Source organism: Dasypus novemcinctus, chromosome 11 (assembly GCF_030445035.2).
Source record: "Dasypus novemcinctus isolate mDasNov1 chromosome 11, mDasNov1.1.hap2, whole genome shotgun sequence".
Taxonomy (NCBI): domain Eukaryota; kingdom Metazoa; phylum Chordata; class Mammalia; order Cingulata; family Dasypodidae; genus Dasypus; species Dasypus novemcinctus.
The window spans coordinates 104,149,278-104,293,456 of NC_080683.1; the positions used below are offsets into that span (position 1 = coordinate 104,149,278).

The following is a 144,179-nucleotide window of genomic DNA, read 5'->3' on the forward strand; positions in this document are numbered from 1 at the left end:
CTGGCACTCAGCTTACCACATGGGCACTTGGCTCACTGCACGTGCTCTTGGCTCACCACTCGGGTGCTGGCTCACCGTGCAGGCATGCGTTCTCTTCTTTTTTACCAGGAGGCCCCAGGGATTGAATCCAGGTCCTCCCATATGGTAGGCGGAGGCCTTATCACTTGAGCCACATTCACTTTCCTTCTTTATCTCTCTCTAGTTTTCACTCTCACATGGCAGGGTCAAAGTGGTGGCTTCCTTCCTCTGTGTTTCTGCTTCCAGTTCTCAGTTTATATAAGAATCCAGTAAGGGGGCACTGGGTCACGCCTTACTGATGTAGTCCAATCAAAGTACTTATAGGGATCTAATCAAGTGATCTAATCAAAGGTCCTTTAAGTGAATTTAATCAGAAGGTCTTAACACCCACAGGAATTGCTTAGTTCTAAGAACATGGTCTTTTCTGGGATTCACAAAACTCAAATTGTCACACCATGTATTGTTCTTTAAAAAGAATCTGTTCTTTTCTAGAGGGTATGCTGCACATCTGCTTTAAGTGAGCATGTAGGGTTTACAAATTCCTTACCAAAAGCCCTTCTTTGTTTAGAAATAATGCTTCTTAATTTTTGTTAAAAAAAATAAAGGAAAAAAAAACCGGCTTAAATGAAGTAAAGTGCTGTGATGTTATAATACCCCTGGCTCACAATTTCTGGCCAATGGAAGTAATAAATGGAGTCCTATTCAAAAACATTAAAGGTGCCAGAATTGCAAAGATGCACGCAAGTTCTCAGTTGTCTGTCCTTAATGAATGAGAGAACATCTCTTAAGAGTTGATTCTCCTGCCATTCAAAATCATTTAACAGTTAAGGGTATGAGTTTCCTGAAGGCAGTCTAATTCACCTCGGAGTAGTTCCACATTAACTCTTGTGGCCTGTGGAGGTGGATCTCAACTTCCCCAAGCAGTGTATCGAACAGTTTGCAATTCATGGTGCAGATTCTCTCCTGCTCATTTCTGGTGCGGAAATTTAATGGAAGGCACAATTTCCTGCATCTTAGCTCACAGGATCCCAGGTGAAATCAATGTAACCTGAATCCTTCCAGATTCTCCTAGGCTCTGTATTCTCATCTCTGCACAGCATCATGTTAATCCAGTCAAGAAAACAAATGACGCTTCGATATCCCATAAAAAAATACCCCATCAAAATTTCATGTGTTTGGTAATTTTACTGAAGATTTGAAAAGTTCTGGGTTGTATCAAGCACTATACATTCTTTCCCTAACATCTCATTGGTTCTGTGTTCCACCTTGGATTCTTTTCTCAAAGAGAAGAAAACTTTCATTTCTTGTCTCATTAGTCCCTTCTCTGAAGCATTAGGGCCAAGAATCACCTGTTTCTCAGGGACTTACTCACCCCAAGTGGACTTACCAAGACATTTTTCTAACACAGGCAGATCTCTTTTTAAGAGGAATTCTCATGTAGTTTTTTTATTAGAGAAGAAAAATTTCTCCATAGATACCACTTATTGGCCCTGTACAATATGCCAGGTTTTATATTAGACACTTTACTTACATTATTCCACTGAGCTCTTATAGCATCCTCTTGAGGGAGACAGTATTAGCTCATTTTAGGCAACAAATCTGAAAGTAAGAGAGGTTAAGAAATTTGCTCAAGAGCAAATAGGTGGCAAATGGCAAAACTGAGGTTTGAGTTGAGGACTGACCCCAAAGGCTATGTTCTTACTCTCCTACTATTAGGTATCAATTATGTTCCTGCAGATGGTGCTGGGGATATAAACGATACTTAATACTTTGTACTTTGCTCATTATTATGATGAAATGCAAAAGAAGTTGGTCTCAATAGTGCCAAGAACTAAACATTTTCAAAGGCAGTAACACATAAACACATATACGTAGACATACAGATTGTGAAAATATATTTTATAAGCTCTGTGAAATCTATACCAGTGGAAGAGTTAAAACAACCCTCACCAATGTTTTAAATTTACAGTTTAAACATTGTGGGTTGGTAGCGTGAATGGACTAAATAACACAACTTAATATTTATTGAGTACTTGATCTTGGTCTAATTACTTAGAATAAGCTTGATGAGCTTATTCTAATTGGCTAATAAGGAATGTGTCCTTGAAAAGTTGTGGAAAAATAATAGGGTGGTATATAAGAGCTCTGTATTTTATGCATTTTTCTATAAACCTACGACTTCTCTAATTAAAAAAAAAAATACACGAAGTCTCTTAAATGTAAGTTGAGCGGTCCAGCTAAGGCAGTCTCTGAAGCCTGCGGTGGTTCGAGGCGTTTACAAAGAAAAGGCAGCGCACTTTAGAAGTACAATTGAAGAGTTGTCAAGAAAGCTGGAAATACGTTCCATGTGGGAGTAGCCGGGAACTTCACTACCGTAAAGCAGCCCCTTCCTGAACACAACACCGGCCCTTACACCAGCTGCTTACGGATTTCGGGGCCTGGAGCGGTAACGTACCTGGCAGCGAGGACACGCACGGGCCCAGCAGCGGGAACTCCGACGCCGCCGCGCCGTGCGTCACGCCGGCGCCCGCGTCCAGCGCTTCGCTCCCCGCCCCTCAGGCTCCGCCTCCGCGGGAACCCGGGTCGAAGCCCGGCGGAACGCTGCGCGGGTCGCGCAGGCGCACCGCAGGCGGCTGCCATGGCGCTACCCGGCCCCGTGAACAGATACTTGCTGCTCCTGGCGCAGGATCACCTGGAGTTCCGTCTGCCGGTGAGCCCGCAGCGCCCTCTGCAACTTCCGACCGAGAGGACGGCGGGGTGGGAGATAGTGTGTGGGAAGGAGCCACTCGCGCAGCCTGACCACGCAGGGATGCGGGAATTTGTGCTTATTGGGGCGATCCCGCGCCCCCAGTCCCTAGACTCTTTGGGGCGGGTTCGAACGCGGCAGTGGGTATGTGAAGGAGTCCTAGACAGTCCTTCTAGATCTGGCTAAGGATTTTCGTTCATTCCTCTGCCTGTGTGCCTGGTACCGGAGTTAGGCAGGTGTTTCTGATGGGACCTTTTACTCCAGGAGGAAGATAGAGACATAGGAAAGAAATACTCAGGGCATTGTTTTAGGTGTCAAATATGCGGGCCACACTTGGCGACTTGTGGGGCTGGTGGTGATTGGGAAGTTGGCGAAAGTGTTTTATTCATTCACCAAATGCGTTCAGAATGCCTGTAATTGAATATGCCCAGCGATGGGCTTACAGCAATGACAAAGACAGCCTCTGCCCTCAAGGAGCTTACTGTTTAGGTCAAGGGCTGAGCAGATATCTACTCATAAAATTATAAAATAACGTGGCAGTGTGGTAGGTGCGCAGTGTAATATAAGGACATATGGAAAGGGAATCTAATCCACCTGAGAAGTGGGTATGTGTGACTTGATGTTCAAGAAGGCTTCATGAGGGGATGACACTCGAACTGTGATGTAAATGATGGTTAAAAGGTAGCCTAGCCAAGAAGAGAAATAAGTGAATTACAATTACAGCTATTCATTATTACTGGATCACCAAACGTGGTAGAGTGTGGTAAGAAGAGGGTAAGACAGTTAGATAGGAGTCAAAATGCAAAATGCCCTGGAATTTGGAAGGGGAATTTATTGAGAGTTTTAAGCAAAAAAGTGAAAGAATCAGACTTTTAAAAAAAATTGCTTGGACAGCAAGATGGGGATGGATTTGAAGGAATAAGACTAAAGTCAGAGACTAGTTCGGCGCCTGTTAGAATAGTCTTGTTCCAATATTAAGAAGGCCTAAACAAGGGTAAGGGGTAAAAGGTTGGGGACAGATTGGGAAAATATTTAGGTGATAATATTATCAAGGCTTGATCATTGATTGAATGTGGCAGGGCATGGGGGTAGAAGAGGGACTGGTTAAGGATGACTCCTGATGTGGTTAGTGGTGTCTCCATTTAAGATAGAGAACAGGAGCAGATTTAAGGCTCAGATTTTGGTTCTGCTGAATTTGATGGGCTTGTGTGACAGCCAAGTGGAGATGACCAGGATGCGGTGGAGATATGAATATGCATAGAATATCACTGGGTGATCTGCACTGGTGATAAATATCTGGGAGTCTTCTGCATGTGAAAACTAGGAGAGAGGATGAAATTACACAGAGAGAAAGTATAGGAGCAAAAGAGTGGTGGGTCAGAAAAGGTGCTTGGGAACATTGTTATTAAGGACAGATCAGAAAGAAGAAACCATGAAGAAGGTAAGTGTCCGAATAGGAAGTATGTGAGGTCGTGTAAATCAGGAGGGTAAAGTTTTAGGGAGCAGGGATAAATATATAATTTCAAATGCAGTTGTTTTTGGTCAGATAAAAATGGAAAAATGTCCAATGTCCACTGACACTCTCAGAAGATAATTGGTGACTTTTCTTAGAGCTATTGGGTAGAGTTTTAGGAGGAGAAGCCAGATTGTTTGGTTACTAGTCGCTTGGAAAACAAGGAAGAAGAGATAGGGCAGATTACTGGTATCAAGAGCATAAGAAGTAAGAGTGTGGTTCTGAAGGGGACCTAGCCTCCACAACCCAAACTCCCCACAACGGAGAAATGGAGCATCTTTGTAACCTGAGGGGAAGGAGAATGGGTGTAAGGGCGCAGTGGGAAACAGTCTTTCAAGAAAGGAAAGATTGGGCAAATGAGGGTTAGGAGGCTGTGCAGTGGCTTTGCCTGATGGCCTGCCTCTAGGTAATGAATGACTCTATTATTTCTAGAAAGATGGAATAGCAGTTGAATGGGAAATTTGAGAAAAACAGTGAAATTTGAAATAGTCCTTGAACACAAAGGAGAGAGCTGACAGGGACAAGTAAAATGATCAGTAGAGAACACAGGTATTAAAGCAATGCCGAAAACTCATCTGGGAGTGGGAAATCATGTATCTATAATTGTGCCAAGATTCTGTGATTTTCCTCAGTAATGTTCAACCTACTGGCCTTAGGAATTATGAAGGAAGGTTTTGGTATTGATTTTGTATTCATGTTTTGCTGGGCAGGTCCAGTGAAAAGGGTCCTGTAAGAGCATAGAGATTTATGGAGGAAATATTTTATTGGGTCGTAATTGATAAAGGGATGTTCCTTGGGTGAGGATGACTGGAAAACCCAGTTCAATGAGAAACAAAAGCAAGTGCACAAATACAGAGGCATAGTTGATTATGGTAGTTTAGGGTATTGGGGTGTATGGGGGATGGGATGAAGTAGGATCCAGATTTTGAGGTGGTATGAAGCCATCCAAGGAGTTTGGATTTTATTTTAGATTTAATGGGGGAGGTGTTGACTTTTTTTTAAAGCCAGGAAGTGACAAGATCATTTGTATTTTAGGATTATAATTCTCAAGTACCAGAGAGAGGAAACCACTTAGAGGACATTGAAGTAGAACTAAGAGAGACCAAGGAAGGTGAATACCTACAGTGAGTCAGTGGAATGGGAGTGGAGTGCTAAGGCTGTAGTTTTGAGAAGAGCATCCCTATTCCTTCAACTTCTCTTTTAAATTCTTCTTAGTTAGTATCTTACCCTTGTGCCTGGTTAATCTTCCAAGACTCAGTTCTGTTCATGCATTTTTGGTCTCAAGGACAAAACTCCTTAGTGTGACTTTCAAGGCCTACCACTGACCTTTCCCCTCTCCTACTTTCCCCATGCCCTCAGTGCTGCCAAAACTGAGCCCCCATCACCCCCTGAAATATGCCCTCCATTTTCCTACTTTGGCCTTTGTGCCCTCTGTTTCCTTTTGTCAGGTTTGGGGCCCTAGACCAGTAGCTTCAGCATCACTTGGTAACTTGTCAGAATTACAGATTCTTTGACCTCATTTAGAACTACTGAATCTGAAACTGTGGCAGTGAAGCCCAGCAATCTATGTTTTTATCAGTCCTCCAGGTGATTTGGATGCACGCCAAAGTTTGAGAACCACTGTTTCTTGTTTCTTCTAGAACACTGTTTCTTCTAGTGTTCCAGGTACTTAATCCAATTCACTTAGAAACTAGAATCTCTTGATGTGGGACCCTGAACACTGCATTTTAACTAGTTCACCTAGGTGATTATTAGTGTATGAGAGTTTGGATCCCATTGCTCTAGCAGGTAATCTCAAACTGCCACTACTTTTCTTATCTTTCAGGGTTTAGTGGTGTTATTTTTTTGCATCTTCTGTTGTCTAGGATTTCTTAATGTCTTTTTTTTTTTTAAAGATTTGTTTTTTATTCCTCTTCCCACCACTCCCCACCCCCCCAGTTGTCTGCTTTCTGTGTCCATTCGCTGCGTGTTCTTCTGTGACTGCTTCTATCCTTATCAGCGGCGCTGGAAATCTGTGTTTCTTTCTGTTGCGTCATCTTGTTGTGTCAGCTCTCCGTGTGTGCAGGCTATACTTTCTTTTGCGCTGGGCGGCTCTCCTTACTGGGCGCAATCCTTGCATGTGGGGCTACCCTACGTGGGGAACACCCCCGCGTGGCACGCACTCCTTGCGCGCATTAACACTGCGCATGGGCCAGCTCCACACGGGTCAAGGAGGCCCGGGGTTTAAACCACGGACCTCCCATGTGGTAGGTGGACGCCCTATCCATTGGGCCAAATCTGCTTCCCTCTTAATGTCTTAAGAACAAATGTTTATGGCAGTAGTGCTCAAATTTTTTGGTCTCAGGATCCTTTTACATTTTTAAAAGTTATCAAGTACTTCAGTATGTATTGATATTAATATTTACAGTATAAGAAATTAAAACTGAGGAATTTAAAAATATTAAATTGTTGAATAATAGTAAATCCATTACATGTTAACATAAATAATATTTTTTTGAAAAGTAATTATTTTCTAAAAAATATGTAGTGAGAGGAATGATATTGTTTTACATTTTTTCAAATCTCTTTAATGTCTGGCTTAAGGAAAGCTACCTGGATTCTCATTTCTGCTTTTACATTCAGTCTGGTACAATATTGTTTTATTGAAATATGTGAAGAAAATCTGGTCTCACACAGATATCTAGTTAGAAAGGGATAAATAATAGCTTTTTCAGATAATTGTGAATGTTCTTTGATACTACATCAAAAGTCAACAAGTGGTAGTATGGAATCTAAAACTTTATCAGTGAACTTTTCAATTGTCCTTGCATTGAAACCTTTTGGTCTTACCTTGCACTCTGAAAAGGTCCTTTACCCACACATGATTTTGTAATATCATACATTGGTAAATTGGAAAGTATTGGTTCACTGAGTTGTGTATGTATCCCAAATGCTGACACATTTTACTATACATTATCAAAAAATCACATTTATCAATTGATCTCAATAGAAAAGCCTTTAAGTATTGGGAAGTTGTCACGTTCATGGGGGCAAATCCCTACCTGTTTCTTAATTTTGTTTGAAAGTTCAGTTTTATTACTGGCAATTTACACGTCAGTTGTTTCCCTTGAAGTGACAGGCTCACTTTGTTCATTTACAAGTAAATGTACCATGAAAATGTGACTAAACAGTTTGTCTATCATTTTTTCAAGTAAAAATAGTGTCCCATAGGAATTGTGTTTAGTTCTGCTTACAACTCAGTTACTCAGTTCTTTTCTTTGTACAACTATATACTTGGATAAGTAGCATATCTTTTACAAGCTTTGTGCATGCTTCTCATTTGTCATACAGAAGACATGTACTTAAGGATCAAAATTTTATTTTGTTACGTCAAAAGTCTTGAGATTTAAGAACCTAAGTAATTTTTATTTCTTTATCAAAAACATCCTTGGTGAGTGACATAATCAATATGGCAATGTAAGACATCATCTGGAAAAGTCTCCGCTCAGAATCAACTATTAAAGGACACATTGCATTTGCTTAGGACTATAAAGGACAATAGAGACAGGAGAAATACTCCACAAATGCTAAAGTGAACAAAAAGAAAAATAATCTGTAAGACCAGGTAGGAGATTTCCCTCCCGGACTCACTAGTCTGGATTCCTCCCTTTTACTTGGTCCCATGCAACTTTGAAGTTGTACTGAGGCAACATAGCCTGGGTACCTTCGTTCCACATATGCAGACTATAGAGCCACTCATAGCAGCAAGTTAGAACCTCATGTATATTCAGGTACAAGGACCCAAGCACGCAGAGATCCAAGGTGTGACACAAGCTGCTAAGGAGGGCTGTATATAAGAGGGCCTCCGGGGGAAAAATGAAACTGCAGCAGAACTGCTGGCAAGGGGTGTGCACATTCGATCTAGTTTCTGTTTCCTGGACCATCTAAATGCAAAATGGACCTTTCTAGGTTGACCTCATCTCTGTCTCTGGGGTGGGGGAAGAAATTGGCAGCAGGAAAACCTCACAGAAAATGTGAGGGTTTGGCCTGTAGGACATTATGTTGAGTGAAGCAAGCCAGACACAAAGGGACAAATACTGTATGATTGCTGTATTATGAACTAAATATATTATGTGAAATATGAATATGGGTAGAATTGTGTATATAAGACTATTTTTCTTTGAAGCTGAACAAATATAAGTTAATAGTATAAAATATTAATATCAGACAAAAAAAAACACCATTATTCTAAGTGTAGGAGACTAGATACAGAGTACTACATATTATATGATTCCATTTATAGAAAATGTAAATATAAATCAGTTTATAAAGATGAAAGGAGATGAGTGGTTATGTAGGTCTGGAAGGAATGCTAAGGGATATGGAGTTTTTCTTTTTGGAGTAATGAAATTGTTCTAAAATTTTTGAGATGATGACTGTACAGCATTGTTATTTTCCTAAAAGCCATTGATTATATACTTTGGGTAGAGTAGCCAGAAATAGCAGCTGTCTACAGTGGGGGAAGCAGAGGGAGACTGAGAAGTGAGGAATTTTCTTGTTTGTCTGTTTTGTGTTTATTATTATTATTACTGAAGTAATGAAAATGCTCTAATAATGATCGAAGTGATGAATGCACAGCCATGTGATTATAGCAAAGACCACTGATGGTACAATTTAGATGAATTGTATATTTATTCATGTGTATCAATAAAATTGATTTGTTAAAAAAAATAAAGCAGGGATTGGGGGGGGGGGGGGGAGGGGGGCTGAGCTGCTGTAAGACAGGAAGGACCCCAGAACTGGAAAGTAAAAAGAAATGAGACCACTGAGTGAGGGAGAGAATTTAAACAAATCGTAAGAACTGGGGAGAAAATTCTGCGCAAAAACGAATGGAACAGAGGAAAGGAAACATTCTCCTAGAAGTGAAACAGTTGCACAAAAAGTGCAATCTTAAACATTGTACTGCATACCCAGGGCAAAAAAACCAGATGAAGAACTGAGAAAATCAGAGCAGTTAAACACAGGCTACTCTAAAGATCCAGAATAAGTTGGACCAAGAGTCAAAGAAGAGCCTTAAAACAAAACCAATCAACAATAAAACCCTAGGCAAGAGGAGAAACAGCTTCAGAGTTAACACATCAAATGCCCAGACCTCACTAAAACATTACAAGTCCTACTAAAGAAACAAGAAAATATGGCTCAGTCAGGGGAACAAATTAAAACTTAAGAGAAGACACAGAATTTTGAACACCTAATCAAACAGGTTTAAACAAATCTAAATTGGTTCAGGCAGATGAAGGAAAATATGCATAAAGAGATAAAGGATATTAAAAAGACAATGTATGACCATAGAGAAGAATTTAAAATTTTAGAAAGAAACAACAGAAATTATAAGGGATAAACGCACAATAGTGGAAATTAAAAATACACTAAAACAAACATACAACAGCAGATCCACACAGGCAGAAGAAAAAATCAGCAAACTAGAAGACAGGGCAATTGAATCAATAGAGTCAGAAGAATAGATAGAGGCAAGAATAGAAAAAATAGAGCAGTGTCTCAGGGATTTGTGTGACAGCATGAAGCATGCACACGTTCATGTCATGGGTGTCCCAGAAGGAGAAGAGAAGGGAAAGGGGGTGGAAAGAATATTTGAGGAAATAATGGTCTAATTGTTCCCAGCTCTTAATGAAAGATATAAAAATATATGTTCGAGAAGTGCAGTGTATACTCCAAACAGAATAAACCCTAATAGACCTACTCCAAGGTACATACTAAACAGAATGTCTCATGCCAAAGATAAAGAGAATTTTGAAAGCAGCAAGAGAAAAGCTATTCATCACATATAAGGGATCCTTAATAAAACTAGTGCCCATTTCTTGTTTGAAACCATGGAGGCAGGAAGGCAGTGGTTGATATATTTAAGGTACTGAAAGAGAAAAACTGCCAGCTAAAAACTCTTTATCCAGCAAAACTGTCCTTCAAAAATGAAAGAGGGAAGCGGATTTGGCCCAATGGATAGTGTACCTGCCTACCGCATGGGAGGTCCAAGGTTCAAACCCAGGGCCTCCTGACCCATGTGATGAGCTGGCCCACGTGCAGTGCTGATGTACGCAAGGAGTGCCATGCCATGCAGGGGTGTCCCCCACGTAGGGGAGCCCCATGCGCAAGGAGTGTGCCCCTTAAGGAGAACCGCCCGACATGAAAAAAGTGCAACCTGCCCAGGAATGGTGCTGCACACATGGAGAGCTAACGCAGCAAGATGACACAACAAAAAGAGACAAGAATCCGGGTGCCGCTGACAAGAATATAAGCAGATACTGAAGAATACACAGCGAATGGATACAGAGAGCAGACTACTTGGCGGGGGGAGAGTAGGGAAGGGGAGAGAAATAAATAAATAATAAATCTTAAAAAAAAAAGTGAGGGAGTTTAAAATATTCATAGATAAACTAAGAGAGTTGTGTGACAGTTTAAAGCTTTTTGTAGATTTCAGAAAATACCGTGTTCTTGGAGCTAATCCATTTCTGTAGGTATGGGACCCTTTGATTGGATTGGATTCAATTGGGACTTTAATTGGATTGCTTTAGTGAGGCATAATGTCAGGTGGGTCTTGAACCTCTTGCTGGAGTCCTTTATAAATAAATGGAGGACTGAAGACAAGCACACAGAGAAAAAGCATGCAGAGACAGAGAAACCCAAGAAGGTGGAAGAGACAAAGCCTGGAGGAGAGCAGACAGATGAGCCATGTGTCTGATTGCCCAGCTGAGCTTGGGGAAGAAGTAAGCCTGGAGGGAGGCAGAGACCCAGAGTGGCAGAACCACCATTGTGTCTTGCCATGTGGCAAGAATCCAGGATCGTTAGCAGCTGACCTTCAGTGAGATAGCCTCTCTGATGATGCTTTGGTTTGGACATTTTTCCAATCTCAAAACGGAAAGCTTTTAACCTAAAAAATTTCCATCATAAAAGCCAACCCATTTCTGGTATATTTTTCCCAGCAGCTTTTAGTAAACTAAACCAGTTCATCAATGAAAGACCTGCCCTACAAGAATTACTAAAAGGAATCCTGCAGGTTGAAAGGAAAAGACAGGAGAGAGTGTCTTGGAATAGTGAAGAAAGGAAGGTCTTCAATAAAGGTAATTAAAAGGGTAAGTGCAAAACCCAATAGTATTGTACTCTCTATAAGGGTCAGACTACAGGGGAGCAAGAAGAAGGCATATTTCCTCAGAATGGATGCACAAAACATAAAGAGAAGAAACAGGGATATGGGAATGGAGAGCATGTATGAAGCTAAGTTGTTATCTCTTCAAATTAGTAGCTTATAGATGTAGGTTGTATAATATAAACCCCAGGGTAACCACGAAGAAAGTATTCTGAAAAAATACAGAAATAAAAAGGAGAAAGGGATTTGTCAGATACATCTCAAAAGATCAACTGTACAGAAAAGGAGGGTACAATAAAGGAAAAGAGACAAAAGAAAAAAAAAAGATATGACATGAAAACCAAAGAACAAATTGGCTGAGGTAAGTCCTGTCTTTACAGTAATAACACTGGATGCTAATGGATTAAACTTCCCAGTCAAAGGTCATGTTGGTAGAATGGACAAAAAAAGCATGATCCAACTATATGTTGTTTACAAGAAACTCACCTTAGATCCAAAGACACAAATAGAAAATCTATAGTGGTCAAAACAGTATGGTATTGGCATAAAGGTCAATGGAATAGAATTGAGAGGTCAGAAATAGACTTCCCATCTATGGTCATTTGATTTTTGACAAGGCTGCCACATCTGCTCAACTGGGAAAGAATGATCTCTTCAACAAATGGTGCTGGGAAAACTGGATATCTATGTGCAAAATAATGAAAGAGGACCCATATCTCATACCATACACAAAAATTAATCAAAATGGATCAAAGACCTAAATATAAGAACCAGGACTATAAAACTCCTAGAAGAAAATATAGGAAAGCATCTTCAAGATCTTGTGGTAGGCAATGGTTTCTTAGACTTTATGCCCAAAGCACAAACAACAAAAGAAAAATATAGATAAATGGGACCTCATCAAATTTAAAAACTTTTGTGCATCAAAAGCCTTTATCATGAAAGTGAAAAGACTGTACTCAATGGGAGAAGGTATTTAGAAACCACTTATCTGATAAGGGTTTAATATTCAGAATATATAAAGGAATCCCACAACTTAACAATAAAAAGACAACCCAATTATGAATGGGCAAAAGATTTGAATAGACATTTTTCCAAAGAGGATATACAAATGGACAGAAAGCACATGAAAAGATGATCAACATCATTAGCCAGAGGGAAATGCAAATCAAAACTATACTGAGATACCATTTCACATCTACTGGAATGGCTACCCTTGAAAAAATAGAAAATTATAAGGTTTGGAGAGGATGTGGAGAAATAAGAACATTCATTCATTGCTGGTGGGAATGTAAAATGGCACAGCTGCTGTTGGTGACATTTAGCAGTTCCTCAGAAAAGGGCAAATATTGTATGATCTCACTGATATGAAATAATTAGAATAAGCAAACTCAGACACTTAGAATCTAGAATCTAGCTTACCAGGGGTTGGGGTCGGGGCAGGGAGTGGGGAATTGATGCTTAATATGTCCAGAATTTCTGTTTGACTTGCTTGGAAAGTTTTGGAAGTTGGTGGTGATGATAGTACAACATTATGAGTGTAATTAACAGCACTTAATTGTATATGTGAATATAGTTAAAAGAGGAAAAATTTTAGGTTGTATATTTGTTACTAGAATAAAAATGAAAAGATAAGACAGGACTGTACAACACCACGAAACCTATCATAAACATTAATATTACAATACAAAAAGGTTCTTTCATGAATTATAACAAATTTACTACATGAATGCAAGGTGTATAGGGGTGGTATATTGGGAAAAAATACATTGTAATGTAAACTATGGACTGTAGTTAATAGTGCAATCATGTTCTTTTATCAGTTGTAACAAAGGGTACCACACTAAAGCAAAGTGTTAATAATAAAGGGGTAAATGGGGACTCTGTATTTTTAAATGATTTTTTGTAAACCTACAACTTCACTAATTAAAGAAATTAAATGAAAAACATTCTTAAGTGAAACTGGCTTTATTTTTATTGTTTTTTAATGTGAGCACATGGTGGTGAATAGTACGACTCTGTGACTACTACTGTAGTTTGGTGCCACTGTGTTGATTTTTGTTAAGGCGGTAGCACACTATCACTGCTAATGTCAACAAGAAAATGACTCATACTATACTAGTATTGTTATGAAAATAGTTTTGACCTTGAGGATCTCCCAGGTAATTTTGAGAGCCACTGCTTTTTGAGAAGAACTATGTACTTCTTTGGTTCAAATGTGAGGAATTTATTCTCTCATTAACTAGTATCACAGGGTTGAATCTTTTGACTTATTAGCATTTTTTAGTTCTGGCTTTCTTGGAGTATTTTTTCTATCTTTATCCTCTCTAATAAACTAAAAGGTAGAGGATTTCCCTCCAAACTCTTTGAAAACTACTTCACCAAGGAAGAGAGCCAACTGCCATTTATGTAACAGCAGTATCTGAGCACCTGAGGCAGGGAGGTCATTTTCTTTGGTAAATACTTATCAAATACTTGTTATGTACCAGCTCCTGTACTAAGCCCTGCAAGTCATTGAGATAGTTTCCAAATACCTACTTTTGGGGGGGATTTTAAAAAATTTCTTTTGTAACCACTGCAGGCAATCCTGTGGAAACTTACTTAAAACTGCTTGCCCTTGTTCTTGGTCTCTATCAATTTGTTAGCTCAGCCACTCCCCACTAAACAGTTGGCATTGATGTCCCCCAGGGTTCTTATTTATATTTATTTGGTTGTGGTAACATATATACAACCAAAAATTTCACATCCTCAGGGTTCTTTTTAGGAATGCCCCAAATAATTTACTTGCTGCTTATTTCTTTTCTAACCAGTTCTCTTCCATAAACAATTTGAGAAATTGAATTAAGACACTGGGGTTTCTGTCCCTTAGTCCTCCCTTGGATCTTTGCTCACATCAGTGGCTCTCAGTGTCTGTCCCTGTCCCTCTCTCATTAGGATAAATAGTATGTTCCTAATGCTGAAAAATAGGAGCAACTAATTAATGGATAAGTGTTTTCCTATGCAAGGCTGCTGGGCATAAGGTCTTGCCTAATATGACATCACCAAAATGGTTTAATTTTCTTGCTAATACCTATTGAGGGATTATTACTCTTCATACTCTGCCTGCAGAATTTCCTATGAATTCTGAGGGACAGAAGAAATCTGAAGATAGGTAAGAATAAGCCCTTATCTGTTCTGAATCTCTTCTACAGCATCCTCTAGCAATTCTTTTTTTATTTATGCAGAATGTAATATTTGTTGTGTAAATGATATAAACTAAAATTCTAGTAACATTCTTGGAAGAAACCAATTTTGATGTGTTTTGTTATAAATGCTTTTTACTAAAAACTCATTGAAAATAAGTACAATGGTAAAATGTATTTGCTCTATAATATTTTCATTATAGGAAATAAAGTCTTTGCTTTCGCTTTTTGGAGGTCAGTTCACCAGCGGTCAGGAAACATACGGAAAGGTAAGTTGAATTTGTATTTTTTATTAGACCATCTGTGGTTTACTTGTACATGGAAGCTCGAGATTTGAAGAGAAGAACTGCAAATCTTAAATTTCTATCTATGTGCTTACTTAAGTATGTATAGGAGCCATTGAATACATAGGATATTTTGGAAAAATTTGTAGTTTTGGAAACTAATTTAGATTTATTGCAACTATTCATTTATTATATTAGTTTGTAATTTTTAATTCAACAGTGGTACCATGATTTGCATTTGTGTCCTTCCATTGAAAAAATGGGCTGTCTTGTTGACAACATAGAATTAGAATTTATAATGTTAGTATCTGAAATTAAGTCTTATATTGGGAATCATTTCAAAGTTTTCAACTGTGTATTTTGTAAGCTTGTGGGTTTATGAGGTTTGCATTTGGTAATTGGCCACTGTGTAATAGAGTTTGGAAAGTAGAAGTAGAAAAAAAAATCACAATTCTTTCTGTTTGACTTGACTTATAATCTGGGGATACTGTCTTCCAGTCTTTTTTCATATCTTTTTTTCCCATCATGATTATTATCCTACTGATCATGAACTTCTGAATTCTGTCTTTTTCACTTAGTTGTGTTAATACAAACACGTTGCTACATCCCCTTCATCACTAACATGGCTGCATACTCTTTACCCTTGACCAGCTCTACCAAAATTTAACCATTTCATTTTCGTTCAGGCTGCTTTTATGTTTTTCCTAATAAAAATAATACTAAGATGACAATCTTTTTTCCTTTTTGAATTGTTTTGAAAATTTTCTCTAAGGTAGTGTAAATATTGGAAGGAGACAGACTGGCTATGGCAGAGAGGATTTCTTGCAAAATATGAGAGAATTGAGGTTGAAAGCCCCTGGTATTGGTATTGTATACCTGAGTGATTTTCATTTTTACTTGAGAGGAGGTGGAGGAAAGGAGAGAGAGGGTGGGTGTAATGGGATTAGAGTGATGAACTGAATACCAGTCCTGCCTGGGCTTTGCTATGTTCTGGCAAGGAGTTATACAGGTGGAGCTTAAAAACCCCTGTATTCTTGGGTATCGAAACAGGGGAATGGGGAAATCTCTCTGATGCACCTGGAACTTTTTTCCTCCCTTAGATGAAATAATAAAATAATAGAAATACAAGATAATTAAAAAATATATTCTATGAATTTCCATCATAATTATTACAGAAAAGCAGTGAGTTTTGTTCCCTGCTCCACTCCTACGTGGCTACAACTACCTAGGAAAAGAGGGATTATTTAGTAATAAAGAAATATATTACTTAGGAATTAAAATACCATAGCTGTATTATAAGGAATGATTAGCAACAAAAGAAAAAAATTAAATTTTACTTTGGGGTATATATGCATTAATTATTTTAGCCAAGCTTTTACTTAAAAGGACAAATACAAAATTATCCTTAAATTTAATTTGCTGATCTTCTTATTTGTAGTGTTATTTATAAAAGTGTTTTTGCACTGTACTATGTTATCCATCTTTAAAAAAATCACCTATTAAAATAATTTACTTTTTTATGACAGAATGGTTTTTATTTCAGCTAGAGCCAGATCTGGTATTTTAGGAATCTCTCCTTATTGACTTCTTGAATAAGTATATGTAAGGCTACATACCCACTTAAGACATGTCATATATTGTTATTTTTTCTTCCAGTCTCCATTTTGGATTCTTAGTATTCCCTCTGAAGAAATTGCCAGAAACTTAATGAAACGGACAGTGTGTGCCAAGTAAGAGAAACTTAAAATGTTCTGCCTAAGTGTGTACCATACTCCTCAGATCTCTGTCCTTTTCACTCTATTGGCAGAAAGTTGAAGGGGTTGGTGGAGTGCAGCTGCATTTAGCTTGCAGTTACTTGCTTTGCCACTGGATGGTGGTGGGGGAACGTGGGAGAGTCATCTGCTGAAACTGAGGGTGAGAGAATTGGGTGAAATGTAGGAAAACTTGTTTTAGATTAATTTTTTAAACTTCCGTATTAAGCAGGAGTATAGTATGAAATGTAAATTCTATGGTATTAAATAGGATAGATGCTGTATTTAATTATATCCAAAGTTCTGCAAGATCTAAAAGTGTTTTCCTTATAGATGATTAGCTGAATGATGAGCAATCAGATTGGTAAAGTTCAAGGTGACACAAGTGGGGACTACCAGGAAATATGTTTTATTTGTTAGTGAAAGTAATTCTAATTATCATATTTTGGCATGAATTAATGTGATGATACTAATCAGTGTTATCCTATGTAGCTTTTATCATTGGCATCTACTCTTTTCCTCATTTTCTTTCTTTCTTTTTTTTTCCCCCACTGTTGGAAATTTTTTCTATCTTCAGATTTGAACATTAAATTTAATTTTCAACAAACATCTCAAAAATGGATGGCTTATAGTATCCTTGTTGCTTTTTTTTCTCCTGAACATTTTGGCAGATAACTGAAAAATTTCTTTTTCTTAGAAATTATATTTAATAATGAAATGCAAATAAGAGTTTAGATCTCCAATTTTATTAACATGCTTAACAATACTTCATAGTGTGATATGTAATTGCTGTATTATTGAACAGGCTACAACCACATATTTGGCTAATAAGTTCTACCCTTAGAACACCCTCACAGTTCCAAATCTAGTCTTCTCTTAACGGAAGCTTGTTAATGGGTCTTATTGACTAAATAAAAATGACTAGACAACTGAAACCTTGCTAAAAAAAAAAGCAAATTTTTTGAGTAATTATTACTTTAGCATATTATAATTATGACTAAGAGGTGTTCGAATTCCAAAGATTTGGCTTATTGTATTTAAAATAGCTACTCGAGTACCAAGAACTTGTATATATTTGATTAACGATGTAGGGTGAAATAGCCAAAATACTTTCATAAGCATAGATTCAAAACTAACTTAAACTCAAATTTGTCTATGGTGGAAGTAGAGATTGAAAGTTCATTTTGCTTTATTTAGTTATATGAAGTATTTTGAGCAATAAAATAAAGTGAATAATAAAACACCACCTAGGTACCTGTCTTGTTGGGTCTCAACGTTTTGAGGTTTTTATTTTTATTTTTTTTAAAGAAATAAACTGTTACAGAGACCATCTAAGTTCCCTGTGCACTCTTCCCAATTCTATCCTCCTCCTTCACTCAAAGGATAGTTTCGTAAAGCATTATCAGAAAGTTTTTGTTATTATTCTTGTAATCAGTGGAGTATTTTAGATCATTGTTGATTTTATAAGTTGACAGCCATACTTAATTATATAACATCCCTGGGATATGTGACAATCCATATAAACTTTAGTTTTATAATCTCTAATATAGGAATCAGAATAGTGCAATACATGTGCAAACTATGTACTCTGAAATAAATCCTAAAAATGTATTATTATAAAGTTTCCAGTATTAGCTGAGCTTATGATATTAAATGCTAAATCTTTTAATTTTGACCATTTAACATATAAATTTATCAAAGTGTTGCATAATTTCTGAAACAAGAGGATGTAGAGTATTTCTTATTTTATTTATTTATTTATTTTTAAAGATTTTATTTTTATTTATTTAATTCCCCTCCCCTCACCCGGTTGTCTGTTTTCTGTGTCTTTTTGCTGCGTCTTGTTTCTTGTTTCTTTGTCCGCTTCTGTTGTCATCAGTGGCATGGGAAGTGTGGGCGGCGCCATTCCTGGGCAGGCTGCTCCCTCCTTCGCGCTGGGCGGCTCTCCTTATGGGTGCACTCCTTGCGCGTGGGGCTCCCCTACGCGGGGGACACCCCTGTGTGGCATGGCACTCCTTGCGCGCATCAGCACTGCGCATGGGCCAGCTTCACATGGGTCAAGGAGGCCCGGGGCTTGAACCGCGGACCTCCCATGTGGTAGATGGACACCCTAACCACTGGGCCAAAGTCCGTTTCCCTATTTCTTTTTTTTTTTTTTTTTTAAAGATTTATTTATTTATTTAATTTCCCCCCCTCCCCTGGTTGTCTGTTCTTGGTGTCTATTTGTTGCGTCTTGTTTCTTTGTCTGCTTTTGTTTCTTTGTCCACTTCTGTTGCCGTCAGCGGCACGGGAAGTGTGGGCGGCGCCATTCCTGGGCAGGCTGCACTTTCTTTTCACGCTGGGCGGCTCTCCTCACGGGCGCACTCCTTGCGCGTGGGTGCTCCCCTACGCGGGGGACACCCCTGCGTGGCACGGCACTCCTTGCGCGCATCAGCACTGCGCATGGCCAGCTCCACACGGGTCAAGGAGGCCCGGGGTTTGAACCGCGGACCTCCCATATGGTAGACGGACGCCCTAACCACTGGGCCAAAGTCCGTTTCCCCCTATTTCTTATTTTATTGATTCTAGGTTATTATAAGCATTAGTTGTTGTAGTATACTATATAATTCATTAGGGATCATTGTGATCTGTGGAACAGTTTGCTGTTTTCCTGAATAACCTGGGATTCCTGTGTGTTTTTTGAATTTTTTTTTCTTTCTGAGAAACAATGTACCATAATAATAAAGAGGATGAATTCTAGATGGACTAGGTTTGAATGCTGACTCCACCACTATTATTATTATTAATCTCTTTGTGCCTTGGTTTCCTCGTTGGTTAAATGGTTGGTGATACTGGCAGCTACCTCCTAGGGTTGCTAGGAGGAATAAGTGAATTTATATTAAATGTCCTGAGAAAAGTCCCTTGTACTTATAATTAAATTAAGTGTTAAGTTTTCAATTTTTTTTTTTTAATCATCTTGCTTTACAAGACTTTTCCCTTCCAGGGCCATTTCTAGGTTGACAGTTACGTATTTTTCCTTCAATTTATGCTTCCAGGAGTCTTTCTTCTTTAGAACAAGTTTTGTGAAGGCAGCGAGTTTTGTTCTTCCTAGTGCCGAGAACAATTCCTGGGATATAGTAGTCCTTAATAAATATTTGTTGAATAAATGATTGAATGGACCAAGTTTGTTAAAATTTTTAAACTTTAAGAATAAGGAAAAAAATAACAATGCAGGGGACTTGGGATAAATTTGACTAATTTCTTGGTTGCTTTTTAGTCTCTGTATGTTTTGCATAGCTGAGATTACTTCTTAAGTGACAGTTAAGTATAATAAGAGTTGTATTACTAGAGTTACCATCTCTCTATAAGTTCAGTAGAAAGAAAGGAGGAATTAGTTTTCAAAGGATAATATTCAAATTCCCAGATGCAGCATTAATTTCAGTTAGGAGTAGTTGTTTGAATTTGGATGAACAAAACTATGCTACTATATAAATCAAATTACAACTTACTCTAGGAACTGTTTAATTTAATAGATATAATGAAATTTTGCTTGTAATTGTTTTTCCTCGCAATCAATGTGAGCTTGAAAATATTTTTTCATAGTAAGAATTTTGTTCTTGTCGTCGGTATAATAGTAACTAATGGTTATTAAATGTTATTAAATAGCCACATATTAATAGTAACATTTTTATCTAGTCCTTTTTCTTTTTGTTATATAGAGGAGATACTGGGGAAAATTGAATTTCCTGCGAAGTTTTCACTAACATAACTCATGTGATTTTACTGCATTATCTGTACCAGTATAAAAACTTAATGTTGAAAACTTAAAAAACAAAAATAAAAATAAAAACTTGACTTATATTGAATTTTCCCTACTTCCATGTCTCCTCTGTGATTTGGACTTAACCTATATCTGCTTCCAAGAGAGGTATTTCTCCTTTATAGCTTAAAAATCATGGACAATAATTGTTTTAGTGGAATGGGCATAAACAATTTATTGAAATAACTATTACATATTCTGTGTGAACTAATTTCTTTACTGAGGTTAGTAATGATCATTTATCTTCTAGGTCTATATTTGAACTATGGGGTCATGGAAAATCTCCGGAAGAGCTGTACAGTTCTCTTAAAAAATACCCCATGGAGAAGATGGTGCGTAATGAAATGTGGTTTTATATATGCATATCTGCAGATACTAAAATTACTAAGCTTAAAAAATTCATCTGCTTTATTTTAGGTTCCTTTTCTACATTCCAACTCTACATATAAAATAAAGATTCACACATTTAATAAAACATTAACTCAAGAAGAGAAAATCAAACGAATGGATGTAAGTGAATTTAGCAGAAAACCTATAAAATTAATGTAGTCTAGCCGCTGTTGATATATGATAATTCCTAACATCTGTTAAGTGCTTATTTTGTACCATGTAATGTAATGGTAGTGTAATGCTGACACTAGACTTACAAGCTAGATACTATTAGGTAGGCACTATATTTCCTTAAAAATATTTAACGAATATTAGAATTACTTTTTATTTTTATTTTTCAGGCACTTGAATTTTTGCCATTTGAAGGAAAAGTGAATTTAAAAAGGCCACAGCATATATTCTCTATTTTGGAGGATTACGGTTTAGACCCAAATTGCATCCCCGAGAATCCAAATAATATTTATTTTGGTAGATGGGTAAGCAAGTGTTCTTTTTTTTTTTTTTTTTAAAGATTTTACTTTTATTTATTTAATTCCCCTCCCCTCTCCTGGTTGTCTGTTTTCTGTGTCTTTTTGCTGCGTCTTGTTTCTTTGTCCGCTTCTGTTGTCGTCAACGGCACGGGAAGTACGGGCGGCACCATTCCTCTGCAGGCTGCACTTTCCTTCGCGCTGGGCGGCTCTCCTTATGCGTGCACTCCTTGCACGTGGGGCTCCCCTATGCGAGGGACACCCCTGTGTGGCACGGCACTCCTTGCGCGCATCAGCACTGCGCATGGGCCAGCTCCACACGGGTCAAGGAGGCCCGGGGCTTGAACCGCGGGCCTCCCATGTGGTAGACGGATGCCCTAACCACTGGGCCAAAGTCCGTTTCCCAGCAAGTATTCTTTATATCTAGCTCACTTTGTTTCTCCAAAAGCTAAATGTTAGACTTTTGCATTTGACTCTTTATATGTAGAACTTTAAAACAGCTGACGAGTCAGAACTACTGTGTGGACTAAAATCAGTGATTGCTTTTTTGTTTTGTTTTGTTTTTTGTTTTTTTTTGGCAGAGACTCCTATGAAGTATAAGAGGCTTATGAGACATAGGGCCCAGGGAGGAGCTGGTGTACCTGGAAACCTTTAAACTAGACTTGTCAGAAAATCTGGACTGCTTTTTTAATAAGGCAGAGATAAGGCAGAATCCTATGATGGTTGAGGAATCTCACTTGTGGAGCTTTCAAACTAGGTTTTCCATTACAAAAAAAATGGAATGACTGCAGAGCAGTTCTTCCCACGTCCCTGAGACTTCTGGTGGGTTACTGGAGCTGTGACTTCTGTTACAGAATATTGTTATTTAGGGAAAAAAAAAAAAAAAACAGGCAAAGCTATTCACCACCAACATCTGGTAGTTGCATTCAAATCCAATTTAAATTTGGTTTGAAAAGACAAAGTAGAGGGAAAGACATCAAGGAATAAAAGGTCTACTGTCATTTAAAGCAGTAGAAATGGAAAGTAGTTCTCATCCAGCTACTGTGGTTTTATTGTGATTATCTTAAATCGTTCCTGGGTGGGTATACAAATATGCAATACATAAAATGTCCTGTATACTAATATTCAGATATACCATTTGAAACATATCTCTGATCTAGATTGCAGATGGACAGAGAGAGCTCATTGAGTCATACAGTGTCAAAAGGAGACACTTTATTGGAAATACAAGCATGGATGCAGGTTTATCATTCATCATGGCCAACCATGGAAAAGTGAAAGAAAATGATATTGTCTTTGATCCTTTTGTTGGAACAGGTATTTTTATTCTACTGTTAAGCTAATTTTAGAGATGCTCCTTGTTTATGTCAGTCAAGGTCATAGTCATAGTTTTGCTAAGAGATTACGTGGACAGAATAATCTTAAGTATCATTGGATAATGGCTAAGAGACAGCTACATACTTGTGCAATAGCTAGTGTTTGACACTTTGCCGCTTCAAAGAAATGATGCTGATAGAATTTTGTGGATTTTTTTTCCCCAAAGTAAACTAGTAGGAGAAGTTCATCTATCTAATTGTTTATAGCAGACAAATGTGCAGTACCACACATTGCAGAAATGGTATAAAGCCCTTTAAATAGGAAAACACTTGTGGGGAAGAAAGACTTGAGAGACAAGGTAAAAAAAATGTGTTCATCTTTTAAAATTGTTGACCATATACTTGGATGAGAAAATGTAGTCCATGTGCCTTCTCTTTGATTTGGTTTGGAGAAGTTTATAAGAAAGTGTGAAAATAAGACAAATGATCCTGTGTCAGCAGGCTGGAGCCTGGCCTGAGGTGCGTGTGCATGTGACGGGGTTGGCCTTGTAATTCACTGATGTCCTGAAACTCCAAGTTTACCTCATCTGCGTCTGTGAAGATGTTTTTTTTTTTTCAACCTGTTTTTCCTTGGTCTTGCCCATACCCAGGAGTGCTCATATTTAGGTTTATCTGGTTTAGATTCTGTCAGAACAAATGATGCTTGTAGTTGAAATCTCTTCCTGTAGCCATCTTTCCTCATCTGAAACTTGCTGAGCAGGGACGATGCAGTAGCTAACACTTGTTGAACAGTGACTGTGTCGGCCTATGCTAGGCCCTCTACATCATTATCTAATTTAATTCTTACAACTAAGGTGGAGATGCTTGTTGAAATTCTCATGAAGAAATTATGACACAGAGAGAGATGAAGTGACTTGGCTAAGATAGTATAGCTCTAAGTGTCATATCCAGGATTGAAATTCAAGCAGTCTAAATAACTCTAGAGCTTTTGCTCCTAACTGCTATCCTAGAGCAGTTCCTGTACATTAGGATCTGCCGAACAGTTATTACACCATCAAGTAGCTTGAGGAATATGGCCATACATGATCAAGAAGAATTGGTGCAAAGATCTAGAGGTTTCTAACTGATGGAATCATTTTCTGTTTTTTGCAATTGTGGAATTTATCTACTAGAGAGTCTCTTCTACTCCACCAGTGTTTCCATATATCCTACCTATTCCTTTTGTTCCTGTCCTCTTTATTCTTTACACGTCTTACCCCTTCAAAATGTTTCATTGAAAACAATAATAAATTTATAGGAAAGTTGCAAAAGTTAAAACAGAACACAGAACACTCATATATCCTTAACCGAGGTTAAGCCATTATTAATATTTGGCCTCATTTGCCTTATCGTTTGTTCTCTCTTTTTATTTATATAAATGATGCTCTTTTTTTCCTGAACCATTTGAAATCAAATTCCATCATGTTCTTTTACTTCGCTATATATTACTTAAGAGTAAGGATATTCCCACAGCATAGTTTTCGATGTCTGTAAATATAGCATGGATAGACTACTTTACACATTCCAAATTTGTCCTTTATAGCAGCTTTGTCCCTTTAGTACAGGATCCAGTCTAGGACCATGTATTGTATTTTGTTGAAGTGTTTCTTTGATCTCTTTAATAGGGAACATTTCCAAAGTGTTTCTTTTTCTTTAATGATATTGATACTTTTGAAGCAGTAGAGACCCTCCTATTTTTCTTTAACCATCAGAATCTTCCTCTTTTTTAAAATGTTCCTCTTGGTTAGGTTCAGGACTAAAAGTGGCTTTGTGTCCTTCTCAGGACCACCTCATGGCTAGCTGCCCTTCTTTGGGCAATGTTAATATTGATCAGCTGGTCAAAGTATTGTTCATTTTTCCTACTGTATGGTTGTTATTTTTTTACCTTGCTGTTAATAAGCAACACATTAAGACTGTGTAAATACTTGCTCCTCATCCACACACCCCTGTCATCCACGTCAAGTTTAGCATCCATTGATTATTCCTGAACCAGTGTTTACTTTGATGGATGTACAGTGATGACTTTCCAGCTCCAGCCTCCCTCTGCATTTAACAGTCAGCACTTAGCATTCTACTGTAAGCAAGAGTCTTCCTTTCCCCTCCACATATCTATTTACTAGCCCTTGTTAGTGTGGACTCACGGATTCTCCCCCTTTCCTCCAATAGTTTATTACTCATTACTTTCCTTCATTATTTTGGAGCTCAGATTATTCCAGATTTGCTCAGTGAGAGCCCTTTCAGATTGGCTCTGTCTTTTCCTCATGCTCCTATATTTTTGTTTGTTTGAGTACTTCCTTATTTTCTTGCCCAAACCCTGGAATAAGCATTTCTCCAAGGAACCCCCGATCCTTTTAGTGGGAATGGTATTCCAGACAAGATCTGGAGGTTAGGTATCTTTGATTTTAGCAGACAAAGCTAGGGAATATATGTATGTATATGTACAACATACATATATGCACATAGACATACATATACATGTACATATTTTATCTTGAATTTTCACTGTAAGAATTCTAGTCCTTTCCCATAGGGTTCTGTCTTGCCTACCCCCATTCCATGTTTATCTGTACCTTCTTCCACATTAAGAGTTTAGCTGAAAAATAAGTTCCTGGTATATGTAAAATGTCCTTCCCTTGACATCTGTGAGGCTGAATATATTATGAAATGCTAACTTCCACAGCAACTGAGATGTTGACTACCTTTAGCATGGTGAAGGTCCTTAATTTGTTTTAGAGTAAATCTTATAGATGGGGAACTTACCTTGGCTATTTGTTCAAATAGGAGAATTAATGGGAAATAAAATGAAGATCTTTTGCAAAAATGCTGCTCAAGTACATTTGTATAAGTTATGCTTATAGTTTAAGCATACCAGTTTTGACCAGTTTTTGGTGCTTTTCTTTTGAAGCTGGTAATAACCTGGAATTGCAAATAGGCATCATTCTTATTCACTGCTTGTCCTCTTTCTGGGGCTTTTTGCCTCACTGATGGATAGTACCTTCTGAAGGACTAGAGAAATAAGGAGCCCTGTGCCCTCCTCCATGGCCATCGCTTAGTACAAAGTGTTTGATGGTATTTTTCCTTTTGGTTCTTTTTTTAAGTGTTTTTAGAATTCAGGTGTATCTAATCTCTTTTCCATTTTAAAGTACAGAATTGAAATGTACGCAGGTTTCTCAGTGTATTACACACTAAATACTTAAGACCTGTGATTTTCTCAAGGTATTACAGAGTAGGGTAGAAAGATTCTAGGAAACTAAGAGGAGAGATATAGTCTTTTCCTGCCTGAGTACCTTTTCTTGTTCTTTTAGACAATTTGCTGCTGTGTTTAGAAAGACATTATGAGCTGCGGAAACATACTATCCTTTCCATTTTTGCAAATACATTGGTTTTCATTTGAGTAAGGTTTTATTATTTATTTTTGAGTTGTGTAGCTCCATTTTTCAGTGGTGGTAGTGGTGGGGAGGGGGATACATACCACTGGGTCAGCTCTCAGTCGTTAGAAGTACTACTGTTTTGGCAGGAGTATGGCTGAAAGAATGATCATCATGAGTATATTGAATACCTGTAATGGCTCAGCCTTGCTAGAGATGTGGGGCAATACTTGTGAATGGCATACAGTTCTCATTTAACTGAGTATGCAGCTTTATTTATTTAATTTAATTTAAATTATTTAAGAACAAATTTCACTTTTGTTTATATAGTTGGTAAACTAATGTATATTTAATTCATTTGGTCCTGACCTTAAAGGAGATAGTATGGTATAAAGAAAAAAAAGACAAAACAAGGATTAAATCCTCATTCTACCAATTATTTTGATTTTGGGAAAAATTCTTAACTTGTCTGGGCCTCACTCAGTTCTACTTTTTGTAAAATGGGAGTAGTAATATATTTGTGAGGACAAAGGTAATATTTGTGTATAGTATTCCTAGGAAACTGTCTGACACATGGTAGACATTCAGTGACCTGTAATAGTTAATGTTACTGTTTTCTAATTGTAATTTTGTTACGTACTTAGAGATATTTCTGGTGAAGGATGTTGGATGTAGCTGATCCTGAGTGGTGGTGGTAGTGAATAGTTTGGTCTTGAGCTCATTTTCTGGTCCTCTCTGTGGCTAATCTCTAGGACATACATAATTTGCAACTATTGTCAAATTATGGCAGCAGGCAAGGAAATGGAAACTTAAGTTGTAAAGGTCTCATTCTTTGTTTATACCTAAAATAATGAAAGCATGTGCCCGCTGATTGCTTTAGGTAGCTGAGGTGTGACTTTATGACACGGCTCTGCAGCCTCTCTCAAGTGACTCAGCTCCTCTCGTAATCCAGAAAGCTCTCAGCAGACTAATGAAGACTCCTGGGTCCCTTCTGTCTTCAGGTGGGAGGTCCCTTCTGTCTTCAGGTGGCAGGAAGGGAGTGTGGCTTCTTTTGAAATTTTATCATTCCAAAATGCTAGGTACAGGAGCCTAGTTCTCTTTGGACAGTCCCATGGTTTATCTCCTGGGTTTATTTTGTAGAATCTCTCTTTTCTAGCAGTATTCTTCTGCGCAGTCTGCTAGTTTGATTTATTTAATTAGGGCTCTTTTCAAGAAGGCTAAAATAGCAGTAATACTCTTCTTCCTTTTCTCCCTTTTCTTCAGCAAAACCAAAGCCCATTCTCTTCTTCCCATATATTCGTGGACCTTTCTATTTAGCTGTTTAGAGATGAAAATTGTGAGTTAGTTTCTGTATTATAGAAAACATATATCATAGAATAAATTCCACTTATTTGACTGTAAGATATTACTCTAACCTTAAAGTGGTTACTATTTCAATAATGAGAAAGCAGAATACAAGTTTGCTGGCCTGGATCATATTTGTGATATTTGACATTTGAAAGCATAATAAGAAATCGAGGAGTCATGTTACCAGCCCCCATCAACACTTTACCCCTCCTTTTTAAGTACCCCTTTTCCATCAAAAAAAGCTTCCATGAAAGCTCCAATTGAGGTATAACTAAGTATAAACAGTGTTTCAATTTAATTGAAAAACTAGATGATTAGCAGTGCTAGCCCAGTGACCAGTTTAGAGATGCTAATTTATTATGACTTTTATTTTTTAAAAGATTCAAAGCTTAAAAGGCACAAAGTTAACTAACAGATGCAGTCTAACAGATTATTCATCTCCTTTCAGCAGTGTACTATAAATTGGGTCTTCTCAAAACTCACTTAACCAAATGGATAAGGTTCTGTTTAAGGAAGCACAGGAAAGCTTTTCTGTTCCCCTTGACAACTAGTTCTTCTAGGTGAGTATCTGCCTTATGTGGCAGAGTTGTAGTAATTCCTCATAATTGGGTGAAGTGATTTTGTGAGTATTCCAAGTTGTCATATACAGTACCTTTCCGAAATATGGACTCCTCCATTTTTTAGAGGAAGAATCATGAGGGCTTATTTACCTTAACTTTCACCCAAGTGATTTCTACAGCTAGTTTGAGGGGCCTTAGGGTTTGACTTCTGCTGCACTTTCAGTCCTCCGTTTCCCTTCTTCCTAGGCTGCAATAGCAGGTATTTTTTCATAAGCAGGGTGTTTAAGATGATGTTACCAGACCATGTTTTCAGTGGCTGTGGAGGGACACTGTTAACTGATAGATTGTGACCCTCTACAGGCACTCCCATCTTAATTTTAGAGATCACATTTAGGAAGCACGTAAGGGAAGGAGAACCAGTTTTTTCCCTTGTCCAAGTCTGTGCTAAGAATATAATTCTGATTGGAGGTTGGCTGACAGACCTTTCTGCAGTTTAGTTATTAGAATTTGCCCAAGCACTAAGAACATTTTAATTGGGGTGTTTTTTTTTTAAAGGGCAAATTTTAATGAAAAGTACAATTATTAAAAATTTATTTAACTTTGTGAATTTTTTTCTTAAAAAAGTAAAAATATGATTTACTTAAAAACTTATTAGACTTTTTCTTCATATGTGAGCTGGTCACACGTTCCAAATTACTTACTCCAGTCAAATTATATTGGGAATTTATTTTTACTTTAGTCACAGCATTAAACAAAAAGAAAAGTAATTGTGTTAAATTTATTTTGCATATGTTTAATAGTTATTCTGAGACTTGTATTTACAGTATAAAATGAGAGACAATTACTTGTCTGGTTAAAGCAGTAACTACTCCTTGTCTTAATATTTTGATTTTTGTCAGACTTAATGCTTCACATGTTAATTATGCCCCCTTTGTTATTTGAAACTGACATCAGTGGGACTTGATGCAGTTGTCAGGTTATACATATCTATTTATTGCCAGGCCTTTGTGTAGCAGCCTTAAATGCGCATTTGTATGAAAGGAACAAGATACTTTTGTATAGACCTTTCAAAATAAAATAAAAATTTGTAAGTGTGCATTACTTGGGCCATAAAAGACAAATTGCCCTCAGTAGTACTGTTTGAAGTAGTGATGCCAGTGCATCCATTAACTCTGTGCTCTTTTTAATGAGCACAGCTTAGGGCTGTGTCTGTTTTGAGGCCCGAACTAGCGTCATTCGAGGGTATTCTGCTGGGACCTAGCTTTTAAGACTCTGAATCGGATTAAACTAGGGGGAGAAGGAAGCCTCTGGGCTTTCTGGTTAAGGCCTTGTCATTGTGTGGTTTTCCAGGAGGCCTGCTGATTGCATCTGCCCATTTCGGTGCGTATGTGTATGGGACCGACATAGACTACAACACAGTTCACGGCTTGGGTGAGTAGAGGCTCCTGGCAGTGTTAACAATTTTGCTCTTATACCACATGCACCTTTAAAATAATTAAGTAGCTTTATATAGCACTGTACATCTGTTTTTAATGTTAAAATACAAAGTTGTGATAGAATATAATTTTACTTATTTTTACAACAATGAGATGTCATTATTAGGAAGTGTATGTGTAAAGTAATCTCCTGGGGGAACACAAAGAGCCTTCCCCTTAGGGGTCTTTTGCAGTCTTAGTAAGAGAGAAGAGAACTGTGGGCAAACAGTATTTAAGGCTGTAAAATTTAGAGTTGGGGGACAGGAAGGAGAGAGGGACTAACCATTTTGTAATCACAATGTACCTGTTAAGAAAGCATATACAATTTAAAAAGCTCCCACCCTTCCTTTATTCAGTAATCATATGCTGAACATATACTGGATAACTTTTGAGTTTTAAGGCATTGTATATGTTTTTAATTTCATAACTGACTAGAACATCTTTGAAACACTTAAGGTGATAGGAACATTAAAAATTCTGCCTTAGATTGAGGGTAACTTAAGATAAGGATCTGCTTTGCTTTTGAGGGAATTTTGGAAAATATTTTAAACTCAGGAAGCTTTTTCTAGTGATATTGATAGATAAAAGTGAATGAAAGTGAAAAAAAAAAACATTTCCTTATAGCTGAATACAAGAAAAGTGGCAAGTTTCATTGGTTATTTTGAAATGTTTGTATTTATGCTGGTTTTCCATTTTTGTAACTTGAGTAAACCCTTCAGACATTTCCCATTTTTCTCTCTCACCTAATCTAAGGTATTGTATAGATGAGAATTGATTACATTTTCTTTAGCTGAAGCAATTTGCAATGTTATTCTTGATGACCTGTTTTTCTTCCTACCTCAACTATAAGGAATTTAATAATATTTATCATGAGGAAAGTGAGTTATATTTGATCAGGTTTACATGAATGGACTAGCCAGAAAAGAATATTCTTTGCCTCAATATGTTAGCACACACAATGCACCAAGATGATTTATCCCAGTTCACTTTTAGGGAGGCAGTATGCTTGCTTTAAGGAAATTGTCCTAAATAATCTTTTGAATTTTTATTTATCAAAGTTATGCTCTAACCTTTTGATCTACTCGGATAAAATTCTGATGGAGGCAGGTTCTCCTCGGAGCTTATCCTGGATGCTGTTAGGTACGCCCTCTGTTTCCTATGCTTCTCATCCATCCTTGTGCTCCAGAATAGTCTCAAGTTTTTCCCTGCTTTTAAAAGAATACAGAAACCTTCTCTATCAGTCCTGTAGGGACCTCCTAGTGCTTCTTGAAAAACTAGTATTTACTTATCGCCTCCTCTTCTTCATCTCTTGCTCAGTCTTCTGCCCATTATCTTCCAGCTTCCATGCCTACCATGCTGCTCAGAACTCTTACTAAGGCTGTAGATCTACAGCCTTTGGTAGTGTTGACCTTCATAGGAATGCCTTAGGTTTCTTGGAGCCCAGCGGTCTCATTGGGACTTCTTTTACTTGTTTGACTGTTCCAGCTCAGTTTCCTGAAGGCCCTGTAATATGCCTTATCCTCTGTTTACCTACAGCTTTTCTGTAAGCATCTGTCTTTGGACCCCTTTCTCTTAACACACTGTGTTTTTTGGTAATGTCATTTTTCTTCTTTTGATTTGTAAATTTTGTTTTTTTATTGTGGAGCAGATCATAATACAGAAGAGTATATAAAAATATAAGAATAGTTGTAGAGCGAACATCTGTCATTGCCATCTAGATTAACAAAAAATATCCATTTTTATGTATTCAATTTAAGTTTCTATTCTGATTATCTCCCAAATGTATATACTCCTTCCTTCTACTCCATGCTGAATATTGATTCCTGACTGTTCTATAGGTACTTTACGGTATATCAAGCTTGATATATTGCAAATGAATCTCATCATTTTTCCTGGGCTTATTTTTCCTCTTGGATTCTTTGATCTCAATTGATAGTGTCATCATCCACTCATGTCTCCTAAACTAGAAACTTTTGAGTCTTTCAGCCCTCCCCACCTGCCACTTCTGATTTGCATTAGTAATGTCTCCAGGTGGTGCCCCCTCTCCATGGTCTCATCTGCTGCGTTTCACAAGTCAGCTGTCTTCATCACTGTTTCACTTATCTATCATCACTCTCTCTGCAGGACTGTTTGCTGCTGGAGGAATGGGACCGTGCTCTATTCAACTTTGTACCTTATGAGCATGTAGTTGCTACTCGGTTAGTATGGATGAATGTTTTCAGGTAGTTTGGCTTGAAAGGTGACAGCACAGCATAGCTCGAATCAGACATGACTATATTTTACAGTACAGATTACATTTTTACAATAACTAGAAATAAAAATTGCTTACTTGTATAAATGAAATTGAAACTTTAAATGAAAACAAATTTTATTTGAATCAATGATTTAAGACCTTACTTTTAGCTAAAGTATAAGAAATAAGAATGCTTTGTTTAATTGAGTATTTTCTGTCTTGTCTTTTCTTTCCTTTCAGGAAAGGCTAGTAGGAAAAACCAGAAATGGAGAGGACCAGATGAAAACATTAGGGCAAATCTTCGTCAGTATGGTTTAGAGAAGTATTATCTTGATGTCCTGGTTTCAGATGCATCTAAACCTTCCTGGAGGAAGGGCACATATTTTGATGCAATCATCACTGATCGTAAGTTTATTTTTATACAAAAGTAGGGATAGGCTTAGTTTCCCAAAGTCATTTACATTTAATATACAGAATTTTTCCAACAGCAACAAAAATGCCAACTTGGTCCAGTATTCTTCCTGCCCCCAAATGCTTCACTTAGTGAAAAGGAGAAAATTATCCATGTAGTGCAGGATACCAGTTAAATAGGCAGTTGCAATTTTACTGTTTCGTTTTTTTAACTTCTAAACTATGCTGTTTTCCCCTGAAGCTTTTTTCTTAAGGCCTATATTTCCCTTTATATTTACTGTATATTTACTCTATTTAATTATTAGTACATCATCTGGAGCCAAAATATCATTTGCAGATATCAAATTTTGAAAAAGACAGTTTCAGATAGTACATGTTTCTCTCTGTGTAAGCTTCTGTGCTTTTGTTGTGTGTGTTTTCACAGGGATCTCCTTTTTAGACTCATTAGAATTATGGGGGTCTGTGAACCCACTGGGCTTCAGGGATGTGCATGAGAAAACTTGTTTTCCCATGCCTTTTAAGGACTTGGGCTTTCTGGGCATCATATGTAAAAGAGACCTACCTTTCCTACAGTAATTGGCAGTAAATCCTTAAATAGTGGCAAAGTTGTGTCTCTGCCTTCTTCTGTTCTTTAGTAACTTGAATGGTTTCAAACATAACCAAAGAAAATTATCAAAGCATTGCAGTGTTACTATGAATGTACTTTATGAATATTGTTTGACTTTTTTTAACTAACTACATTAATATTTGCTCTCTTTATGTATACTTAGATAAAATACATATTTTTGTTTCCAATTCATTTGAGAGTAAATTGCATATATTCTGGTCCTATACCCTTATACTTTAGGTGATGTGTATTTCCTAAGAATAAAAATAGTCTCTTAGCCAAAGTACAGTTAGCAATTTTAGTAAAATGATACAATACTTTAATCTACAGTCTGCCATCCAATTTTTTTTCTTTTCTAAAAATTTTATGAAGTATCTCAATCATATATGAACATACATAAACAATAAGTGTATAGTAGAAGTTGTGAACTTACAAAATAAACATGCACAACATCATACAGGGGTCCCATATATCTCCCCGCCACCAACACCTTGCATTGCTGTGAAACATTTGTTACAAACTATGCAAGAGCACTGTCAAACTATTACTACTAACTATAGTCCATATCTTTAATTTGGTGTATTTTTCCAACCCACCATATTATTTTTCTTAAATAAATTTTTATCATAGAGGTTGTGTAGAATTTCCATACAACACCCCTTCACCAGCGTACCACACCGTGGTGGAATATTTGCTACTGATTATGAGATAATATCATCAGGCTATTATCCCTGACCATGCTCCATGGCATATGTTTGGCACACTTTTTCCCTATCCTTCCTCCCCCATTATTAACAGTACATCTTTGGCATTGATGCAAGAATATTACAGTATTGCCATTAACCAAAGTCCATAGGTCACACCAATTGTATTTTTCCCATGCTTCTCCATATTCCAACTACCCTGCAATAGTGACATACACGTGCTCTAGGTCACAGAAGGACACTCTTGCATCTGTACCATCATCCAGAATCTCATTCACCTCTGGGTTCAATGTGTTATTCAGTCCCTAGATTATTCTCTAGCTGTCTTTCAATTAATATTTACATCCCTAGATTATCCTTTGAAGCCACAGTCCCGTTTATAAACCAGCTGCTACTCACTATAATGTGTTACCATCAGCTCTATCCATTTCCACACTTCTACAGTCAAGCTAATTAAAACTTCTACATGCATTAATCATCAGTAGTTCTTCTGAACCCTCATCTTATCTCCTGATAACCTATTCTCTAGGTTTTAACTCCATGTGTTTATTCATCATATTTAGATCATATTAATGAGACCTTGCAATGTTTGTCCTTTTGTGCTTGGCTTACTTCACTTAGTGTAACATCTCAAGATTCATCCATGTTATCATATTTGTCACAGTTTTATTTCTTCTTCTTGCAGCATAGTATTCCATCATATGTATATACCACTTTGTGTTTATCCATTCATTGGTTGATAGATACTTTGGTTGTTTCCATCTTTTGGCAGTTGTGCATAACAATGCTGTGAACACTGGTGTGCAGATGTCTATTCGTGTCACAGTTTTCAGTTCTTCTGGATATAATTCTAGTAGAGGAAATGCTGGATCATATGTCTGCCATCCAATTTTGTCAGGTGACCCAGTAATATCCTTCCCCTTTCATACAGGATTGAATTAACAGTCAGGTGCTGCATTTAGTAATCATATCTTTTAGGCCTCCTTTAATCTGTAATACTTTCAAGTATTTATAATACTTGCCCCTCCTTTTTTAAGTACACTGTTCCTCATTCTTTAGGCATTCACAGCTGGAAATGTTACACAGGTGATGTTTCCTTCTCAGGGAGTGACATCTGGAGGCATGTGTCCCTTGTTAACGATTGGGTGACTTCTGACTAGCCATGTTACCTGTGTTTTCTTTCTAGCTCCCTATGGTATCAGAGAGTCCACAAGAAGAACAGGTTCACAGAAGGAAATACCAAAGGGGATAGAAAAATGGTAAGTTGGATTTAAATATGAAGGTTACTAATTTAAGAAGAAGCATATTTCTTCTTTCTAGGTAACTACATTTAGCAGTCTTAAAATTTTTCACTGATGTTTAAATTCTGTTTTCTTTGTTTAGCCCAGAAAGCCACGTTCCTGTTTCCTTGAGTTATCATCTGGGTGATATGTTTTTTGACCTGTTAAGCTTCGCAGCTGAGACCCTCGTATTAGGTGGAAGATTAGTCTATTGGTTACCAGTGTACACACCAGAGTATGTAATCTTAAATAATTTTACTTTTAATTTCATTTTGTTGTGGTGTTTGTATATCTAGCATACGCATCCCTAGTTGTATTTAGGGTGTCTTTGTATTTAATGTGTTTTGACCTTTGTTTATATACATTTATATGAACAGTCCCCTTGCTCTTATTTATTGATTTGTTTTGATATTTCTGATTTTACACTAGGCAAAGTAGGGCCTGTGGGCCAAATCTGGTCCTATTTTTGTAAGGCCTTGAGCTCAGGACTGGTTTTTACATTTTTAAAGGGTTGTTAAAAATAGAATGACAAAGTATATGTGACAGAAACAGATGTAACTTCCAAAGCCTAAATTATTTGCTCTTGGACCTTTTGCAGAAGTTTGCCAACCCCTGTTGTACACCACCCTGAGTTCAGTGCCTGGGATATCATAGCTGTTCAATAGCTGTTTAGCCAGGCCAGGAACATAGGTAATTCCCAACAATTTGGATGGGTGAATCTTCTAGCCACTATCTTCTATGGCTAGCTTTAATATATATTGGCTTTTATGTCTCCTTTAAAAGTAGTAAATCTTTTTTAAAAGATAATAGCAAAAACCCTGATTATGGTCTACATTATTAGTTTGGGTCTCATTATTTGGTAATTAACTATAAAAGCTGTGTAGATCAATAGTGAATGACAAGATGTTTGAACAAGGCAGGCTCTGTAGATTTTTAGGATAGTATCAAGTTTGAAATTTGGTTATTTCTTCAATCTGCCACAGACATCTTTTTTTAAAAAAAGGTTATTTCATTCCTATGTTTACATAATTGCACAAAAGCATTTTAGAGCAGTGGTCCTGTGTCTGTCTTTTCACAGAGGTAGGTGGTCCCTCAGCAGTTGGAAGCCATGCTGTTTTTGCCATTTGATTTATAAATGGCATCCTGTTGGAAGTTACCCTGGCCTAGCTTTAGTCATACATTTGTTCATCAGCTGATAAGACAGTCCCCGTTAATGCCTATACCCCCTAACACCAGGCTTAAGGGATAATCTCATTTAACCTCTTCCTTTTAGAGATGAGGAAAATTAATTCCACTGAGTGAAATGACTTGCCTAAAGTTAAAAGCTAGCTAGCTAATTGGCTTCCTTATTCCCAGGGCTATGTTCACTTAACTCACTAGCCTCACAGGTCTTAGGTTCCTGGTATGTACATTTGGGTTTTTATTACTTTTTCATTGAAGAACGTATTTGTTCATTTCTTTGCAAAAAAAAATTCCTGCCTTAGACAAATTGAATTTCACAGCAAACCACTTGTCTCTTTTGTTTTAAAACTCAGGTTGTAGGGCTAAAATTTTTAAAACTTTATTTTGAAAAATAATTTTGGATTCAGAAAAGTTTCAAATACAATATAAAGAGCTCCTTTCTGCCCCCATCCAAGTTTTCCAGCTGTTAATATAGACCATCTCCCAGCCCCCATCCCATTATCATAAGCCTTTTTCAGAACCATATGAGAAGCTGTAAGTGCAATGTCTCATCACCCCTTAATACTCCAGAGGATTCCTCAGAAACAAGAGCAGTCCTTCCTAACCACTGTTAACCTCTACGTCTGCTAATCAGCAGTCATACAACACTGCCATCCAGTTCATGGGCCCCATTCAGATTTTGCCAGTCATCCCAACAATGCCTTTTTCCTTTCTGGCCCAGAATCCCAGCCAGGAAAGGGTGCCACCTTCACTTGTCTCATCACTGAGGTCTCCTCTAATCTGGACTATTTCCTCAGGCTTTCCCTATCTTTTGTGTCCTAGATGGTTTTAAAGAATTCAAGGCTGAAGGTTGACCCTCACCCAGGGTTTCTCTATTAACAGGCTAAGCGCTCTTGATAGGACCCAGCTGGTGTCCATGCTGTTCTTCAGGTGTCTCCCCTGGGAGTCGTCCTTTTCCCCTTTGATTAGTGCTGTAGGGGGAGGCATTCCAAGATTGCACCAAGATCTTTTTCTTCATCAAACCTCTACTCCAAGCCTTACTCTCCACTGATGACTGCTTTGATGACAACTGCCACTGTGATGGTTGCCAAGTGATGGTTTTTTTTATTCCATCACTCTCCCTGAATTTTTAGGTTGGCATTCTACAGTGAGGAAGGACTTTCTGTTCTTCCCCATTTCTTTATTCATTTGTTTATTTTTATTGGTATGGACTCATGGATTCCTATTTTATTCAATGGATTGTAATTTATTACTATAGGTATTTATTTTGTTGCTCATATTGTCCCAAATTTGACCAGTGGGTATCTCTTTGAGGTGGTTCCTCTTTCCTTTGACATAGCTCCATTAGATTTGTGCACTTACTTTCTGGCATTCACCAGGGAGTTCTGGTGCCTCTTGGCATATCCACACTCATATATACATACATTCTCAGCTGTAACTTTCTTTATCAGTGTATAACCCTGAGTTCATGTAAGTATCTTCAAGTCCAGCCTAATTCCTGAGGGTTCTTTCTAGTCTTCATCCCTCCATGTTTGTAAGTACCATCTCCAGCAGTGAGAAATGACTCTGATTATCCCCGATACGTTTAATTATTTCCTTAGTTGTCTTACTTATTTGATCATTGTAACCAGTCTCCCAACCATGCCTGCCATCTTCTCCATCCCTAGCCCCAGTTGCACCTGGAGTCTTTGGGTGTCAGTAGTCTAGACTCTCACATCTCCCAGCTTGACGCTGGAGGTCTGCCACTCACTCCTAAGCTGGGAGGTGAAAGGAAGGATATATGAGAAGGGAAGGCCTGCAGGGCTGAGGTTTAACTGAAAACATCTGATTATCCACTATTTGTAGCCTATTTAATTATAATGGAAATTTTATGTGGTTATGAATTTCTTTTGGAGTTTTTTTATTCATTCCATCTTCTTTATGGAAAGTAAAACTGGAGTTGGTTTTAACAATTTTCAGTATTTCTAAAGACCTTAAAAAGTGGCCAGTGGATATTTCTTGAGTGACTTCTCTATGTTAACAATTGTTGACAAAGGAGAATTTCCAAATGCATAAGGGATAGTTTTAGAAGTAGAAAAGGGAGACAGTTCTATATCAGTTCCTTCTTACCTTAGATGTACTTCCTGGGACAGCTCTTCCTCCAGGCGTATGACCAGCATGTGGGGGGGAGACTCCTGTGGTATTTGCTCCTCTGACTAACTTGTCCCTGGACAGAGGTGTTTCCACTTCCTCTGCTCATTAGAACTCTGTTGTCGTTCCTCTTTGAGCATAAAAAAAACTGAACAAAAAAACAAACAAAAAACTCGGTTGTGCTTTCTTCTTCTTCCTTTCTGCCTATGGTGATCTTAATGATCTTGTTAATTGTTACTGTTATTATTAATGACCTTAGACTAATGAACTTACTAATTTGGCTTGAGTTAGAAAAATGAACTGTTTCAGCCAAAATCTTTACTCTTTATTTTTTATTATCTTTTTTTAAAAGATACATAGATCACACAAAATGTTACATTAAAAATACAGGTGGTTACTCTTTATTTAAAAAATCACATTTCCAAGGTGAATTTAAGACTAAAGTGGTCCGCAAAAGTTTGATATAATGTTTTTAAATTAAATGCATGTATAAGTAAGCAGGATAAAATTAGTTTTATTATGTTATATTGAAAATGTGACTTTTCTTTTTATTAGGAATGAAAAGAAATCCAATTTAAAGTGGAATTCCTTAGCACATGTTAATTAGAAAACTTTCGTGTTTTTGGTATGGTGAATACAGCCTTTTGAGTCTTACTACTGAATTAATTTACCCAGCCAAATTCTTATGGGCTGGACAATTCAACTTTAAAAACAAGAATTGCACATTATAATCAAGTTCAGGTATTATTCTTTAAACCGGGACATTTTTTTTTTTAAATTTTTATTTATTTATTTTTTTATTGACTTTGTAATAATATTACATTAAAAATATATATGTGAGGTCCCATTCAACCCCACCCCCCCACCCCCCCTCTCCCCCCCCCAACAACACTCGTTCCCATCATCATGACACATCCATTGGATTTGGTAAGTACATCTTTGGGCACCTCTGCACCTCATAGACAATGGTCCACATCATGGCCCATACTCTCCTCCATTCCATCCAGTGGGCCCTGTGAGGATTTACAATGTCCGGTGATTACCTCTGAAGCACCATCCAGGGCAGCTCCATGTCCCAAAGACCCCTCCACCTCTCATCTCTTCCTGCCTTTCCCCATACCCATCGTCCACCATGTCCACTTTTCCCAATCCAATGCCACCTCTTCTATGTGGACATTGGATTGTAAACCGGGACATTTTGAAAGTATGATAAGATAAAATAAAAACAAAATACTACCTAAAAGCTTAGTTATATGTGAAAAATTATCAGTGCTGGTGATTGAAAAAGGGTTTTCTCACTGTTGAGTATTTAAATTGCAGTGAGGAAATTGCTATTCCCAAGCTTCTGTTGTTTTCCTTCCTCTAAACTAGACTCTCCCCACTCCAGCATTTCAGACTTTTTGCCAGCATCAAGATACTCTGTACGCTTTATATTTTTTCACCTTTGTTTATTCTGTCCCCATTGCTTGATATGTTCTTTTTTGTCTTTCATTCTACAGTTGGTGACATTCTAGTCACCTTTCTAGGCCTGGTGTAAGGGTCAACAACTCTGTGACACTTTGCAGCAAAATTAATCCTTCAGCAACGCTATCATTGTAGTTTGTTCTTACAACTCATAAAGAACTTACCACATGAAGTTATTGTAGACTGTTGGGTATTTGTGGGCTTATTCACAATTTTGACTACTTGCACACTGACCCTGGAGACCTGTGATATTTGGGCAGGGCATAAATTCAACTCATATGTGTTTGATGTTAGAGGAGCTGATCACAAAGCTACTGAGTGAGTGTAGTAGCTGTTTGCCCAGGTGCCACACATCCATATAGCTTTATCTAGTTGTTATCACAGACAGATACTTCTCTAGAAGTGGTTAAAAGCTTTGTTTCTTTATGAACGGCGAGCTTTACTAGAAATCTAACTTCTGATGCTAGTGACAAAAGTGATGACAACGTAAAGAAGCCTGTTGAAGTAGGATCTCAAAGTAGGATCTGGAGATACATTTTCATTGTAGTAAGTTGAATTTGGTGGTGGTTCAAATCAGTGAAAAGGATGGATATGTTTTTCATCTCTTAACTAAGGAACAGGAAAAGTGATTCCTCAAACTGTTTCAGTAAGTGCCCCAATCAATGCAAAATCCACTTTTCAAATGGGAGAAAAAACTAGTGACATGTGGAAAGTAGTTAACATGCACAATGAGACTATATATTCAAAGTAACTCAATTAGAATTGATTCATGAGAAGGATAGTAGCCTATGCATACTTCTTTTTTTGGCTTTTTATACAATTTATGTACCATAAAATTCACTTTTGAAATGTGCAAATCAGTGGTTTTTAGTATATTCACAAAGTTGTGCGGCCATCATCACTCTAATTCTAAAACATTTTCACCAACCCAAAAAGAAATCCATACTCCCCGTACTCTTGCCCTTGGCAACCATTAGTCTACTTTCTCTCTCTCTGGATTTGCCTATTCTGGCTGATTTAGCTTTCAAATAGATTACTTGGATTGTAAGGGGATAGGAATAAAAACGGAATTGAAATAGGATGTTGTACTATCATAATAGTTCATGCAAAGTATGGATTTATATCTTCTACTTAATAAACAAATATACCAATATGTCTGAAATATAGTAAATATACTACTAATGAAATATACTAGTGTAGAATTGATATGTAATGTACTAGTAGATATGCAGTAAAGTATTTTTGTTAAATGTTATTTTTATTTTTTAGTATAGTCCTTTGGGAATACACTGTTTATTGATTGACTCATTAAAAGAGTAGATCATTGGTTAAAGCAAGTTTAACCTAAATGATGCTCCTTATGATTAAAATTAAACAAATCAAGTTGAAAAGATAATATAAAATGTATAAATAAAGAACTAAACATTGGCAACTTAGTTTCAGCAATTTAGTATCATTCATATTATAAATGTTAATTCAAAGTGCGTTGGTTTTCTACTTTAATTGATTTCTGAATTTGTTTTGGTTTTATTAGTAAGAAATATAAGCATATGGAATTTATATCTAAGCCATGCATGTATATAATTGAGTAACATTTTAATAAAAATACTTTGAGTCATCCCAGTCAGGAAATGAAAAGAGATTTTTTTTTTCCTTTTAAAGAGTACATAACTAAGTTTGAGAAACTCTGTTTCAGGCATTCACCACCCCTGCTGTTTGCAAGCTTATAAGGTCAAGGCTGTCTCTTCTCTCTGTTATCACTTTATTTTTAGTCTCTCAACCAGAGTATAGAATGTATTCATTCATATCATAAATGCTTTGTATGAAGATTCCAAATTTGATGTCAACTGATATTATAAGAAGTACATTTCTGACTATATAGTGAATATTAAAGAATTAATTAGACAAGGTAAACTCTGAAATGGTCATTCTCTGCTGGAAAATCCTAAGAAGGAGGCAGAGAATGACTTCAAGAGAATTCCTTCTACTGATAATAATGTGCAGTGCATCATGAATGTTGCTTGGTAAGTGGGTGATGAAGGTTTTGAGCATGTGGCTAAGGTAACGAGGGAGAGCTCGTTGAAGGTCAGAGAGACCTAGAAAAGTTGGTAAAGGAGTGGTGAAAACAATGTTGATGCATAGGAACAGGCTAGCTGAGCTAGTGGTCCTTTACGTGAAACACTAATCATAACTCTTTTGGGTCAGGGCTTTAAGATTACCCATATAATCAGTGTTTGCAAAGACTACCCCAAAAATGTATAAAGGTTTACAAGGGCAGATGAAAGCTGATTATCGCAGAGCTGCTAAAGGAATCCATACCTAGTGAGCCTTTCTCCCATTTGTCCCCATTCTGCTCCATAGCTGTTTCCCCCATCTCTGTCATCTGTTTCTTCTGCCAGGATTGATGGCATCCACCTCTCAGAAGTCACGTTCTAGAGGCTGCAACCTGACTCTGTCCTGCTTTGCCTTAGTTCTCCTCCCCAGTTGTGTGGTGCATGTGCTGTGTCATGGCAGCCACCGCCACTCGTTCTGGTGGCTTCAACTTTGCTTCATGGTTAATGTGACTAGAGTACTATCGTACTCTTTAGTGATTATTTTAGTGGCAGTTTATTTCAATAATTTTATACATAACATTAGTCCTGTGTTTACAGAGTCTTTAGAGGTCTCAAGATGTCATTAACATTTTGCACTGGCACTTGGCTTCTTTTATAGGGAAAAGTCTATGCTGTAGTAGATTTTATCTTTGGGAATTTATAAAAATCTCCAGATGAATCAGTCCCCATGAATGCCAAAGGGCTGTTGTAGAATGTATTTCTCTCTGTCCTGTCTAGGGATGTCAGGGTAGAGTATTCTTGTATGTTTATGGTTTAAATCCTTGACATTCTTCAGTAAAACATGCCAACACACTGTGCTCTTTCTCTCCCTCTCTTCCACTCTTTTTTCATTCCATAGATAAAAAATTAAACTACTTTGGTTTGGATCTGGTTAATATTAAAATATTTTTCTCTTTGGAAGTATAGGTGGATTGTTTATAGACCAAGTGGACAGTAGGCCTTTGAGTACAGCATGTAGTAGGAGGATGTGCTGAACCAGGCTGACGCCCCCTGTAACCCCCACGATGATTTGATGTGGGTGCACGTGTGAGTATCCATAACAGCCGGCTCTTTTTCCTTCAGATACACTGAAGAGATGGTACCCTGGCACCCGTGCCTGAAACTTATTAGCAACTGTGAGCAGAAGCTTTCCAGCCACACATCAAGGCGCTTAATAACAATGGAAAAGGTGAAGAAATTTGAGGTAAAATGTTCCAGGATTTTAAGGGCAAATTCTGGAAGAATAAGAAATAGATTTTTCTAAATATTTTTCCTTTAATGGGGTTTGGAAATATTAGTCCTTGATTTTTAAAAAGATTACGGATAATTCAGGAAGAGAAAAGGTTTGTAGTGTTTGTGTTTGTGTGTATGTTTGTTTGGGAGGGGGTGGGGGTAGGAATAAGATATAGCAATTGAATAGAAGAGCAGAAATAGAAGTTGATCCTAACTTCTCAGGCTTCTAACAATCTACTAGTTATCATTTTTCTCCAAAAGCAGAAACTGCTTGATTGCAGACAATAAGGAAGAGAAAATGTTGCTTCTTTATAAGGGAGAAAGTGTTTTCTCTCTCTGTTTGTTAAAGCATATTTGTTGTCCCCGCTCCCTCCCCCACATGCATGCACACACACTTAACTCTTTTAAGCTTGAGAAGAAAGATCAAAACATCTCTCATTTTACATCCAAATAAGAATTGATATGAATAATGCCTAATAACAGAGCTTAATTAAATCTGCAAAGTGCTCTTTGGGCTGTTCTTACCTGGATTGACAATGAAAACTCCCAAATGCCCTGGAAACTTGGACAAGCCCCGTCTTCCCTCTAGATCTGTAGGGAAGGCAGAAGAAGAGGGTGTTCTTTCTTGAGGATTTGTGATTCCATCTCAATTCTGTATTTGATTCGTTTTCATCTAATTCACGTTTTATGGCTTCTTTCAGAGTAATGAAAACTAATATTTGTGTAATAGTTGTGAAAACTAATTTTTGTCTTTTTTGTTTCCATCTGCTGTTTCTAATTCAGACTCTCATTACCATACACCTTGCTTATACTGATAGTCTCCTACATGAGCTCTCTGCTTCCTTTTCTCACACCTCTCGTTTTTACCTGTTAAATGAATCCTCCTAAAATACTGCATTCCTTATGTCACTTCTTTGTGAAAAACTTTGTGACTGATTTTTATTACTAAATGCAGTTCAAATTTCTCATGATATAAAGTTTTCTCAGTTATTAGACCCAATATCAGAGTATTTCAGAAAGATAAGCTCTACATGTATATCAGTAGTTGGTTGGTATCTTCTGTTTTATATATGTGTGTGTGTTTGCATATATAAATAAGAAGTTCATAAGCATACATATGTACACCTTTATGTACAAGTGTATGTGATGCAGTTAAAATTAGTCTGTGGTTATTTTTAAGACAAAGATATTAGAAATTTACTTTCAAGTAAGACATATCCTGGTGGGGGATGTTTGTACTCATATATGTTGCAGCAACAACTTGTTTTTGTTCAAATGGTATGACTAGAGTTTGCTACTTACATTTTATACCAGACCTGTTACTAAATTAAAGTTGACTTTGGAAATCAATCCTAGTCCAAGGATTATGAGTAACTGTAACCTTAAAAACACTACGCATGTTCTAGAAATGATTGAAGTGATGAATGCACAGTTTTGTTATTGTACCAAATGCCATTGATTGTACACTTGGGATGGATTTATGCTTTATTAATATGTATCTATAAATTTGATTTGTTAAAAAAAACAACACTATGCAGATTCTCTAAAAGAGGAATTTACAGATAGTTTGATGCTGTGAAAACCTGAAATTTCAGTGGCCATTTATTTGGCTGCAAAGTAGAAGCCCTCTTAACTAACCTCCATTTCAGACTCAGTTGATTAACCAGTGCTGGCTGTGCTGCTCTAAAACACATTGTGTGATGCCTGTACTATGCGGAACACTGTCAGCTAGTGATCTGCTTTTACTATGTAGTGCTATACCTACCGGCTGAATTGTCTGCTTACCAAGAGTCAGTTGTGTTTGTTCCCCAAACTGTTTATGCCAGTTATATTTATTATGGTAATTATGTATTTCATTAAAAAATAGTTAAACCAGTGAAACATGAGTGTGAAAATAAAATTGTCATTCTCATGAAAACTAAGTTGAATGTATTAGAAAGACAGGAGACAGTGAGTTGCTAAAGAAGACTCGAGTAGGGAATGAATGAGCTAATTATAAAGATTGGGAAGAAAGCTATTACAATCTAGGTTTCCACGCTGAAATGGCTTTGTATAAGAGTCTTTAAGTTCTTGTACCATTTTATAGAAGCCAAAACTGAAAATCTTTATAGGTCTTGATCCTATATCAAAAGATTACAAGTGACTATACTATTTTTTTTTCCAAATTTATGTTTTTTTAAATTCATTTGATACTCAAAAGAAGAGATAGTGAATGATCTCTAAGGGTGTTTCTGAGGATTTGTCTGTTATGTAAAAATGACAAATTGGGGCATTTGGGTATTTTTAAACCTATAAAGGTGGTATTAATTTTAACCTTGTTTCCAGTTATCATTTTACTTTGTCGTTTTAAAATCGATTAGAAGAATAAAGGAAAAACCTTTTGTTCAAGTAATTTTTTTAAATGGTCTTCACTTTATAAGATTAAATTTTATCAGTGAGATTTAACTAGTATGAAATTCACTTTTTTATTATAACTGATAATAGTTGGTAAAGTTAAATTAATGTTTGGTTTTTAACTAATTACTTCATTTCTCCCTTTTGTTTGTGTGGAGAGGAGTGTATATAATTGCATCTAGAGCCCAATCCTTATAATGCAAATGATGACACAAAATTGTCAAACAGTTCTCTCATGCATCTAACAAATTATTCTCAGACTCTTCAGCATTGTTGATTTTGGCAGTGGAAGGAAGACTAATCAGTTTAGGTTTTTACACTTTTGTATACTGTGTTTCTTTGTTTTTGAATTTTAATTTGTTAGGTTTAATTCCAGCATAACTTTTGGCCCTCCTGATATGTTGTTAGAAAATGTTCTCCATCTCCCCCTATTAAAAAATGTAAACATAGGTTATAAGTGCAAAAATTGTCTAAAAAATATGGATATTTGATAAAATTTTGTATCTTTGCATTGTTGGCTATAGTTTGTAGACTTGTTTATTGAACATTGGTAGTAAATAATTTCTTGATAATTATGTTAATATTTTGAAGATACCTGATGAGAGCCAGTTTTTTTTCATTACCTGTTGTTATCTTCTGAAAGCTAAGTGAACAGTAAATATACTTTTATAATGCTTTACTGTTTATAAAATTTTCATGCCCTCTTTTTAAAAAAGATTTATTTATTCCCCCCTCCCCCCCATCGTTTGTTGTCTTCTGCTCCCTTTATCTGTTATCATCTTGCCGCATCAGCTCTCCGTGTGTGTGGTGCCACTCCTGGGCAAGCTGAACTTTTTTTTGCTCTGGGCAGCTGTCCTTATGGGGCACACTCCTTGCACATGGGACTCTTCTACACGGGCGACACCCCTGCATGGCACAGCACTCCTTGTGTGCATCAGCACTGCACGTGGGCCAGCTCCACACGGGTCAAGGAGGTCCCGGGTTTGAACCACGGACCTCCCATGTGGTAGACGGATGCCCTATCCATTGGGCCAAGTCCGCTTTCGCCAAACCCTTTTAACATTATTTTTCCCATTTTAGAGATGAGGAAGTGGCCTAGGCCAACCCAGGTTCACTTAAATAGTAAGTGGCAGAGTTAAGACCAGAACTCGTCTTTATACTTGAAATTCTGTGTTGTTTTTCGAAGTCATGTTGTCTATCTACCAAAGCATACTTTCTGCCTTTAGAATATACCAGGGCTAAGAGGTAAATATCCTTGAGTGGCTTGTTACTAGTTTTTTTGTGTTTTTCCTCTGTTTAGCTCGTGTTGTTCATGGGGCCATGGTAGAAGTTGATCTGTTGTGTTAATAGAATTCATTACTGCTGTTGACACAAGAAGTAGTTGATGCTGTTGTATGTGGTTGTGAACACATTGGTTACTCCTGTAAAACATTTTTTCTCATATAAATTTCAGGATAAAAATGCTGACCTCTAGAGTTGTCCCTTTCCTTACCCCCAGTCCAGCCCCTGGTAACCTGTATTGAGCTTCAGCTTCTTACTTCCTGTGGCTTTCTCTCTGGGTCTGAATTTTATTCTGCTTATAAAGGGCTCCAGTAACAGGATTAAGACCCATCCTTTAACAGATGTTAAAGTTCTCACTTGAGCTGAAGTAATCTTATCAAAAGGTCCTATTTACAGTGCGTTTATACTCACAGGAATGGATGACGTTGAAGAGCATGTTTTTCTGGGGTATATATCAGTTCCACATCCCTACAGGAATTTAATCCATTTTGCATTTACACTACTGACAATGCAGGACTTTCTTCTGCCATTTTGCTGTTTAGTCTTCAGAAGTCTCATACCATTTTTATCCCTCAATTCCTCCATTAGTGCCTACTTTCCTATTTATTTATTTATTTTTGTATTGTTCCATATTGCATTCCTTCTCATTTCTTTCTGGATGTATTTTTCATATATTTTCTTTGTGGTCACCATAGAGTTACAATTTAACATCCTAAACATATAATAGTCATTTTTTATTTAATACCAACAACTTAACTTCAGTAGCATACACATATCCTGTTCTTTTGCTCATCCACCCATCATTTTTTTTGTGTGTTTGTTACAAATTATACCTTTTTATACTGCTTGTCCAAAACCATTGATTTATCATTACTTTTTATGCATTTACATTTTGGCACCTGTAAGAAGTGGAGTTATATATAAAAAAAATACAACTCAATAGTGCTGGCATTTATAATTATCCAAATGGTTACCTTTACCAGAGGTCTTTATTTCTTTATGCTGCTTTGATTCACTGTCTAGTGTCCTTTCCTTTCATTCTGAAGAACTCCCTTTAGCTTTGCTTGTAGGACAGGTTTAGTGATGATGAACTACCTCAGCTTTTAATTATCTGGGAGTATCTTAATTTCTCCTTCATTTTTGAAAGAAAGTTTTGCTGAATATAAAATTCTCGGTTGGCAGTTGTTTTCTCTCTGCATTTAATTAATTTATTTAAAGATTTATTTATTTCTCTCCCCTCCCCCCCCACCCCGGTTGTCTGTTCTCTGAGTCTATTTACTGCGTCTTCTTTTTCTTCTTCTGTTGTTGTCAGCAGCATGGGAATCTGTGTTCCTTTTGGTTGCATCATCTTGTTGTGTCAGCTCTCCGTGTGGGCAGCGCCATTCTTGGGCAGGCTGCACTTTCTTTCACGCTGAGCGGCTCTCCTTGCGCGTGGGGCTCCCCTATGCGGGGGACACCCCTGCGTGGCAGGCACTCCTTGTGCGCATCAGCACTGCACATAGGCCAGCTCCACACAGGTCAAGGAGGCCCGGGGTTTGAACCGCTGACCTCCCATGTGGTAGATGGATGCCCTAACCACTGGGCCAAGTCCGCTGCCCCTCTCAGCATTTTAAATATTTTAACCCACTGCCTACTTATCTCTATGGTTTCTGATGATAAATTGGCACTTGGTGTAATTGAGATTCCTTGTACATAGCACGTTGCTTTTCTCTTGCAGATTTCAGAAGTCTCTTCTTGTTCTTTGCATTTAGCGGTTTCACCACCATGTGTCTGGACATATTTCCCTTCAAGTTTATACTGTACAGTGTTTGATGGGCTTCTTGGATGTGCATATTTAAGTCTTTTGCCAAGTTTAGGATTTTCTGTCATTATTTCTTTGGATATTCCTTTTCCTCCTTTCTCTTCTTTTCCCTCTGGGATTGGCATAATGTGTATATTGGTGTGTTTGGATGGTGTCCTTTAGGTCTCTTGGGCCGTTTCCTCTTTTCCTAATTCTTTTTCCTTTCTGTTCCTTTGCCTTACTCGTGTAAATTGTCTTTTCTATGAGCTCAGTGATTCTTTCTTCTGCCAGCTCCAGTCGCTGTTGAAACTCTGAGAATTTTTCATTTTAGTTATTGTAGTCTTCGACTGCTGTAGTTCTGTTTGGTTCCTTTTAAAATTTTCTATTTCTTTATTGATATTCTCATATTGTTCTTTCATTGTTTTCCTTAGTTCTTTCTCTTTATTTCCCATCATCTCCTTGAGCATAGTGAACATCAGTTTTTTATAGTCTTTGTCCAGTATGTACAGAGCGTAGTCTTCTTTGATGCTTTCTGGATTTTATCCTCTTCTTCTTTATGGGCCATCAATTCCTATTTCTTTGTCTTGTAATCTTTGGTAGTGCACTGTACATTTTAGTAATTTTAAATGCTAATTCTGGGATTTAGTCCCTGAGCTGTCTTTTTCTTGAGTTTGTATCTGGCTAGTGGTATGACAGATTTTCTTGCATGCCAGGAGGTAACAAAATGAAACACACCAATGCAAAAAACACCTTCACTGTCTTTGCAAATTAGCTTTTTATTGGCTCATGCTCTTCTTCAGAGTTCAGCTCTCCTTTCATAAAGGTCAGCCTAAGGCAAATGCAAAATTCACGCTCCTTCCTGTCTTTTCTGGGCCTCTCTTTTGTTCTTGGCTTGTGTTCTACTTCCTAGGACACCAATTTTCTCCTTCTCCTCTCTTACCCCTGGACTTAAAGCAGGTAAGCCTTTGCCCTGGTCTGCCCAACTCAGTAGGTTTCTTATCCTGCTTTCCCTGTCTTAAGCTGCTTTTTCCTGGAGGAGAAATTCTGGGAGAGGGTCTAAGGAGAGGAGTTTCCCAGGTCAGTCTTCAGCAGGAACAATGCCAGGGACCTACCAAGGGCACACCAGCCGGCTCTGCACTGCCCTGGTAGGGGATAAGGGATGGGCCAGCAGGGGTGTCGGCAACTTCCCCTATGGCTCTTTGAAGCAGTGCTTTCTTGATTTGGCCCTTGCCCAGTAAATGCAGCCCTTTAGCTGTTTGTATAGTTTGGAAGAAGGGTACCATCTTAAGGTCTCCTAGGCTGCTTTTGCACAGATGGATTGAAACAGTGGTCCTCCTCAGAGCTGGGCCCCCAGCAATCTGGAGTAGCTGATCAAAAGCAGTGGTTGGATCACACACCCCCAGATCTTAGGGAACTAGGTTTTTGTATCCCTCCCTGGCACCATCAGACTGTATCAGGGATTGAGGACCTCACTTTGCCTGCCATGACACCAGGGGATGGGTGGCGGTAGCCAGTGTCCCGACAGTACAGTTCACCAGTTTTTCCGCCATTACCAGCCTCTTTCTCCCACTTTTCCCTGGGTTCTACATAGGGTTCTAAACTCCAGAATTTCAAAAGAGTTGATTTAGACAGTTGCTGTCTGTTTAATAGATGTTCTCGTCAAGGGACTGATTCCTGGGGTTTCCCTCTCTCACTGTATTCCCACAGTTCTCTGCATCAATCGGTTTTTAAGGTTCATTTGATCTATTTAGTTCTGAATGAATTGCTTTTGCTGTTAATGGTACTTTTCCTTGAGTTTAAATTTTGGAGGGTCATTACTTAATAGTTTATTTTATGCTTCTGCAACTAAATGATTTTGCCAAATTTAAAAAACTGGATTTTTAAGGTAAAGCTATTATAACTAATTTTAAATGCTTTTTTTTCCCTGTTCAATGAAGAAAAAGCAAAAGTCTACTACCCCTAGCTACAGGAAGGTAATCATTTAAGACATTTGAATTCTGCTACATGTGGTACTATTTGGATATGACTATATTATTTGCAGAAGCAGGCAGTTCTCTAAAGGCAGAGAGTGCTTTTGCCTTTTTTCACCCCCTCTAAAGCTCACAGTTTCAAGCTATGACAGTAACCTAGTCATTAACATTACAAGTGTCATAGAATCTTAGCAGGTCACTGCAATATAAAGCCTGATCCAGGGAGTCCAAAATAAGAATTAGTTAGGGGAAGTAGAACATTTGTGTGTGGAATCAGCATAATCCAGTAGAGCTGCTTTCATAATTCTTATGTGAATGATACATTTTCCACTGCGTATTTTTTTTTGTATATTTTTCTTTATTCATCATATGGCTACCTAACATATTAACATATATATAATATATAACTTGTATTAGATACACTGTTCACATGTTAATATAGAATTATCTTTCCAGTGTTTTTCAAAACCCAACTTCAACTTGTGTCCTCTTCCTTCTGTATGACCCACTAAGAATCCAACAATGAGATTTAATGTGCATGTTTTTGCCCCAAACATAAATGTACAGTTTAATGAATAATTATAAATATCTATGTAATCACCAACAGGGCCTAGATACAGATTGACGTACACCCCCAGAAACGCTGTTTTGGGTCTGTTTCTGATCATAAACACCCCTTTTCTGCCTTTTATGGTAGTCAATTTCTGGCTTTTTTCTTCATGTAATACTATCACTATTGAATTCATCCCTGAACAAAATAGTATTGCTTCTTATTTTAGTTCACTAAGGTTGCTGGGAACAAAGTACCAGAAATATGTTGGCTTTTATAGTGGGAATTTATTACATTAAAAACTTACAGTTCTGAGGCCATGAAAGTATTCAAAGCATCATCAGACATGCTCTCACAAAAGGTCAACTGCTGGTGATCTTGGACTCTTCCATGTGGCAAGGCAAAAGGAAGCATCTGGGTCTCTGCCTTCTTTTCCAAGCTCACTTTCTCCCCAAACTCAGCTGTAGGCAATCAGGCATATGGGTCATCTCTCCCCTGTCCTCCAGGCTTCTTTCCTTGCCTCTGAGCTCTGCTGATTCTAGCCTCTGACCTCTGGGACCTCCGTCTCTGCCTCTTGGAGTTTCTCTGTCTCTGCCACTTTTTTCTGTATGTCTCTGTCTTGTTTATAAAGGACTCCAGCAAGAGGATCATGACCCCCCTGGGTCACTCCTCACTGAACTTATCCCATCAAAGCCTCCTCATCTGAATTCAACCCAATCAAAGGGTTCCACACCCACAGGAATGGAGTAGCTTCAAGAACGTAATCTTTTCTGGGATCCAAAGCTTCAAACTGTCACACTTGTTTTTAATCTTTATATAAATGCATTTGCATTTTTATTTGTTTTTCTTTTATGGATTATGAAACTTTTACAAAGTTACTTTAAGTAAGTGAGTATGCCTGGAAATGCCCGTGTGTGTCTTTGTCTCATCTTTTGCTCCTTAAGAGGGTAAGCGTGAGTCTTCTTAGTTTTAAATTAGATATTCTCTATAGTAACTAATAAGATGTCACTAAATTTTCATTTGTTGTTGTTGACCCTGTATTCTCTTAGTAACCAAAGTTAAGTTTTGCTTTTATAAAGTTACAGGTTTTAGCAGAAAGTGCTAGTGTTTCTGTATTGTCATGCCAGCACCAAGATCCTCAGTGTTCTTTTCACAGTTAGAAAGAAATTATATGGTAAATGCCAGATATCAAAGTTCAGTCATCAAATATCACTTACATTTCAAAATGGTGGATGAGATTTTAATATTTATATAAAGATGTATTCAGGGACTCTGGGTAATTTAATATCTTACCGGATAATGAACTTTTAAAATAAAGAGTACACATTATATGTATATTCCTAATTAAGGGATGAAGATTTCCAACCTTACCTTGTTCCCATTATAAGTCATACTAGAGGTTTCTCTTAATAGTACTGAGTGCCAGACTTTTGACCTGCTTGTCCTTGGTTTGGAAATGGCCAGTGCTGTTTATAGTTGTATGACTTTAGCACAAGTGGTTTCTATAGCTACTGTCCAGTACCAGATGTAGAACAGTGGGAAGCTTTGATAAGAGGAGCAGGATTTTTAAACAAAAGCCGGACATGGGTAATTACCCTGAAGCTGAACTGAGGCCCATTATATTCAATATTCAGCACTGTCATTTCCATTTTATTTCACTCTCTGCTGATTGCAGGAAAGAACATTTGTCCTTTTTTTCTCTTCCACCTCTTTGCCTTCTTCCTCTCACCTTAGCTGAGAAGTGTCTCAAGGCATTCATCTGCTTCATGAATCCTAAAGTCTTTCCTGACAAAATCAACAAGCACCCCAGTGTGGTGGCTCTCACTGTGATGACAGCATCATTGGTTTTCACTTATCAGAAAATATGTTTCATAAGCCATTTGTATTCAAGTGTGTATGTGTGTGCAATGAGACTGCTCTTTTGTATAAACTTCCATCACTTTGAGAATATAAATGACTAAAGGTTAATACTAGTGAGGTAGAAGAAATCATTATCTCCTTATCAGGAGCTGTCAGTGAGTAAAAGGACAACTTAAGCCTGATGTATAATTAAAATAGAAGCCATTTGGTTTTTACTGAATGGCACAGATTTCTGCAGCTTCACCTCCCAAACGATGCCTTTCTAGGAAAAATCCCTTGTTTTTAAGGAATAGTAACATAATTTGATGATTATCCTTAGGTATTTCAGTGATGTTTTGGTGACTTTATAAAATTATAAAATTATAATTTTATATAATTATAAAATTATAAATTTGGAAGTGAAGGGATACCATGAGAGAGAATGTTGGATTTAACTAGGATGTGATGGGGGGCTGGTGTGAGAGATGAGGCTGTAGAGGTAAGCAATGGGAAACTAGTTTGTAGTAGAGGTGGAGGGCAAGGAAGCTGAAGGAATTCATATCCAATGACTTTCTTTTCTCTGAAAAGAAAAGACAAGTGTTTGCCAAGAGAGAATAAACATATTAATGGAAGAACTTGAGGACAGGTGAAATTTTGGGAAAGCTGCTTTGGGAATCAGAAAGATAGCTATGTCTTTTAGCTATTTTACCTTCATGTACTTTTCATATTTTTATATACCTTTCCCCCTACCTTGATTAAGTTTCCTGAGAAGAAAGCCATGACTCTCTTCATTCAACATGTATTTATGGGACCATTGTGTCAAGTGATGGTGCGAAACAGATTAATAAAGCCATGGTCCTTATCTTTAAAGAACTTGTTCGGGAGAGGGATGCTCACAGCAACCATCCCACACAACGTGGTGGGCACTGTAGAGATCTATGAAAGGTGCTGTTAACACGGAAGGTCCCACCTTAGAAGTTGAGGCTTGAGGCAAGAGAGGTGGATGAGCTGATGGAAGCCAACATTTCAGGCAAAGGTACAGGGGCATGAGTGGGGCATGGTATATACTGAATATTTCGGGGGATTGGCTGGTGATGAGCTTGATAACTAAAGGGAGGCTCTGTGCTGAAGGACCTTACCTAGCCAAGTTTAAAGTTGATTCTATGGTGATGGTGGTCCCATAGGATTATTAGTTAGAATGACAGAAGGTGAATGTGCAGGCCAGTTTGTGGAGTGGTAAGCTACCAGTGGTACCGGTGATATGGGTGCTAGCATGGTTAGGTAAAGATGATGGGGCTGTAATCTAAGAAAAGTAGAATGGGAGATGGTAGAGGAGATGATGGAATGGAGTGTTTTGGGGGAGGTAGATGTGACAGGACTTTGTGGCTGATTGGATACCTGGGGTGAGGGAGACGGGAGTTATGGGTGACTTTTAGAAATCTGGCTTGAGACACTTAAGTGGATAGTGGTTTTCTTGCACCATGTGAGATGCCATTGTGCAGCATCCTCTCCTGGGCTACTGGACTCGTCCCCCAGTTGGCTTCCTTGCTTCTGCAGTTGCTCTCTCTGTTCCATTTCCTACATAGTAAGTAACCAGATTATCTTTCAAAATGTAAATAGATAATGAAACTCTCCTGCTTAAAACACAATGACTTTCTCTGAAAGGTAGAATAAAATCCAAAATTACTCACATATTCTCCTGATTTAGGCCTTGACTGGTCTCTCCAGTTTCATTTTGTGCTACCTTTTGTTTACCAAGCATCAGCTACATGAGCATTCTTGCAGTTTCCAGAATGTTTTTAATCTCCTTTTAGTCTCAGTCTCAGGGTCTTCTCTTACTGTGTTTTCTCTGCTTGGAGTATTTTCTTCCCCACTCTTCGTATGAGTTAAGTTTAATTTATCCTTTAGGTCTTAGATACCTCCTTAGGGAAGCCTCCTTGCCCACCCTCTTTACCCATCCATTTAGGGTCTTCTTCTAGTCTTACAGTGCCCTTTTCTTCTCAGTGTGTGATCACAGTTCCTAAGTATATGTTTGGGTGTATAGTGTTTACTATTTCTCTGTGCAACTAGTGCATAAACTCCATGAATTTTTTTGCTCACCATTCAATAAATGCCAAATGAGTAGTAACTGTTCAGTGATTATTTTGGTCACTTCTAGAAAAAAACCAGGTTAAATATATTAAATCATCCTCCTGAGGAAGAGTAGGAACAGATAGTTATAGCTAGTCAAAGTTTTCTGTTTGAAAATACTCTTTCACTATTACTGTAAAAATATTCTTCAAAAATCATGGTACACTTTGGATGGATTTTGCTTTATTACTATGCACCAATAAAATTGATTTGTTAAAAAAAATTAGTGGTACAAAATCATTTAATCCCATAATACCTAGGTCTTGTTTCTTCATGAGAAGTAAACTGTAAAAGCAGCTGAATCGCTATACTGTGGAAAATCATCATACCTTCCCTAAATTTGTTTAAGGAGTAGGTAATAAAAGGGAATGGCCAATTTTTGGCAAAGGAGGAGGAGATTTTTTTACCTAAGTGGAGTTCTCAATGCAGAATCTTTACTTCCTCTAAAGTCTGCACAGTTGATGATGTTTAATTTGAGAAACACTTGGATATATGTATATCCTCACAATAATAACCCAGAATGTCACGTTTCCTCTTAAAGTGTCAGTTTTAAATGTTACTACAGGGCATACAGTCTTTTTTTTTTAAACTTGGGAATCTGTTCCCTCTCTATATTAAAATTTATTAAATTATGAAGTAGCTGGAGTACTTTTCCTTTAAATGTCTTTTTTGTTCTCTTTGATGTTTTTTTGATGTACAGTTAGTTGTGGAAATAGCTAAGGATTACATTGAATGAGATCCCGTTTATGTACTTTTTTCCTCCTTCAATAGAAAAATTTGCAGGTCTCAACTGGACACAGATGGTAGTAATACACCTGGCATCACCAAAGTGAATAGGTATTTATAAATGATTTCCACATCATCCTTCCAACAAATGAACTGATGTGAAAAAATGCTAATGCTCCCTGAAGGGAAAAGGCTGCCCTGCTCATGGTAGGGCTGTGTGTGTATTAGCCAGGACACAGAGTGCTCCTCACTGCAGATGGTCTGCTGGGCCTTGACCAGTTTTAATCCACTGAAGAAATGTTATAGAAGGCTTTATCTGCTCCAGCCAGCAGAGGGCAGTGTACACATAAAAGTACACTGCCAACTTTAAGTCTTCCTTTAGTTTCTTTGGCAAATGTGTTAAAATTCCTCGAGTGGTTTATGTTTACAATTAGCGGTACTGATAGGACAGGAAATTGGTTGGGTGGGACAGTGGTTAATGGGGTTCTGTCTAAAAGTTTAGATCTGAAGTATGTGCTACCATAATGTTACTATTCAGTGAGGAATGTCCTCTAAATGTCAGACTCCATTTTCAAAGACCCACTAGTGTACCATATGGGAAATTAACTCTTTAGCCAATGTTTTGGTGTAATTTCTGCTAAAATAAAGTGTAATGTAAAGAAGCATGAGCTTTGAAGTCTGATCTCTGTGACCTGTAGCAGGTTAAACTCCAGCTTCTGTTTCCTTATCTGCAAAATACACATATTAATCTGCTGTGAAAATATGTGTAAAATTAAACAATTGACTTATGTAAAGCACATAGCTGGTAGTAAATGTAATATTAGTTCCTTTTTTGAATCAGTGCTTGTGTTTCTTATAATATTTACAATCACTGATTGCCTTAAGGTTAAGCGATAGGTTTGAGTGCTTATATTTCCATTATGTAGCCAGTTGTAGCTAGCATAAATTTTCCTATAAAAACTCATAGTTATGGCAAAATGATGATAAACAATAGATAGTATAATCAACAATGTTAATGTAATATTTTATTAGTATACTACCATGTACCAACATTTAACCAATAATTATGAAATTTGGGAAAGGTGGTTTGTCATCTTTTATCACCACAGTTTTCTCTCTTGTCATTTCAAAATTACTTGTTTTACTTTCCATCAACTATTTCTTGCTTACAAAAAATTAGCAGACTTCAGGTTTTATGGTATACAAAAACCTAATATATATGCTATCATGACTGGTAGTATATACTTGGAAATGTTAGAGAAATCAAAACCAAACACTGCAACAAACAATTTAATAAAGGAGATAAAAAGTTATGTTGCTTGAGTATACTCTTCTTTTAAGTAAACACTTTGGCTTTTGACATACTAGTTGAAAAGAAAATCTGTAGATATTCTTGGTAGAGATGGGCAGGGAATGTGAATAAACAAGAGTCTTGAAAAGGTGCTGAAAAATATGTAGAGTTGAATATCATCATCTCAATTGTTAGTCCTGGAAAACAAATACAAAGATAGGATGAAAGAGAGGTGGGGAGAAAAGAAAAAAACAAAAATTGAGTTTCCTGTTATCTTTGTATCGAGGCACATAAATTCTGAATAGGGTAGATTTTAAATGTATCGTTCATAGGTACATGATGTTTTTATGTACATTATTATGTATGTGATGATATGTTTTAGATGATAGACACACTGAATATTTCATGTGGGGCGTTTTATGAACCATAACTTTTCCACTTAAGTGAAAATGGTAGCCACAGTCCCTGGAATCTCTGGCACAGTCTGAAGCAGGACTTATTGCTGTCAGGTGTTAGAACGACTCTTGTCAGATCTCTGCCTGCACAAGGGATTTGGCCCTTTTGGTCCTCCAGGGATATTTGTTATGAATCTTCTTTTTCTCAGCCAGGGGACAGTCAGTCTTGCACAGGTGAGCATTCCAGCACAGGACCCAAACACAGACCTCCCACTGATTCTTCTTGACCAGCTGGGAGATAAAGAAGGTAGGATTTCTTTTCCCCCAGAGGTTGCATTTCCCAGCTCAGTCGTCTTTCCTGACTTTTCCAGTAGCATGTGTCACTTCTACTGTGTCCTTATAGCACTGGACACCTATCTCTTAAGGGCTTATTTTGTTTTTACTTTATTCTGAGGGAATCTTGGGATCTCAGCTATTCATTTGAAGATTGTCATAGGTAGTAAATGTTTTTTGTTTGTTTATTTTGAGATACCGGGCTGGGGATTGAACCCAAGACGTTATAAGTAGGAAGGTGTTGCTCAACCACTGAGCCATATCAGTTCCCAGAGTTGGTTGAGTTGGCTGTTTCAATTATTTGTTTGTTATTTTGCTTTTATTTTTAGGAGATACTGGGAATCAAACCTGGAATCTCCCATATGGGAAGCAGGTGCTTAATTGCTTGAGCCACATCTCCCCGTACATATATTTTTAACCATTAGTGAGTATAGGTTTTAAGCATTACTTTTGTGTTTTTCAGGCATCTCCAGTTTATTTCCAGTCTTTGATTCAAATCTTTATATTCACTGTTCTTTATCACCAGTTTGCCCTATTTATATCCCTCAGGTCAAAGACAAGCTATTTTAGTAAATCCATGAAAGAAGCTGTCTTCCACTCTGCTGCTTCTTTTGTCTTCCACTTCCTCTGATGGCTGCTAGGCAGAGCATCTGAGTCTGCAGTCAGTCCTCCAGCCCTTCTAAGCTTGCACACTGGAATCACACATTTCTGTTCTACCTCATCCGCATCGCTACTCCAACTCTTGGATAGTCCATTTGGGGATGGCAATGATCTTGCATGACCTAGAGCAGTGGTTCTTAACAAACAGTCTATGAGCTTGAACTGAAATTCAAAAAAATGTTACTCTTCTGGGAATATGTTGGTGCGGGTGTGACATATTTATTAAATAGTACACAGTATAGTGTGGACTAAGTTAAGGGGTCCATGATTTTCACATGAGTGGCAGAGAGGTCTGTGGGACAAAAATGGTTAAGAACTCCTGGCCTAGAGGAAACACAGGGAGAAGAGAGGACAGAGGGCAGAGCTGGCAAGGGTTTTGTGCCTGATTGTGTTTTGATTCCTCTTGTGCAGGTAAAGAAAGCGAGGAGATGGCATCCAGTAAACTGCAGCATAATTGAGTCTAACTCCCAAAGATTAAGGGAAAAGCCTCAGAATTGGGGAAAATTTGAACTCATTTGGATTTTCTAGTATGCTTTATTAGTATTTGCATTTGAATAGGTTGAGTTTGGTCTCTCACTATGGACAGTAGATTGGAGAGGGAGCCACTGATGGCAAGACAGTTGGCCATTTGGGGGAAACAGAGAGAGAGAGAGAAGGAGGGAGAGAGGGAGAGGGAAAGAGACCTGAACTGGGTATGTTAGTCAGCCAAAGGGGTACTGATACAAAGTACCAGGTGCAAAGTACCAGAAATCTGTTGGCTTTTATAAAGGATATTTATTTGGGGTAAAAGCTTATAGTTACAAGGCCCTAAGGAGTCCAACTCAAGGAGGTACTTTCTCATCTTTAAGTGAAGAAAGATGTCTTCTGATCTCAGCTGTAGGCTGGCATAGGGTTTGTTTCTTTCCAGTTTCCTCAGCCCAGCTGCTCTGTTCTCTTTAGCTGCAACCTGTCAGGCAAATAGCTCATCTTTCCTCCTGTGCCTTCTTCTGTGTGTCTTCCTGACTGAGTGTCCATTTCTATAGCCCAACAAGGGGGCGGGGACTTAAACTGAGTTACACCCAACTGAAGGGGTCAAATCAAATCCCTAATCTTAATATAATTTAATGAAAGACATCTCAGCCGAATCTAATACAGTCAAAGCGTATCACCCAGAGGAACAAACCAGTTTACAAACATCATCTCTTTTTGGAATTCATAAATAATCCCACACTGCTACACTAGGTGAAGAGGATTTAAGAGATTGAGGATATAGAATCTTTAAGAGTTTTTGGCTGATGAAATGTGAGGAAGGAGAGGGAGTAGAACCAAGTTTCCAAAATATAATGAGTGGGTGGAGGATGATGCAGTGAACTGCAAGAGAGATGGCAGCATCCAGACATAGCCGTAAAATATAGCCAAGTAAAAGCATTCCTACCAGGATTAAGCTAATATGGTTGGGGAAGTGGGCTAGTTTTCTAGGGCTCTTACTTAACATAAGGACAGGAAAAGTAGATACCAGAAGAAGTGGATGGATGGTGTGTCTCTCCCTTTCCTGTGACCTTTCAGTCAGATGTTCGGTGAAAGTTGAAATGTACAGGTTGAGGTTAAATGCTGGTACACTTGTGTTCTGTGTATGTGGCTGCTGTGCTAGGCACAGGCATGAGATATGGACAAGACGTGGGTCCTCCTGCAAAGTGGACTCCACTCCTACAACTTTGTCCCATAAGCTTCCCTAGGGCTTCCTGTAGCTCCTCATGGTATGAAAATTGTGTGTCATTGAAATATATCTTCCTAGTCAACGGAAGTATGATTGTACTTCCCATTTGGTTCTGTTTCTTTCTTGGTAGGTAGCCTAGCTAGCGAAGTCTTAGCCTATCGCCTGTTTATTCCCAGAGCTACTCCTGCTTCTTGGGTTGGGAAAAGCATTTAACTCTTCTAGAGAAAACTTATGATGAAGTTAAGAGTGTAGCCTCTGGGGTCAGAGAGACCTGAGTTCAAATCCTTGCTCTGCCACTTACCAGCTGTGATATCTTGGGCCTGTCCTGTTAAGAAATTTCCTCATCTGTATTATGTGATAATATTATACCTATCTCTTATTACTGATGTAAGTTTATATTAGGGCTGCGCAGAAAGTATTTAGCATTGTCCTTGACCTGTAATAAATACCCAGTAAAGAATATGCAGCTCTTTAATTGCATACCTATAGGTTGATTGGATAAATTTATCTTTCAGAGTTTGTAGAGAGTCTAAAGTTGGTAACTATTGACAGGTTTTCCTGTGTTTGCTGGAATTTGGAACTGTAATATATTTCATGCCATAAAATTTAAGTCATCGGCGGTGGACTTGGCCCAGTGGTTAGGGCGTCCATCTACCACATGGGAGGTCCACGGTTCAAGCCTCAGGCCTCCTTGACCTGTGTGGAGCTGGCCCATGCACAGTGCTGATGCATGCAAGGAGTGCCCTGCCACGCAGAGGTGTCCCCCACGTAGGGGAGCCCCACGCAAGGAGTGCGCCCCATAAGGAGAGTTGCCCAGAGCGAAAGAAAGTGCAGCCTGCCCAGGAATGGTGCCGCACACACGGAGAGCTGACAACAACAGAAGTGGACAAGGAAGATGCAGCAAATGGACACAGAGAATAGACACCTGGGGTGGGGGGCAGGAACGGGAGAGAAATAAATAAATAAATCTTTTTTAAAAAATTAAAATTTAAGTCATCATCTATTTGTTTTTGATAAATTGGAGATTCTGGACATATTTAATAAATTTTAATAATTTGTATATAGCAAAATAGTTTCTCAATAAACAAATGAGCCAATGTAATTTTATTTTGGCTAAACTGGGATTTTTTTTAATGGGAGGACGAAGATACTCATTTCATGTGGGAACATTCAGCAAAAATAAAATATTTTGAGGATTGGTATATTCCTCATTTTTGTAGCAATCATTTGGATACTAAAATCAGGAAAGAAAATTAGGCTTTGTATTTTATGATTGATTTTCGTTGTTTTCAAAATCATTTTAATCAATGTGTAATTGAATATGAATTTATAGAAGTGCATGAGAAATGAGATTTTATTTCTAATTAGATTTTTTCCACCCAGTTTGGGATGATTAGTGAAATTGCTTTGAAGCTGATGTTTCATGTGTCCTGCTAGTCTTCTGGTGCCTCAATTTTCTAAGCCCTAAGTGTCAGTCTAGCCCAGGTGGAAGTTCCAGTGTTCTGATGTCAGTCTGAGGATTAGTCCTTTACTGTTTCTGAGGTCCAAAAGTGTGGAAATCACTTGTTGAGTTCCTTGCTCCCCTGTGGTTCCTTAGAGTTGCTGGGACTCGCTTATTTCAGTAACTGGTTTGGATCTACCTTTGTGATATCATATGAATGCTATAATTTGCTGTTACCCACCTTTCTCTGGAGTAGAAACTTCCTTGTTTGATAATTCCTATTCATAGCCCCAGATGATTTCAGTCTGTACTAAATTAGGCATCAGATCATACATGCTGTGGTCCTGGCTGAGTACCTGGGACAATTATCTGTACCTTCTCTGGGGCTCAGTAAGAGTCTTTGTTGCAAGATTGTAGTGAGGTGAGCCTCAAATGACAAAAAGTAAGTGGAACACTTGGGATATCCAAGCACAACACAGATGTAAAGTGGTTGTATATTTCTGATTTAGGTAAAAAAGAAAAACATGTACCAGAAAACAAGATTTTGCTTAAAGTACATGACTGTTTTGGTTGCAAGTTAACTAAAGAAATAACTCAAACTCTTTCTTTTTTATATTTTCTTGTCAAGCAGAACCGGGACCAGTACTCCCATCTCTTAAACGATCAGACCCTGCCATACCAAGGTCACAATTCCTTTCGTGAGAAATATTTCAGTGGGGTAACAAAAAGAATCGCCAAGGAGGAAAAATCCAGCCAGGAGTGAAAATTAAGACTTTGGCAACGAGGAAAGAATAAGGATATGATAGGAAGACATCTGGACCATGTGAACTTTCATGTATGATCCAGAAAACGTGTACTGTTTTAAATGATTTTATATTAAAAGAAAATACAAAGTAAATTGAACAACTCTTTTAAAATTAACTTGTTTTATACAATATTTTATTGTATGTTTTTTTGAACCTTATTTAATTTATACTCTTACTTTCAAGTGTTAATGGAGATTGGCCCAAAACAGTTATATTTTTTTACCATTAATTTACAAAGGCAATTATTATTGTTGGCTTTTAAACTTAAATCTGCTGGATGGATGTGTTATAGGCAGTTAATAGTGGTTGAGAATTTTTCATTAGGTAGAATTATTTAATTTGGTATTTGATTGTAATTAACTTACAATGCCACTAATAAAGCTTGTGGAGAATTCTTAAAATCATGTTGTCTTCAGTGCTTTTCAGGAGGATGTGATGAAGGAAATGAATTTTAATTATAAATTCCAGAGAGATAAGTAATAACAGTGATCATGGTACTGATGAGAAAGCTAGGACCTGACAAAAAAAGGCCTTGAGGCCTCTCCACATCTGAAGCTTGTCTGTACCTTGGATTTGCTCTTGCATTCCTAAACCTTGACCGTTGGTCAAGTTAACTACCTACAAGTTTAGGTTTATCGAGTTACGGATAGTTAAAACAGCACAAATCCTTAAAAGCTTCCTAATGGTAGCCTAATCAGTGCTCTTTGAAAAAGTGTCTCTTGAAGGAGAAACTTTGCTGAGTCCACATTGTGTCTGTCTGAATCCACTGTACCCATAAGTCAGATAATAAGAGCTTTCCTGCCTTCAGTGGTCAAATGTACCTCACGAGGGTGGTGGAAATTGGATCCTCTCCCTCCAACGAGACCCTATTTTTATTTATGTTATTATTATTATGTTAATGTTCTCCTGGCTTTTATGGACTCACAATATTAACGTGTGGGTTGGGACCCCCAAAGACCAGAGCTGCCTGAGCAGTAGGTAGGCTGCTGGCCTTGTTCTCTCTCCTTTTCTTGTCCCAAAGCACTGGAATTCCATAGCAAATCTCAAACATTTCAGGGATTGTTTTGTTTGGGTTTCTGGATGTGATTTGTGGTACACTGGGGAAAATCTAAAAGTTTTCAAGGATGATTTATTTTCAGTATTTCTGTTATAAACCATCTTATTTAAAATGTTTTGAGGTTATATGGGAGGTGAGTTTGAAACTTTGTAGCCAACTAAATTTGGAAAATGAGATTTTAGCTCAGCCCCCCTTTCTTTGTTCGCAAAACTTAGTCCAGTTCTGAAAAAGTGAGATAATTTAATCATTGTGTCCTTAAACATTATCTAACATTTATATATTTCAAATTAATTTTTATTACTATCGGGTCATTTAATTTTTAATTCTTTTTAATTATTCTGAGGCTTATTTGCATATGTGCCAGTAAACTCAGTCTCCCATTCTTGAAGCATCACTAGTTTGCATAGTTATTTTAAAGGTGGTACTCAGAAGTGAAAAAGAAACCTGACCTTTTCAACCCATTTTGATTTTAGAGCAGAGGTCTTCAAGCCCTACCCTTCTAAGAGAGACATTATTAGCTGCCAGCAGCATCTGGTTTCTTAGTGAATACATTGACAGCAGATCATTTCCAGGATTGCTTTAGTTTTTTGTGTGACTGCTGTGTTCCTCCTGTATGTAGTGGCAGAAATACCACCTAGCAAAATGCCAGTGTTTCAGATAGCCCGGGAGCTTGAGTTTACAGCATGATCTGTGAGGGAGCCCTCTGTGGTCTGCAGGCTGGTCTCTTTAATGTTTGTAATATGACAAAATCTATAATTTTGTTTCTGGCATATATTAACAAATATCCATAAAATCCAGATGGATACCTTGGTGTTTCATCAGCGGGAACCTCCTTCCTATTCATTCTGGTGAGTATTCTTTTGCTCTGTTTGCTGGGAGGGAATAAAGGTGCATAGGCTGGTCTTTAGTCTTTGGTCAAAGTGAAGACCAGATGAAAAGTTTAAAATCTACTGCTACACATTTCTCACCCACTTCCTGCCCAGAGTGACCCAGCTTCAGGCCAGGTCGCCACCAACTTCCTTGGATGGATTCTTCAAATGTAGGGATTTAGCAATAAAATGTTTTCTCTTCAAACTGTTTAAGTTCTGGGTAGTAAAGCAGAGTCACCAATATTTCCTTACTGAGAAAACTCAAATTCTCTACAAATTTAAGAATGGTGATCACACTGAAAATAACCTTATTTCAAGTCTAGTGGGGGAAAGTGGAGTAAGAGTTAATATCACTAGATGCATTGTAGTGAATGTTTATATTACTGGGTTAAAAATGTGCTTCAAAAGTTTGAGATATGGAAGTAGCTTTTGAGGTAATATATTTTATGCACTTACTACAATGTAAATTAAGGAAGCAAGCATTCAACTTTTTTTCTAACATCTGGAAATTAGATATTAAGATTATGTTATCTACATGCCAGTATGAGCAAGTGTGGCTCTTGGATCAAAGGCCTTACGTCTTTTGGGTTTGGAAGGACTGCTGACATCCTATGCTGTTAAGTATTATCAGGTATTATTAATCTAAAGGGATATGGAATAGAACAGGGTTATTGCTGAAAATTGAAGGTGACATTTTTTGGGAAATGATCTTTCCCTGCCCTTTTAATGTCCTGTGAAAAAACACAGTGGAACTAAGCTGATATTAGTAGTTCTAATAGAAAAAAAAAATCCTTTGTAGATACAGCAAAATGTAAATAAATAAACTCATTACTGGGAGCCTAGGGGTGGAAATGGAGGTGGATGTTGCCCAGGAAATTGGTGACCTTATCATTGATCCTTTTGTTTGATCAAAAGGGTATAAATTATACCAGAATAAGGACCTTGGATCTTTTTGCAAGAACATGGTTTTGCTCCTTTATAAAGCTATTTAGAAAACTAAACACAAGAATATTTTTTCTTAGAAGGATTGTATTCATAGAATAAGCAGTCTACTCTCATTTCCAACCCACCCACTCCCATTTTTCTCAGATATTTATCAAGTAATGTGGTTTGTAATCCAAACAAAAAAAAGTGCCTTAATCCACAACATACACATGGACACAATAACACTACACTGATGGTGTTTGTACTTGACTAAAACATCGTGATCTTCTCTAAAACAGAGTGGTTGCGGAACATGAGGTCTAGAGTATAAAGAACTGTAATGGAATGATAAACATATCTGTGATTCTATCGAGCCATAGAATCATAAAGGCAGCACATTCCTGTCTATCCTTTGGGGTGAAAGAGCTTACTAGGGAACCTGACCCTATTCCTTGAATGGAGATCTGCCTCAGGATGTTCATATGTTTCACTGTGTGGGATAAGCAAATTGACATTTAGACATAACTGAGGCCAACCTGGAATTTGGCCCTTATCCCTGCCTTCGTAAGCCATTGTCGACAGGATCTTAGGAGGATGGAGGTCAGCTTGTCACAGCAGCCTCTTAAGCGGCCTGGGTCTTGGAACAAAATAGGGCTTAGTAGATGAATGTTAAGATAAGCCAGCTTCTCTTATGTAACTGCTAGCCCTGATTCTTGGGCCATTAGCGTGTGCTGGGTATATTTTTTTTCCCCTAGAATTTTGAAGCTCTTACTAAGATAATCATGTTTCAGTGATGCCAAACTGAATTCCCTCCAAAGGAATCTACTTTGACCTCCAAGACTTTAAAATCTTTCCTTTAATCAAGCCTTCCTGACTTTCCTCAGGGCTTATCAGAATAACTATTTTGGTTAACATCCAGCAGTGAAGATTAGCTGAGCTTATGTGTGAAGTTAGTGAAAGAAAAAAAAAAAAAAGGCCGAAGAGAAAATGTTGATGTTGTAATGTGGCTTTTGATATTGCAGTTCTGCTTTGACACACTGCCAAAGTGTTTTATCTAACGTGTTGTAAGTTTGTGAAGTGGGTCAAGATGGTCAGAGCTTTAAAAATCTCTAAGGGCTCCTTCATATTTATTTGTTTAGAAATATGGACTGGAGCATCTCACCACAAGTCTGAGTACTCCCAATACATTGTTGTTTTTTTTTTTTTTTTTTCCATTTTCCTGCTATTTATCCCTATTGGGAGACAATTCTCCGTGGATCTCTTGCATCTCTGCATGTCTCATTTAGTGAGGCACTGCTCCCTGTCAAGGATGTGTGCATATGAACAGCCTTGGAAGACTGAGAGCGTCTTCCTCCTCTTCACCCTTTCCCTCCACCCTTCCCCTGGCTTGAGCAGAGGGCAAGTTGTCGCTGCAGCCTTGTAAGATACAGTCATCTCTTCAGAATAAAGGACAGAAACTGCCTGTTACAAAAGACCCGGGTTGCCTAAGCACAGGGTTCCTCTCCTGCTGTGCATCCCTGTGTGTGCAGGCACCCATCCTTGGACCTGAAGATAAGGAAGAACTGGCCTGAGTATGCTGATCATCAGGCTGCCTGCTGGGCCTTGAGCAACAGATTCTACCAGCTTCTAGGAAACCGGCAACTTGTTAGCTTGCAATAGGGCAAAATCTCGGAACCTTCGCAGACCTTGACTGTGTTGGGACCAAGGATGGGATGCTTTTGGAAGAGAATGAAGGCCCTGTCGACCGATTCACAGGATTAAAGGAAGACCAAGGGATTGTTAGCAAACATGTTATTCAAATTTTGTGATCAACCTGACAATTCATGTTGCTCCGCTTTATTGCCTGTTAATGAGGAGGAATTAGGGTCCTGGTTGTAGGACAGTACCAGGAAGTGGGTTCAGAGAAGCTACCCAAACCCTAGTTGTTGCTAACTCTCTCCTGGGGGTTAAGGGAGACTTCTTCACCAATCAAGCAGTCAGCCTCAGGGTACACCCCATTGTAACAATTAGTACTAAGATTTGTCCTGGGTGGGTTGAAAGTTATGCAAGCTTTTAGATAATAGTTACAGAGGGCATAAAACTGAGCATAAAAAAGAGAAATTTGTATCAGCTGTGGGTACTATCTAGAGGAATCCTTACCTCTGCTGTTTGCTCCGGAGATGGGGAGGCAGGGCTGGACTGCTTGTTAAGGAAGAATAGGAGGAGCCAGACTCCCTTATGGCTCAGCTTCTCCTGTAGTCCATCGTGCTAACCTTAAACCCATTTGGAGGTAACCGTAAAAGATCTTAGGGGTTTTATTTATTTTATTTTCCATTGGATCCTGGCTGCTATAGGGAAGCTTTAGCCTCTCTGGGGGATTTTCCTGAGACAGACTTATTTTTGTGGAAAATGATGAGTATTTGGTCTTTTACTGACCTGGATTGAGTTTACAGTACTGATGAAGATGACCTACTGGAGAATGAGAAAGGAGCCAAACAATTCTAGATAAATTCTTGTGGTCAATCCCACCACCTTTGGAAAATTGCTCTACCTCTTACATTAAAACCAAGCAAGAGCTTAAGAGATGTTTCTTGGTAATGGAACAGATATGTGTATTAAGAGAGACTCCTGAAAGAAGTCACCAATGTGTGCTATTGTTTACCTGCACAAGCTGTCTATGTCTCTACTTCTGCTATATGTGTTCTAAGGCTTGGTTCTTGATGATTGATTGATGCCCATGGGAGTTCAACAGATGAGTTTAAATAATCAGAAAAGAATTAATCTCGTTGGGGAGATGAGACCTCAATGGAGTTTAGAGGTAGTTGGATTTTCTTTAGAGTAGGGTATTGAATAAAGGTTTCACAGAAAATGGGGGGTATGGCAGTTTGGTACACCCAGGGGGCTTAATCTGGACCATTAGAAATGAGAAGAATTCAGGTAAGTAGAGAGGGAGGAAGTACCTTCCAGCCTAAGGATGTGTGTGACTAGTGTGAGGAAAGTTCAGAAGCTAGACTGTGCAAGTCAAGTTCAGCAGATGTGGGAGAGTTCATGGGTATGATCGTGGGAGAGTATATTGAAAACAATAGGCTGGAGTCAAATTGTGCAGGATATTGAATGCTGGCCTAAGGAATTTATATTAAGTGAAGATGGAAGGTGGAAGATGGGCATGGGACTTAAGACTTGAGAATAAGGGAGTGATATTTTAGGAAGGTGATACTGAATGTATTTGAGACAGACCAGGAGGTAAATAAAAAGTCCAGATGAGAGTCTGAATCAACAGTGGGAATGAGATGGTAGAGGCCTAGGGGAGCTGTGTTATTCATTATTCATTCAACAAACATGTAGTCCAAACTGATGTGGTAGGCACAAGAGTCAAATATGCCATCATAGTCCCTGCCAAGAAGGAGCTTGGAGCTTTCAGTAGTTGCAGAGATGGATGATCCAAGCAATGTGTCAAATGTACAGATAGGTGGGCACTTTGGAAACTTGTGGGAGGGGTCTCCAGCCTGCCTAGGGGGAGAGGTATGCTCTTGATGGAGATGTTGCCTGAATCAACTTTTTAAAAAAAATAATTTTACTGCGATATATTCACATACCATACAATTTATCCAAAATGTACCACCAGTGGCTTTTAGTATAATCACAGCGTTGGGCATTCATTGCCATAGTCAGCCCCAGAATATTTTCATTATTCTGGAAAGAAAACCCCTCACCCCTTAGCAGTCACTTCTCAATCCCTCTATCCTTCCTCAGCTGTACATAATTGCTAATCTAATTCTGACTCTATAAATTTTTTATATTTACATTTTATATAAATAGGTGTATACTTTTGACCATACTCATTGTTCACAACAGGGTTCATTATGTTATACAGTCCCATGTTTCATTCTCTAGCTTTCCTTCTAATGACCTACATGACTCTAAACTTTCCTTTTCAACCCACATGTCAGCACTGTTAATTACACTCTCTATAATGTGCTATCATCACCTCTATCCATTTCCAAACATTTACAATCAACCTTATTACAAATTCTGTGTGAATTAATCATCAGCTCCCTGTTCTCTACCCTCATTCTATCTTCTGGTGACCTATATTCTAGATATTAACTCCAAGAAGTTTGCTCATTATATTTATATTAGTAAGATAAAAAAATATTTGTCCTTCTAAAATCATTTTTAAAAGTTTAAATAATTTTATTGTGAGATATGTTACTTAGGCGAGTGCATAAAAGCATAAGCACAGTTTCACAAATAATTATTCAACAAATCCTTATATAACACCATCCCTGAAATGAGTTGTAAAGGATGTGCAGGAGTTAGCCAGGTTAAGTTGGGGAGAACACAATGTGAGGCAGAGGGATCTCATGAAAAAAATAGGAGGAGCCTGGTATATAGGAACTACATGTAATTCAGAAGTGCTGAAGTGTGAAGTAGAGATCAATAAGTGAGGCTAGAGAATATATAGCAGGGCTTTGAATTCCAGCTTGAATTCTTTGAGTTTTCTCCTAGGATGGGTGGTGGTGGTGTATGGTAGTTTGTGGCTTTTGTGGACCCCAGAACAAGCATGTTCTTTAGAATTATTCCATTTCTGTGGGTGTAAATGTATTGTGGGTGGAACCTTTTGATTACATTATTTCAATAAGGCATGGCCCAGTGCGGGTCTTAATCCTCTTACAAATAGGATGAATATGGAGAGACACACAAAGAGAGGAAGCCATGGAAATAAGAAGCTGAAGGCAATGAAACCCTGGAGAGAAAAGAGAGAGAATAGTAGATGCCACCATTTGCCTTGCTTGTGACAGAAGAGCCCAGGATCACCAGCAGCCAGTCTTTGGGGTGAAAGCATCACCTGATGATGCCTTGATTTGGACATTTCCTGCACTCAGAACTGTAGGCTTGCAAGCAAATAAATCCCCATTGTGAAAGCCAACCCAATTCTGGTACGTTGCATTTTGACAGCCTAGCAAACTAAAATAGGGGGAGAGGATCTCCCTCAAGATTTTCAGTGGGGTACCGATATGATCAACCTTGGTGTGGGTATCCCTCTGGCCGCAGTGGGGTTTGGAGTGGAGAGCTGGTCAGAAAGTTGAGACAGTCATTCAGATGAAAGATGCTAGGGCCAGAACTAGGACAGTGGCCATCAGGATAGATTGGAGAAATATTTAGAAGGCAAAAGGAGCATTTCCTGGGGACTGACTGGGTGTGGTGAGGAATTAGGGATGACATCCAGGGTTCCAGTTGGGTAACTGGGTGGATTCCACAAATTGGAATAAAAGATGGCGGAAAGAGGGTGAGTTTAGCTTTGGACATCCTGAATGTGAGGAGGTGTGGAATAGGCATGAAGTATTGCTTAAGGGCTGTTGAGTGTGCAAGACCAAAGCTGGACAATGATCGCATATGTGAAGAACAGAAGAGCCCACCCAGTGCAAGGCAGATAGCCACTAAAATATGCCAAAATTCATTTTGTGGCATTTTCCTCCTTTTTCATGGATGATATGTGTCTTTGGCAAAGAGAACCGACATGACACAATATTCATAAGACAGCCTCAGTCAATTCCAAGTTTATTTCAAGGAGTTTATACTCAAATACTGATGAGATGAAATTACTCCATTGTACCATTTGAAGCTGCCGAGAACAGCACTGGCTTTGGGGTGATTGCTTCTGCCCAAACTGGATGAGTCAATGTGCTCCCTTTGCTCTGTAAGTGGGCATGTGACATTGCAGAGCCAAGACCTGAAGGAACTGATAAGCTATTGTTAATTGCCTCTCAGAAAAACCTGCCAAAGAAATGCACAGGCAACCAACTACTGTTGGGACTTATGATGTGGAAAAAACAAAACTCAAAAAGTTTTTCCTCTTCTCTCCTTATCCTTTAAATTAAAAAACACTTCCCCTTCCTTTCTTTTATATAAGTAACTACATAATAGCTTTTGGGCAATGACATAAAAATTACAGGGTAGGCCAGAATATGGGAAAATTTTTAATTAAATCTAGGGTTTCATTTGCTTTTATCATTTATTAAAAACTGTGGTGCCAAAAATCCCAATTTCCGCCGTTCCCCCTCCCCCCCTTTATATATCCTTATGTATTTGGCAGAGTTCACGATAAAACCTCCTTCCAGCTGTGGACCAGCCAAAAGCCATTTCTAAAGCTCCTACTAATTTGGATTAAACTGACTGGTTAAAAGCTTCACACACAAATTTTGCAAGGAAATGTCATGAGGTCCCTTGACATTTAATTCTCCAAACTGCCTTATCTTTTAGAGCAAAATAAACGCATAAAAATGATTTTTTGACCTTGCATTTGTTAGCCTTGTGTTCTTAGTTTTGGAGAGATGGATCAAGATCCTGAAAACAACAGAACTGTGTTTTTGCCTCCAGGCTGACCTTCTGAACCCAAGGAGAGGAGTCTTGGTGATTCTAAGTGAGTAAAGGGGAAAGGCTGGGGTACTAAGTCATGAATGAAGCTTCTGGTGTAGTGGCCCAGCAGACTCGGTCCTACGACAAGGATGTCTGTGAGCACTGGAACCTGGGGCTAGACGCTGAAGCCTGTCAGGTGGAACTGTATATACTTTGTGGCCGTCCTCAGCAATGAATAAGACACAACCCCTGTCTTCAGTGAGCTTACAGTCTGGGGCTGGAGGTGATGGGGAACAAAGGGGCCATTAAAATAGCTTGGTCAGTCTATCCACAGAGTAAGCCCAAGGTGAGACTAAGAGGCACCTACCTTTGCTAGAAGAGGATTTGTCTAGGAAGACTGAGCATCTACGTGTCGAGAAGGGCGAGTGGAGCTTGCCAGCTGAAGTTGGGTGGGGAGGGTGGGGGGGAGGATCCCAGGCAGAGGGGACAACACCTGGAAAAGCACATTTGGGGAACAGTGCAAGTAGTTCCTATGCCTGGAGCTCCAAGTGTTGGATGCAGAAAAGAAACCGAGTGGCAATAGGGGCCCCATCACTGATGTGCCGTGTTGGGGTCTGGGTGGGTCCTGGGAGACTCAGGCCCATAGGTGCTCACCCCACTTCGGCGGTGTCAGGGCACTCCAGGAAGTTTTAACTTCTTACCAAATGGTGGCCTGGTGCCCTTGACAAAGGGATGCAAAGTGGAGAGGAGCCTTGTGGCTTTACCGCTGCTCGAGGGTCTGTTTCTCCCTTGGTTTCTGGTCTCAGCTAATGATCTCTTCTGAGCTGGGCTTTCCATGGGACAAAAAGTGAACCCAATGTACCTGATTGTTAGCTACGAGAGCCCTGCCTGAGGAGAGGCACATGTTCCAGGCTTCCTGAAACAACGCATTGCCACTTGGGGCCTCAGTGTCTCCATCTGTAAAGCCCTCTCAGGTTCCCGGTTACTCTATGTAAGAGATTTCCCAGGCAGAAACTTCCCTGACCCTGACAGGGGCTGCAGCGCCAATAGCCAATAAACAGGCTCGAGCTGGCCTCCAGCAATAAGGGAGATTATTTTTATGGATTTCACTCCTCACACAGTGCTGACCATATAGGCCTGCAGAAGAGCGAGCTGATGAAAATAAAGATTGTGGGGTGCCAGCTCGTATTTGTCCTTATCTCCAAGGACAAACATAAACACTGTCTCAGGGAGCTGCTCCTCCGCGCCAAGACAAATGAGCTGTTGAAGTGTCATGATTTCGAAATCCTAGAGATACACATAATGGATAATTTGCTGATGAACCTCAAGGAACCTGTCATAAGTAAAAAAAAAAAAAAGTTTCATGAATCAAATGCTGCTTATTTCAGAACTTGGCCTTGAGGTCCGTTGTGCTGTCTTCTAAGTGTTTTCTGAAGGAAAAGAGCTCAGAAATCCAGCATCTCTCTTTTCTGTCTCTTTGAAGGATCCTACCAGAAGAACTTGCAGCCTGTTTTTAGAGACACCCTATACTGACTACCTTTAAAAAAGCCATTAATACTGAGGACAGGGGAGGGGGCAGGGTGGCAGCCTCAAGCCCTTGTTTGCCATTCTTCCTGCCTCTCTGCCTCCCTCCCTCTCTACCCTTCTTCTGCCTACTTCTCCCTCAGCATTTCCCTGCATGCCTGATATACGCATGAATAAAATATGTGTTTCTCAATGGGAGGATTGCATCCAGCATCCAGGTGGAATCTGAGCCTCCTCTTGACATAGAGGTGCAATGGACACAACCAATCCAATGTCCACATAGAAGAGGTGGCATTGGATTGGGAAAAGTGGACATAATGGACAAAGGGTATGGGGAAAGGCAGGAAGAGATGAGAGGTGGAGGCGTCTTCGGGACATGGAGCTGCCCTGGATGGTGCTTCAGAGGTAATCACCGGACATTGTAAATCCTCACAGGGCCCACTTGATGGAATAGAGGAGAGTATGGGCCATGATGTGAACCAATGTATATGAGGTGCAGAGGTGCCCAAAGATGTACTTACCAAATCCAATGGATGTGTCATGATGATGGGAACGAGTGTTGTTGGGGGGGGGGGAGAGGGGGGGTGGGGGGGTGGGGTTGAATGGGACCTCACATATATATTTTTAATGTAATATTATTACAAAGTCAATAAAAAAAAAAATTAAAAAAAAAAATGTGTTTCTCGGGTGTAAAAGCTACACATAGTCTTTGGTGACTAGACTAATTTTTGTTTTTTAAGAAATCATTTATTCTGAGTCCCAAACTCTGGCGCTTTAAACGAACCCAAACTAACAAACAAAAAACAAGACTGTACCTACCGCCTTCAACCTACTAATCTCTGTTCTCTGGATGGGGTTTACTGAGTGAGGTCAGGAATGGTTTATGGGGGGGCCGGGTGGGGGAGATAGGGCGGGGCATTTGCATTCAATCTTAAAGGAATTAAAAAATTTTCTCCTTTACAGCCTATTACTTCTTTTAATGTCTAAACCACATTCTTTAAATATTCATATTTTCTCCTATAAAGTTCTACAGCCATCTTTTTTCATGCTTCCTCAGTGTCCTATAAAGTTGTACAGTCCTTTTTAAAATTTTTAATTTACATTTTTTTGAGGAGGCAATAAAGATACATGGTTTAAAATTCAAAACAGATCAAAAGGGTATACCCAGTGAAAAGTGCCTCTCCCTCCCAGTGGGTTCCTCAGCCATAGAGTTCCCTGCCCTGGAGACAGCCCTTGTCACAGATAGCTTAGCTCAATGCCAAACAATACCCCAGAGCCCCAAATGTGATGCTATAATTGCAAGCCCCATGTGGAACTACAGGGACAACAAAGGACCGGGGGTTAGCAGGTCCGTCCCAGCCCCACCATGACGACTCCTAATTCATCTGTGTCTTATTTCTCACCCTTAGCATAAGATAAATAATATTTCCTTAGCTATCTCCTTTGGAATGAGAATCCCCAGTGGGATGATGTATAGGAATGCATTTTGAAAAATTGTTTCCTAAGGGTTATAAAGACCAGGGAAGAGAAAACCCAGAACCTAAAGCTAAATCCATCAGGCATGTTTATGATGGGAAGAAATGGAATGGTCCTGGATGTTGCCCAAGAAACCCTTTCATTCGGTTTCAAAGCTTCCAATGCAGAGACGCGGAGAGTCGATTGGGCCCGATAGCAAAGGATAAAAGGTGGATTTATTCCCTGTCAGTTTTCAAATCCTCTCTTCAGTTCTGCCATCCAGAAGCAGTAGCCTTTCTTAGGTGCATACCTAAGCAAAGAATGTGATTTCGTTTGTGACCCTCAGCTCCACCACCTTTGGGGTCAGGGGAGGCTTATTTCCTGGGCTGCTGGGCTTTTTCTGGTTCACCGAGTGGTTTCCAATCACGGAAAGATATGGTCATGGCCACTTTTAAAAATGTGTGAGTTGGGAGAAAATACAGACCGCGGTGGGCGGTGACTTCAGTCCTGATGACACCTTCCCCTCTGAGGCAAAGCTCACCAGAGGAAGTGGGGCTAGGGGAAGGAATGCAGACTCGGAGGTGCACGAGTGAGGGGAACTGGCCTGATAGCCGGGTGGAGGGCCTTGTTCTTTTAAAGATAGGCAGCGAGGAGCAGAGATAAGGTGTGGGTCGGAATCGCCGTGCAGATAGGGGCAGCGCGTCGCCGGCCCTTGCGCCGGGGGGACAGGCCCTGCCGCCGTACCTGGCGAAGGAACCATCGTCCTTCCTGTCAGTGAACTCTGGTGCGGTTTCCCCAAGTAACCCCGTGCCCCTGTGCTTATGCCCTTCGTAGGCTCTTTCCTTTTTTAATAGACAATTATTTACTTGCAGACACTTGAATAATAAACTTGCTTGGAGCATGGCTTTTCCTTTATGCAGTGGTGGAAGTAACGCCGGGGATGCCTGGGAGGGTACCCAAGGTTGGCAAGTCCTTGTGGCTGTCCTCCCTCCTCTCCCCCAGGCCTCTGGGGGTAAGCAGTAAGGAAATACCTGATCGTGTCCGATGCTGGGACCTAAATTCTTAGGTCTTAGGTTATTTTTACATTTACTTCCCTTTCGTGTGCTTGGGAAAACTCAGATATTTTCTGAGTGTGTTCCGGTGAATTTTATTGAGGTGTCTGGATGGAGACACTGATTCTACTAGGTGCTGAATTCCAGGGTCTCTGGAGAACCTTGCAGGGTCCCAGAAGGGGTTAGTGACTTTGCTTAGTGTCGGCTGTAAAAGAGGGCCCTGAACATTGCAATTCTAGGAGAGTTCATATCGACCCATGAACCAAACAAAAACCTTAAAATTCACTGACTCCAGAATATAATGGGTTTGGTAATTGAAATAGTTAAAATGCTCCAGCCCAGGGAGCAATTAGTCTTCAGAAAGTAGGTCATTTACACCATTTCATGCTGTCAGTCAAAGCCACCGTCTGAATGCGGGATGGCTTTAGCGTTTGGACAGCTGTGGACCACGAGGTCAAGACCTGGCGGCCGAAGAGATTACCTCCGTGTTGCTCTGGTTGTCTTCAAAGTCTTTCTACCTGAGCATCCTGGCTAAAGGGCGAGCAAGCACTGGGGGCTTGGCAAGGCAGCGCCACCTCCCCACGGCGCTTCCCAAGGGCAGGGCCAGGTGCTGCTTAGCTCCCGCAGGCCTAGCAGGCTGCCTCGGGGCTTCCGGTTGTTCTCTTGTACTCCTCTGGAGACCAAGTTGCTCGACGAGTCACTCTTGGCACCTCTGCTCTCTTTATTGACTCTGTTCTGTCTCCCTCTTGATGGCCAAGGTGGGGACAGTTCTATAAAACTGCTAGATTGATAGCAGTTCTGTAAAACTGCTAGTTACTAGACTTCCAAGTGTCTGGGAGCATCTAAGCTTCCATGCAAAAGAATCCAGAGGTGGTGCAAGCTGAGAACAAGTCCCACTACCCAGGGTGCTTTCCCTTATTCTCCCAATGTATTTTGGACCCAGGGGTGATCTGGCTAAAATGAACTTTTGTGACAGCTTTTATCAATCAACAGAACAAAGACATGAATTCTGAGCAAAGCAACTAGTGGGTAGAATGGAGGGGTTAGAGAAGTGAGGGGATTCACTTAGTTGAAATACTGAGGATAATTACTAGTATATGCTAAATATTTAACAGACATTGCAATAAGTGCTTTTTATATAATATTTAATCTTCAGAAACATTCTGTGACCTAGGACTTAGTATATCCATTTTACAGGTGAGAAAATGGAAATTTTCAGATATTAAACAACACGAGTAGTTTAATGGTGAGTAATTTTGGAGGAGGGATTTGAACCTACATCTGGCTGATGAGCTCTCTGTACTTCTAGCCACTGTACTCTGCACCCAATAGCCATTAGCTCTGTCTCCTAGAGGCGACAGGTTCCTTCAGGATAGGGCCCTTGGCCCATTCATCTTGTTGTACTCAATGCCTAATCATAGTGTCAGGTTGACTGGGATTAAATCCTCTTCTCACAAAACCACCAGGCCTCCATCGATACGGAACTGCAACGCAGCACGTCCAAAGACAGCTCCAAGGAATATTTAGAATATTTTTCTGAGGAAAGAGAGGGAAAAATCATGATCAATGATAATGTGGGCAAGAACTGTTTCTGCTAACCACCATGTTTTTGAGTCTCCCCACTCACCAGCTTTCTAGAAAACGAACTGGCAGGGAGCACCAAGAACCAGAGCAAGAATATATAAATCCTATGGATTATTTCAAATGTATTGAAAGTTTTACTTTTCATGAGCAGCATCTGTTTTCTTCTTCTTCTTCCTTTCTTCATGCCATAGACCTAACTTAGACCTGATTGCACGGTATTTATTATACTTCTTAAATTCAGAAACTTCGGTCAAGAATTCAAGTTTTAAAATTGAGGTATTGTTTTCTCCTAAGTGTTAGCTACTCTATTACTCACAGGCTCTAAAAATAATGCTTTGCCTCAGAACCTGACCGGCTGTTTCTATTTCACTTTTATCTTATCAGTGGCTCTCCAGCTCAAGCTGCCCACCAAGGGACGTGAAATGCCAGAGAGGGTGCGCGGCCCCCTGGCTTCTCCTGCAGACAAGATGGGCCAAGTGCTCTTCAAGAACGCTGTTGACTCTGCGAGTCCTCAGAGCGAGCAGGCCATTCACGACCTGCTCCGTCACTCAGTGCTTCTGTGACAAGGTGCAGATAAAAGGACATCAGGGCACCCAGAAAGTCTGGGTTGGCCCTGCTCACAGGATGCCGCCAGTCCCTGCCGGAGGTGAGGACAAGGCCTGGGCTCTGTCCAGCAGGCACACAGTAGATTACTTTCAAAGTTTCTCCTTTTTTCCTTTTGATTGAGACATGAATGCGCCAACTCTGATGACAGACAAAGCCCCATTTTAAAGGATAAGTCAGTATATTCCATTACTGAGTCCAGCAGGCTCTTGTGAAAGCAACATAGATGACTGGTTGGCTGCCTTCAAACTGGAGGACAAATGTATCGTTTGTGCAGTTTCTGTGCTCAGGGAAATGGGATCACTTGGATAAATGAAATCCACAAAAGTCATTTTAGTGGATGGTTTTAACTGTAAACCACAACCCCCATCTTTCTAACTGATGCCAAAAGGTAAGTGGCCTCTTGTTGGAAGTGCTGGTGAGAAGGAGGGGCAGCGTGATGTGAAAGGAGAACCGCGGGCCACAGGAATTACCCCAAGAAGGGACGTCCGGTCCCCCAGTGCTTTGATAGTCAGTGTCCTCTGGGCCAGCAACATCAGCATCATCTGGGAAGTGTTAGAAAGGCAGACTCCCCGACCCCACCCCGACCTGCTGAGTCAGAATCTGCATTTAATGGGTAATCTGGACGGACATGAAAATTTGAGAAGAACAGCTCTAAGTGCAAATCAGTGCACAATCAGCCCTGCCTATGGTGGTACAACCATTGCCTGCTACCAGAGAAGAAAGATGAGTCAAGCATTAACACTATTTAAAGTAAGATGGCCTTCTTTCTCTGCAACCATTTATTGTGCCTGTCCATAAATCATTGTGTTTTTAATTCCCAGGCTTGTTTATCTTCCACATGCTTCACAATTCTTGGAATGATCTGAGGATCAGTCAATGCCTTTAGCTACAGATATCTGTAACTAGTTCAAGTTGACATTAGAATATATTGGCTTCCTTCTGGCAGTGTTGTGATAAACACATTACCCGGTGTTTAGCCACAACCCTGCTAGAAAATGGTGCCTGTTGTGGACTGCTGTTAGTCTTGCCTGCCCAGAAACCTATTTTCTCCTTCATTTAGTTATAGCACCTTCATCTTTAGAGATTGCAGGTTGATGGGATTGTCAATCAAGGTCCTCAACCCTCCTCTGGCCAGGGTTTGGGCATGTGATTGAAGCCAGGCCAACTGGACGCTCTCTGACTGAGCTCACTTATTCTATCCTAATGGCTGAAAGGACTCTTTGCCACCTCGATCTCAGGGAGCCCTGGATTGTCATCCTGCCTGAGACCTAGCTGGACAGCTTTCCCTGTGCAGTCCATTCTATGTTCTTGTGATGCCGTCCAGTTTTACTTGCCCAAGGTAGCCAGGTTCCTTTCTGTTGATTCACCAAGGAACCCCACTTGAGCAGAGGAATCTGAGCACAGTTCATGTTTTGGAAACACTGTTCATGTGAGCACCTGGCACTGCAGCTTTACCCTTTGTTCCATTGGTGGGATTGGATTGTGTGTGCCACCACCAGGTATGGCAGATTTTAAAGTTGTTCAGATTTCATTTACAATGTTTCTCCCTTATTTTGCTGTAGTTTATTATTTATGCACACATCTGTGGAAAGGATACTATTGATTTCCACATCTGTGGAAAGGATACTATTGATTGATAATCACCAGGATCAAGGAAGTTGGTATTTTTGTGACAACTTCAACCTTAACCTCAGTGTGTTTTAGTTTTTAAATTTAAGATTTTTGTCTTCAGATGATCTGAGTTAAGAATTACTCCCGTGATGAGAGAGAAAAAAAAAAAAAAGCATATAATTGACCTATCTGTGAAAAGAAGAATGTTAATACAGACCAATCCACTTAATGACCATCAAGGGCATTACTTAGCTGATGTATTTTAGTTGCTTTACCTATTCACAGAGCAGTATAAAAATTCACATACCTTTCCCACAAACGTATTTATCTTTTATTAGTGAACATAGGGACTGAAGGTGATGTAGATTAATCAAATGAATAAATAATACTACCTTATTAAAAAATCAATTGAACCGAGCCTATAGTTCCTATTTTTAAAATACCATAGGATAAAATGGAAACTGATCCTGGTAAAATATTGGTTGATCTAATGTCCTAAATAAATAGTGAATACTCTTTAGCCATTAGGCAATGCTGTGGAAAAAGATTTATTGGACATGTGTTCATAACAGATTAAGTGAAAAGAGGGTGGGTAACATGTGATCTCATTTTGTAATGTTATTTACAACAATGTTACATATACATGGACATTAAATGTCTTACAATGGTTATTTCTCCTCAGCTTTATTTTATTTTATTGGTTTATTTTATTTTCAGTCCAAATATATGTATTCTCTGATTTTTCTATAAAAACATGTTTTGCTTTTACAAAATGGTAAAAGCAAGATGTTATTTTTAGTTAAAGACTCAGTGGACTTTGGGCATAAATCATTATGGGAAGATAAATTTAAGGATTAGTCTAGATATCTGACTGTCAGAACATGTAGAAATTGAATAGAAACATTAATTTTCCCTGAGAATGTGGGAAAAGTCTTATAGCTGTTTAAAAAATTAACACAATTCATTTGAAGCTAAATTAAGAAAATGTTTCTGTAACAGTGCTGTTTGATTTTGTAGAGATGTCTTAGAGTGGGGGATTTAAAAAAAAAGAATAAATTAAACTTCCCATTGTAAGAGACACTTCTGCTTTCTAGACCAGAAGGTCTCACGTCTTACTGTGCAGCCGGACGCCCTGGGGACCTTGGGCAGGTGGGTCTGGGGTGGGGCCTGAGATTCTGTGTTTCCATCATGCTTCCAGGTGCTGCTGGATGCCGCTGATCCATGGGCCACATTTTGAGGAGCGGGGGTCTCTAGACAGAAGTTGTCATTTTGAATGACATTGGCAATCACTCCAAGCCAAGGAAAAATAACCTACTGGTGAGCAAACGCCTTCTGCAGCCCAGAGCAGAAAGCTGGAAAGAGTTGAGCCTTCTGGGTCTGGGGCTGGAATGCTTCTTGGGAGTGGAACCAAGGTCAGGAGTAAGAGTGAGGGAGGAGGGAAGCAGCTGTGGCTCAACTGATAGAGCTTCCGCCTACCATATAGGAGGTCCAGGGTTCGATACCCAGGGCCTCCTGGCCCGTGTGGTGAGCTGGCCCACGTGTGGTGCTGTTGCACGCAGGGAGTGGTGTCCCACACAGAGGTGCCCCCTGCATAGGGGTGCCCCCCACACAAGGTGTGCCCCCAGCACAAGGAGAGTTGCTCCGAGCAAAAACGCAGCCCAGCCTGCCCAGGAGTGGTGCCACACACAGAGAGCTGATGCAGCAAGATGACACAACAAAGAAAGAGACTTAGTTTCCCGGTGCCGCTGAGGGTGTAAGCAGACACAGAAGAAGACACAACGAGTGGACACAGAGAGCAGACAGTGGGGGGGTGGGGTTCTGGGAGAGAAATAAAGAAATCTTAAAAAAAAAAGAGTGAGGGAGGCGGTGTTGGATGAGACGAGATGGAGGCGGCCAAGGAGGGACCGTGGGAGGAGTGAGACCTTCCTGGTGCCCTGGCAGTGGCTTACGATATCACTGAACGTAAAAGCCCTGATGGTGGCCTGGCTGGTCTCCTCCACTCAGTGGGTTAGAAGAGCTGGAGGATAACACCCTTTGGAGGATAAGTCGAGAGGGGTGGTCGCTCGTGTGGGGAGGGGGTTTGGGGGCTTCGGGCAGGGGCAGAAGGCAGGTGGTGAGGTGTGAATGGCAGGGATGGCGAGGGGAACCTTGTGGTAATTTGGGACCCTTGACCTCTGGCGTGTCTGAGGGCACCCAGGATTCCTCTGAAAACCTGCCTGCGCACCTAGGGGGTTAAGCCAGCCCATGGACCCCTCTTAAGGATATGTAAAGTGTTCTAGAAGGACTACTATACCTTTTAGCTCCCAAATGGGAATTAGTGTAAATTTACTACACAGCTGCCGGGGCTTCCTGGATTGAAGCTGTGCAGGGGAAATTGAGGCGGGGAGCTCTGAAATCAAGCTGTGCTGCCTGATTTGGTTTGGCCCAGGGCTCGGCAGGCCTGGGAGGGTGGCTGCTGAGGTCCTCCTGAGTAGCCGGGGCGGGAGATGGGCCAGATGAGAGGACAGACTGGCGAAGAATCCAAAGCCAGTCACTTCTAAGCTTCAGCTCAAACCGCTGTCTTGCCTCATGCATCTAACTGGGGAGCTAGAAATAACCGTCCTTATCTCAGGAAGAGCGTGGCTCAGGGGCTGGCAATCATGTGCAAACGATCCTGTCCTGTCGTGTATCCTTCCTGCCCTTCCCCATCCAGGGAACATCTATAGAGCGCTCTTGTCAGTGACTGTGCTGGGCGTGTCCTTGTGTGTTACCTCTTTAAATTATTACAGCAGCTTCACCAATGGGGTAAGATGTGCAATCCCAGGTTGTGGAGGAAGAGACTGTGCTCAGAGAGGCTAAGTAACTTGACCAAAGGCACACAGCAGAAAGGTGGAAGAGCAGGATTTGAATCTCTCTCTTGCCCTTCTTTTTCCTCTCTCAGGGTCCATCCTCCATCAATCATAGCCTTTTCCTTCACCACCTCACAGCTATGCTCCACCACAGACTTGGCCGCCACAGCGACAAATGGGCTAGCCGTGTGTTGGGAGAGGAGCTTCTTCCTGGCAATTATTAATTTTGTGAAGACAGAAGCTAACCTGGGAAACTGAAGATCTCTTCCTTCAATAGGCCCCCAGGAAGACCCGGAAAGGATCAGGGGCATGGGTGCTTTCCATAGGCGTTTCCTCCCCCAGGAGCCTGAGGTAGGGGTTTGTGATGTGGACGAATTAGCAGAACTACAGAGAAAAGGAGGGCGATCTTTTAGTCCCAAACCTCTAATTCATAAAGAAGGAAGCTGCAGTCCATCTCAACTCAATTTCACGAGCTACATCAGGGAGGTGGGTACGTGGGCAGGGTGGGGGAGGGAAAGGGGCTCCTCAGGCCACGACTTCTCTCTGCCCCAGTCTCCTCGAGTATGAAACTGGGATATATGATCTGTCACAGGGGGCTTGTTACAGCTCAGTAAGATCATAGTTATAACAGCCACCACCATCCAGCCTGGGCTTTATGGGACAACACAGAGCAAGTGCTGGGGCGCGCAGCTGGCCCGTGTAAGGAGCAGCCAGTCTCCCTTGACTGGAAATGTCGGCCGCTACCTTCTCCAGTCCAACTGCTCTATCCCTTCTGCTACCACTGAGCCCTCAACCGGCGACCTGCTGGCGCGCAGTTGGTGAAGCGAGACGAGGCTGTTGTGTTAGAGGGATAGATGAATTAAGTGTATGCTGTCTTCCAGGCACAATGCAAGGCCTGGAGAAGGAAAAGGTGAGCCAAACATGCTGCTTGCCCTCCAGATGCTCCTAGTTTATATTTTAGCCTGCAGTTCTTACTTTGGGGGTAGGGGTTGGGCACAGCATATTGAAAGCACTTGAGCAGTTTTTTTGAACACAGACATGCCAGGGACCCCTCTGCATCTGTTTGTCTCTCCATCATCCCTAGTCTTCTAGAACTACTCAGAATGAATTTCAGGATGCAGAGTAGGGCCATGGGCCTATTTTGATAAAATCCCCTTATGGGATTCTATACCTACTTTCCCAATCCCTAAGGATCATGGCTAGAGACCCTGAATTTCAGCATCCAAGAAAAGATGACAAGGCCAAATCATGCTCCCTGCTGGGGGGGGGCAGCCCCTCCCATCCCTCCCACTTGATTTTACTAATGCAGAGAGATGCCACCTGCACCTGTGCGTTATCTGCCCACATGGGAACCACTGAGTGGGCTGCAGTAAAGCAGAAGGAGCAGTACCCAATGTGCAAGTGGACTGCACTGTCCAGAACAGAAGTGAAACTCATCTGTAGAGAGAACTCCTGTTAGATCACATTTCCTAACTGCCTTGCATTTGGAAACAGGACAGGTAGTCAGTCTCCTAGGAAAAAATTAATTTGCCTCCAAGTTACAATAAAAGTCACAATGAAAGATTAGAGGCAATCTTTTGAAACTGTGTGTTTAATGAACCATGACAATTTCTGACCAGATGATAGTACTCAATAAACCATAAAGTGCAAATTCTATTTCGAAAGCAAACCCCCGGCCAGAAACATGATTTCTGCAGGCTGGGAGCCATGGACGTTAGGCCCGCTCTGTCGGGAAGGAAGCGGGGCGTGTGGGCTGCTGAGGCCTCCCAGCCTGCCAGTAACTCTATCTTTATCCTAACGTAAATATTTCCTTAAAAAATCTGTGATGGTAAGTTGTTCCTCCTAAAGGTGGTGTTTTTAAAACTCTTATGTTCCATGTCTTAATCATTTGTTTAACAGTCTGTTTTTATGTTTGTTTAGAACCTTGGTGCAGAGCAGGGATAGTTAAAAAGGATAATTAGCTGTAACTACTTGATACTAGAACAGAAACTGCTTTTGCTTTAGCAGTCAGGGCTGGTCTCCCAAGTCAGCGTTGATTGCTGAGGTCTCTAAATCATGAAGAGAGTAAGTCACCGCTCATTCTAGAAGAGGAGACAATGTAAAGAGAGCTCAAGGGGTCAATGGATAAACCTAGAAAACCCTGATAATATTCCACTTATAAAAATGGAAATGATTTACCCTTGAACAGGAATCCTAAAAAAACATCATAATTGAACCTGAAGCTTCTTCTCTATTAAGTAAAATAGCCAGACAAGACGGCCTCCTGTGAAGGGCCTCTGTTCCGAGAGTGCTGGAAAGGAGAGAGGCCCATTGGTCGACTATTCTTGCCCTTCTATCACGCTGTCCCCAGGGCCTGAGCCTTGAGGAGGCCACAGGGCTCCTGTGGTCCCCACAGCCCCCGCGGTAGGGGCCAGCCTGGGGCCACGCCATCAGGCAGGGCATAAGATGGCCCCCTTTGCGCTTCTTCCACCGAGGGCGACTTTTTCTGGGCACTTCTGGAGACTCCAGACTTGAATTCTGGGCAAATTGTGGTTAGGCAAGCTTGGTTCAAATCCTGGCTTTTCCTTTCACTGAGTTCTAATCCTGCAGGTGTGGTGCTCCATTCTCTTGCCTGGGTGAATTGTTCTACTTCCCCTGACGTCAGGGCAGCAAGCAAGGCATGTGGCACATCAGGGCTGAGGCTTGGGCCACTTCATTGCTTATCTTTAAAGTTTTACCCCCTAAGATTGCATCTCTAAATATTATAGTTTAGTTGCTTCTTTTGCTCAATGTTTTTGTAGGATTCATCTTTACTACTGCATCTAGCTGCATTTGTTCAGGTTCTTCCACGGTGTGGATGTCTTACAGTTTACAATACTTATCAGTTCCAGGGATGAAGGACATTTGGGTTATTTATAGTGTTTGGCTTTTATGAATAATAATGCTGCTGTGAGCATTCTTTTCTATGGCTCCTGGTACACATATCACATACTACCTAGGAGTAGACTTGCTAGGTCATGAAGTATGTGTATTTTTAACTTTAGCAGATTACGCCAGACTATTTTCCAAAATGGTTGTACCTGTTCACGTTCAGCAAGAGTGACTGAGAATCAACACAGCCTTTTTTTAAATTAATTTTTTGCTTTTTGATTATCTTTTCTTTAAAGATGCATGGATCACACAAAACGTCACATTAAAAAATGTAAGGGGTGCCCATATACCCCCACTCTCCACCCCCTCCTACCCTCCCACATCAATAACCTCTTTCATTAGGGTGGCACATTCATTGCATTTGGTGAATACCTTTTGGAGCACTGCTACACAGCATGGATTGTAGTTTACATTGTAGTTTACACTCTCTCCCAGTCTATTCAGTGGGTTATGGCAGGATATATGGTGTCCTGCATCTGTCCCTGTAATATCATCCAGGACAACTCCAGCTCCTGAAAATGCTCCCATATCACACCTCTTCTTCCCTCTCCCTGCCCTCAGTAACTGCCGTGGACACTTTCTCCACATCAATGATATAGTTTCTTCCATTACTAAAGTTATAATAATTCTATAGTAGAATACCAGTAAGTCCACTGTAATCCATATTTTCTTCCTCCATCTTGAGGATCTCGGCTGATGGATGGGAGTCTCCTGCTTGCTGTTGTACATTCTCTTGGTTCCCTCGTGTGGTGGTTGACCATACTCACCCCGTTAGCTGACCTGGGAAGTCCAACGAAGTGGAGAGTAGGTCACAACTGTCTTTTTAATTTTTGTCATTTTGGCAACTGTGTATAAGTTTTGATTGTGTTTTTAAATTTTTAGTAACAGCTTTGTTGAGCTATAATGAACATACTATACAATTCTCCTCTTGAAAATTACAATTCAATGGGTTTTAGCATATTCACAGAATTGTACAACTATCACTAATTACTTGCAGTTTTTATTTTTGTTTTCCTAATTCTTAATGAGGATGATCATTTCTCTAAATGTTCATTTGCATTTCTTCTTTTGTGACATGTCTGTTTAAGTCTCTGGGTAATTTTTCTATTGCATCGTTCATTTTTTTCTTATTGTTTTATAGGAGGCTTTTAAAAATATTCTGCATATGAGTCTTCAATTTGTGTTTTGTTTACATTTAATAGTGCCATCTGATAAACAGAGATTTTAATTTTTGTTACAGTTAATTTTTTCCTTTTCCATTATGGTTATAATTTTAGGTGCACTATTTAAGAAATATTTTCCTGACTTAGGTCATGAAGTTAGTCTCCTACATTATCTTCTAGAAAGTTTATTTTATCTTATACTTTTAGATCTATAATATACCTGGAGTTGATTTAGTGTATGGTGTGAGTTAGGGAGGTCAAATTTCTTTTTCCCCCCAGTAGGATAGTCAGTTCTCCTAGCACTATTTATTCAAAAGACCATCCAGACTGTGTTTAGTGATGACATCATTCTCTCTCTCTTATCAGCAGATCAAATAAAGCCTTATCAAAATATTAAAAACAAACAAATAAACAACAACTGCAACAAAAAAAGGCCATCCAACCCCCATTGCTATGCAGTGCACTTTTGGCATAAACTCCGTGTTCATTGATGCATGCGCCTGCTTGGGGGTTTTCTCTTCTATTCCATTGATCTGATCGTATAACCTTGTGCCAATACCACACTGTTTCATTTTCCAATCTGTTAAAAAAAAAAACACCACACAGTGGTTGGCTTAGCAACAGGAATTAATTGGCTTATGGTTTCAGAGGCTAGAAGACCTGCTTCCTCCCAGGGCTGCTATCTTCTGGCTAGCCAGCAATCTTCGGGGCTCCTTGTCTTTTCCATTGCATAGCAATGCACATGGCAGTGTATTTTCCTTTCTCTTTTAGGTTCTGTTGACTTGCAGCTACTGGCTGCTCCTCATGGTTTCTCTCTTCCTTGTTCAATTTCCTTTGCTTATGAGGACTTCAGCCATGATGGATTAAGGCCCACTGTCATTCAGTTTGGACACATCTTCAAAGGTCCTCTTTACAAATGGGTTCACACCCGCAGGACCGGGGATGGGACCTGAACATGCCTTCTGTGGGGGATATGATTCCATCCCCAATACACACTGTCTTAATCACTTTATCTTTAGAATGTGATTTGATATTTACTGTCTAGATGAGCAAACAATCCAATCTTTACTTTTTAAAAATTTTTATTTAAGAGCATCTGGGCTTTCTTAACTCTTTGCATTTTCCTATAAATCTAAAAATCAGCTTGTCAAGTTTCAGAAAAACCTGTTAGAATTTTAACTGGAAGTCTTTCTTCACCCTCTCTCCCCTGACTCTTATTAAGTGATGCCCAGAAGAATTGTTTCCTTTTCACTTTGTGAATGACTATGCACTCCAGGTAGAATGGCCATGGCAGCAATCTGGCACTGGCTTCTTCAGGAACCAGCCACCAGTCCAGCCATTGTGGAGCTGGTCAGGTTCAAGGGCCATCTGGGTTCCTGTTCTGTGGGAAGGACTAATCAACATATCTGGGGTTCATGGACATATGGGGAGGGAAATCCAGGAAAAAAGCCAATAGTCTGCTAATCTGGGGAGTGAGAACTTGGAGACATTTCAATTTAGAGTATCAAGGGTGTACCTTCAAGCTGTGAAGCCAGTCACTCATTCCCTGATGACTGAAAGAGTGAAGATTTCTGTGAGCCCCAAACAATGTCAAGTCACAGAAGATGTCAAGTAAATTCCCTTCCTCTCATCCTTTGCTTTGCCCTGATTAGCTTAAGGGTGTGCTGGAGGTCACTGTATTGTGCCTGGAAAGTAGCAAATGCTTAATTCATCAATCTGCAATGTCAGACAGCATGCTAAAGCAACAGTAGACCAAAGACTTGGTAGTTTGTGAACAGAGACAGGCAATTCCTTTTGAACAGCCATATTGTCCATAAGGCCAAAGAGGCAAAGCTGTGAACAAACACCAAAATGAGAAATAGCTAACATGTAAATATACAATTTGGTGTGGCAACCCTACATTCAGGCTGCAGCTGGCGTGGTACTCTAAGGGGAGCTCCGGCTCTTGATTGGGTTCATTCAACATGTTTTTGTTTCCTAGGCTGCTTAAGCAAATACTACGGAATGGTTCGGCTTGAACAATGGAACTTTATTTGCTTATGGTTATGAGGCCAGGAAAATGTCCAAATCAAGGTACCATTAAGGTAATACTTTTTCTCAAAGACTGCTTTGTACTGGGGCTGGCTGCTGGCAATCCCTGGCTCCTCTGCCATGAGGCAAGGCACACAGTAGTATCTCCTGGTCTCTGTGTTCTCTCCCAGGTCCTTTTCATTTCAGTTTCTGACTGCTTTTTCTGTGGCTTTTTCTCTCTGTCTGAATTTCATTCTCTTATAAAAGATGCCAGTGATAGGATTAAGATTGAGGTGGGATAAACCTAACTGAAGTAACCTCATCAAAAGGTCCTACTTAAATGGGTTCACACCCACAGGAGTGGATTAGACTTAAGAACGTGTTTTTTAAAGCTACATACAGCCTCAAACCACCACAGGCAGCAAAAGGGACATGCTCTACAGGAAAAGAAGAGTGTGTAGAGGACCCAGCCGCAGTACTAACCTGGGATCAGGGTCATAGTCCTGGCCAAGGTGCTCTTGGGTTCCCAATGACTATCGCATCACTAGCAATCATCCGCAATCTCACATGAACCCCAAGCTGGCTAATAATGAGTCTGTTCAGTGCTGGGTCTGTCTGTGAATGTGATCTGCAGTTTCACCCCATAGAAGCAGACACATCGACCTTTTCATCCATACAGAAAGTACAATTACATATTCATTCATTCATGCATACATGTATATAGACAACAAGTATATAGATTAAGCATTTGCTGTGTGCGAAGCATCGTGCCAAATGTTGAGATTGTGAAGTTTATAAACTTAGTTTCTAAGCAACACTGAGTGTGAGAGTTAATTCTATATGGTTTCATCTTTTAATAGAAGAATAATAGATTTTATTGGGGGCTCTTTTCTAGCATTTTATAGGTCAACCATCTCTGTATCAACTTTTAATGCTCTAAACAGAGAGGTGGAGAGAGAAAGAGCCAAATCAACTGTAACTGTAGTAAAGGACCCACAGGGAGACCAAAGCCTCATCTATCCTGCCTGGTGTGGATGACCCAGATGGCACTGAGGGCATTATCATCTTGTGGCTGCCTATGGAGGAATAGCATTAAGCAATCGATATTTTAAATAACTACTAAATTATCATTCATGGGTTGTGAAATCTGTAATTTTACAAGTCTTTTCCATCTCCTTTAGCATTCTACCAAGAAACATTACAATTTATTTTTTTTTAATTTTGGGAAGTGCCCTAATTTCTTAAACATTCATCCAAGATATAAATGTCAATAATATCTTCTTTAATAATTTTGCTCTTGACTTTTCTTCATAAAATCCAAAATGACTTGGGTCCAAGAGTACAAGCATATTATATATTTTAGCTTATGTTATTCACAAAAAAGAGGGAACAGGAAGTTGATTCATTTATTGCTTCAATAAACATGAATCAAGTGCCTAGTGTGTGCCAAACACTGCTGTAGGCACCAAGGACATGGTGGTGAGCAAAAGTTAAGATTCTTGTCTTCAGAGAGCTTATAGTCTAGTGTGTGGGGAAGATTATGATAGGATATAGTTGGCACATCGTAGCTTGCACACTCTGTAGCCTTAGACAATTTAAGCCTTAGACAACTTCTCTCAACCCCATTTTTTGTAAAATGAGTTATGGGAGCATGTAAGGAAAGAACTTGTTAAAGTGGCAGTAGAGCATCAGTTGCTTTAACCTGTTTTTATAAAAATGATCATGGTCCTTGTAGCAGTTTGATATTTTTGATGAATTCCAAAAAGAAATATTGCAGGAAGAGATGAGAGGTGGAGGCGTCTTCGGGACATGGAGCTGCCCTGGATGGTGCTTCAGAGGTAATCACCGGACATTGTAAATCCTCACAGGGCCTACATGATGGAACAGAGGAGAGTTGGGCCATGATGTGAACCAATGTATATGAGGTGCAGAGGTGCCCAAAGATGTACTTACCAAATCCAATGGATGTGTCATGATGATGGGAACGAGTGTTGTTGGGGGGGCGGAGAGGGGGGGTGGGGGGGTGGGGTTGAATGGGACCTCACATATATATTTTTAATGTAATATTATTACAAAGTCAATAAAAAATAAAAAAAATTAATAAAAAAAAAAAAAAAAAAAGAAATATTGGATTATGTTTGTAAACTAATCTTTTCCTCTGGTTGTATTAGAGTGTATTGGATTCAGAAGCTTAACTTTTACGATTAAATATTGATTAGGCTTTGATTGGGCCACGTCAGTAGGGCATTGAGTCCCTGCCCACCAAGGGGACTCACAGAGTGGTTTACCGTTTGCAGCTGCTGGTGGGAATCCGTGGAATTTTGGATGTGAGCAAGGCTGATCTTAGCTGCAGACTCTCCCTCCCCCCTCCCTCTTCTGGCCCTTCCCAGGTATCTGGTTTTTTTTTTTTTCAAAGATTTATTTATTTCTCTCCCCTTCCCCCCTCACCCCCCAGTTGTCTGTTCTCTGTGTCCATTTGCTGCGTCTGTGTCTGCTGCTGTTGTTGTCAGCGGCATGGGAATCTGTGTCTCTTTTTATTGCGTCATCTTGCTGCGTCAGCTCTCCGTGTGTGCGGCACCATTCCTGGGTAGGCTGTGCTTTCTTTCACACTGGGCAACTCTCCTTACGGGGCGCACTCCTTGTGTGTGGGGCTCCCCTACGCGGGGGACACCCCTGCGTGGCAGGGCACTCCTTGCGCGCATCAGCACTGCTCATGGGCCAGCTCCACACGGGTCAAGGAGGCCCCGGGTTTGAACCACGGACCTCCCATGTGGTAGACGGAGGCCCTAACCGCTGGGCTAAGTCCACTTCCCTTCTCATGTATCTGTTAACCTTACATGCTTGCTTTCTCCAAATTTGAGTAAAATATGCCTTTCAGGGTTTGCATTCATCCTAAGGGAGAGATGTTTGCAAAAACAGGTTGAACTAAAAGCAGAGATCTAAAATAAAGGAATAAACCTCTCAAGGCAGAATTCCATCATCAGCCAGTTGATGGGAACTGAATGATTTCTCTCTTTCCCTTCCTTTCTCCCTCCCTCCCTCTTTTCTATAAAAAAGTCATAGACCTAATGCTTGTTCTCAGGAACTTGCATTCTACTTGGTAATGCCATCATGTATAAACCAAATCTGAACAATAACAACACTATAAAAGCACCATTTCTCCAACATTTACTTACTCAATGTGCTAAGCATCTTTATGTATTAGCTTTTTTGATCTTTAATATATTCTGTGATGTTGATAATATTATTCACCACATTTTTATAGATGTGGAAGCTGAGGGCTTGAGAGATTAAAAGCTTGCCCAACGTCACGTGCCTCTTAAGTGGAAGAGTCAGGATGACATGATTCCAGAACACGCCCTTCCAACCACTACACTGATTCAACACTGGATTCTGCCTTGCAGCCTACAGTCATTTGGGACATGGGAAAAGGAAATAAAAGGCCAGTGAGGGAAGCTTGGTAGAGTTGATGGGCCCTGATTTCGTCATGGAAGAAAGAGTAGAATAAGACCCATTTTTTTCTTTCTTTTTTTTTTTTTTTAGTTAGGTCAGGAATTTATTAAGAAGAAGAGAAATGAGAGAAAATAACGGATTAAGGGTCCCAAGTAGAGAGGAAGGGGTTGAAACGCAATAAAAAAGGCCGGTCTACAGACTACAATTCCCCATTATAGATTTCAAATGCCCAGGTTTTACTTGCATGTTATTCCAGGCAGGGGAAGAATGAAGAGCAGGAGGCTGTGTGCCTTCCCACTTGCTTTTTCTACTTTTCTGACCTTATTATGTCTCAGTCCTTTGCCTTTAGAAGCAGTTGTCCTTCTCCTTGCCATACACGAACCTTTGGAGTGTCGTAGTTTTCCACTCTAAGTGGAAACTGATTATCTTCATCACCACGAGCAGCTCTGTTTCCTCAGGGGGTCTTCTTTTGGATGCCAATACATCTTTCTAATTAGCTGTAAATATCACGAAATGTCAATGTCATGTTTTAATCATAAGCCACTTGGGCCATTGGCTTTCATGTTACAGCTTGAATTCTTTTCGTTTACCAAATTGCTTCGAGTTTATGACACTTTTAGTAGATCTCCTATAAACTTGCAGAGCCTGGGATTGCACAAACTATGAATTGTTTTCAGTAACTCAATCACAGAAAAGCAAGGAAAAAAAAAAAAAAAGAAAAAAGTCATCGACACATTGTCAGTGGTTTTATTTTCCCATGTGTTGGTGGATATTAAAGATCTTTGCAGATAATTCAATGCAGGCCTGATTCTAAGAATAAAGCTGGCATAGTGATCAGTGAGTGTGAAAATGGTTTTATTTTATTTTCTCAGAAGCTAAAATGAACTATTCCAGGAGCTGGGGAGGAAGAATATGGGATTAGAAGTGACACTATAATTGGCTTCTAGTGTTGAGATGTAGTATCAGAACTGGTTCAGAACACTGCGGTCACACCTGGAAAAACTAAGTATCTACTAAGATCTATTCCATATTATGGTACCTCAAGAGCTCTCAACTTCAGCATGCCTCAGAATCATCTGGAGGGTTTGTTAAAACACAGACGACTGGGCCTCACGAGCTTCTGACTCAGTAGATCTTGTGTGAGGCCTGAGAATTTGCATTTCTGACAAGTTGCCAGGTGTCGCTGCTGCTGTTGGGGCAGGGACCACATTTTGAGAGGTACTTCCAATCCCAGCTGAGTGCTGACCAGCTGAGTGGTCCGAGCACTTTTTCATGACTTCTGCCTCCTTGAATCACCTGCACCTGCCAAGTGGTCTGGGGTCCACTTTGAGAACTATTGTGGGATAGTTAACAGCATCTGTGAGGACCCCAGTGGATACCAATGTTTCCTTAATGGTTCCTTCTAATTCGAGTGGAATCTGCTTGGCTTGAAACTTTGGTGGGATTTTCTATTTCTGGGGAGCTCAGAAGATGAACCAACATTGTGCTTTGGCATGATGTCATGCCTCATATGCCGCTAAGTCCGGTCTTCGTATGAGCTGAACGTTGAACGTAGGTAGCACAATACAACCTGAGAATTATTTTTCAGCCCCTATATCTTGTAAAGAAAAAGCTTATATTTCTGAAAGTAACAATGCTGATGTTCTTGTCTACACCTAATTGAATGTCTTGAGTAGAGTAGTTGTTCAAGAAATGCTTGTTGAGTTAAACCACGGAATTTTAAATTTGAACCTGGTGCCCATGACTCACCTGTAAAATTGTATCCTTGAACAGGTAGAAATAATCAGGAGAATGATACTTTGTGTGTGAGGCATTCCTACTGTTGGGAGAACAATTTACCTGTGTTCCTCAATCTTCACAGAAGTTGAATATAATGAGAGAGCCCTTAGTGCTCAGATCATGGTGCAGCACGAGGGGTTCAGTCCCCCTACCCAGGACTTTCTGGCAACGTGCTCCAGTGGAGGGCTTTCCCCCTGAGCTCCTGACGTCTGCTCCCAAACATAGTTGAAGATGCAGCTTTGTGTCATAGCACAGGCTGGATCCCAGTTGAGTACCACACCAGGAGCAGTTTTACCCTCTCTGAACCTAGGAGAATGAGCAGTCTCCCTGAATCTCCATTCTCTTCATAAGAGATTACTAAATGCTGCTGTATTGTAAAATACATTCTGAATCGTTGGATTCAGTACACCAAACATATTTGACAATTCCATGTTTTGATTTTAAATGTCAAGGCAAGTTCCTTTATTTTTTTAGTTAATAAATGAAGTCCTCTAATGGGAAATTATGATCCATTCTTGTTATCCGTTCTCAAATGGGTACATGAATCAGCTACAACATTAAACCACTTGGAATAGTTACTTACTTGCCTAGGACCCAGGCAATTCATGTGGTTTGTATATAAAATAACTCCTATTTTGTTTTCATACTTATGGTCAGTGAGTAGCAGAAGACTGACAGGTTAGATAACGAGCCACGATAGTAATGTATTCTGTTTTAGTGTCTTAGGGGGAAACTGGGGAGAATTTTTTTTCTCAGGTCTTAATTTCAGGAACACAAAAAAATGATTTCTTTTAATTTTATGAACATAAATGTGTGAAATGTGTATCTAATTAAGTTTCCCATTTTATAGTAGCTATTAGCTTGAACCCAATCTTTGACTTGCCCAAGAAAAGTGTATTTAACTTTATGGAATATGGTTTTGTGCTTGTGTGTGTGTGTGTCTGTGTGCCTATACCTTTCTCATTTACTTTTTAAAAAAAACTTTATAATTGCAAAATAATTCATTTTTATCTTAGAATATTTGGAAAATAGGCAAAAGAAACAGAATATTTTTGTAGCCCCTTACAATGTATATATACATCTCTGTATTTAAATAATAGTATATATGTAATTCTGTTGTAACCCACTTTTTACTTTAAATGGCATATCTCTCATCTCCTACATTTTATGCCATTCTTCTGTGTTTTTTTTTTTTTTTTTTTTAAAGATTTATTTATTTATTTAATATCCCCCCCTCCCCTGGTTGTCTGTTCTTGGTGTCTATTTGCTGCGTCTTGTTTCTTTGTCCGCTTCTGTTGTCGTCAGCGGCACGGGAAGTGTGGGCGGCGCCATTCCTGGGCAGGCTGCACTTTTCTTTTCACGCTGGGCGGCTTTCCTCAGGGGCGCACTCCTTGCGCGTGGGGCTCCCCCACGCGGGGGACACCCCTGCGTGGCACGGCACTCCTTGCGCGCATCAGCACTGCGCATGGGCCAGCTCCACACGGGTCAAGGAGGCCCGGGGTTTGAACCGCGGACCTCCCATATGGTAGACGGACGCCCTAACCACTGGGCCAAAGTCCGTTTCCCTCTTCTGTGTTTTATATACCTTTGTGAACTACCTAAACTCCCTTTGGAAAAGGCAGGGTATATGTGAATAGTCTAAATAAGAAATAAAACCTGTATCTGATAACTTGATACAGATAGATAAAGGAAAGATAATGATCAAATGAAAGGTGAAAAATATGGTGAAATCCCCTACATTTTCCCTAAGCAATGACCTTTGTGATAGGGAAATGAATCAAGTATATACCATTCATATAGAAATATACCACCCTTCATAGTGAAATACATTATTGACCAACCCTCAAGGAAATACGGTCTCCAACTGGTGTTTTCTTTAGGGTGGCATGTCCGTACCAGCTTAGCCATACTTAGGTCTTGAAACAACTGGGTCCACTCCACAGGCTGGTTGGAAGGAAGCTCATGAGACCACAAAGAGTCTAAGGTCAGCTTTGTTCTTATTAGTCCATGACAACCCAATGAGCCAGTCACCTCAAACCTTCTGCCTTCTAACTTTCTTGAGGTTCCTGATAGTCCTTGCAGGGCTTACGATGAGCAATGTTGCCTCATTGTGTGGGATCCACTCCAGGGCAGCAAGAGTGCCCAAGGCAACAGGAGTTTCCCAAACTAAGGATTCATGCCTTACCCCATGAATTTTCCTTCCCAGAGATAAGATACTACACTCTGAGCTGTAAAGTCAAGAGTTTGATAAGCTGCCCATGACTGCAAGTTGGGGTCCTGAATATCCTGATTACATGAGAAATCATACCAGCCTGTCCTCCTGGACCTCCTTACCCCCGGCCCTGTGCTCTCTGCCTGGACACCCTGACTTTACATTTTTAGCTGCTGCAGCATCTTTTTCTCAGGGAAGCCTTCTCTGCCTTCCTCCTGCTTGTGCTCCTGTGCTCGCATCTCTCATAGCACTTAATATTTATCACACTGTAATTGCTGACTCGTCTGTCCACTGGGCTGCAGGTTCCTTGAGTGCAAGATGTGGGTTTTATTCCTTACTCTGGGAGGTTGCTGTTTGTGGATTGAATAAACATTCAGTTTTTCTCAAAACTAGATTTCTCGACATGGAGGTGGGAAGATATAAACTAAAATATTTTGAATACTGCCTATACTTTAAAATATTGACTAGGAGGGCCATTAAAATGGAGAGAAAAGACGCCAGAGCCAAAAATTTTATGTTTTTGCTCCTTAGGTCCCCGTGGAATATCTCTTTTTCTATCCTGTTAGTGAAAATTTCTTTCAATTATTTTTCATTTCCTCTATACACTCTTTACCTCAGTCACAGAGAAGATGCACCCAAAAGGATAACTTCTCAATTTCTTATTTCAGTGAAACATATATAAATAGTAACTCAGTTAACTAGAATCCTCAATTGACTGAATTCTGCCTGCACCACACTTTACGAAAAACAGCAAATATTAAAGAGAAAATAATTAAAGAATTATTTCCAAATCTGGCTGCCAGTACTTGTTCAATCCAATTACTTACCATTTCTTCATTTATTGTGCTATGTAAAATAATCGATTTCCATTGTCATGTTCCATCATCAAAAATTATTGAATTATATTTAATAATAATTAACAGGAATAATACACTTCAGAACAGTTCTCAGTAAAGAATAAAAGAAAAAAACATTTTAATGTAAGCAGAACCTCCTGTTGAATGAATCAAGTTTCTGCTAAGTCCTAAATTACAGTTAAGTGCTCTCAATAGCAAAGTCACTTCTTGTCAACAAATTAATCATGGAGGCACACACTGGACACCTAAAAGCATCTATACTCTCTTATCAGAGGAAACTTTATAATTTGTATGTTAAATCAGAAAGTAAATGACTACATGAGAGCCATAAATAGTGCCCAAGATTTCTTTAATAGCTAATTCTAATCTCTCCCCAGGGGCTGCTGTAAAATAGTATTGTATTAGTTAGGGTAATCAACTCTAGATGCTGCAACAGGCACATCCCCAAATCATGGTAGCTTAATGAAATTTATTTTTTGCTCACATGAAGTCTAGTTTGGGTTGGGGCACCCTCCTCCACCTGGTAGCCATCCTGCCTGGACCACAGATACTCCAAGGTCACTGTAGCAAAGGAAGAGGAAAATGGAGAAGGCACACTAGCCCTTAGCTGCCTTGACCCAGAAATGCCACATGCCTCTGTGGCTTAACCTGTTTGGCCAAGATGGAATCACATGGCCCCAGATAATTACAAGGCAGTCTGAGAAATATAGACAAGCATGCAGCTCTTTGGTGAGCATTATTTGCTTCTGCCACAGTAATACTGACAATTAGAATTTCACATCGTCCCCACTACCCCCATTTTTCTTTTCTTGTTTAATGTGCTACTCAAGTTAGGGGAGGTGGAGGGAAAGAAACTGAGGACAAGAAGTATCTACTATCTTTTCTGGTAGGAGAAGCCATATTACTTTATGAGAACGTGTTCTCTCCCAGTGTCCGTTCATAGAGTCACAGAATTCTCACTTGACCTTTCTCTTTCCTCCAGGGCTGAGCATGTGTCCGATCATGACCAATCAGAGATAACCTTATGACCGCCAAGTGCCCTTCCTTCAAGTATCCCTGGCTTTGAGGATGATGTATGCCTACAGTACCATCAGTGGGTGTTGCTGCTTGGAAACAAAGCCAAGCCAAGAGACTGTGAACCAAGAGAAAAGGGACAGAATTTGAATGACATTGGTAGAATCCTTGGATTAAGCAGTGCCTTGCGTTCACGCTTTGTCCTCCCCCGAATGTTATTCAGGTATCCCCTTAGTTTGGGTTGAGCTGGGTTTCTGTAACTTGCAATTTAAAGAGCAGAGCTAAAAGTTATCATTCTGCAAAACTTTGAAACATCATCCTTACGGCCCTTTGTCTCTATCCCCAAGTAGTTAGCATATAGTGTACCCACAATTATAGGTAATAAGTTTATGCCACAGAATTGTTGCTTTTATATTGTAGATAATAAAATGAGGAATAGCTACTTGTCCTGTAATATGTATTTGTCTCTTCTAAGCATAGCTCAACTATAAAGAGTTTCTACATTTAGTACTTGGGCAATTACTATCTGAATCAAAATGGATTTATTTTGGCAGTTAATAATTTTCACCTGTGAAGAGGCAACTATTTAAATCTGTTCATGAATAGAGTGTTTTACAAATATCTAAAGTAAACTGAGTAATGTTTTTTTCTGACCATAGCACCATCAGGATATAGATCCCTCAGCCAGATGTCAGCTCTATGAAATGTTTGGGAGGATTTGGTCTGGTTGCCCTACTTTACCCAATGCTTCATGAGAAAAGCTGGAAAGAAGATACACAATAACTTTCTGGTGACCCAAACTCTTGTAACCTCAGCCTCTAAATCACATGACATTTGCTTACTTTCTTTCCAATAAGCTGATTAATTATTTGTCTTTATTTAGTGTTCTAAATCAGGAGCCAAAAGACATGGGAGCAGCTGGGGCCAATTTTTAAATTTAAAACTAACAGAGCAATTTGGCTGTCTGATGTTGAACTGAAGGGTGACTTCTCTTTAACATTGTCATCACCACGGCGTCCAATCTGCTCTGTTCCAGATGTGCAACATCTGGGCTCTGAAGAGTGTGATTAGGAAATCAAAAAAGACACATGGACATTTGAAAGAGATAAGAGGTTCCAACAGATCACGTGTTCTTACGTAGGTTTTTTTTTCCCCCCCATCTGATTCAACGTTTACTGGTAAGCTCATTATCTGGAAACCGGAATTCTTCCTCTTTTACAAGCAAGGCAGCAAATGTAAAGAAAGTTTTACTGTGCCAGACAACTAAATGAACTGAGTAAGGAGCCACGTGATAACCTCCGCAAACCTCTCCCTATAGAATGTCGTCAGGTAATATGGTGAATTAAACCGAAATTCTTTTACCGGCTGGATGAATAGTGTTACTAGCCCTAGAGGAGTAGGTGGGAGGAACAAAATTTCTTCTTACAACACATTTCCTTTCTTCCTAGATAGGGGTTGCTTTTCCTTCATCATATATAAGCATTATTTTCTTCCCTATGTTTAAATGAAATTGACGACTGCTTCAAAGTAAAAGAATTGATACGCGGCATCTTTGGAAACAACTGATGCTAGGCTTTAAGTCGGACTCTCCAGGGGGTAAAAAGAGGTCGATCATTTGACCATTAGCCTGTTCTTTATTAAAACTCTCCTTCTTATGTGGTTAACATGATCAGCTCATTTCTAAAAAATCCCGAAGTTACATAAACCAAGTCTGTGTTGCAGCTAGTTGTCTCAGTTGAAAAGCAGCATCGTTCTAATGATGGAGCAAACATCCCTTGCCAATGAATCACTGAGTATTTCTTGTGGATATTCTGTGCTCACATCGTGTTAAGACAACGTGGGCAGCAGATCAAGTCCCTAACTTGTTCAACGTCTAGTTGGAGAAAAAATACTAGCACAGATTAAACGATGATTACTAGGAAACCTAGACAGTGTTCTATTAATACTAAGGTGTGTGGCAGGGACAATAAACTCCTTAGGAGATCAGAAATGAGGCTGCAGTTGTTATCAATGACCACAGGCTTGAGGGATTGTTCAGGGATTTAAAGAAAAGTTTAATCACAAACTGTACATCTCTCCCCCTCTATATACCCAAAAAGCACGCATCCTCAGTCACGAGATGGAGTGTTTTTGGGAATATGGGGAGCTCTGTGCTTATGGCTCATCCTCCCTGAGAAAAACAGAGTTTGTATCCTATTTATTGTGGATTTACTGCATCAGTTTTAACCTCACTGGGAGGGAATATTTATCCATAATCCATCCCATCCTTTCTTATTCTTGTAAAAGAAGTTCTGAAAGGTAAGACAGTCACTTTCCTGAGGGAAACACAGTCCTTAGTGATGGAGAGGGCACTTTGGGAATGGGAGAATTGCCTGTGAAATCAAATTTAAGTGAAAAGACAGCCCAGCAGCCATTTGTAAATCGTTCCCTCATGTAGAAACACTGGTGTGCACTGGATAATTCAATAGAAAATATTAGTCATTTATCATCCTTAATTATCATTCTTCTCTAACTGCATCTGGTTTGCATTTTTTATTAGAAAATTTTGGTTTTTCTTTTTTTTGACTTGGATCTGGGCATTTTTGTCTTCCGTTCCTGATTTCATTTTGTTATTCTTTTTAAAATTCCATCACTAATTCCCATGATGTGAAGAGGTTTCTATTTCATAAGGCACAATAAATCAAGCAGCAGCTCTGTCGTAACAGCGTCCTTACTGTGCATTTGTCATGGGCTCTGGATAGCTGAGTTTACTTAAGGTTAGAGAGTCAAGCTGCTTCAAGGGCAGACTTAGCCAGCACCGTGGGTATGCACGTAGCCCCCATCAGAGGGGCCGAAGGTATAAAACTTCAGTCAGCTTGAGGGAGCACAGCTGCTTTCGAAAAGTCAAGTGGCAAAAGCTGACCCTGGGACATTTGGGAGTCTGACAGTCCTTGCCCTGGTTTTCTGGATAGCGCTTTATTTCTGTGTTACACTTTTGTATGTAGATCTTACGTGCATGATCTCACAAAATAATAGTACTAGGTAATATTTAGTAAGAATTTATGCCCCATATTGTGCTATGTGATTTTATGCATTGTCACATTTAATCCTCGCAACAGCCTTTGAGGGAGGTAAATATTAATATTTACATCTTCCAGATGAGCAAACTATGGCCTAGAAAGATGAAGAGTCTAGGTCATTTTCTCATCTGAGAAGTCCTGGGCCATCAAGATAGAATGTACCAGAACGCCAGACCTCCATATCATGTAACCCATGGTACACTTTCTCCAGATGGAATTGTATTTACCAGACAAATATTCGAACAAGACAGCTAAACTCCCCCTCCCTACGGTACGGGCCTTTTTTTTACTGAAGTTGTAAGTTTATGTATTTCATTTTTAACAGTGACTGTGTTTAGCTAGTGGCTTGCTTAATTCCTAAGATTTTAATCCCAGGCTCTTGTAGCCTGTCTGAGCTGATTCTAACACACCACTTCCTATATTTAATGAGGTTGACATGCAGCACTTCCTGGGCATGAGGAGGAGGAAGGAATTCAAAGATTTAGGGGATTAGAAATGTTGCAGGAGATTTGTCATTTGCAAGCTGTGCATCCATTTCCAACCACATCCCCTGAGAATGCCCAAAAGATACCCTCTTTACCAATATTTGGAAAAATACATTAATGAGGCAAATGTATGTGTCCTCACAAAGCTCTGTGGTTACTTTCCTTTGCTGGGCAGTCATGATGTAGAGGGTGTGACCACTGAGATGGGATTTCAATGGGGATGATGGATTCTTGGAGTAGCAGAGCTAAGTGACTGCCCTTAATTGCCAATGACCAGGGGGGCATATCTACTCTAGAGGATGGCAACGGCATACTGGTGATCAGAATGCATTGAACTTCAGGTTTCTTTGGTGGTGGTGATGAATCAATCATGGTGTCCCTAGGAATGAAACAGAAGGACTATGTTCTAGAGTAATGCTTGATCTATATCATAGCAGAAACTCTAGTTCTGGTGGCTAAAATCTGATTTGAGTTGCCACAGTGGAGGGACAGGGCTACTCAGTTTCCCAACCTAAGCTAACTGACAGATTCAGAGCCCCTTGACTGAGGGGGAGGCCAGCCCCCCTTGAGGAAGGACCTGTACCATTGCTGAGTAAACCTTCCTCTAAGCCTTTCCTCAAAGGGGCCTGCAGCCATTTGCTAGAATGACTGTATACCATGGAAAAGGAAATGCCCAGCTCTTTTAGGGATTTCTAGTTGCTAGCTCTTAATTGGTACTAATTCCCAAAATACCCCTGGTAGCTCACCAGTTGAAGTGGTGGCTTGCAGTGGTCAGGGATAGATGACGTCTCAGTCCAAATCTAATTCATCCTGAGCCCAGTTGGTCAGTGGACCCACCCTATGGCTATTGCCCCAGTTCCTGAATGTCTAATTGGAATAGACAGATTTGATAACAGTCAGAATTCCCACGTTGGCTCTCTGACCCATGGGTGGAGGCCATTCTATTAAGAAAGCCCAATTGGAGCCCCTGGAACTTCTCCTCTCTACAAAGATAGTAAACCAGGAGCAATATCAATCCCTGGGGAACTGCAGGGATTAGTGCAATCATCAAAGACTTGAAAGATGCAAGGTGATATCTAGCATGTACTCAGCTCCTCTGTTTGGCCTATGACGATGGTGAATGGATCTAGGAGAATGAGTGTGAATCATAAATCTAATGAATAGGTGTTTCCACTTTCAAATGCTATCCCTAATGTGGTATCTTTACTGGAACAAACACAGTCTCCAGCACTTGGTAGGAAGCTGCTGACCGAGGTAATTTCCTCCATACCAACTTGCAAGGACCACCAGGAGCTGTTTACTTTTATATGGCACAGCCAACAGTAGACTTTCACACTCTTGCCTTTGTGTGAAGGCAATGCCAATTCTGCTCTCTGCCATAATATAATCTGCAGAGAAGTGGGTTGTCTTGACAGTCCATAAACCATCACATTGGTCTTCTACATTTAGTGGCATTGATCTGATGAGTAAAAAGTGGCAATTTAAGTGCCTCAGTAAGACATATGTAACTGGAGACTGGGACATAAACCCCACAACAGTTCAGGGGCTTGCCACATTTATGAAGTTTCTGAGAGTTCAGTTGTCTGGAACATGTCAAGACATTCCCTCCAAGGTGAAAGATGAGTTGCTGCAACTCCCAACTGCTACTATAAAATAAGAAGCGCACTGCTTGGTATGTGTTTTCTTCTTTGTTTCTAATTTTTTGATGCCACAATGACCACATCTGAGTGTGCTACTAGTTCCTTTTACAGAGTCAGCATATAGCAGCTAGTTTTGAGTGGGGACTGGAGCAAGAGAAGACTCTGCAGCAAGTCCAGGCTGCAGTGCCTGCTGCTCTACCACTTGGGCTTCATGACCCAGCAGATCCAGGAATAATGTATGCATAGCAAATAGGGGGATCATATGGAAACTCTGGCAAGTACCAAAGGAAGAATCAGTGCAGATCTTCAGGTTTTAGAGCAAATCTATGCTCTCTCCTGCAGGTAGTTCTTCTTTTGAAAACAGCTTTTGCCTTACTGCTAGACTGTAGAGACTGACTGCCTAACTATGGGACACCAAGTGACAATATGGTTTAAGCTTCCCCTCATTAATTGGGTGCTGTCTGACTCACCTAGTCATACAGTTAGATGTGTGCAGCAACAAACTATCATCAAGTGGCAATGACATTTAAGAGACCAAACTTGGGCAAGTCTAGAAGGTACTAGGAAGTTATCAGAGCAGGTGGTCAGACTCAAATTTCAACACCACCTCTTGCTGGATTGATTCCTTGTCCTCAATCCATGCTTATGACCTCCTGTGGAGTTCCTTAAACTGAATGAGGAAGGAAAGACTTGAGTCTAGTTTACAGCTAGGTCTACATGTCATGCCAGTACTACTAAAAAGTGCCTCATTACAGCCACACTTAGGGGTGACTCTGAAGGACGTTGGTGAAGAACCAATCTCCCAGTGGACAAATGTTTGAAGGATGTATTTGGTTGTCTGCTTTTTACTAAGACATGATCAGAAGTATTAATTTATGGGCTGTTGCTATGGGTTTGGCTAGGTGGTCAGGAATTTTGAAGGAACAAGAATGGAAGATTGATGAAAGTAAGTCTAGGGAAGAGGTATATGGGCAAACTGCTCAGAATGGGTACCCACTTTACCATTTATCAGGGATTCTCCACCTCAGCGCTATTGACATCTTTGGCAAGATAATTCTTAGTTGTGGGGAGCTGTTCTATGCTTTGTAGGATATGTAGTAGCATCCTTCACCTCTGCCAACTAGATGCCAGTAGCAACCCCCTCCCTCCCCGCCGAGGTATCACAACCGAAGGTATCCTGAGACATTGCTAAATGTCCCTGGAAGGCACAAAATTAACCCTGGTTGATAACTTTTGTTAAATTTCATTTTTGTCACTTTTAGTCCATAGTTTCATCGTGTGGAGATCCTTACCGAACATATTTTTAATCCCTCTCAGCTTTGTATCAGTGACACAGTTGATATTTTTTTCTGAGTCTTTATCTAGATGAGAAAAATTTAAACTAGAATAGGGTTCAGTAAAGAATACTACAGCACACCATTAGCACGCTCCATAATTACAGGAAAACATATCAGCCCACTTTGGTTACGGTTGCTTGACCAGTTACTAATAACATCTCATTCATCAGCATCTTGCACTGTTTTCTATCTTTTCTGAGACTTTGCAACAATCTACGGAAGACTGGATAAGCTTTGTCTACCACACTTGACTACTCTTCCTATCAATGTAGAAAGTGAGACTTAGTGTAAACCTTATTCCTGCTGAATCCAGACTGGGTCTTAGTGATACTTTAATGTTTTTGCAAAAAGAGAAACCCCCTTTAATAAGCTATTCTACAGAGGAAACTTTAATGTCTGGGAACATAGCTGTGATGGCTTGGGTGAACTACAGCCGCCAATTATTCGATCAAACACTGATATAGGCACAATTGAAAAGGGATTTGGAAGATGTAAGTAAAGTCCCTAATCAATTGCCTTTAACTTAGGGAGATTACCCTGGGTGGGCCTGACTTAATCAGTTGGACTGGCTTAGACTCTCCCTGAATAGAGAAACTGACTTCCGCCTGAGGACAACAGCTTTAGTCTGTGCCTGTAGAGTTTTGGCCTACTTGGCTTTCACACTTGCTTAGTCAGCCTCCATAAATGCTCAACCAGCTTATTTCTGCTCTGTTTGAACTCTGACTGACTGATACAAAAGATGGTGTTATTGCAATGTAATCTCTTGTATTGTAATAAATATCAATACATAATAATACACAATAGTGTATTTTATTATAATATCCCGCTTAAGTATTGTAATGCAATAATATTGTGTAGTATAATGAAAGACCAATAAACCTCCCATTATATATTCTGCTTTTTGCAGACTTGGATGCCACCCTATAGAATTTTGTCCAAAATTATTATTATGTTCACTTTTCATTTTGAAAATTAGTCTTTGGACATCTCCTCCATTATCCGAAGTATTTAACCTATTACTGATTTGTAATTAGTATTAAAAATTTTCAGGTTCCAAGTGGTCTAGATATGAGTCAGGGGCTTAATCAAGCTTGAATAGGAGTGCTCTTATTTTGTTGGTTCTTTACCGTTTTGGTATTTCATACCCTCTTACTTAAATTGTTCTCTAGTTTTCAACTTAAAGATCACTATTTTCAACAGATAATGCAGAAGCAGGTACAAAGATGAACCCCAGATCATTGATCTAGATTTTCCTTTATCCATTTCTTGTTTTAAACTATGGTTTTTATTGAGCATTTTTTAGGGAACTTTAGCAGGAGAGCCTTTTTTCAGGGAACTTCAGCAGGAGAGCCTTTTTCAGTCCTTGACAAACTGGTATCCCATCATCATTTCACTTTTTGGGATGATCCAAAGCGCCATTATCTTGTTGTCAACAGAGTTTCTAACCCTTCCTTCTTCCTGGAACACTGTTCCATTTTCCTGACCCCACTTCACCTAAGTCTCAGCATGAACCTCCTTTGCTCTAGAAGGCTTTCTATGGCCCTTTACTCTAGGTTTGATCCCTTAAGCTAGGTCTTCTGCTATTTACCTCTGTAGTGCTTTCTACCTCCCTTTTTCTAAGGCTCAGTGATATTTATTATTGATGAAATACCTGTCCTTTCCACTCGACTGCACATTCCACTGGGGCCTGGATCTGTCTCAGTTCCTGACTCATGGTGTCAGTTAACATGTGCCAGGTAGTGTTCTAGACTCATGAGTTATTAATGAATGAGTAGTAAAGTTATTTCACCTGTTATTATTTCTAAGGAGAGCTAGGACATTTTCCTATTTTCCTTTGGTCTCTTACTGTTTCGAATTCTTTCACCTTCTAAACATATGAAACATTAGGAAAATGTTTGATAGGTAAGATGGCATAACACCCATTGGATGTGAGGAAAGTTACCCTGCAGACCCTGAATGTGCTGCAATGTCTCCCATGCACTCAAGAAGGCCTCAGCACAATGGAATTCTTCAACCAGGTGCTTTCCTGGCTGAGTTCAAGGGAATGCCTGCTTGTGGTCTCTCTTCTGGGCTCAGAGATTAAGCCAAAAGATGAGACGTAATATTGGAGGCACGTGGTTTTAATGCTTGGAGGAAGATGTTATTAGATAATTCACATTGAAATGTGCATACTGCCTGCAATTCGGTGCTGACTTATTTAAAAGCAATAGATTCAAATGAATAAGTACTCAATTCCAATAACCCAAATATAAGCACAGATAAAGTTTTGCCCAATTTTGTACATTGAATTATGAATGAACTTAAACTTCCATTATTAACTAAAAGCATTTGTTTAGTTCTGGGTGAAATCTCCTGAAGCCCCAAAGAGTGTAAGAGAGGAATGTTGGGTCTCGCATCCATGCAGTTGTCCAAGGCACAAATCTAGACATCATCCCTGCCTGCCCTTTCTCTATGCCCATCCTCACTGCATCAAGTTGTTCACAAGTTCTGTCAGCTCTGCCTCCCTAATGCGTCTCAAATCCATCCCTTCTTCTCTATCTGAACTTCTAGGATTGTGGTTCACATTCTCATTATTTCTTACGCAGGTTTCTGCATGTCCCTTATATGCTCTAGGCCCTACCCTCTGTCCAAAGTCACATTAAACCAGATCAGGCATCTCTTTGTAAAGTATTTCAATGATTGCTTTTTATTTATAGTGTGAAGTTCATGCTCCTTGGCACCATGTCCTAGATCTTCCGTTTCTGGCTTCTTAGTCTTTGTAGAAGTTTGATATAGTTATGAATTCCAAAAATAGACATTGGATTATGTTTGTAAATTGTTCTGTACCTGGACATGATTAAATTATGATTAGGGCATTAATTGGGCCATGTCAGTAGGGTGTTGAGTTCTTGCCCCTTGGTGGGTGGGTACTCACAGATAAAAGACATGGCAAAGGACAAAGTTGGAGGTTTTGATGTTGGAGTTCTGATGTTGGAGTTTGATGCTGAAATTTTAAGCTGGAGCCCCGGGAAGTAAGCACATAGAGGAAAGAGAAGCAAACCCCGGGAAGAGAGGAACCCAGGAAGCCTGACCCCTGGCAGACGTCAGCAGACATCTTGCTCCAACGTGTGAAAATAGACTTTGGTGAGGGAAGTAACTTACGCTTCATGGCCTAGTATCTGTAAGTTCCTACCCCAAATAAATACCCTTTATGAAAGCAGACAGACTTCTGGTATTTTGCATCAGTACCCCTTTGGCTGACTAAGGCTGTCTGTCTGATTTTGAGTCACTTCTCCAAACACTAAACTTCATGATGCTTTGCAACTTGTACATGATGTTCTATCTGCCTGAGATGACCTTTTCACTCATTTGTACAGCTACACCATTTGCTATTATATTTAATTGAGCCTCATTCTGGGTTTGGGACCCCCATATTCCATGGGTTTATTTTTGTCACAGCGTTATTAACATTGTGTTTTGGCCATCTCTTCCTTTTCCTGTCTTCCATCTCCTCTTCCCATAATGAATTACAAGTTATTTGGAGGCAGGAGCTGAGCCTTATTTTTGCCTATATGGTGCCTGGCACAGAGAGGGTGTTTTGATAAACATTTGTTGAATGAATAAATTCATGAATCAAAGGAAAAGAATAAGCATCCAGAAGTTTCCTACTCCTTTTATTAGTTCACAAGCCTAGTCACAAGTTAGTAGTTTAGCAATTATAAATCATCACAAGCTCTCTGCAAGAACTCACTTTTTTTTTCCCTAACTCAATACACTGTTCTTCAAAGAGATAAATGACTTTAAATGTTCTGTAAATGAACCCACTGGAGCACAAGTAGGAATATTACATGGGGAAACATTAAACGAACCTGAAACAAAAAGCAGATCATTTCCCAACCACAAATTTCAAATTAAAGAAAAAAGAAAAACACCTTCAACCAGTATTAAAACCTACTTTAATGTAGATGCTGCCAACATTTTAAAGGGAGGCCACAGTCAAATCAAAGGGACTAAGACTGTAGAATGAAGACAGATGGTAAACTAAAGAAAATTTGCCAAGAAAAGAAAATGTCAGGAAGCCCATTTGGACCATGTGTGTAAATGAAATAAATTTAAGAGTTTTAAAGGTTGTCTAAATGTTCTCTAGGGTTGCTCCATTGTTTTTGTATTTTATTCCATAAAGCTGATTTCAGAGACTTGAGTCGACTTTTCCTTTGCAGAAAGAAGCGTTTTGTCAGGGTGTGTATTCACTCTTCCCTCATGCAGGTGCTGAATTAGGCTGTGCTGTCCTTAGTCACGGGGGCCCAGGGCAGGCTGAGCTGGCCTCTAGATGAGGTAGCAATAAATGAAGCCCCTCTTGAAGATGGCTTTGGAACTGGATTCTTCCCAATGCACAGCCCCGAAAAGGAATGCTGAAATTCTTTTTCCTATCTTCTCTGCCCTTACAAACTTTACCACATAAGATCTCTCTCAAAGTTCCCTCTTCCCTAGAGATTCCAGCCGTTTGGACTGTTTCTCCTGACCTTCCTGAGAGCTTTGGAATTGGAGTATTCAATTACTCATATTATTGTGTTAAAGTTATCTCTAATTAGGCTTTTGTGTTTAAATATTATCTCCCTAATCAGATTATTCCCTTTGCCAAGAACTATGTCATTGACTTAAAAAAAATATAGACAGTAATTAGCACAATGTACAATGTAGAGTAAGCACTTGGTAAACATTACAGTTAAATTGAATTAAATTAAATAAAAGATATTTTATGACAGAAATTATTTTCCCTCTGCAAAAATTATTAATGGAAATAAAACTCCGAATGTAACCATCTTCAACATGTATTTTTTTTTCTCCCTCTCAGTTTTTCCAAATTATAAGTGGTATAATGCCACTCTAGTGGTTTTTAATCCTGGATAGGCATTTGAAACACCTGGGGAATTTAAAAAGTACAGATAGGGAAGCGGGCTTGGCCCAATGGATAGGGTGTCTGTCTACCACATGGGAGGTTTGCGGTTCAAACCCGGGCCTCTTTAACCCGTGTGGAGCTGGCCCACCATGCAGTGCTGATGCGTGCAAGGAGTGTCATGCCACGCAAGGGTGTCCCCCACGTAGGGGAGCCCCACACGCAAGGAGTGTGCCCTGTAAGGAGAGCCGCCCAGCGCGAAAGAAAGTGCAGCCTGCCCAGGAATGGCACCACACACACGGAGAGCGGACACAACAAGATGATGCAACAAAAAGAGACACAGATTCCCATGCCACTAACAACAACAGAAATGAAGAAAGAAGAACATACAGCGAATAGACACGGAGAACAGACAACTGGGGCGGGGGGGAAGGGGAGAGAAAGAAATAAAAAAAATAATCTAAAAAATAATAATAAAATAAAAAGTACAGATAGTGAGGCATCTCCCTAGACCAATTAAATCAGAAGGCTTCAGAAAAAAAAATTTAATTTAAATTTAAGTTTTTATGTCAATATTACAAATCACTCAGTTAACACAAAATAACTACAATAAGAATAAGTCTGCTTTAGTCAGCAGTTATATTCCCCCCTTATTTTTGTTCATTTGTCTATCTTGAGGGATTTGGGACAATGTCCATCTGACTGCTTCAGGCTGATAAGGGATGTAGATATTATGGGGCAGAAGAATGGAATTATTTTGCTACAAGTTGAAGATACTCCTTGCTTTTGGGATGGGGCTGGTCCATCTTCATTGTTTTGTTAGTTGTCCAGGGCAGGCCTGAAGAACTGGAGAGTAGGAGTTGGCTGCATGTCTGCTGGGTTTTAGGACTCTACCAGCATAGGAACAGTCTGAGGGTTTTAAGTCTCTGAGAAATACACTTAACAAGTATATTGAAAATTATAGGTTCAAATAAATGAAGTAGAAGAATCATGATTAGGGCATTTATAAATGAATACAACTCTGTTATATAGGATAAATAGCTTTTCATATATTCCCAGATAGAGTCTGCCCAGGCGTTGTTGATTTCATATGGCCATGTTGTGGTTTGCCTATGGTGTTCAAATGTCCCTAGGGCCCTCAGGAGCACTTTTGTTTGAGACTTTTTTACTGTGGCAGTTTGTGAAGTTTCACCAAGACCTACATAAGTGTAACCTCTGGAATGACCACCTGGCTCACTTTGAAATCTCTTAACCATAAAATCTCTATTTTATTTAATAGTTTCCTCTTTTAATCAAGGTCTTACTCCAAATGCATCACTAATAAATGCTTAGTAATAATCCCTTGGGGCCAGGGAAGCTCATCCCTGGGAGTCATGTCCCATGTTAGGGGGAAGGTAGTGAGTTTATTTGCAGAATTTGGCTTAGAGAGAAGTCACACTTGGGTAACAAGGAGGTTTTCAGACAAAAATTATAATTAGGCTTAGTTTCATTATTACAGGAATAAGGTTCATAAGGGCAAGCATTAAAAACAAGGGCTTGACTTATTAGCCTGTTTACTTTATTAGGCAAAGCATATATATTACAGAGCTGTTGATCATCTTATTTGAGCAAATAGCAGGACTTCCCCAAGATGAAAGTTTAATATTTTGTTAGCTACTTTGAGGGCCTCTATCTAGACAGGAAATATACCTATGACAAAAAGGACACATTTATTACCCATAGACTTAATTATGTAGCTATATAATGTTCAAGATGTTGAAAAGGCCTTGTCTGTGAGAAACCTGAACCCAACCATGTCCCACCTTTACCTTCTTACTAAGGGTATATTAATTGACTTGTAGAACTTGATTTTTATACTTGACTTGCTTCTTGCATAACATTCTTCTTCTTTTACTCCTGAAGATGGAGCTTTAACCTGCAGCTTGCTGCATGTACTTACAGAGAAGCCTCAGAGTGAAACAGTATAACTTACAAGGAAATTTTGTTGTTTTTGTGACTAATACCATTTTTCTAAGAATAAAAATGCAACATTTCCATAGCCCCCCTATTGCTGACACTTAATATTGGTGCGGTTTACAATTGTTTACAATTGAAGCAAGATTATTACAATGTTACTATTAACTATAGTCCATATTTTACTTTGGTTGCATTTTCCCCATATATTCACCCTATTATTAACACCTTGTACTAGTGACATCTTAGTTCCTGAAAGAACATTCTTATATTTTATGATTAACTACAATCTTTATCCACCAGTGTTCGCTGTGCTATACAATCCCATATTTTATCCTCTAACTTTCCTTCTAGTTACATATACGACCCAAAACTTCCCCTTTCAACCACATTCACAAATATAGTTCAGCACTGTTAATCACAAAATAATGTGCTACCATCACCTCTGTCCATTTCCAAACTATTACAATCAACCTAATTATAAATTCTGCAGAGATAAAGCATCCGCTCCCCATTCGCTACCCACATTCTATCTTCTGGTAACCCATCTTCTAAATTCTACCTCTTTGAGTCTGCTCAATATCTTTAGTTCATATCAGTGAGATCATACAATATTTGTCCTTTCATGTCTGGCTTACTTCACTCAACATATGGTCCTTGTAGTTCATCCATGTCGTCGTGTGCATCAGTACTTAATGCCTTCTTACAGCTGAATAATGTGTATGTATGCTTATACCACATTTTATTTATCTTATTCATCTATTGATGGACACTTGGTTTGCTTACATCTTTTGGCAATTGTGAATAATGCTGTTCTGAACGTTGGTGTGCATGTATCTATTCATGTCTCTGCTTTCAATTCTTCTGGGTATATTCCTAATAGTGGGATTGACGGATGAAATGGCAATTCTATATTTAGCTTCCTGAGGAACTGCCTAAGTGTCTTCCATAGCATCTGCACAATTCTATTAATATACTCCCACCAGCAGTGAATAAATGTTCCTATTTCTCCACATCCAACACTATATTCTTAAAGGGGAAAAGAATATTGGCTCACCTTGCCCAGAAAGTCAGACCCAAACCACTGTCATCTGAAACTGGATCATTTAAAAAATATAAAACAGCTAGTTATTTCTCAAGAATAAGAAACTAATTCTTCATAATTTGGGTAATTGCATAAATGCCTTGCTTTACTTGCATAGACCAATATCACATTGTCTTGTTTTCTTCTTATTTTTTAATTATTTATTGAGCTCTCACTATTTATCAGGCCCGCTGCAAAGTCTTTACATACAGTTTCGTTTAATGGTCAGACTATCCATTGGAGGCATGTGTTACTATAACACCCATTTTATATACAAGGGTCACATAGTTACTGGGAAACAAAGGCAAGATTCAAATACAGATCTGTCCAGCTCCAAAGCCCTTAACCTCTGTACTGTGGTCCCAGGAATAACTTCTGCCACCTGGCGTTGGTGTTGCTGAATAAATAATGAAATGCTTATCCCAAAATGTAAGGGTAATGGCAAAGAAATAAATTGTAAAGATTTTCCTCCTCATTTAAGTTCAACTGAAAGTCATTTATGAATTTATGTCTACTGTAATTGTGTTTGTAAGTTTCCACTAGAATGTGTTTTGGAGGATCCTGTAAACTTTCAAAGAAATCGCATGGAATTTTTTCCAGTGTTAGAAAATGGAGAAGAGTGGCAGTATGGCTTTAATGTAATGTTTATTTATAAGGAAATTAGAGAATGTAATAACGCAACTGTTCTATGTTTAAATCCAATGACAGTTCAACTACTGGTTCTCAAATATGCTGTGCTGTCTCACACCTCTGATGTTGGCTCCACCTAGCCATGTGCCTGCCCTCCCCTCCTGTGTGCTTGCTAAAGCCCAGCCCATTCTAATTATTTCGTATCAGTGAGATCATACAATAATTGTCCTTTTATTTCTGGCTTATTTCACTCAACATGATGCCTTCAAGGTGCATTCATATTGTCAGATGTATCACAACTTCATTCCCTTTCACTGCTGAATAAAATTTTGGTAATGGATGGTTGTGATGGTAGTACATTGTTGTGACTTTAACTAACAGTACTGAATTATATATTTGAATGTGGTTAAAAGGGGAAATTTTAGGTTGTATCTTTGTTACTAGAATAAAAATTAAGAGGAATATCCATGGGAATGCATAATTCAAAAAGTGAACTCGAAAGTAAACCATGGACTATCATTAATAGTACAATTATAAAAATATGCATTCATCAGTTGTAACAAATATACCATACCAATGCAAGGTGTTAACAATAGGGTGGTATATGGGAGCCCTGTATTTTGTGCATGATTCTTCTGTAAACCTACTTCTCTAATAATAATTTTTTAAAAGCACTACACCCAGGGACACATCCCACGAGGGCAGCAATGGTTTTGTGCGGCGACCTGATTGTTCACATAGATGCTAAGGAGCACTAGTTATCCTCCTTTGTGTTGTTTGTGTTGGAACAGTAAAACTCAAACGGTTAGCTTGAAGTCTAAAGAACACTGTGCATCTTGACCACAATATGGCTGTTTTCCTTCAATATTTTCTTGGGCCTTCTAATGACCACATGGAAATTCATTCAAGTTCTTGAGATCTTTTCAGTTGCTCAAATTCTGACTTCCTAATTTGTTAATCTATATTCCATGCATTTAAATTATCCAGAAGAGAGAAGTTAAAAAATAACTCATCACCTCTTTTTATGAGTTCTAGGGAATATTTAACTAATACATAATCAAATGATCTTAAAATTTAAGAAACTGTGCAAGAAATATGGAATGGCCAGTAAAGGTTGTTTTCCAGATGATTCGGGTTTAAAACAGTTTTATGAAAGCTTTATTTGGTATGATTAATCCTGATTACTTGTTCACAGTGGTTGAATTCTTAGTACAGTTTTAATTGTAATATTAAGAGAATTACTACACCTGGTTTCCTAACTTTGTTAGGGAAGGAACTGGGAGCATAGTGAATACAATCTGGAGTCTTTTGCTTCTCTTGGTGACTGGTTTATTTGTGTGTTTGTTTATTTTCATTATGATATGTGGAGGCCATGGCAACTGTGAACTCCTGCACTCATCTGGGTGATTTCTAGAAAAGTCCGGAACTTTTACCAATCCAGTGGTTCTGTTTCTAAAGATTACTTGCTGGCTGATTGATTGGGCTCTGGACTTGTCACAAATAAGAAAAATTGACACACTAACTTGTGACTCAGGAAGTGGGTGAGCTCTGCTAATCTTGGTGGAGCCAAATGACACAGTTCTGGAAACAGTGCAAGACTTTCCCAAATTTATCTCAATGCACTCTGGACCCTTCATTCAAGTTTCTTATTGCTTGAGTTTGCATGAAAAGGAATCTTATTTTTCAATCTGCCCCAAGAACTGTTTCTTATTTATGCAGTTTAATTGCTTATTTAATGGAGGTGGAATGAGGAAGATATTTTCCTGGGAAGGTATTAAATTATTTTCTTACAAGTCCAAATATAATTTTGAGAGTTTTGTACGTTATCTTCACATTTGGGCAGTCATAAATCCCGTTCCCTGTGTAAGATAAAAAGCACATAAATTAGTAAATTCTCCTAGCATAACTCTACGACATTGCTTAATTTGAACTTCAGACACCTGAGAGGTAGAAGTAAGCTTTATTGCCCCTTCCTGTGTCACTACAAGATTTCTTTCCTTATAGCACAACCCCTGGGATGCTATATATGTGGAGTTTTAAGATAAATTGAGTATAAAGATAATTCTGATATATATGTATAGGGAAAATGTTTAGAGACCAAGAGCAGAGATTTTTAACTATTTCCTTTTAATGAGTCCGACAGGGTTTGAGAAACTGGGAATGATGCTGCTTTGGTCTTCAGTGTACTGGCCTAGATTGTTCCATTTGTTTCCTAGTGAAGCTAATAGGACCTATTTTCCCCATGTATTGACTGATCAATTGGATGCAAAAAATCAATAACTTAGAAATAATTTAAAGTATGCAAAAAATATGTATACTAACAATGTGTTAACATGACTAAATGAGATTGTGCCAATCTCATTTAAAAAACAAAATCCTATGATTGACAGTTGAGAGTGGAGAATCATGGAAATGAAGATTGGCAGAGCCACCCCAAACACTCTTCATGGTGAAAGCGACGTGGCCCAGAAATGATTTACTTGATCTGGGGACAGGTTTATCCTTATTGTGGTTATGCTAGCCTGATGCTATCCAATATTGGAATCAGATTTTAAAATCCCTGGTTTTTGATTCTGTGCTCACATAGCAACACTTCGGTCATATTTGGCTTCCTAGGGATCTTATTTATACAAAAGAGAATGTACTAACCAGAGAAAGCTGGATTTTTTTTTTAAACAATTCTATTTCTGATTATAAAATTAAAAAATTGGACTTTTGGTTTTATATTTTATCTCATGAGACTGGCTAATATGAATATACCTCTGAAAGGTTGACCCACAATTGTAACTAGGGGATATAATGCTGATAGTCCTGCTAGAGCTTTTGGGAGACAGCTTGCTGGGTTCTGCTGGCAAAACAATCCTCTCCACCCTACAGCATTGGTGTTGGTCATAAAACCATGCCTACTTTATTTCCTCATATGAATGATTTTGAAACTTTTTTTCAAATGAGTGTAGCAGTTTGATATAGATATGAATTCCAAAAATAGATATTTGATTATGTCTGTAAACTGGTCTGTACCTGGGCATGATTAAATTATGATCAGGGCTTTGATTGGGCCACTGCAGTAGGGTGTTGTGTCCCCATCCCTTGGTGGGTGGGGACTCACAGATAAAAAACATGGCAAAGGACAGAGTTGAGGGCTTTTTGAGGTTGGAGTTTTGATGTTGGAGTTTTGATGCTGGAGTCTTGAGCTGGAGCCCCAGGAAGTAAGCACACAGAGGAGCATGGTTGTGAGGAAAGAGAAACAAGCCCCAGGAAGAGAGGAATCCTGAGCCTAGACAGAAGCAAGCCCTGGAAGAGAAGAACCCAGGAAACATGAATACTGGTAGATGTCGGCAGGCATCTTGCTCCAACACATGGCAAAAAGACTTTGTTGAGGGAAGTAACTTATACTTTATGACCTGGTAACTGTAAGCTCTTGCCCCAAATAAATACCCTTTATAAAAACCAACAGATTTCTGATATTTTACATCAGCACCTCTTTGGCTGACTAATACAATGACGAACACCTTAATTTAAAAAATGTACATCAAACTAAAAAATCGAATAAGAGGAACACTACGCTATTTGGAATAGGAGGGTAGGAGGCCCTAAGCCCTATTCACTAAGCCTTACCCTTTATTTTCAGTGGTGGTCCTTAAGCCACATTTCAGAACCTTAGGACTTCATGGAAGAGTATACAGACAACACTCTATATTATGTCATACGGATTGCCAACTATTACTTAATATTGAATTTAATCTTACATTCAATAAGACTGCAGATCTTTCTAGGAGGTAGTAAGGGAATCTAGTTCAAAACTAACTTTTTAGTGGCTTTTATTTCCTACTAAGAATTTCCATGCATGGAGGGTTTTGGAATTGGGTACTCGTAAGATATCTAGAAAAAGTCAATATTGACTTCTGCTTCTCACCATGCAGAGTAACTACTACTAGACTTGTCCTCTTGCTGTAAACAACTAGAAAACTAAATGAAAAAACAATTTTCAGTCATTGGACAATGGACAATGGAAAACTGTTATCTGCAGATCTCTCCAGGAGGAGGAACTATAGAGCACAGTGTTCTCATTAAGAAGAGAAAACAAAGATTGGAGTTCAGAGAGTCTGAAGCAAATGAAATTTTCAGGGAAGAAAACTGGAGGATAGGGGGCTATGCAGTCAAAAAGCTACAGAAAATTGCACAGAGACTCCTGGATTCTTTGGCTTAATTCTAATCTGAACAGATATAGGCTGGGCAATATATGTTTCAGCTGAGAGCTGAAAAATTCTCAGGGTTCATATAAGGTTGGAAAATAGTTGAGATCTAACAACGAAGGTATAGCGACCAGGAGCATTCATCAGAGACCCCAGAAATCCATTGGAAGGGCTATACTAGTTCTAGAGTAAAGGCCATTGTAGACCCATGTAAACAAAGTTTAAAAACAAAGCCTCAGAAAGATCATGATGATATGAAAGCAAATAACCTGATGATCAAAACAAAATCCAATGTTCTTTAAAGGAAGATAACAAAATCCAGACACTCAACAATGTAACATTCACAATGTCCAGCAGCAATTAAAAATACTGTAAAAATAATCAGGAAAATGTGTCCATAACCAGAATAAAAATCTGTTAATAGAAAAATTCCCATCAATAATAGAGATGATGGATTTTAAAGGAAGTTAAAACAGAAATTCATGAATGAATTCAAGGATTTAAAAGGAATACATGAACACAACAAGGTGAGAAATGGGCAATATGAAAAAGAGCCAAATAGAACTTACAGAATTGAAAATTACAATATGTAACACGAAACATTTGACTGGATGGACTTTACAAAAAGTAAGGTAGTTCAGAAGAAAATATCAGTGACCCTGAAGATATAGCAATAGAAATGATCTAAGCTGGATCAGCGAGAGAATAAAGAATGAAAACAATGAACAGAAAGTCTGTTTAAAATATAGGTAATTGGAGGCTCAGAAACGATCAGAAGCAGCAAAAAAATAATGGTCAAAATTTTTCTAATTTGATGAAAACTTAATCTATAGTTTAGAAACTCACTTAATCACAAGCGATACACACACACACACACAACACACAAGGCTAATCAAAATTAAACTGATGAAAACCAGAGAAAAAGATATAACCTTAAAAATTGCCTAAGGAAAAAATGCACATTACATATATGCGAACAAAGGTAAGAATGAAGCTAACGTCACTTCTGAAACAATGCAAGCCAGAAGAAAATGCAATAATGTCTTTAAAATACTGATAAAAGGCCACCCTAGCTTTCTATATTTAATGAAAATAATCTTTAAAAAATGAAAGTGAAATAAAGATGTTTTTCAGACAAAACTTAAAAGAATTTTTTTGCCATTGGACATGCCTAATAAGAAATGTTAAAGGGAAGATGTGTGTGATAAACTCTAGAGCAAAACAAAGAGGTATGGCTAATAGGGGTGATAAAATAAAGTAACAAAAATACCCAATTAACCCAAAAGAAGGATAGAAATGGAAATAAAAGAACAGATGAACAAATAGAAAACAAATAGAAAGATGGTAAATTTACACAACATATTGATAGTTATAGGTAAATAGTCTAAACACTACAATTAAAAGGAAGGATATGTCAGAATGGGTTTTAAAAACCCCAGATATATTGTCTACCAGAAATGAATTTCAAATTACAAAGTCACAGGTAAGTTAAAAGCAAAAGGATTGAAAATGATATGCTGGCAAACACCAATCATATCAAAGATGGTGCATCTATATTAACATCTGTCAAAATAAACTTAAAGATAGTGAATATTATTAAAGAAAAAGAGGGACATGTCATAGTGATAAAAGGGCCAATTCATCAAGGAGACCAAACAGTTTTAAATGAGTCTGCACCTAATAACAGATCTTCAAAACAAGTGAATTAAAAAAACTGATAGAAATTGAAAGAGAAATACACAAATCCACAATTATAGTTTGAGATTTCAACACTCATCTCTCAGTTTTTAATTGAACAAATAGTCATAAATTCAGTTAGGATATGAGTCTTGAAATTCTGTTAACCAATCTGACCTACCTGACATTTTTAGAAAACTACACCCAACCATAGCCCAAGGAATATTCACCAATATAATTGTTAGGCTAAGCCATAATACATAGCTTCAATATGTAGAAGAGGGTTAAAATACTGCATATATATTCTCTGGCTATACTAGAATTAAAAAAAAAATACCAAAACGTTATCTATAATAGCAATAAATATTTGGAAATTAAAAAACATATTTATAATATATATGTCAGAATAAGTCAAAAGTGAAATTCAAAAATATTTTGAACCAATGATAATGCAAGCACAACATATCAAAATGTGTGGGATTTAGCAAAGCCATGCTTTGAGGGAAATTTATAGGGTAAATATTATGTTAGACAAAATGTAAGATTTAAAATCAATGATATAAACTCCCACCATAAGAAGCTAGAAAAAGAAAAGCAGATTAAACCCAAAGTGAATAGAAGAAAAGAAAAAATAAAGATAAGAACAGAAACCAATGAAAAAGAAAAAGGACAAATAGTAGAGAAAACCAATGAAACCAAAAGCTAGCTTTTTGAAAAGATCAATGAAATGAATAAACCTCTAGCTCAGGGGTTCTTAACCTTTTTTGTTCCATGGACCCCTTTGCTAGTCAGGTGAAAACTACAGACCCTTTACTAAGTCCACACTATACTTTGTATTATTTAATAAATATATCACACCCACACTAACATGTCCCCACAGGAATAATGTTTTTTTGAATTTCAATTTAAGTTCATGGGCTCCTGGTTAAGAACCCCTACCTAGCTTGAGTAATAAAAATAAAGAAAACATAAGTTATCAATATCAGAAATTAATGAGGTTTCATTACTACAGAGCATATGACATTTAAAGGATAATAAAGAATATCACAATCAACTTTATGCCAATAAATTAGACAATTTAGGTGAAATGTAAAAAGTATTTAAAAATATATTAACAAAACAGACACAAGAAAAATAGAAAATCTGAATAGCTCTATATCCATTAAATAAATTTAATTCATAATTTTAATCTTTTCACAAAGAAAACTTCATACTCAATTGGTCTCCCTGAAGAATACCATAAACAATTAAAGGAGAACATCAATTTCATACGTTCTCTTTCAGAAAAAAAGAAGAGGAGATAGCATTTTCTAACTCATTTTATAAGGTCAGTTTATCACTACCAAAACCAAAGTTATCACAAGGAAAGAAGAAACTACAGCCCAATATACCACATGCTCACAAAATACTAGCAAATTGAATCCAACAATGTCTAAAATGGACCAAGGGGAGTTTATCACAGGAATTTAAGGTTGGCTTACCATTCAAATAGCAATCAATGAAACTCACCATTTTAAAACTAAAGAAATAAATCATATTGTCATTTCAGTAGGTTCAGGAATGGTATTTGACAAAATTCAATACCCTTTCACAATAAAAACTCTCAGGAAACCAGGATTAAAAGGGAATTTTCTTAATCTGACAGGGGGCATCTATAAAAAAACCTATAGATAACCTCATATTGAATGACAAAAAACTGGATACTTTCTTCATAATAGTGCAAGCAAGGGAAGGATATGAATGCTCATTACTTCTATTTAGCATTATATTAGAGGTCCTAGCAGGTATAATAAGACAAGACAAAGAAAAAAATATAGAGGTTAAAAAAGAAGTAAAACTATCTTCATTTGTAGATTACATGATTGGGGAGGTAGAAAATACAAAGAATTCTACTAAAAAAACTAAAACTAAAAACATAATTTGGCAATTTTGCAGGATATAATGTCAAATGTAAAAATAAATTGTATTCTAAATAGAAGCCATGAATAATTTCAAATTTTCTTAGTAAAGACTCACCTAGGATGCTTTACTTAGCTTTAGAGTTTTTCCAGAGTATGATGTTAGGAACAGGAGGACTGAACCCTGCCTTCCTGGAAATATATTCTTGAACTGATTTTCAAGATGAGGTTCATTCTAAGCCAGAATGGAAAAAGTGATGATAAATTTGGATATTAATGAGCAAACTTGTACAACTATCTTATTGAACTTGGCCTTGACTACTTTTATTGAAGAAGTATATCTAGGTGGGAATGTATTCTCATACTCATAGTCAATGAATTTGTTTGTGCTTCTCAGAGTATTAAAATCTCATGCATCATTTTGAGTATGATAGTATCCTAAAATTCTGTGTGGTCCTAGGAATTCTGTCAAAAAAATGCGTATATCCAGTAGGATGGTGTATTAGTCAGCCAAAGGAGTGCTGATGCAAAATACCAGAAATTGGTTGGTTTTTATAAAGGGTATTTATTTGGGGTAGGAGCTTACAGATACCAGGCCATAAAGCATAAATTACTTCCCTCACCAAAGTCTATTTTCATGTGTTGGATCAAGATGGCTGCCGACATCTGCGAGGGTTCAGGCTTCCTGGGTTCCTCCCTTCCAGGGTCTTGCTTCTTTCTGGGTTCAGGGTTCCTTTCTTCCTGGGGCTTGCTTCTCCTTCCTCTGTGAGCTTAATTCCTGGGGCTCCAGTTTAAGGCTTCAGCATCAAATTCCATCAAAATTCCAACATCAAAATGTCCTCAACTCTATCCTTTGCCATGCCTTTTATCTGTGAGTCCCCATCAAGGGGTGGGGACTCAGTGCCCTAATGACATGACCCAATCAAAGCCCTAATCATAACTTAATCATGCCCCAGTTCAGACCAGATTATAAGCATAATCCAGTATCTGTTTTTGGAATTCATAACCATATCAAACTGCTACAGATGGAAAGGTATATTCTTTTGGAAGGGACATTTTCTTGTTTAAAACAATTGCAATGTTTTCTTGGCAAATTTTTGTGTCAATGTCAACCTGGTCTCAAGGAGGTTTTAAAAATTGCTGCCCTGGTTACTCTTGGTCTTTGACCCAGAGAAAGGAAAACTGGCTTGTAGTGTCTTCCAGAGGTTTTCTGCCCAAACCCTGTGTGCAGAATAGTTCAGTCTTTATGTCTGAAAAGAGTTATAGCTACAGTAGGCATACATTTTTCTTCAAGTTATTCTCTGGTTGGTGGGCATGGGAATTGCCAAGGATCTCACTTAGAGCTAACTTGGTTTGAATGAAGAAGAAAACAAGACAATGCTTCCTTTATGTAGTTCTTATTTACTGATATTTGAACTGAATATTCAAGAATGTTCTTGGGGCAAATACTGCAGGTCACATTGCCTGTGGTTCATTTTTCCAATTAATTAATAAAAAATACATTTATAAAGGCTTTTCCAAGTACTCTCACATGTATCTACTCTACTAACACGTACTGCCTTATTATTCTCTCAGTGATTCTGTAAGGCAGGTAGAGGTCTGCCTTTTGAAATTGTGAAAGAAGCCTGGATTAAAAACCAGAACTAGATTCTAGTAACTGCCTTTATGGCCTCAGTTTTCTCATCTTGAAAATAAGATGCTTCTAAATCTCTTATTATTTCCATTCTATGTACAGAAATACTTCTGAAATACAGAGGTTAAGTTCTTTCTTTCAAGTCATAGTTAGGACTGGCTCCAAGCTAAGAATAGAGGGCACTGTAGAATGTAGGGACTGCATGAGATAACGAAAATCCTTGGAAATGGGTACTAGTAATAATCAATATATAATGGATGAGATTGGCCCTCCTATGTGGTCATCCAAGCACCTGTTCCAACTCTTTCCTGAGAAGGCAGGTAACCTGAGGAATATAAACCGGCAAAGTAGTCCCCTCAGTTTTATTGCCTACTGATGATTGATGAAGAGTTGGATTAGGTAAGAACCTGCCAGGGTTTTAAATGCAGTCTAAAGGAGAGGAAGCCATGATAAATGGGTGAGAGATAATGCCCTAGAATGGTGGTGACTGTACAATGCTAGGGTTGCTGAATGGCCCTGCTCATTAGGGATATTTAACTTCTTCTGTTTCTTTGCTATATGGCCTTCTGCTATCAACTTGGCTTCCAATTTAGACTTTCTTTATTCATTCAGCAAACATTTTTGAGCCTGCCAAGTGCTAGGCATACTCATTCAGACTTGAGAAACCTGATCTCTGTCCCTGTCCCTGTCTCTTGTGAGACTCATCATCTATTTGGGGTGGGGGAGGGGAGAGAAAATAAACACACGAAAAAAATAATTACTTTTGAGCAGGATACCTACTCTAAGAGAGCTTTGAACAGAATGTAATGGGAACAACTAATTCTACAGTGCCCAGGTTTAAGGTGGGGAGAGGAAGGAATCAGAAAAGTTTCATGCAGAGTGTGCCACTTATTCTGGATGTTGCACTATGAAGAGAGAAGAGGAAAAGAACTTTCTAACTGGGACCAGACATTTTCTAAGTCATGGAGGTATGAAAGCATGACTTGTTGAGGAAAGAGTGGCAGGTTTTATGTGGTTGGAGCTTGATTTTATCGGGGGTATGGGCAGGCATGAAAGAGAAAAAAGAGGTGAAGCTGAAGGTAGGTGGCATCAGACATTGGGCAACTTTAATTACTAGGCCACAGTTTTTGGTTTTTTATTCTGCACAAAATGATGAGCTAGCAGAGAGCAAACAGTTTCCTCTGTCCAGCTAGTAGGGGACTTTTGTTTCCCTTTGAAGTTAATTAACTCTTGCTGCAGAATATATTGGTTTTCTGTGCATTCTTTTGTGCCAGTACACCCATAGAATTCCAGGTTCATGATAGCCTCATTTATCAGTGTAAAGTGGCAAAGTGGTGTTCTGGTTTACCATTCAGTCTGTTATAAATTTTGTTAGTTTCAGTCTCCCCTGGGGCCTGATCAAGTCTAGGTAAGTGAGTAAACTCGATTTTCTGGATCCACATAATGAAAGGCTATTATGTGGATCACATGTGACCCCCTGTGGTATTTCCTACTTCAGTTCAGTGAGCAGCAGATTGAGGTGAGAGTCCAGGTCCTCCCAGTCCTAGGCCATTGCTTATCCCGCTAGCTCATTGTGGCAGTCCGATATTATTTATGAATTCCAGAAAGAGATATTGATTATGTTTATAAACTGGTCTGTTTCTCTGGGCATGATATGCTTTGGGTAATTTAAATTCAAAAGCTTTACATTTACTCGATAAAATCAAGATTAGAGCTTTGACTCTACTACTATATCATTAGGGTGTGTAGGGTTAAGTCTCTGCCCCCTTCATGGGCCTATAAAACAGACTCTTACACAAAAGTAGATACACAGAAAAGAGGAGGAGAGACAGCTCTATAGACATATGGTAGAGGTCCCAGGAAGAGAGATGAACCATTTGCCTGATAGTTTACAGCTGACCTTGTGAAGAGAACAAAGCAGCTGAGCCCGGACAGAAATGAGCCCTATGCTAGCCTATAGCTGAGCGAGGAAGAAGCTGGACCATGCAGCCTTAAGTGGGAAGAGGAAGGCTGAACCCTCACAGACGTTGCCTGCCATTTTGCTTCAACATGTGTCAACAGAGTTTGATAAGGAAGTAACCTCGAGTTAGACTCTTTAGGGCCTTATGACTTTAAGACCAAATAAATATGCCTGATAAAAGCCAACAGATTTCTGATACTTTGCATCAGCACCCCTTTTGCCTAACTAATAAGTTCGTTCTACCCATGATTTCAAAAGGCTGAATAAATTAGATTTCAGTCTTTTTCTCATGAGAATCAAATTCTTTAGATAGCAACGTAGTCATGGGTATTAGGTCACGTTGCTGGCCTTGTCTTAAACCCTCAGCAAATTGAAATGGGTCTTATTCGTCGTGCCCAGAAAGGCCCTGTGCATATAGTAGGAACTCAGTAAACTGGTCATTAATGGATAAGGATAACTTCACAGTCATATTTCTCTATGAATAATTTCTGAGTTACAACTGGAATCTGCTTCTTGCCAGTGTTTTGTATTAATTAATATGAAATTGGTTTAATTTGATCAAACTTCCTTGGAGAATTTCCTTATGTTGGAGGCTTATTATATGAGAGATGCATAAGGCTAAAGTTAGGAGAACAGAATTCAAGGCAGTGAGTTGCTGCTACAGATATAAGAGCTTGGGGTTTAGAATCATGGTCAATGGCCGGAATCATTTATAATTACAGGGAATGTTATTTGACTCATTAGACTATACCAACTTGGAGATTTTCTTCCTCTCAAACAGCATCACTTTTATTTGATGTTAACATATCAAAACTAAAGATGATTAGATAAAGAAATGAGTGGGTTTGCAGTTTCCCAAAATTTGTGATTTGAAGGTATGGCTATGAAATAGAGAAATGTTCTTAAGGCATCATGGGGAAAAATTAGACACTTCAGAGTACTAATAGAGTACTTAGACTGGATGACAACATTCTGTCTTGGGAAGATAATCTTTCTGCATCAACCTTTCTGTTAGAGCCTTTGGTGTCCCACCAGCTGTAAAGAGCTGCAATAGATTTTGATTACATGACAGGACCTACATTTTGTGAAGGAAGATCATATAGTAGGAAATGTTAAATATTTTGAAAATACTCAAGACAAGGCATACTTCCAAAGAATACATTTCCAATGTGCCAAACTGATGAATAAATTAAATATTTTACATCATTTTATCTTTTCTTTCCTTAGGGCAATACTATATTTTACTGCTTGTCTGAGAAACATGGCATAATTTTTATTTTATCAAATTATACTGAGTATGAAACTTTCCCATAGTTTTAAAGGTTTCAGAAGCCTGGTTCAGGAATAATTTTTTAAAAATCCTGGGTGTTCTGAAACAATTTAATCAACTGAAAGGAAAAAAAAAGTCTCTGAAGACTTGAACCAAGATTTCTTTATCACATTTAGTTGGTTTATGAAGACTAGAGTTTGTTTAAGCTGTTTATTTCAGAGATGTTTCTTTCTTTTATGTTTCAATATTAGTGTGTTCTTGGAGCAAGGGTTCTGGAGTATGGGCAGTAAGAAGAAGTGGAGAACAGCGCATAAAAAATGCCTCTTACCATTTTAAGGGGACATTGCCAAACTCTGTTTTTTCTTATGGTAAGTGGTTTTGCGAAGTGCTGGGTAGGATAATTTCTCTGAAGTTTCCCCCGAAGTTAAATGACCTGGAGAATTATTCAAAATTTCTTCCGGAACACTAAATGGAAGGGTGTATGGTCTAGTGTGGAGTTTCCCTGCTGTTTTTCTGAGTCCCACCTTCTAGACAGTAGGCTTTTCTCATGGGAGAGCCAGAAAGCTCTCCTCACCTTCCTTACCTCCCCTGCCTTCCAGTTCTAAGCTATAATTTGAAGTAATTATTCATTATATTTTGTTATGTTTGCTATCCACACACTTTCCATCTCTGCTCCACTCAGTGTCTTCTTTCCTCTTGCCCTCACTTCCTCAGCAGCGACCTGCGTTCTTACAGTGTTGTGGCAAGCTCTTGATACAACCCCTCCTCACAATCCCACCCACCCCTAGCGTCCCCAACTTCAATTCACTAGAATGTGTCTTCTCTTTGTCTCAGGTGCAGTTAAGTTTTGAAGAATTATCCTCTGTGAATCATGTATATTCTTTTTAGACATACTTGCCTTTTAATTAGGGGTGTACTTCAGATACATTATTGTAGTGCAAAGGAATGATGGGTGTTTTAGTTTGCTAAAGGCTGCCAAGGCAAGATACCAGAAATGGGTTGGCTTTTTACAATGGGGATTTATTGATGTAATAGCTTACAGTTCTGAGGTCATGAAAGTGTCCAAATCAAGGCATCGTCAGGAAATCCTATCTTCCTGAGCTGCCGCTATGGGCAATCAGGTACACGGTACCATCTGCTGTCTCTCACCTCTCCCCCAGGCCTTGTTGCTTTTAGCTTCTGGCTCCTGAGGCCTTCTCTCTCAGCTTCTGGGAGTTTTTCTCTGTGTCTCTGCATGTTTCTTCTCTTTATAAATGTCTCCAGTAAGAGGAATAAGACCTGACCTGGGTCATACAATCTAACTGAAGGCCTTAACTGAAGTAATTTAATCAAAAGTTCCCATCTATAATAGGTTTACATGCACAGGAATGGATTAGCTCTATGGACATGATATTCTGGGGTCCACCCAGCTTCAAACTCTCACAATGGGTATTTCAGGTTCCATAAAGGTCTCAGTGCTAAATGTCTGCTTCAAATCATACTCAATATATATTCCATACAGGCTACAGGCACTGTTCAATGCTTTTACAATCCTACCCCAACTGGCTTTTCTCCCCAGCAGTACTTCTTTCTCTTTCTCCTGTGACATGGTTGCAATGACCTCCTTTCTTTATCTTTTTGTCCAAGATTGGTTAATGAGGTAGGGTGTGGGTGTGGGATGCTATGACAAGCATGAGATGAGTGTAATTAATAGAAGCTGTTTTGGATTGAACTGTATTTCCCCAAATGATACATTCAAGTCCTAACTCCCAGTCCTACACATATGATTCTGTTTGGAAATAGGATCTTTGAAAATGAGGACAAACTGGATTAGGGTGGATCCTAATCCAATTTGACCAATGTCCTTATAAGGACACAGTCAGCAGAAGGCAGATAGCGAGAGATGCCCATGATGGAGGTAGAGACTGAGTTATGCCACAAGTCAAGGAGCACCATGGATTGACAGCTACCACCAGAACCCTGCAGACTTCAGAGGGAGCATGGACCCGCCAACAACTTGATTTTAGACTTCTGGCCTCCAGAACTTTGAGACAATAAGTTTATGTTGCAAGATAGAAACCTATTAAGAATAATAATATCTACGTGCCAGTCCCCCACTCTACTGATAATGTGAGAATCAGTTTCTCTATCTGTCAAATATGGATAGATAAACAGATGCTTGTACCATTTTGTCCTTTTGTCTTTCAGTAGTTCAGAAATTGCCAATAAGGAGAATTTTTTGAAAAAAGGAATAGGAAAATATGGGTTTATACCACCTTAATTAGGAAACACAGGTATTTGACATTTTTGACCTCCACAAATATTTATTGAGTGCCAGCCACAGTTAGTAGATAAATAAATTAGGGAACTGCTTACATAAGATTAAATCTACGTAGGAGTCCCGTCTCAACTTCCTTGTGTTTGTGGTATATTTCCTTTTGCTAGAAACCTGGGGGCATTCTTAAATTATCCATAGTTAGCTTCCTATCATTTGGTTCCCTTTAGGAATGTATTGCCTTTGTATGGAATTGTACACTGCCTTGGATGTGTGGTCTCATAAATTCAGGAGGGAAAATGTCTCCAAATTTCAGTAAATACATTTCCTCCATTGATGTGATGTTAATACTCACCTCCTCACACTCACTTGCACATTCTCCCATCCTATTACACAACTTCTCAGCACCATTCTCTGCCTAGCAGCCCTGCTTTATATATCCCCTCTTAAAATGAAGTACATTTTATACATTGGCCCATCTTTGTCCAGACACCAGTGAATCAGTGTGAGAACTGATGGACTACAGGTCACTGACTCCTTGTATAGTGCTATTTTTGACTTCATGCTGGAATCTTCCAGATCACTTTGACCAATTTCATGGAAAGCAAGTTGAATTTCTTTACTTTCCTGATAATAGCAGTTGGCATTTATTGATGTCAGCTGGACTGTGCTTTGTGCACTGTCTTATTTAATCCTATGCCAACTCTGTAAGGATGGCTCCATTTATTTTCCCTTTTTTGAATTTCAAGAAATGGAAATAGATTAAGTAATAGTGACAATATATCAAACCTGGTATATGTATTTGGAAGTGTTAGAAAAATCAGATTCTTTTTTGGCATCTGAGACATGATAGGGTTACAGTAAGAGAATTTTTTCCCCCTGAATATAAAATGGAACACTTTCTGGATTCTGAAATCCTCCCCATATCTTTGCAAAACTACATGTAAAAGCTAGGATGGGAGTAAACAGAACCTTAGTAAATGACTGTTGTTATTATTAAATTTCTCTTCATTTCGATACATTGTATCTGTTCAGATATGGAGCAACCCCAAGTATTAGGCTATTTTCCAATTTTTTTTCAATGAAAAATAATAAAAATAGCTTTGCAGCCAATTTGAGTACATAAATACTTTTAGGGATAGATAAAAAAATTCAAATGTGTACCTATGATATGTGATTTTTCTTCATTACCTCACGTGTACCTTCAATATTTGTGCCTTTTCATCAATAAAATAACTTTTTGAATCACCTCTCAACGTCTTCCAAACCACATCATCTTTATGTTCACCTAAATTGTTTGAGTTATAGTATTGTTCAATTGTTTGCATAATGCTAACAGTGGAGATTTATTCTATTCATAATTTCTATGTGATAATCACTTACCATAAAGTTATTTTTGAAAGGCCTGCTTACAATGCTAAATTTGTATCGTTTCTTTGTCTCCCACTTAATTTTAAAAAATCGGTTCTTTTTAAAAAAAAGCTTTAGTTCTGACCTCAGTAAACATTGTCTGACGTCATTTCAGTCAACATTACGTTTTTGTTCAAATTTTAAAAATTGAGAAAGGACCCTGTAATATCAGAGACTTTGCAAAGACTTCAGCATATGGTCATTCATTTGTGAGGGATGGTTTTAGGGAAGGAAACCTGTATTTATATTCATGAATATGGTAGTTCTAGAATGTTCATTTCTGCAGCATGGATTAAATCTAGTCATAGTGGCTTAAGTAAAATGAAGTGAAGATGTCATATCACCTCTAAAGGATCCTATAAATGATATAGGATCCTTTTAATATAAAGAAGTTTAATTAATATAAAGAAGCTTACAGTGAAGACATCAAGGCCAAAGATAAGTTGAGGACAAAGTTTCTTGGGTAAGTGCAGTAGATAAACTAGGTATATAGAGTGTCAAGCTGGCATGTAAAATATTTTATCAAGCAGAAGGCACAGAAGTTGTCCTTCCTAACTGCTTGAAAATAAAGATGGGAGTAGACATCCCTCTTCACATGAGTTCATTAGATGCCCTCTGTCTCATACTTACTGTTACCATCTGGTGCCAAAAACAAAAAGGCAAGGGAAGGTAGCATAATTTATCCTTTTGTGGTCATAACAGGCCTGACCTCTGCCCATGGAGAGTGACCCCACTGTGCAAGATTTGGGCTGTGGCTAGAGGGATGTCAGAGCCAAACAAGCTCCCTTCTTTGGTAAAAATCTTTCAGTTTCACACCTTATAAACACTTTTGAGAGCTGATTATGTGCTTGTCACTTTGCTAGTTGTTGGGTGGTTTAATGCAAAGAAAAATAAAAATACTCTCCCAGCTTTCAAGGAGTTCATTGTCTAGAAGGGGAACAAACCCTAAGATCTTAGCTGCAAGGGGAGTTTACAAGCCCTGCTGTTTGGGGAAGGGGAGTGAGGAGAATAATTAAGCTTAAGCCTTAAAGAGAAGATGCTTCCGTGAAAGAAGATGGACCAGAAAGCTACCCTGGCATAAAGGTAGCATGGGAGAAGATAGATATGTTGTTAACTCCGATATCAAAGAAGGAAGTGGCATCAGTAATTTTGTTTTGGAAATCCCAGAGATTGAAAAGAAAAGCAGGCAGATTCCTGAGGTTATCTTTGGGCCTGAATAGAGAGAAGAGTCTGGGCGTGGAGCCTGGGGCAGTAGGCTTTGGAGGAGACTGGCTGAGTGTGTGCCTGGTGGGCTTGGGCAGCATGGGTGGAGAGCTGAGTTAAGGGCAGAGCGTTAGGGCAGCATTGCTCTCTTTCCAGAGACCTTGCCAAGCTATGGCACCTTTTGTGTGCTTGAGATGGAAAGTTAGGTGTCCCTCCTCTTTGGTTTATATGAGCCTCCTGGGATTCCCAGGTAATGTGAAGTGGAAGTTCAAAGTACTATGAGAATTCTTGAGTTGGTTTCAATTATATTTGGAGAAATAAGAGTCAGAATCATATTTGTATCCTGAATGTTTTGAGCCTTTTAAAGCAATTCTATTTTACAAATTAGGATTCAGTCATTCAGAGATTGTGATTTGCAAGGTTATGTGGCTAATAGATCACAAGATGGAAATTTCAGCTGCTGTACTTGATGTTAGGTCATTTCATTCCTTATGCCTTTCATTCTGTCTGGTAATATTATTCTTCCTATTTCTTTATATCCTTAACTCCTTATTGTTTCCCATAAGGTTTCAGAAATCATTCTTAATCCAGGTGTCAGAAACCCAACTTGAACAACCTAGAGCAAAAAAGGGAATTTGTTCTATGGCTATGGGGGGTACTTTAGTGCCTGCCCTGAGGAGGAGAATGTGGCTAAGCCTCAGGAACATTTCCCTAATCATCTTGTCCAGGGCTGGGTGATGCTATAAAACATGGCGGCTCCCACACTAACACTGAAGTCTTGGTTGGGGGAATGGAAGGAGGATGGCTGCTGAGGCAGTTCCCAGAAGAGGGTGTGCTCTTAGGCAGACAAAAATATATTTACTACAGTTATTAATAATAATAATAATGATTTTGAAATTAATTATAGGCTTACTTACAAAATGATTCAATGAAGAAATAATATTAATGATGTTTTTGGGAAGCGGATGTGGCTCAAGTGATAAGGCCTCTGCCTACTATATGGGAGGACCCAGGTTTGATCCCTGGGATCTCTTGGTGAAAAAGAAGAGAAAGTGTACCTGCGCAGCGAGCCAGTGCCCACATGGTGAGCCAGTGCCCATGTGGTGAGCCAGAGCCTGCACAAGTGCTGTATGGTGAGCCAAGTGCCCACGTGAGTGCCTGCGTGGTGAACCAGTGCCTGTGCAAGTGAGTTACACAGCAAGATGATGACGCAACAAAAGATGAAGGGGAGAGTCAAGGTGAAGCGCAGTAGAAACCGGGAACTGGGGTGGTGCAGGTGACAGGGAACCTCTCTCCACATCAGAGGTCCCCAGGATTGAATCCCTCTGAATCCTAGAGGAGAAAGATGAGAAGACAAAAAAGAGAAATAGATACAGAAGATTACACAGAGAATGGACACAACAAAAACAAGAACAGCAGGGCAAGGGTGGGGGCGGGGAAAATTAATAAATAAATCTTTAAAAAAATAATGTTTTCTATTTTTATAAGGCATATAGTTTACATGTTCTTATTTGGAATCACAGCTACTCCAGGCAGTACAGAGGCAGGCATCTCTGTTCCCATTTTATAGATAAGGAAACTGATGTGCAGAGAGGTTACATAATATGCCTAGGGACACGTGGCAGAGGAGTTACAGAGATGGAACTCAAGCCTTTTCTACCACATCCTCCTCCTGAAGGCTTCGGTTCTTCATATGAACAGTCTTTTGATTGTTGTCCTGGTCTTTTTAATTTATTTGAATGAAACGTTATGGGTTAATTGTAAATAGAGCTATGCTGAAGGCATACTGAACTTTTTTAGATGGTTGATCATCAGTGGTGTCCTGGTGTTTTCATTTTCTTTGGTTGGAAGAAAGGCCATTCTCCATGCTCCCCTTTCCTTTTGTTGGGTCATATAATTGTTGATCCCATAAAAATAAGCATGAACTTATTTCTACAGGAGGTTTACTTTTCTATTGGCATCTCTGTTTGCCTCCATACTCTTCAACATTCAAGCCAGATGCCAATTGTCTGTTTGAAAACATGCTGCATCTCAAATATACCAAGATGCCAAATGAATGTGTAATATTGGACCATATGTGAATATTCCAATAAACTCCTGGGGACTTATGTTTCCATGTTAGCTCTGAACAACAGGAAGACAGTAAATTCCATCAGCTAACCAGAAGACTCACATATGCCTCATATTTATAAATATCCCATAGATGTAATGCATTCTAAGTTTGATTTTTTGTGGCAGCAGAGGTGTTTCATGCTCTCTTCAAGGAGGCAGTGATCGTTTGCAAAAATGTAAATCAAGGGGACCCCTCAGGTTATTACTGCTATTACCATAGCAAACACTATTCCTGTGGAGAGGCTTGCCTACCAGTGACAGTTCTCAAGGCAGGTCCTGAAAGAAAAGAAGGAAAGAATGTGTAAGGGGTGGCCAACAGATTTTTAAAAACAAATAACTGGTTGGACTTATACTACCTGGGCCAGGATAATGCTGCTGAAGTCAGACAGACTGATATTAACTTGTGGAAACTCAAGCAAATAATTTCAAAGGGCGTAGAATGTAGACCAGACTTTTGAGAAGAAATTCTTTGGAATGACCCAGGATCAGAAAGAGGCTGAGACTCTAAGCTTGCCTCTCAGCTGGGTGAAAGACCTGGTGAAAAGGGAGTTAACTTACTGAAGTGCATTCTCTTCTGCTAGCAAATATTCCAGTTCTAGTTGTAATAATAACAGCAAATATTTACCAGGTGTTTGCATGTGCTAAGCACTTTAATTCTTTTTCTAATTTGACTCTCCAAGCAACTTAATGAGGAAGATGCCATTGTTTCGCCTGTCTAACTGCTGAAGGCCCTGAGATTTAGGGAGATGAAATAAAGTTTAGAGAAATGTTAAAGTCATAAAATTGTTGAGCCATATAAATGTTGATCCCATGGAGAATTGCCTTTTCATTCCATGGAAATTGGAGTATTAACTGATTTCTAAAGGAGTTGTCTCAAATGTGTTACTCCTCATCTCTGCCAAAGCAAGCCCCATCCATCCTCCAAGTACCATAGACTCCTTCATAATCTCCTCCATCATAATCTCTTCCTGGGACCCACTGACCTTTCTGCCCAAAGTATATTTGGAGCACTTTGTCTGCCTCATGTATTTGACAATGGATCATAAACTGCCCCCCATCAACACTCATTTATCATATGATCTTATTCAACTTAAATTTTTCCAGCCTGATTATCTTAAGGATTAAGAGAAAGTCTTCTATAGCATCCACCACAGTGCACATTGTGGATGATTTCCTTTGTATTTATTTGGATTAAAGTTGCACTGATTATCTATTGCTGCATAACAAATTACCATAAACTCAGTAGCTTAAAACATCACATGGTTATTATCTCATAATTTCTGGGATCAGGAGTCTTGTGTGTCTTACTTGGTGTTCTGCAAAGTTGCAATTAAGGAGTCAGCTGGGGCTCAGTTCTCACTGGAGGCCTGACTGGCAATGGATTTGCTTCCAAGCTCAGTTGGGGTGCTGGCAGAATTCATTTCCTTGCAGTTTTAAGACTGAGGTCTCTAGCTTCTTGCTAGCTGTCAGATGGAGGCCTCTGTTAGTTTCTAGAGGCAACCCATGGTTCTGTGCTACATGGCCCTCTCCATAGACCCTTTCCTAACACAGCAGTGTTCTTCTTCAAAGCCAATAAAATAAACAGAATCTGTAGGGTGAGTCTTCTAGTAAGATGTGGTCTTACATAATGTATCACCATGGGAGTGACATCTCACCACCTTTGCCATATTCTATTGGTTAGAAGCAAGTCATAGGTCCTACCTGCTCTCAAAGGAATCATACAAGGGCATGAGTTGGGGTCATGGGGGTTGGGGGGGACCACCTTAGAGACTGTATATCACAAAAATGAAATGCACCAACATTTGAGACTTAATAACATTCATTTAGCAAATCAATAATAGGACTTGAAGTAGAATTCAGAAATCTGGTTATGATTTTCTTGTTCTAACTATTAAATCATCACCACCAAAACTCAGATGTTCTTGGCTGAACAGCAGTTCTGGCTGGTAGTGATGGCGCCCAAGGCTTATTGGAATGGATCATCTAGGGATATTTGTTGAGAGAGGTAACTTGCTGTGAAATAGTCACTGTCCAAAGTGATGTGGTCAACTAAGGCTTGACTCTTGCTGGAGCTGAGGTAGAAAGCTATCCAGTTGAGTGTGAATGGCAAGGGACTGGGAATATTAGGACTGGGGCTCAGTTTCTTAGAGAAGGAAGTTGCAAAGAAGCAGGACCTCAGCCTGGAAAGATAGGAACATAGCCTATTGGGGGATTCAACGGGCTAGTAAGAAGCCGAGCTGGAGCCACAGCTATGAAGAATGGATCAAAGTAGAATGGAGGGGGCGCTGGGGTCAGCTTGTGAGCCAGCAGACCCATCCTTGCTGGCAGGACTGGTACTTCACTGCACCTGTGAACAGGGAAGAAGTTCCTAAAGAAGAGATGAGAATTATCTTATGAAATCTAGGCTCTGATTCCATATTGATTAAATTCATGGGAAGCATTATATATTTAAATTTTGTTTCTCTCAATATAAGGCACATTTTCTTAACTATCATTTATAAGAGTTATGCTTTCTGTCTATCTATTCTTTCCCCATGCTCTCTTTTAAAAACCTTGGGTTTCATTAAAGAGGAATCTATTTCATTCTTCTCTTTCCATTGAAATAATGAAGATACAGTCCTAGCAATTGTACAAATTGGATCAGATGCGCTTTTTGCATATTCCTTATTTATTATACAACTTCCTATGCCTTTAAAAATAGCACATGTTTTATGGGGTCTTTCTCCTGTGACTCATTTTTGGAGCTGATCCGAGAAGGAGTTATTCTCCAGACATGGCACCACTGACCCTCATTTTGAAGTACATTTTTAATTTATTTTTAAAAAGATATTTCATTCACAGAATCCCCACTGAGCTTTTTATTGTGGAAAATTAGGGCCCATAAATCATCCCCCTCAGAAAACTATAAATTTTATACAATTGAAACATTCCATGGGCTAAGCTTGGTGCTTTGATGAAATCACTCCTTTGCTTCGCCTAATTTATGAGCTTCTCCCATTCTCCTCCCTCCTGTTCCATCATCACCTTGCCCTCCCAGCAAGAGGAGGGAGTGGTAGCGTGCCTCTAAATTGCTCACTGGGGTTTACTGAGCATAATTTGCGAGGGAATTTATATGAACCCACAGTATTGCAACTTATCCAATATTATGAACAATAAAACATTTCATTTTCCTCTGGCAGGCAGACGGGATGTCGGGTGATTATGCAGAAGGTGGCCCAGCGTGATGCACTGGGGAAAGCACATAGTCCCTGGAGCCTGATGACATGGGCTAGCGATGCCTCTCAGTCACTTGTTTCCTGTCAGACCCAGGCCTCAGTTTCCCTACCTGTTGACTCAGAGGCAATCTCTAAATTGCCTTTCAGCTCTCACAAATTAGATTCTTTGAATTGAAGATAGTTCTTTGCATGTTGCTTCTCTTATGAAAACCAACATGAAGCAAATGTTTCATGTGATATTTGGTTGTGGGCAGTTAATCCTCATTTTTTAGGGAAAAAGAGAAAGGAGAGTAAGGAGAAAGCACAAGAAGAATAAAGAACAAAGCTGCCTATCATCTCTGCACTGGATTGTGAGGTCCTGGAAACAAAGGACTGTGGAAGCCTGGCTCCTAGGACAGAATCTGAGCAAAGTATTTAATGAATCCAATAGAAGCCAGAGGTGTGCTACCTCCATAAATTCAAGTGCCTGCAACAGTGCAGACACACAGGAGGTCCTCAATAAATATTTGTTGAATTCCCAACAAATGGGTGACTTTTCATCATTAGGATCTTGGAGTTTGGCTCTGCCCATTTCTAGCCAGGTGACACCATCATTTTCATATCCCAGTCCGCCCCCTGGTCAGAACTCCAGGTGCATCTTCAAAGAAATTACCAGCTTGATGGTGTCAGTGCTACTCACAGCCTTGGAAAGAGTTGTGCTGCTGGAGAAATAGGCCAGAATAAGAAAAGAAATAAGCTATAGGCGAGAGAATAAGACAGATACAGGACAGCAAAGTGACCTTGGGTGGAAGCTGTAGCCCCTCTCCCCTGGCTCACCTTATCTGTAGACTTGTGGTGGTGGTGGTGGTGACTGTCTCAATCTCTTAGGGTTGAAGTGGGATTTGACAAGGTCACCCATGTACAGTGCTTCACCCGGTGCTGGCATATAGTGAGTATCCAAAATTGTAGCTGTGACTTTTTCAATTTGTAATATAGTGGGGAGGGATGTGTAGGAATCGCTTTCTTCTTTGAATCCAGAGTCTGTTGTGGCAATCTAACCACTGTCCCCTGCATAAGTTACTTGAGCTTTAGCCGAAACCATTTCTGTAGCTTTTCAGGGTCTATTTTAAGATAGATCCTTGTGTTAAAAGAAAACAGCCTCAGGAATATTACTAAAAGAACCTCACTGTTTTGGATGGAGGATGTTGCTTAGATATCTTTTTACTCCTATAGTTATTGTGCCCAGGCTTATAGTTATTGTGCCCAGGCTTTTAGGCAATAATGAGAACACAGTGGTGTACGGTAAGTGTCTGGTATCTATTATTTTTCCCCAAGGTGGAGAGTTTCCTTCCTGAGAGCTGTGTGTTATGACTTCGCTGACCGGCAATTATAACACAGCGCAATACTGCTGTAGAAGATCATCGCTAGGGGCAGAAGGGACGAAGGCTGAACTGCATGAAAAGTAAGAGGAAGTCAAGTCCCTTTTTTTTTTTTAACCTGCTTGCAGGACACTCTGACAAGGTATGAACTCTGGAATATACACCTTGGAACTTTTCTCCCCTTAAATAGTAAAAGAGTACATAAGCAGCGGAGTTTGAGGTGACAGAGGACGCTAAAGTAATGACCACCCAGGCCTCGCAAGTAAAATACGGCTCGCACTTAATGACATTTCAGTCCTAAATCACTTCACCGCAGGTCAGTTTGCGGCGGAGAGGGCTGCACAAAAACATTCCTTTCAGACCATTTAAAAAGGCTGAATAAGCAAAACATCCTCCGTGACACCGCTCAGAATATCAAGGGGGTGGGTCAGGTACTCACATGATGGCCCGAGGCTCCAGGCCCAATAAGCTTTTCTTCATAGAAATAGATTCCCTGCTCAGAAAACAAATCCCTTTCCAAGTCAGAGAACTTTATCAGACTTCTCTCTCAGTGTCAGATCAGCACGCAGGAAACAAATGATTTGTATTAGAAGGAGAGACATTTACTGTATGCACTGACTTCTCATAGGCTTTCATAGTGTCTGGCACAGGGTGCCAACGGCCCGTAAAGAATTATCCTGCTGAACCTTCATATCTGCTCGGTCTCTTAGGATATGTCCTCAATGCAGCTTAAAATAATGGCAGCCTGAGCATCTTGTGAGCAGGAAATGAGAAAGTTACACGTGTTTTTGTCTCCTAATCAAATATTCTTCCCTATCTTTTTAAAGTCTCCCACTGAGAGGCAAAGTACTGTTTTTTGGTTTCATTTCTCCTTTAGCTGATGCCTGTAATTTCCACTTTGTTTTAGATTTGTCACGGCCCTAAAAGGGAATTAAGTTGCTTATTTATGCTCATGTCTTCCTTTACTTTGGATTTGGGGCATTTCTTAATTCAGTCATGGCTCTACAGTTGCTTGAATCCATATTCCCTTTTGAATTCTTGCCCGGTGTGTCCAAATGATGCAAACTCATTGTGGCTAGTACCAGCTTATTAATTTATTGGATTCAAATTCTCTTCTTTCTCCAAGGTTCTCAATATACTTGACCGACTAATACTAATAAGTGACATATTTCTGTAAACCTCCGATATCCCAGGTACCTTACATTTTATTTTATTTAATCATCACAGCAGCCGAATGGGTAAGTACTATTAGCACCCTCACTTTAGAGATGAAATGAAGTTAAGCTGGGACACACTCCCGCTAAACAGAAGCCTGGAATTGCATCCCAACAGCCCTGCTCTTAACCACTGCACTGTACTCTCTCTCTAGCACATTCATGCTCAGTTCATTAAACAGGATTCACTGGAAAACATTAGTGCAACTCAGAGAGATGATAGGAGGAGGATGGGAAGAAAGAAGGTTAAATAATAGATACAGGGATAACATGGGGACTTTTTACCAACAGTGGGGCCGAGGGAATCTTAGTTGACCAAGTGGCTCCTGTTGAGTTGAGCTGAACTGGCTCCTCAGGTACTTTGCTAATGGGTAGTGATGTGGTGATCCACTTGGCATTCTAATGACTAGAAAAGGATAATCTTCCATTACAGTGGATTAAAGGGGTCTTGTAATTTTTAATCTTTCAGAAAAATTAGAAGAAAAGTACAAAGAATTCCCATATCCCTTCACCCAGATTCCTTCAAACTGTTACCATTTTACCACATTTGTTTTTATCAGTCTCTCAATATTTTTATGAACCCATTTGCGAATAAGTTACAGACACAATTTCCCTTTAGCCTTAAACACTTTGCTGTGAATTTTCTAACAATAAAGAAATTCTCTTACATAACCACATTATAATTATTAAAACCAGGAAATGAACACTAATTCAATGCTAATATCTCATCTACAGACTTTATTTATGTTTCCCTAATTGTTCCAATAAAAATATTTTTTGGAGGGGGAGTCAGGCACCAACTCAGAAACACATGTTGCACTTAGTTGTCATGCCTCTTTATCTTAGTCTGAAATAATTTCTCAGTCTATCTTTGTCTTTTGTGACCTTGACATTTTTTAAGAGTACAAGTTAGTAATTTTGTAGACTCGCAATCTGAGTCTGTCTGATATTTCCTCATGTTTAGCTTGAAGCTATATGCTTTGGGCAGAAATAACTCTGAAGTGATGTTGTGTTCTTAGTACCTCACCCTGGGAGGCACATGAGGTTAATTTGTGCTGTTACTGGCTATGTTAACAGATATCTCCAAAGTTACAGTTTTTCAATGAATTAAAATTAAAATTGGATATAGATATCAGTTTCCTGGGAATTTGGTTCAAATCAGGTCCACCGCCCAATCAGCTTTGGGTATTTTGGAAAAACTAGTTTCCTGATTTGTAGGTCTCAGGACCAGTCTGTGGAAAGTGATGATTTGGCTGAGATATTCCTTTAGGATAGTTAAACCTAGGTCCTATCCCATCACCATAATCCCCAAATTATGATACTACAAAAGTATCTAGACATCTGGGGAACCTTTAATGAGATAAATGGTATGTCAAATAAAAAAAAAAGATTTATTTATTTATTTCTCTTCCCCGCCCCTCCCCCCCCATTGTCTGCTTTCTGTGTCCATTCGCTGTGTGTTCTTCTGTGTCTGCTTGTATTCTCATCAGGCAGTGCTGGGAACCGATCTTGGGACCTTCCAGAGTGGGAGAGAGGTGATCATTCTCTTGTGCCACCTCAGCTCCCTGGTTTGCTGCATCTCTCTCTTTTTTTTAAAGATTTATTTTTTATTTATTTCTCTCCCCTTCCCCCGCCCCCCCAGTTGTCTGCTCTCTGTGTCCATTCGATGTGTGTTCTTCTTCTGTGACCGCTTCTATCCTTATCAGTGGCATCGTAATCTGTGTCTCTTTTTGTTGCATCATCTTGTTGTGTCAGCTCTCCGTGTGTGTGGCGCCACTCTTGGGCAGGCTGCACTTTCTTTCACGCTGGGTGGCTCTCCTTACGGGGCACACTCCTTGCGTGTGGGGCTCCCCTATGTGGGGAACACCCCTGTGTGGCATGGCACTCCTTGAATGCATCTGCACTGCGCATGGGCCAGCTCCACACGGGACAAGGAGACCTGGGGTTTGAACTGTGGACCCCCCCATGTGGTAGGCGGACACTCTATCCATTGGGCCAAGTCTGCTTCCCTGCATCTCTTATTGTCTCTCCTCTGTGTCTCTTTTTGCTATGTCATCTTGCTGTGCCAGCTCTCTGCATTGGCCCGCACTCATGTGTGGGGCAGTAATTCACGTGGGCCAGCTCGCTACACGGGCCAACTTGTCTTCGCCAGGAGAACCCTGGACCTCTTATATGGTAGATGAGAGCCCAGTTGCTTGAGCCACATCTGCTTCCCTAGGTCAAAATATGTATCTGCCAAAACAAAATCTGATTTTATCAGATTCAAATTATTGGTGAGTGGAGTCATTTCTAGAGCAATTGCTCTCCGCGTGGAGAGAGAGTCTGGTCAAATTAGGCCTGTGATATTGATGGACAAGGAGGTGGAAGGTCTCATATGTTAGAATGGGATCCAATTCGCTGCAGCAGGATTGGTCGAATGGGAGGAGCTCACATCTGAAACTGCATCCTTTTCCTTGCATGGAGGAAACTTGTTTGCAGAATATTATTTCCTATGGGCAAGGCAGTAAGTGGTAGTGATATTTGTGAACAGTTGGTGATTAGGCAGATGGGTCCTCAGGGAGGCTATTAACAGATACTAGCAGTCCACCGGTGTGTGTGTGTGTGTCACAGTGAAATGGGGAGAGTGAGTGTGTGGAATGGTGTGGAAGGAGAAGAAAATTACAAGGGGAAAGACAGTCATAAAGCGATTGAGACTTTAAGCAGATCCAGGGACTGGCACTCAAACTGAGGGAAACAAATAAAAGGTTACACTATTGGGGTACAAGACTAGGTCTGGTCTGGAGCCAAGGATGACTTGATAGAGGCTCTAGTGGAACTAGAGAACTAGTTACTTTTTTAGCCTAAAGTCTGGACTGATTTTAAAGACTGAGGAAGAGAATCTGAGAGTCCTAGTTATGGGAGAAGCAGGCCCAGGTGTGTGGACCAACCCCCACAGCTTGTAGTCAGCAGTTATGCCGTCACCATTTAGTCACCTCATCCAAGGTGAGTTTCACCCCATCCAAGTCATGCTCACCTTAAGGCTGCGTTTTTTTGGCATTTAATAAAATTTTCTCTCTTTCAAAGCTATTCTTCAATCGTATATCCCTTGTGCACCACTGATGGGGTTTAGAATCACATGGTATTCTTTGGTATGGGCTCCACATCCTTCAAGAAATACTTTAGCACTGGGAAATATCTTCTGTCCATACCTCTGAGTTGGATAAAAGTGGAAGGAGAGAATGAGAATACTCTGAAATATACACTAATAAAGAAATGTAGAGTCATATTAAAGTTATTTTAGAAGGCATTACTTTTAAGTTTTTCACTCATTCTTACCCTCCATAATTCTTTGCTTCCTTTTGACTTCCTTTATTTTAATCTCTTTCTTCTCCCCTGACATTTTCTATTCTTTTCATTTATACAGAGTTCCTGGAGACCTTAGAAATGAGATGTTGTATAAACATGTAATGGGCCACAGTGGAAAGCCTTCCTATGATAACAGAAACCATAGAAATGTGTGTGCGTGTGTGTGTGTGTGTGTGTGTGTGTGTAAAGCTCTTTGGGGTCAAACTTTGCAGAGCTCGTGGAATTAAAAATGAAGTGTTTCACTACGATCATTGCTATTTGGGTCTATTATTGTTGTCATCATGATTTAACATTTATTGCATGTCTACAGTCCTCTGGATAGACTGTGGAACTAGATGCCAACTCTGCTTAGTGGATTTATGCTTGAAATTAGATAGCAAAACCACAAAATGGAAGAGGATGAAAATACTTCCAAAACAGAAATATTGAATAATGCATTCCCAGAAAAGGTAGGTAGGGAGATGGGCTCGACTGAGGCAGTTAGGAATGAAGGCAGTGTGGGGAGACTGAAATGTCTAGCTTAGGGGTGGTTCCTAGTCATGTCCCTGGGAAGGACAGTGTAGGCCGCAGCTGCTCTGACGTGTTAATCCTCCCCCACCACAGCTCAGACCCCGTGGGGTAGAATGTTGATGCGAAGACTCCCTGTCTTAGATAGTAATTAAAAGCGGTCCTTTCTGTGCGCAAATTTTCAGGTGGAAGTCTTACTCTACCCCTCACTTAACCAGTGCAAAAAAAAAAAAAAATCAAGTCCTTAAGTTGCATGGGAAATCGGAGATTTTTTTTAAAGGGATGTAAAGGTCATCAAAAAAATAATGATGTAATTTCTTAGAATAAGGTTTTGTTTTTGTCCTTAAACTGTGCCTCTCTAGATCCCAGTCCTGAGCTTGAATGCTCTCCTCTCTCAGTGAGCAATCTTTACTAAATATCTATTTGGAATGGCAGGATTGGTTTAGGCCTTCTAGATCTGCAAAATAATTCCTGTGGTTACATCAACTTCTTGGATCTTTGGATCCATAAATTCTTTCTCTCTTTTTTTCCTAAAGTGTTTTTTATTTGAATGCTGTTTCACCTCAGCAGCCAGTTCCATTCTGACAGTGGAGATATAGAGCTTCCCTTAACTGACACAATTTGGCTGGATGCCAGTGAGAGTTCCTCTGGTATATCTTGGCTGTGGGATAAGTTACAGATAGCCTGGTCTTGCCATCTGTGATGAACAGTTGTTGTAGTAAAAACAATAGCTGGTTGCATAATTGACTGTCTGAAAGCATGAAACATGTTAATTATTCTGTATTTCTGCTTGACCTCTGGCACCTCTGTCTGCACTCTACTTGGTGTTCTCTCATCTGTCTTTTCTACCACAAATCCTCCATAGATTTTTAGCTGTCTACTTTCCTCTACTTCATTGTCTTTCTTTCAGTCACTGGCTTTTATTGGGATTTTCTACTACACCAGAAATTTAATATCCTTTTCAGTAGTAAGGAAGGGAAATTGAGTCCTCTTGAATCAGTTTTCTGCCCATGACTTCTGTTCTTCTCCCAGGTAAACTATTACTGGGGTAGGTTTTACGTTTCTAGACTTGGCTACCAAATCCATTCAATATACCCTCATTTAACCCAGGTCCTTGGCTGGCAGCTGGAGATACTGGGATGAAACACCTTCTGAGTCCTACAGGATCTCCTATTCTAGTTGGGAAGCTAGGCCATTAAACAAACAGCCAGGATACAATGTACTAAAAGCTACAACTAAAGTATAAACACAGGGCTTTGGGGCAAGATGTTGTCTCCATAATTGACCCAAAGCAAGCTATAGTATTTTGGCTTCCTCTAGAGTGATCATCAGTTTTGCTTGCCTGGGCATTTCTGTTTGTTACTAGGGCCCCGCTTTTTCCTCTTGGTGTCTCTATTTGGATGATAAATTACATGGGCTTCCTATTCATAAAAAAGAACAAGTTTATAAGAGACTTTTAGTTTGGGGGCAATTACATTCCTATTTATCAAGAATTCTTGACATAAATTAGTGGTTGAGGCAATGGGGTATGTTGCTAATCTGGCTCACCTTTTTCACCAAGGTGAAAAAGTATATTTTCATATTGTATCAAAAGTAAGGGGACAATCCTTTGCCACTGCCTCTAGGTGTTTTTCAGTGAATGGGTTCAACATGAATGTAAGTTTTTCAAAGCATCTTTTCCTCATTTGAGTTTTAAAATAACTCCCTGAGGAATTGGCTAAATATCTGAAAAAAAGTACCCAAACCCAGATTTTATTATCCTCCTGTTTCACTCTGCCTTCCAGTAGTAGATGCTAGGGAGATTTACTTGCAATCATTCCTGGTAGTTTTGCTTCACTGTGTAGGTGAAAGCAAATGTTAGTCATGGAGAAATCTAGATCTGAATTCTATGTGATTGCAAAGAATACAAATTCAAATTAGGGTATAGCTGAGGGACCAGAATAATTCTATAGCCAAACAAGAATTCATTTATTCATTAATTCATCCATCCATTGAGTAAATAAATTCAGCACCTATTGAAATGCTGTGTGCCAGCAATCTTTTAAGCACTGGAAATAAGTAGTAGGCCATACAGACTTATCTCTGTTTCCACAGAACTTACAGATAGAACTTCTAAGAGTTATTTTAATTTGATCCACCTGCTCTTTGTCTTCTCTCTATACCCTTGCTTCACAAAGTATGGTTCCAATACCAGCCACTGGGACCCTGTTAGAAATGAAGACTCTCAGGCTTATCCAAGTGCTATTCAATCAGAATCTGCATTTTAAAAAAGTCCTCTGAAGATTCAAGCAGATTCTGCTGCAACAGTTCCAAAGTGGGGCCAGAGATTCTTTTTTCCTAACCAGCTCTCAGGTGATGCCCAGGCTTCCGGGTTATGGATCTCATTTTGTAGTAAATGAAGTAATGTCTTTCAAAAGATGAGTTGCAACCCCCTGGTGGGCCATGAAATCAAGATAGTGGGTTGTGACCTGCATATTGAAAAGAATTCTCAAATAGAACTGAGAGTGGGTGAGTACCTGCTTCCCATGTGTGAGGTATGAGGTCCCAGCTTAAATCCCCAGTACCTCCTTAAAAAAAACCAAGAACCAAGC

The 144,179-nt window shown here is 39.3% G+C and overlaps 1 protein-coding gene and 1 long non-coding RNA gene across 3 annotated transcripts; one reads left to right on the top strand and one right to left on the bottom strand.

The window, feature by feature from the left end:
- Positions 1 to 202: 202 nt before the first annotated feature.
- On the bottom strand, positions 203 to 2,525 carry LOC131280447 (uncharacterized). Its single transcript, XR_009188044.2, has 2 exons — positions 2,474 to 2,525; positions 203 to 1,617 (listed from the first exon to the last, which is right to left on the bottom strand). It is a non-coding gene; the product is annotated as an uncharacterized lncRNA (long non-coding RNA).
- Positions 2,526 to 2,609: 84 nt separating this feature from the next.
- Positions 2,610 to 62,426, top strand: TRMT11 (tRNA methyltransferase 11 homolog). 2 transcript variants are annotated; one of them, XM_004469053.3, is made up of 13 exons: positions 2,611 to 2,728; positions 14,804 to 14,869; positions 16,541 to 16,614; positions 20,685 to 20,766; positions 20,852 to 20,944; positions 21,166 to 21,300; positions 22,452 to 22,608; positions 29,272 to 29,352; positions 31,870 to 32,034; positions 34,538 to 34,610; positions 34,735 to 34,866; positions 42,584 to 42,704; positions 61,851 to 62,426. In XM_004469053.3, the coding sequence occupies exons 1-13, from the start codon at positions 2,657 to 2,659 to the stop codon at positions 61,980 to 61,982; spliced, it is 1,383 nt and encodes a 460-aa protein (XP_004469110.1). In that variant the 5' UTR covers positions 2,611 to 2,656; the 3' UTR covers positions 61,983 to 62,426. The 2 variants fall into 2 exon arrangements, with proteins under 2 accessions (XP_012384684.1, XP_004469110.1); XM_012529230.4 differs by lacking the exon at positions 29,272 to 29,352 and having other exon boundaries at positions 2,610 to 2,728.
- Positions 62,427 to 144,179: the final 81,753 nt, after the last annotated feature.

Coding starts and splice junctions, on each gene's coding strand:
- TRMT11 (XM_004469053.3), top strand. CDS start 2,657: ATGGCGCTACCCGGCCCCGTGAACAGATACTTGCTGCTCCTGGCGCAG. Junction 29,353..31,869: donor CAACACAGTTCACGGCTTGG/GTGAGTAGAGGC, acceptor CTTTCCTTTCAG/GAAAGGCTAGTAGGAAAAAC. Junction 32,035..34,537: donor TGATGCAATCATCACTGATC/GTAAGTTTATTT, acceptor TTTTCTTTCTAG/CTCCCTATGGTATCAGAGAG.